The sequence below is a fragment of the Rhineura floridana genome, chromosome 7, assembly GCF_030035675.1.
Source record: "Rhineura floridana isolate rRhiFlo1 chromosome 7, rRhiFlo1.hap2, whole genome shotgun sequence".
NCBI lineage: Eukaryota > Metazoa > Chordata > Lepidosauria > Squamata > Rhineuridae > Rhineura > Rhineura floridana.
Genome location: NC_084486.1, coordinates 5,704,788 through 5,848,966, shown reverse-complemented (window position 1 = coordinate 5,848,966; position 144,179 = coordinate 5,704,788). Strand labels below are relative to the sequence as shown.

The 144,179-nt window shown below is 41.0% G+C and overlaps 2 protein-coding genes and 1 long non-coding RNA gene across 6 annotated transcripts; 1 reads left to right on the top strand and 2 right to left on the bottom strand.

Moving 5' to 3' along the window:
* Positions 1-7,032: 7,032 nt before the first annotated feature.
* Positions 7,033-42,437, bottom strand: PTPN20 (protein tyrosine phosphatase non-receptor type 20). Its single transcript, XM_061634770.1, has 8 exons — positions 42,373-42,437; positions 36,609-36,715; positions 25,939-26,087; positions 24,005-24,095; positions 16,715-17,049; positions 11,344-11,559; positions 10,840-10,902; positions 7,033-7,664 (listed from the first exon to the last, which is right to left on the bottom strand). The coding sequence occupies exons 2-8, from the start codon at positions 36,655-36,657 to the stop codon at positions 7,584-7,586; spliced, it is 984 nt and encodes a 327-aa protein (XP_061490754.1). The 5' UTR covers positions 36,658-36,715; positions 42,373-42,437; the 3' UTR covers positions 7,033-7,583.
* A 1,845-nt stretch (positions 42,438-44,282) lies between these two features.
* On the top strand, positions 44,283-53,628 carry LOC133388688 (uncharacterized). The gene is made up of 4 exons (XR_009763883.1): positions 44,283-44,376; positions 49,232-49,513; positions 51,566-51,770; positions 52,399-53,628. It is a non-coding gene; the product is annotated as an uncharacterized LOC133388688 (long non-coding RNA).
* A 23,365-nt stretch (positions 53,629-76,993) lies between these two features.
* Positions 76,994-140,427, bottom strand: ARHGAP22 (Rho GTPase activating protein 22). Of its 4 annotated transcripts, none has more exons than XM_061634291.1 (5): positions 140,131-140,427; positions 129,981-130,188; positions 110,299-110,431; positions 82,760-82,833; positions 76,994-77,150 (listed from the first exon to the last, which is right to left on the bottom strand). In XM_061634291.1, the coding sequence occupies exons 1-5, from the start codon at positions 140,249-140,251 to the stop codon at positions 77,081-77,083; spliced, it is 606 nt and encodes a 201-aa protein (XP_061490275.1). In that variant the 5' UTR covers positions 140,252-140,427; the 3' UTR covers positions 76,994-77,080. The 4 variants fall into 4 exon arrangements, 2 of the variants coding, with proteins under 2 accessions (XP_061490275.1, XP_061490276.1); XR_009763733.1 differs by lacking the exon at positions 82,760-82,833 and adding an exon at positions 101,652-102,187 and having other exon boundaries at positions 77,101-77,150; XR_009763732.1 differs by lacking the exon at positions 76,994-77,150 and adding an exon at positions 101,652-102,187.
* Between the last annotated feature and the right edge of the window lie 3,752 nt (positions 140,428-144,179).

Here is a 144,179-nt window from a genome sequence, read left to right as displayed (position 1 = left end):
TGATATCAGATAAACCCAGCACAGGGATAATCTCCATCTGGGGAGATTAATGCCTCCTTGAGAGAGATCCTTGCCTGTTTAAAGTTGCCACTCCTTAAGAAACACGTTCAGAAAATCTAAATAAATGATCAATTTATTGATACTGGGCTAGGAAGTATCAGTAGCTGACACTATCTAGCATAACGCTGCCCATTGCCAATGAAAAAAACAAATCTTGAACAAGGAGTGCATATGGTGATCATCTAGCTATAGACAACATTCTAGATGAAGAGAGATGATTTATTTATTTATTTATTGCACTTGTGTACCACCCCATAGCTGAAGCTCTCTGGGTGGTTTACAGCAATCAAAAACATTAAAACAAATATACAATTTAAAACACATATTTTAAAAACAATTTAAAACACAATTTTAAAATTTAAAATAATATAAAAACAATTTAAAAACAATGTTTTAAAGACAATGGCATTGTTGTAAACCACCCTGTTCAGATCTTCTGGTCTCTGGCTTCCTTTATGGACTCAATCCATCTCGTTTGGTTGTCCTCTTTTTCTACTCCCTTCTGCTTCTCCTAGCGTTATTGTCTTTTCTAGTGACCATCAAGGAAGACCTAACTACTGAAAATGGAATAGTATTCAAAAAGGAAAGACACGGAGGGAGGGTGTGGCCAGGCGCCACACAAGATGGCCATGGAAAGCTGTGACCTAGGCCCTTCAAAACTCTCATTACAGGCATTTTATGATTATAAACTTAAAATTCTGATCCAGCTGTGAGCCGTGGAACCAAAAATGAAGCCCCAGTGGCACTAAATCTGACTTCCCCATCAGCTACAGAGGGAGACTATATTTCAGAAGAAAGCTGGGAAACTGTGGGAAGGAACAAATGCTAACAGACATACCAATCAGGGCAAACAAGGAGAGACCACCCTCTTTCATCACTAGCACAATTACTGCGCTCCACATCTGCCAAAAATGTGACTGCTGGAAACAATTTGGCTCTCTGCCCTGATGAGGAAGATCAAGCTGGATACGTAAAATCTTATCCTTGCTAAGGATAGGATAAGTTTGTTCAAAATGTTTATATAAATATGGGAACATAAGGGCTGCAGTATTTTGGAGTAGTCCTGATTTTTTAAAAAAAATCTTTGACTGTGTCAGCAATAAAACCTTGGTTTTATCCTTGTTGAACTTATTAGTTGCTGTTAGTTCTCTGAGTAATTCCTGACTATCTAGCTTTAATGGATGCACTGAGGGTAGGGGTAGGGGGTGGAGTTAAAGGAAGGGGAATGATTGACAAGGTTTATATTCAGACAGAAGCAGTTTTAGCTAGGTTTAAAGCATGTGACAAAATCATAGACATTGTAATGGGCAGAAGGATCCTAAATGACAGAATGGGAATCTACCCGGGTAGGGCTACAAATGGCACTATCTGGCTAAATATGTTTAAAGCAGTAAGATAAGGGAATGTGAGACACAGTCAAGCGTGCCAAAATTAATAATTACATTGCATGCATCCTATTGTTCTTTTTACAAGAAACCCATAAAGTACCACAGAAGGCCCCCCTCCTGAAAGCGAAATGGTTCAGATGCCAATTGTGGCTCCTGGGTCAGCCAAATCAAGAGCACCCGCTCAATAGTTTCACCTCTCAGTTGAAGTTCTGCATAACAAAAGTGCTTAAAGACACTGATGGAAGGTATATATATATATTTAGAGTGCTGGCTTGAAGGGGATAAATGTGATGTTTGGCTCTATATATGCAACAAATACAAGACAAATCAATTTTGTAGACAAAGGTCCTAGAAAAGGCAAGGGGAGCTACTATTAGGAAGAGATTTAAATTGGAATGTAAAAGAAGTCTTGAACAAGGATTCAATTAGCGCACCACCTAGTGGCCAAAGAAGAAAACAAAAAGAAAAATCATTCAGAGAACAACTCCGCATGATAAAAAAAAATTCACAAATGGTTATTTTGGGATCTCGGGGGGGGGGGGGAAAGAATCCACAGGACAAATGTTTCACTTCCAGATACACTTAACACAATTTGTTAGTTAAACAGACCACTAGGGTTGTTAAACATAATGGCCCATACACAAGTAGAGGCAATTTATATGTTGGTCCTTTAACCCAATGCTGGTAACTGACAGGTTAATTAGAGAGTCCCTTCAAGATGCCTTTACACATTATTTTAAAGAAAATAAGGATGAGAGCATAACACTGCTTCGTATGGAAGGCTATGAAGGTAGTGATATATGGATAAAGGAAGGAAGTCTGCAAAGGAAGAGAATAAAGGAGAAATCCAGAAAACAAACCCAGAGGACAAAATCTTAAGGAAAATAAAGCCACTTGGTTTTACAGCAAGTTCTTCCAAGAAACCCTCATCCCAGTCCAAGCTGACCTAAAAAGTGATATTATGAATGGTGAGCAATTACTGGAAACATGGAGCCAATCAAGAACAGTGGTATTACCCAAACCATAACGAATCCACCAAATTGGAATCATAGAGCAACAGAAGCTGCTGCTACACAATTAACCAGGTTTGAAAGGACAATGATGCATTACAATGGGGCAAGGATGGGGCAAAGGGATGGTGACCACAATATATGGGTGGCTATGGGATAAAGGAACTAATCCCACAGCCAACTTAAAAATGCTATGGGAAAATGTCCTAGACATTGTCCTAAACAGTCCTAAATGTCCTAAACAGGAGGACTGAGACTAAATGCGTCCACCATAAAACTCCATCTCAGCAAGGATTAGGGAACAAAACAGTCACAGATTCGGACTTGGATAAAGAGCTCTTGAACAATCTTTTCTCTGCAGCTAGTGATTGTCCGGAACTGGAAACAGTTTATAATAGCCATCTTAGATTCCTTAACTAGAGACACAGAAGATAAAAGCAAGACAAAAGAAGAAAAAACACACTTTTCTTGCAGTTCAGAATTAATTTATTATGCTAATGCAGCAGACAGATTGATCCCTTCCTGCACCATATACCCGTTTGTGGTAGTCATAGTTGGGGTAGTGGAGAGTTCTGCCTTTAAAGAAAAGAGAAAGGAAAACATTTGAAATATTATCCGTAGAACGTGGATAGTTTGCCTTAAATAGTTACCTGGATTTGTCCTTTCACATCCTTTCTTGAAGTCAGATGGAATTCTGAGAGCGGTTTCTAAAAACTGACTGTTTTGATGAATTACTGTGCTTATGCCCACTGCTTCTAGATCTGCAGGAAGAAAAAAAAATCCTATCTCTTTAATCTTTGCTGATTAAAGATTTGTGTTAAAAATGGGAAAGCTCAGGTTTTTGCCCATTTCTATATAATGTTGTTTATTCAAAGTGTCCTACCCCCCCCCCCCGAATTTCTTAATCATATTCTGCCTCACCAGATTTACTGGGATCATAATTGGGAATGTTTGCAACAAAAACAAAATATTTGGGGGAATCATTATTTTGAGGGAAGGATTTGTACCCATGTTGCCATGTTGCCAGTGGGACAATTCAAATGAGTGGTTTGCGTCTCATAAAAGAGGTGGTTTACTGGAAAGGATGGGGGCTTAGGTAACTTCCAGAGTGACATTTTATGGGAAGGATTAAAATTCATACCAGAGCATTAAGTTTGTGAAGTGGCTTAACAAATCCACACACACACATACACAAAATGTATACTTTTTTCATAGTTCAGAAAGTGATAGGGACATGCACTAAAACTTGTATAAACACTGCCTGAGTATATCAGGGGGAAGTTCATTGCCATATAACCCTCCCACAAAAAAAATCAGAACAAATGCTCAATAACTTCTGCGTTGCAAATCACAATTAATACTAATTAAACTAGTGAGCTGGAAGAACACTTACATGGTGCCAAATATGGTAGGTGGGGAGAGAGTTCCTTTGTTATCCTCTTATAGAAAGCACAAGCTGTGGAATGTTATGCACTTCAGAATTCTAAATATGGTGGCATAGTATTGAGACAATATTTGGAAAGGAAAGATGCACGGTGGCACTACAGAAAATGGCCAGTGGAGCCATTCAAATGGCAATATTTAAAACTCCTCTGCTACAAAAGACCCGTTTCTGCTGTGATTCCTGATTAGTGATGAGACATTGCTAAGAAGATGAGAGGCTTACCTTCTAATAATTTTTCCTTTTTTTTTTTTTAAATACAGCCTGGATACATGCAACAGACTTGTCTACCCAACTCAAGCAGCACAACCGTTACGCCTGTGACTCGTATTAACTGAAAGTTAATTTGTGAGAACATTAATGAATATAAATTGCTCCCAAAAACTCTATGCAGGGCCTGCACTATTTCTCCTCTAAGCAATAATTTCTTATCTTCCCATGAGAGAGTACTGTCAAGACACCAAGGAATGATCAGAGATGATGAAGACAAATGATCTGGTTTAGATGTTCATAGCTGGAGCTCCCGTGTGTCATTTTCAGTAATTGGATACAGGTGCTAGAGAAAACAAGCAACCGCACATGTGGAAGCACACATATATACACAGAGAAATTACTTTATTTCATGAGATTTTGATAACTGTAACCATTCTGGAAACGCAATTCTAGGTTTCTGCTAACCCTTGCTCAAGAGCAGGCTGCAACACTTCAGTGACGTGTCATATACGTGTAACATTATAATAAAAATAGGTTCAAATAAGTTGGGGAGCGCAGGTTGCAGAAAAATCCCACTTTCCATCTATGGAAAGTTGAGGTTTAATTAACCTTAAAATTTGTCTAATTAATATACAATTATATTGCCATTCTCCTAAAAGAAATAGTGAATGCCCACTCTCCCTTATCTTAATTCTCTTACAGATTGTAAGCATCTTGAGGGCAAGGGCTTGCTTCTTTTTGCAAAACTCTGTAAGTTACCTTACATTGATAATAATGCCCAAATAATAGGCCTAAATTATTAAATTCTCATGCAAAGAATTATTGCAATCCTAACATAGGATTTAAAGAGTGACTCAAGCATCGGATTTAAAGAGTAACCCGAGCACACATGAAAACACATTTATACTATATGTTGCACATTGTAATGTTGTGTTGGACACATGAACTGTTCCATATTATCTGTTCCACTTCTCTTTTCTTAATGCTAAGAACTGCAAATAAGACAATAAAGTTAAAATGTGTAGATTTTTATTTGAGGGGGAGAAAGTATGTTTTTGTGACCAATGAACAACATCAACCTGCATAAGCTTTATTTTCATAATGTCATTTGAGTTTTGTTCCACATGCCATCTGAGAAGAATGGCTCCCAAAGACTTCTGAGGACCATACAGTTTCTTTCTCAGTATTTTCCCAGTCAGTCAGTTCCCATTGATCTCTTAGTGAGAAAGTAGATTTTAAAGATACATTAAGTAATAGAGAATATTTTAACATAGAATAGATTTTAGACTAAGCCTTGGTTAAACTATGTAGTGGGTCTACCTGCTTTTCTAACGATTTAGTGAAATGAAGCTGTGGACGTGATCAAGCATTAGCCAATCCAATTTTATACCTTGTAGTTTTAATTGTTCTGTTGAGACCTGAATTTAGGGTGAAAAGCAATGGGTATTAAGGGAGTGATTCTGGGAATTACATTGCCATAATTTCCAGGACAGAAACATGTATTTAGTGAAAGGATTAACTATATTATTGATAGATTGGGATTTACTAGGTAAAAAGGGTAAGCTCTTCAAAGACATGCCTGAAGCGATTTTAGTTTCCATCTCAACCTAGTGTTTCTCACTACAGCAGTATGATGGTATAGCCCATCCCCTTAGATTTGTTCACTATATTAAAGATTGGGTTTTTCTTCATTACTTCTCTGGGTATGATAATAGATGAAACCTGAAACAAGAATAAAAATTGAGGGAGTAGTATCATTTGTGTTGCAGCTATGCTTGTCCATAGTTTTCTGCTGTGCAAAATGATATTTAATAAAAGATCTATGTTCGATGAAACCAGTTTGAGCTGGATTAATGATAGTGGGCATGATGTGACTAGCTTTTGGAGAAGCTTGGAAAGGAGTCAGTTTGGTTTCCCAAGTTTTCCTAATAGTGAAAGTAGCTTTCATAAAGGGATTTGTTTTGACCCAAATGAATGCAGGGGCAGGTACTTGCAGGAGAGATTCAGCAAACTCAAACGGTCCCAGAACCACCAATTCAAAGGGCCGCCAATCCAGGTTATTTTCCCCTGAGCTAGGCTGCTTTTAGCTGGGGGAAAATTATTTTAACTGGTTGAGTACCATGCTGCTGCTTCCTAAATCTCCCTTGATAATGCTCCCAGTCACAGTGTTATGAGAGATACCTGGGATTGATAACCCAGATTAATAATGTGTAGTTTCATTGTAAATCACATCACAAAGGTGTCATGGATTATAGTAGCAGTAGCCAATGTGGTGCCCTCCAGATGTTTTGTACTTCCATCAGTGCCAGCCATCATGGGCAGTGGCCAGTAATAATCGGAACTGTAATCCACAGCATCTAGAGAGCTCTATATTGTCTCCCCTGGATTACAGAAATGGAGGTTAGGCAGGTCCAGCAATTCCTCTGACAGCTCTACAAGTCTGACTGAGTTGCTGCATCAGTTATGTTTTCCATCCCACAGATTAACTTGGCATGGTGACAGCATGTGTGGATCTTGAAATGTGTAATGAGTGATGGAAGGTGCTGCTGTTTCATGGACCATTCAGCTTCTGTAGATATCAGCTGCAGGTTTGGGAACACTGCTTCAGACAGAAACTATACTTGACCATTCTCTTTAAAACATCTCACTTTTATACTTACAAAATTATGCTTTTTCCTTCATGGCAATTATTCCTCATATAGTATCTGTGTTTATTCTCCATTTATGCAACTTTGCAGGGAAAGAAAATGAGTTGCTGTAAAATTAAAATCTGATCCCCTCTCATTTTACCAAAAGGTATCCATCAAAGAATAACTGCATAAGGTGGGTAGCTAAATGTCAGAAGGAGTCTAGAAGGGAAAGACTGCATTTGATTATTACATCATGTTATGCTGTTATAGTTATGCTGTTATTAAAAATCAACCAACCACTATTTCTCCTGAATAAAAACACAGTGGGGGGAAAAATAGTGAAGATGGCTGCCATTTCAGTTTTTATTACAAAATTGTTTTCTCCTGTAACTACTAAAAATCTTTCTCACTGTTCTGTGAGTTTCACTTGCTTCTTACAGGTCACGTCCTGTCACTGATGTTGAAGCAAAGCTACCAACAATGTCCTAGTTTTCAGGAGTCATATTACTCTTGACTCAATATAGGAGCTTTCCCATAGGAAAGAAGCTGTCCCTATTCAAAATACCCAGCCGCCTCTTTTTCAGGTGATGGTCTTGTGTGGCTTAAACCTCGGTACAAATACTAGCAGAACTGAATTCAGTCACAAGCACATTTTTATGGCTAGTTATCAGACATTTGTCTACACCCAATGTGTCTACTTTGCATATGCAATGCGTTAGAAATCCATGTTTTCCAAACACTGAAATATAAAACAATCCTACTTGTCATTGACCCTTGAGCATCTTGTTGGAATGAGTTTCAAGTAACAAGGTGAATCTGAGAGATGGTGACAGCAGGGTTTTCATTGCAGTAGCTGGGAATCCATGCTCTGAATGTTCTTCAAGGCTTCAAGAGCTATTTCATAGCAAAACATATACTGCTCCTGGGCATGAAGATGGAAACAGCTAGTTACATTCCTCAGCACAGGATGAAAAACAATTAAAACCTTCTAGGTTTGGAATGCTCTACCTATAGGACTATCCACACCTCCCTCCGCTTCCCAGAATAGCGGCATTATTCTTGGGACACTTAAAGGGATCTGCCCTGTTTTTGTATTTATAATTCTCTTGAAGCAATGTGTTAACAGTCACTCCACTATCTCTCTTATAGAAGCAAATGAGAGAGACTCTGTGTGGTGAGGACAACTGCCTTAATAATGTGTGCAGCTAGAGTTCTATTTCAGTTATTATTTGTTTAATCAGTTTAACCCAAAATCCCTGAATAAGTGAGGCTGCTACAGTGTGACATGTACAGCTGGGCAAGCTTGCCACTGCTACTTCAACTAACATTGACTGAACTGAATTACTCAAACAAAACGTCTTGAGCCAATCCAAGGCTCTAAGAAGCATCCACCTGGCAAAGCACCAAGGACCTCTCCTATTGCTTTATGGGAGGATTGTCATGAAGCGTTTTCTCCCATGTTTTTGTTTAATACTAAAAGCTATGGGTTTTGAAAAACCAGTTTACAAATCCAATGAAACTGAAATTCTGCTCTCTTGTTAACTGAATAAACATACATAATGTGCGTAAGTGGGGAAGTGGCAAGTATCCATGAAATTCTATTTCCCTCACCAGGAGACCAATCTGTGTCTTGGGTTTCAGGGATTATGTATAGTGTCAAGCCAGAGACACAGAACGGAGATGTTAGTGTACCATCCATCCTGCTATGCTAACCTCCCTAAAAGGCAATCTCAGATGTTAGAAAATCCTTTCATGCTGATGATTGGGAATTCAATATCCACACAGAGGCTGCCTCAAATAGGAATGACCTCCATGGGGCAGTCTCAATATATTGTTGGTCTGACACATGTGGCTAGGCATACCCTTGACACAGAGCAGATTGGGTAATACTCCATTGATTGGGGGACTAGCTGTGAGTCTGTTGTCATTAATGGACCATTCCCTGGTAAGGTTTGGGTTTAATGTAGCTACTCCATTTTGCAAGTGCGGGAGACCCTTTAAGATGGTGGAGCATATGGAGCTCTTTCATACTTTTTGCTGTGGAGCATGTGGGCCTCTTCCATACTCCAGTGAGCTTTGGGCAGTGAAACAGGAGGGTTGGTGGCTTAGGGGCAGGTGGCATAAATCTCAGTCTGAACTTGACTGACCATGGGTAAATTTTCAGCAAACAAAGCTTACTTGATGGTGGTGGCAAACAAAGCTTACTTCTCTGCCACCATTTTGTCTGCAAGTAACTACCAAGCAGAGCTTTTCTGAGTGGTGCAAGCGCTTTTTTCATATGGCCAAGACAGCATTGCTCTGACACCCTCAGAAGCCTGCTGTAACAACTTTGCAAGGCACTTTAGGGACAAGATTGCTCAGATTCGAACAGCGTTGGATGACATTCCCAGTGGAGGCATCCAGAGCACTGTCTGTTCCATCTGTACTGGATCAGTTTTGATTATTGTGGCTTGAGGATTCTGACAAGCTGCTTGAAGATGTGTGGCTGACCACACTGACCCCCTTGACTCTTGCCCATCTTGACTTTTCGAAACTAGCTTCAGTTTAGGAGGGGTAAACACCATTTCCCTTGAAGGAGGCAGTGGTGCATCCCCTCCTTAACAGGATCTCCCTAGACTGAGAAGTGTTAAACAAATATCGCTAACAAGTAACCGTTTTGAGGCAAGGTTGAGAAAGTGGTGTCTCCAGCTTCAAACATGCTTGGAGGAAATTGATTACTTGGATCTGTTCCAGTCTGGCTTGAGGTCTGGCCATGGCAGTGGAACTGTTCTCTTTGTTCTCTCAATGGCTTTCAGTACTGATAACCATGGTAATCCTTCTGGAGTATCTCAAGGAGGTGGGGTTTGGGGGCATGGTGCTTCAGTGGTTCCACTGAATCCACAGCTACTTCAAAAAAGTAATTATGGGAGGCTACTGTTCAGCACCATGGGAATTGTCTTGTGGTGTTCTGCAGCATTCCCTCATTTCCTGCATGCTATTTCAAATCTACAGTATATGAAGCCACTGGGAGCTGTCATCAGGCAGTTTGGAGTGAAGTGCCATCAATATGAAGATGACACTCAACTACTCTCTGTTCCATCTGACTCAGGAGAGACAGTTGAGGTGCTCAACTGGTGCTTGGAGATGATGCTGGACTGGGCCAATAAACTGAGGCTGAATACTGAAAGGATAGCTGTGTCCGCAGTTCTCATGTCTGGGAGGTGGGGAGATGACCTGTTCTGGATGGGGTTGCTCTTCCCTGGAAGGAGCAGGTTTGCAGCTTAAGGGTATCCCTGAATCCACTGTCAAGTGGCGTTGGTGGCTGCCTTTCCCCAGCTCCAACTGGTTCACCAACCTTGGCGGATTTGGACAAGAGATCACCACCACACTACTTCATGCTTTGGGAACTTTCAGAGCTTCATCTGGCTACTTCATGATACAGTTTTTGATTAATGCTTTACACCTCTTTACCCTGGCTTTTGACAACTAAAATGAATAATGTTTGGACCCACCCTATTTTTTTGTGATGTGATTGTAGGTTGTTTTTCATTAGTTATTTTAAAACTGTTGTGACCTGTCCTGAGATCTTTGGGTGAAGTCCTGGCAAAAACTTAAATAATAATAGCAATATCATTTATTTGGCTTTTTAGAGAATGTGCAATATTAGGGTCAGGATCACAGTAGTCATGGGAACAGAAACAGCAGTTGAGGGGAGAGATGAGCTAGAACTAATAAGTGGCAGTTAATCTTCCCAAAGTGAAAGTGCTAGGGTTTCAATTCTGCTTTAAAAATGCAATATGAGACCTGGAATTCCTGCTGTCTGCAAAAGTATTCTGGAGAGGATTTAATTATGTTAAAATGTTTACAGCTTTCAGAAGACAACTATCTATGATGATAACAGAGGTTCCAAGGCTGAGGCTGGGTAATTCCCAGCACAAATGCAGCCTTGCTAAAGAGGCATGTCCTTGACAGAATTAATGCCCCTTCATGTGGAAATGCAAAAGTACCCAGCTTATGTGCTCAGGCTCAGAAATAGTTTGCTGCTTGTTGGTGTTGTAGAAATAACCTCTTAATTCCATACAGTTTGTGAAATGAGACAATTGGCTCGATATTCTTACCTTGGTTTGAATCATGCCAAAACGCTGTTGCCTCAGATGTGTTACAATCTGCTTGATGTCAAACTGCAGGAAGAAAGACGTCTACTTGTCTACTTATTTGCAACCCCCTGGTGACAGGCAGCCATGGGTTGCAGTGAACAATAACAGATCCCGCTTAAAAATGATGTAGTACTTACAACTTCTAAAGCAGGTAGGATATTATTATGCCTATATTGCAGATTGACAGTAATAAGAGTGTAGCTTGCCTCATGCCACACAGAGAGTTCAAGGCAATGTTTGAACCAGGAGCCAAAGGTTCAGTCGCTTGAATAAGATATATGCCACAATAATTCTTTGTCCTATATCATCATTATAACTATTGTTTTTTTGTTGCCTGTGGCAACACTCAAGTCCTGGCTCCCCATCTCCTTATGATAGAATAACCATGTAAGCAACAAATATATTGCCTGTTCTTCTCAGCAATATAGAAGGAAACTGAAGAAAAAAGAATTGTATTGAACTTACAGGTATATCTTGTTCTATGTAGCTCAATAAAATATCCACACAAAGCAGTACTCCACTCCTTCCAATCCCAGCACTACAATGTGCGATGACAGGGCCTGACTGATGGACCTTTCTCATGTATCTAACAAATTTGACAAGATGTTCTGATGATCTGGGAGTGCCATGGTCTGGCCAAGATGTAAACTGAAGGTGCTGCACAATGCGCCTCTCATGTGTCTGCAATAGAAAGATTCAAAGATTATATAATTTGAATATTAGTATATAATTAGTTATGAGGAAACTCCACTTCTCTTAAGTCAGTATTAAATTAATCAAACCAACAAAAGTGGAAGTTACACCAAAATATGGTTCCCAGGATGCTCCTAATCACACAATTCCTACCCCCCCACAAGTCCCCCCCATATACCCCAGTCTCACTGTCTCTTCCATTTTCACCTATGAAGTGGCTGGGGATCACTGGAGGCCTCTCAGAGCACCCTGAATACTGTAACAGCCAGTGTCATAGGCACCACGGAAGTGTGATTTTCCCAGGTCCAGAATCCTTAGTATAGATGTCAAGTGCTCTTGAAACTACATGTCCCAAGGCTCCCTGCATCTGTATTAAAGATGTCAGGGAGGAGGACCTGCGGCAGCAGATACAAGAGGTAGAAAAAATCTCATTTGGTTTTCACCTCCCCCAACATATTTTCTCCAGGACATGGATTTGCAAAATGTTATGTGTATGGAGATAAGGGCAAATTTCTTGTCTCCCGCTATAATGCCTATCCACAATTATATATTATTTATATGATTAGAAGTTTTAGGCCTTACTTTTCAATTTTATGACTACGACCTAGGAGACCTGGGTTTGAATTCTCACACAGTCATGAAGCTCAGTGGGTGACCTTGGGCCAGTCACTGCCTCTCAGCCTCAGAGGGAGGCAATGGTAAACCAACAGTGAATACTGCTTACCTTGAAAACCCTATTCATAGGACTGCAATAAGTCCATTTCAATTTTTTCAATTGTATGTATTTTGCCCCTCATAAAAAAGGAAGAAAAAATATACACATTGGGGCCAGATTGATTCCCCCCCCAATACATCAGTGGACAACATCCTAACAAGCAGGGTTCTATGCAGTGTTAAAAAGGGGAAACCAAATGATAGCAAATATATTACAAAATGATCACAGTATACCAAACAATAAAATCAAGAGAAAGAAAGAAAGAAAGAAAGAAAGAAAGAAAGAAAGAAAGAAAGAAAGAAAGAAAGAAAGAAAGAAAGAAAGAAAGAAAGAAAGAAAGAAAGAAAGAAAGAAAAGCTTGTGAAGATAAGCTAAAGTCCTTGGAATGTTTATGTTTAGCTAAAAAGATGACTGGGGAATAGGAGAAATGTACAGAATTATCAGAGACAGAAAATTTATCTCAGTCTTCTCTCACACAATATTAGAAATCGGGATCATCCAATGAAACTGCCTGACAGTAGGTTCAGGAGATACAAAAGAAAGTATCATGCAAGCGGTTGCTAGACGTGGAGATATCTAATTGGGACAAGGCCATTTGTAAAGAAGGCCAAAACTTTGTAACCATTCTTTTTTTTTTTTTTTTTTCAATAATTTTTATTCAGATTTTCATAAAACATACAAGACAAAATCATAAAACATTCAAAGACAAAAAACAAAATCAAAAATAGTTAAACAAAAAGAAAAAAAGAAAAAAAAAAAAAACAAAAATAAAAAATAAAGAGTAAAATATTGACTTCCCATTTGTCAAAGATCAAATCAGTTATAAGTCTATAATATATAACAATCCTGTCTCTTAAGTCATATTATAAAATCACTTTCCTCCAGTAGTTATCTTACTTAATCATCAAATCTCATAAACATTACTTTATTCTTTCCACAAAAAGTCAAAGAGAGGTTTCAATTCTTTAAGAAATATATCTATCAATTTTTTTTTCCAGATAAGCATATCGATTAATCCATCTCATTACTAATTATGATAATCTTATTGTCATAACCATAGTCAAAATAAACATTTCAATTAATCCATCACATCAGAATCTGTTAGGTTCAATAATTTCAGTAGCCATTGTTCTATTATCTCTATTAGTTCCATTTTCCATCTTCCATCTTCAGTAGTCTTGTTAAGTCCAGTAATTTCAATATCCAATCTTCCATTATCAGTATTCCATAATAATCTTGCTGTCAAAGCCATAGTCATATAGTAAGAGTCTGATGGGGATTACCTCTATCCCAAATATTTTCTTGCCATCCATTCTGAATAGGTTGCTGAAATACTGCTGTAAAATCATATCTCTGTTCTTTTTTTCAAAATACACTGGGTCATCTCTTAAAAGTTTTTCCATTGTCACATGGCTGCAGTTAATTCCATAGATTTTCTCTATATTGGGCTCCATCACATCATTCCAGTCCAGAAGATTATCCATGCCATTGATAACTTTATCTCTAGAATCTTCATTCATTTCTTCAGAGATAACATTGAGTTCCAAACAATAGATTTTATTTCTAAAGTCCATAGACTCCAAATCTTGTTCCTGTTCCACGTTGGTTCCAATCTCCGGGATCTCCTCTCTCACAGGGACCCCTATTCCAGTCTCCAGGGTCACCTCTCTCACAGGGACCCCTGTTCCAATCTCCGGGGTCTCCTCTCTCACAGGGACCCCTTCCAGGGTCACCTCTCTCACAGGGACCCTTATATCTTTAATCTCCTGCTTCATTTTACTCAATTCAATTTTCATTATCTCAATCTCATCCATTATTTTCTGAAACATAGTTATTTCCAGATTTTCAGCCACTTTCTTAATTGCCATTTTAAAAGAAAAATATAGGAAAACCACTTCTTATTTCAGCAACAATTGGGTTAATACTCCAATCTTGGTGACATCACAGTATAAACAGAGCAGACAGCCTTATCTCTCCAATAGTTAAGTAAACAAAATGCAGTTCCCAGGATCGAAACAATTAATGGCAATCGTCAAGAAACAGATTCGTCAAAATAAAATAGACCAAAAAGAGAGTAGTCTCAAAACAGTATAATATTTTTCAAAATAAAAATCTGGAATAGAAATCCCTCTTCTGTGTATATCTTTAGAATGCAAATCCAGGACAGCTTTTTGCAACAAAAACAGAGATAAGCTATTAATTAGTGCGTAGCAGAGAGAAGTTATGGCTCCCCAGTGAGATGTCAAAAACTGATCAATCTGGCAAATCTCTTTTAAACAGCAACAATTTAAGTCAAGTAAAAGAAAAATATAGAAAGAAGGGTGCTTGCCTGTTAGTGCGTTCTCTCTTAGAAGATAAGGTGAACGTTCGCTTTATCAGATAGAGCTTGCTGTTAAAAATCCGTCCCACCTTCGTCGGCTGGACCTCGTCCCATAAATTAATGAGATCTGGTCGTCCCAACAAAAATAGGCTTTGAGGTTAATCTCTTCGTTTCTCCCTACCCGGGAGAAGTTTAATCAGTCAAAAAAAAAAGAAAAAACTGACTGATATATCTGAATAAGCTTCTTTTGAGGCAGGAGCCCGTCTCAAAAGCAGGCACAGGCTAAGTCACCCTTCCCGGAAGTCAAAACTTTGTAACCATTCTGAGTACATCTTGCAAAATGCTTTTTAGGAAAAGGAGGATTTAATGCTGTGCTGGGCACAATATTGCTGGATAGGCTGAAGACTCATGGCTATTTGGCATTGCTGAATGGAACAAACTAAATTATTAGTGTTGTGAACAAATATAATAATCTATTCCAAATATTATTTTATTTATTTATTACATTTATAGCCCACTTTTCCCCATAAATGTAATATTTTCTCCAGGACATGGATTTGCAAAATGTTATGTGTATGGAGATAAGGGCAAATTTCTTGTCTCCCGCTATAATGCCTATCCACAATTATATATTATTTATATGATTAGAAGTTTTAGGCCTTACTTTTCAATTTTATGACTACGACCTAGGAGACCTGGGTTTGAATTCTCACACAGTCATGAAGCTCAGTGGGTGACCTTGGGCCAGTCACTGCCTCTCAGCCTCAGAGGGAGGCAATGGTAAACCAACAGTGAATACTGCTTACCTTGAAAACCCTATTCATAGGACTGCAATAAGTCCATTTCAATTTTTTCAATTGTATGTATTTTGCCCCTCATAAAAAAGGAAGAAAAAATATACACATTGGGGCCAGATTGATTCCCCCCCCAATACATCAGTGGACAACATCCTAACAAGCAGGGTTCTATGCAGTGTTAAAAAGGGGAAACCAAATGATAGCAAATATATTACAAAATGATCACAGTATACCAAACAATAAAATCAAGAGAAAGAAAGAAAGAAAGAAAGAAAGAAAGAAAGAAAGAAAGAAAGAAAGAAAGAAAGAAAAGCTTGTGAAGATAAGCTAAAGTCCTTGGAATGTTTATGTTTAGCTAAAAAGATGACTGGGGAATAGGAGAAATGTACAGAATTATCAGAGACAGAAAATTTATCTCAGTCTTCTCTCACACAATATTAGAAATCGGGATCATCCAATGAAACTGCCTGACAGTAGGTTCAGGAGATACAAAAGAAAGTATCATGCAAGCGGTTGCTAGACGTGGAGATATCTAATTGGGACAAGGCCATTTGTAAAGAAGGCCAAAACTTTGTAACCATTCTGAGTACATCTTGCAAAATGCTTTTTAGGAAAAGGAGGATTTAATGCTGTGCTGGGCACAATATTGCTGGATAGGCTGAAGACTCATGGCTATTTGGCATTGCTGAATGGAACAAACTAAATTATTAGTGTTGTGAACAAATATAATAATCTATTCCAAATATTATTTTATTTATTTATTACATTTATAGCCCACTTTTCCCCCAAGGATCTCAAGGCAGCGTACAGACATAGTTCTCCCCCTCCTGATACATTTTTTTAAATTTTTATTACATACAAGAAATAAAACTAATCAAGAGTAAAACCCCTTCCTCTCCCACTCACTCCAGAATCACTATTCGTACTGATGATTGAATATGTAATATTACAGGATCATACAGTGTGAATACAATTAGGTGACAAATATAGGGCCAGATTAACACAGAAAGTGAGTAAGAAATGACTGATTGTGAAAGCCAAATAGCCTTGATTGCTGTAGAGAGCTCTCCCCCTCCGGATGTTATCCTTTCAACAGCCCTATGAGATAGGTTAGGCTGAGAGACAGTTCCTGGCCCAAGGTCATCTTCATGGTGAGCTTCATGGTCGAGCTGGAATTTTAAACCTGATCTCTCCGGCCCCAGTCCAACACTCTAAACACCACACTGGATCTCATATGTGCATAATATCTGCATAGATGAAACTTTGTATCTCGTAATAATCACTTTTCTTCTGCAAATTTGTGTGCCATACCTGTTTGTTTATCACTTCTATCATTCTAATGACAAAACAATCTAGGATCTGGTAGTTATCCAATCGCAGCTGAAACAGAATCAAATCCACAATATCATAGGGAGGCTCAGGCCAGTATCGATGGCATTTGGATATTCCACGCTCCATTTCTCGTGTTATCATGGCAATGACATTGGATTTGTTTTCCCAGACCATTTGCCAGAAGTCATTCATGGTTGAAGGCAGAGGTCCCTGGGTAGAGATGTAAAAGAGCTCTTCTTTCCCCACAGACATGCGGATGTAACTGGCATTGATGTAACCTTTCATCTCTCCAAGGGGAACCCGTGTTACATCATCTAGAAAAGAAGATAGAAAAGCCCTTCCAAGCACCTAGCCTTTTACACAATGTGTAAAGTATTGATGCACAAGAAAATCTTGGCATGGGGTACTTTCTAACACAATACGTAGTCCACTATTTATTTATTACCTTTATAACCTTTGCCACCCTGCACCAGTTGTACAATCCATAAAATGGCTTCCAAAGGATAGGGAGAGGTTAAAATGGTTTAATTTGAGTCCAAACAGTGATAGAATAAGCACCATCTTATCATTTTTGACAGTTGTGTGGCAACATAATGGATTTAGAATTGCTACTGCCCATGTTGTGGTTTAATTTATAAGTTTTGAGCCTGTACCTAATGCTTTTTCAGTTCCAGATATAATCTAGCAAATAATTCTGCCACACAAAACATGGCACAACCATCATATTAAGTAACTATATTCAAAACCAGGAGAAGTTCCTCTTTGTCCACTGAGCCAAATAATTCCATTTATTTTTCAAGAGTGAAGGAGTCAAGCTGATTTGATACAACGCCAACAATTAAGTATAATTATTCCTTTTTTTAAAAAAATAATTTTTATTCAAATTTTTCAAAAAACAAACAAAACAAAATAAAAAAAACATAACAATACAACAAAAAATAAAAATAAAATAGTTGACTTCCGATTTGTCGCAGATCAGCTATAAGTATATAATATACATCAAACCTGTCCCTTAATATATACATACAGAATCCCTTTTCTCCATAGGCTGTCTTAATTAGTCGTCAAATCCCAGTATCATCATTTTATTTTGATCTTTCAACAAAAAGTCTAAGAGAGGCTTCCATTCCTTAAGAAATGTATCTGTCGATTTTTCTCTAAGTAAACATGTCAATTTATCCATTTCTACTAAGTCCATTAATTTCAATAGCCATTCTTCCATTGTTGGTGTTGATTCCATTTTCCACTTTTGTGCATATAATAATCTTGCTGCCGTAATCATATATAATATTATTCTTCCATATTTCTTTTCTATTTGTTTATCCATAAAACCCAATAAAAAAAATTATGGTTTTGACTGAATATTTATCTTTAGAATTTTTTGCATCATCCTACCTATCTGTGCCCAAAATGATTTTGCCTTTTTACACAGCCACCACATATGATAAAATGATCCTTCTTGTTGTTTACATTTCCAACAAACATTAGAAACATTACTATACATTTTTGACAACTTTTCTGGAGTCATGTACCAACGGTACATCATTTTATAAAAATTTTCTTTAAGATTATAGCATAGTGTAAATTTCAAGCCTTTCTTCCACATATTTTCCCATTGATCCATTTGTATGTTATAACCAAAATTTTTTGCCCACTTTACCATACACTCTTTTACTTGTTCTTCCTCCATATCCATTTTCAGTAAGAGTTTATACATTTTCGCAATTATATTTTCATCATTTGTACACAATCCTATTTCAAAATCAGATTTACTTATTTCAAACCCATACATTTTCTTGTCCATTTTATATCTTTCTAACAATTGTAAATAGGCAAACCATTGAAAACTATATCCTTCCTTTATCAGTTTTTCTTTCTCTTTCATTATATATTCTCCATGTACATTTTCTAATAGTTCTTGATAAGTTAACCATTTCTCTTTTCCAGCCATTTCTCTTCTGTAAAACGCTTCTTGACTTGAAACACATAATGGTATTTTCGAATAAAACCTTGGTTTATATCTATTCCATATTTTCAACAGAGGACGTCTTATAAAATGATTATTAAAGTCTACATTTACTTTTACTTTGTCATACCATAGATATCCATGCCATCCCCACTTCAAATTATGTCCCTCCAAATCCAATAGTCTTTTATTCCTCAATAAGATCCATTCCTTTATCCAGACTAGACAGCAGGCAGCAAAATAAAGTCTCAAATTTGGTAATCCCAGTCCTCCTCTTTCTTTGGCATCTTGTAGTAGTTTAAATTTAACTCTTGGTTTTTTTCCTTGCCATACAAATTTAGAGATATCTTTTTGCCATTGTTTAAAAGGTAAATCAGAGGATATTACAGGTATTGTTTGAAACAAAAACATCATTCTCGGTAGTACATTCATTTTTATCACAGATATTCTACCCATTAATGACAGTTGTAGTTTATCCCATCTTAGCAAATCTTTCTTAATCTCTGTCCATAATTTTTCATAATTATTATGAAACAACTTTGAGTTTTTATTTGTCATAGTGATACCTAAATATTTCAACTTTTTCTCTATTGTAAAATCTGTCTTGTCCATTAACTCTTTCTGTTCCCTTAAAGTTAAATTTTTCACCAACATCTTTGTTTTTTGATTGTTGATCTTAAATCCTGCTAACGGTCCAAATTCTTTTAATTTGTCCATCAATACATTAATTCCTTCCAAAGGATTTTCTAGTACAATTATCAAATCATCAGCAAATGCTCTCAATTTATATTCTTCTTTTTTTATCTTTAATCCCGAAATTCTTTTATCTTGCCTTATATCTCTAAGCAGCACTTCTAAGACCAGAATAAATAAAAGAGGAGATAAAGGACATCCCTGTCTTGTACCCTTTTGTATTTCACATGAATCCGTTAAATCTCCATTAACAATTATCTGAGCCTTCTGAGATGTATAAATCGATCTAATCCATTTTATAAAATTGTCTCCAAAATCCATTTGCTCCAAAACCTGAAACATAAATTTCCAATTCAAATTATCAAATGCTTTTTCAGTATCTAAAAAAATCAAAGCTGCTTGTTTATCATTTCGTTGTTCTAAATATTCCAAGACATTCAAGACATTCCTGACGTTATCACGTAATTGTCTTTTAGGTAAAAACCCTGATTGATCTTCCTGAATAAATTGTTGCAATATTATTTTCAATCTTTCTGCCAAGATCATTGTAAAAATTTTATAGTCATTGTTCAATAGAGATATTGGTCGATAGTTTTTTGTTTTAGTTAAATCTTGCTCCTCTTTAGGTATTAATGTTATGTTAGCATTTTTCCAACTATCCGGTATCTTTCCCTCTTGTAAAATAAGATTCATTGTAAACTGTAAAGGTAGTAAGAGTTCTTCCTCCAAACATTTATAATACATTGCAGATAACCCATCTGGTCCTGGTGCCTTTCCTAATTTAATTTTGTTTATAGCTTCAGATATCTCTCTTGACGTAATAGGGCCATTAATAGCTTGTCTCTGAAAATCTGTAATTTTAGGCAAATTCTGTTTAGATATATACTCTTCTATTTTTTCAGATGGAATTTCCTGACATTTGTACAATGTTGAATAATATTGATGAAAAATCTTTTTAATTTTTACATTATCTGTCAACGTCTCATCTCCTTCTTGTATCTTTAAAATAATATTTTTTTGACGTTCTTTTCTTAATTTATATGCTAACCATTTCCCAGGTTTATTTGCAAATTCAAAAGTCCTTTGTTTAGCAAAATTTAATTTTCTTTCAATTTCTCTAACTGTCAGCATTGATACTTGCTTCTGTAACATTTTAATTTGATTTACAATAGAGACTTTAGTTGGATTCTTTTTCAATTCTTCCTCTTTTTGTTTTATTTCTTCCAAAATTAATTGCATTTTCTGTTGTTTCTTTTTTTTTAATTCAGAGTTACATTTGATAAAATATCCCCTCATAAATGCCTTACTTGTATCCCAAACGATATTTTCACTTGTTCCTTTATGTAGGTTATGTTCAAAAAACTCTTTTAATTTCTTCTTACATTCTTGTACTACTTTGTCATTCTGTAATAAAGATTCATTTAGTCTCCATCTAAATCCAAGATTTTTTTTTTTAAAGTTAATATCACAGGATTATGATCCGAAAAAGTTTTTGGTAATATATCCATTTTAAAAGTATCCTTCGCTAAAATTTTAGACATCCAAATCATATCAATCCTCGAGAATGTTTTGTGTCTTTCTGAAAAATAAGTAAATTCCTTTGCATTGTCATTTATATATCTCCAGGTATCCACCAATTCTAAATGTTCCATCAGTTCAAAGCAAATCTTCGGTAATTTACCCTGTGTCTCTTTGATATTTTTTTCAGAAAGCCTATCAATTTTTGGTGAGATTACCCCATTCCAATCACCCATGACACACCAATGATCATATGAAAACTCTGACAATTTTTCCATAAGTCCTGTGTAAAACCTTGTTTTATCTTCATTGGGGGCATAGATACCCACTATCAAAATGTTTGTACCCTGTAGAGTAATTTCAACCCCCACAAATCTACCACTATCATCCAATAATACCAATTTAGGAAGCAATTGTGGGTTAATGTAGAGAACAACTCCATTTTTTTTTTTGGTCCAGCCGAAATAAATTCTTCACCCAAATTTTTACAAATCAAATATTTGGAATCTTTCTTCTTAATATGAGTTTCTTGTAAACAAATTATATCCAATTTTAATTTTTTCAAATAATGAAACACTTTCTTTCTCTTCTGCGCCGTATTAGCTCCATTTATATTCCAAGTTAGATATTTGTAATCCATCTTTAAGCGTGTATTTTAAAATGTGCCTGATGCTCCTTTTAATCCATCATCTTCCTTCCCTTCCTCTGCATATCTTTGTTGACTTTGTTCCCCAGGAATTATATCCATATCTTTAAGTTTTAAAACTTTTCTCAAGAAGTCCCTTGCTTTTTGAACAGTATTCAATCTATATTTCTGTTGTCTGAATGTAAAAATCACTCCTTCTGGAACATCCCATCTAAATTGAATTTTGTGTTGCTTAAGTTTCTCTGTAAGGAAAGCATATTCTTTTCTCTTACGTAAAAGTCTAGTAGGAATTTCTTTCATCACCAGTATTTCCTTACCATCAATTTTAAAGGTATTTTTAAAGTGTTGTTGTAATACCATATCTCTGGTCGTCTTCTTTATAAAATGAACAAGTACATCTCTTGGAATTTTATTCATTGTTGCATATCTGGAATTGATTCTATACACTTTGTCTATTTCAAATTCCATCCTATCTTCATTCAAATCCAGAAATTTTACTAGAGCATTAACAATTTTATCTCTGATGTCTTCACCTGTTTCCTCAGGGATTGCACGGAATCTCAAACAATGTTCTTTATTTCTCATGTCAGTCACAGCTATATAGTCCAAGTTTTTTTCTAATTCCAGATTTAATATATCTGTTCTATTCTCCAAGATTTGTACCTTTTCTTTAGTGTTTTTTGCATCCTCCTTTATTTGCCCAATTGTCCCTTTAATCTCATCCACTTGTCTTTTAATATAGTCTTTTATATCTGTCAGTTCAGTTTTCATTTCCTGTTTTATATCATTAATCCCTTCCATTATTTTTTGAAACATATCTGGGGGTATAGCCCCTTCCTGTGGTTCAGTAGAACCTCTTCGCTCCTGGGCCTTAGTTGCTCTTTTAGTTGTCATTTTCAAGAGAAGCCTTTAATTTCTGTTATTAATCACTGTTCCAAAACCTAGAGGCAGTCTATTTCTTTTTTTTTCCTCCACCAACAAAAAAGTTAATATTCCAGGCCTGTTATTGTAGTCCAGCCAGCACAGCACAGTTCTTATCTACGTCCAAGAATGCAAAACAATTCTGGTTCCCAACACCAAACGTTTAGTAACATGTACGAGCAGCAGATTCGTCCAAAAAGAAATAGTCCAAGGAGAAAAATAGTCCAAAATATATTTCCATCAAATAATAATTACCTCTCATCCGTTTTTAAACTTTAAAACTCCAAATTCAGGCCAGCTTTTTGTCGTAGAAAAAATATATAAGTTGTTTACATTTTCTTTCTTCCTTAATTATATTTAAAAGAGAAAAAGTATGACTCACCCAGGTTTCTCAGTTGCTGATTCGTAAACAAATCCCTTTTATTGTAGTAATTTAAGCCGAATGATAAGATTTAGACAGAAGTAGGCTCGCTGGTTAAGGACGTTTTTTTAAGAAGAAAAAAAAACGCTTCGCTTTTTTCCAGTACAGCTTGTATGGAAATCCTAGCTCCGTCTTCAGCCGCTCGGCATGCCTTCTTATCTCAGGGCTTTCCTGATCAATTCCAGCTGCCGACAGCTCAACGAAGCCTTGTGGAAAATCTGATCGGTTCTCCTATACCTTGGAGAACATTTAAGCCAGTCAAAGTTTCCTCTTGACTGGCTTTTAACCTGAAAAAAGCTTTCTCTGAGACAGAGATCTCTCAGAGACAGTCACCAGCTGAGCACTCACTTCCGGGAAGTCAAGTATAATTATTCCTAAATATTTCAGTGAGTTGCTGACCGATCTTTCTTTTCTTGAAAGATACAACATCTTGTGAACATATAGCTTGTCAATTATTCTGAGGTGTAGCCAAAGGAATTCTGCAGAATCACTGGGATTTAACCAGTGATCCACCACAAGAAGAATGATGTCACCTGCATAGTATGCCTATTTTATGTTGCTTTTTCCAAAACATTGTAATTTGTCTAATTAGATTGGCAAGAGGTTTCGCTAATGCAAAGTGTATTGGAGAAAGGGGGAGCGATGCTGGATTTATTTGCTGCCAGTGTTGCTATAAGTAGACCTCAAAATGACCTCCATCCTCCAATTTATGTATTTGTCAGGGCAAATTACAAAATGGCTTGTTATGGTTTTTTTAAAGATTTTCACTCCTACTCTGGCTGGCCTCAGAGCTGAGTGACAGGTACACGGGCGTAATAGTTTAGGGACTAGGTTCAGGACATTCTGGAACTGGCCTCACAGGATCTCTCCTGTTGCATATGCTAGAGAGTTATGGCCACAAATAATCAAATAAATATATAATTAAATGCATACATTATGTTTTAGCTTCCCATATTAGAATGCAATAGAATTATTATAATTGTCCAGTGGAAAGTTTTAAATCACAGTTAAACCCTGGTCTTGAGCAAAACACATGGCGTTCTGTCCTCACTCGTGTTATTTGTACCACAGGCTCTGCAGACCCCAATGGTTACTTTTGCTTACATGGAAGGATATCTCGGTATCTGTTCTTTTCCCAGTTTTCTGGTGCTTTGGCAACCTGGCAATCATCAAATGGCTTCATGTGTTCTAAACTCTAAAGGAAAGATAAAATTCAACCTGCTTCATTTGCAGATACTCATATTTATTTACATATCTGTGCAATGATAATCCACACTTTTATAAAAAATATATCAAGGCAAGTATACAACATATACAAATAAAAAAATCAAAAAGGATCCATAAAAAATGTGGGTTGGTACATTCAGTGCACCCTCTCATCTTTTTGAAAAAATAGATAATTCATCTGATTGCATAGCTAGTATTCTTATTTATATTATTTTAATCTTCATGATATTTCCAAGAAAACTGGAGTTTTCTGTACCTTATTGCAAAATCAGAATATATTTATAGTTGAATACATTTTAAAATGAGCTGTTTAAAAAAATAGCAGTACTTGTCCAACTACTCTCTGAAAATAGGTGAGAAGGAAGTTCAGGAAAGAATATTAACAACTGCATTTAAAAGAAAATGTTTTAAGCTACTGTCGTTTCACAGTGGCTAAACCCATCTATTTGCATGGAGCATTACTTTTAGTGAAGAGCATTTTTACTTCGCAATTACCTAAAAAGTTCAAGCAAACATAGGCTTCAGCCTAACCGTGGTCATGGGCTCCTAAGAATCTTCTAGAATTGTAACACCATCTTTTGAGTTTCCCCAGAATCCCATCCTTTGGTCTGAGCTATCAGTGTCAATGACTTTAAAAAAAATATGGAGAAATACTGAGTGGTTCTTGTAAAGGATAATAAAATATGATCAGGTGTATCCAACATTATGAGTCAGTTTAGAACTCTTGAATAAAAAACTAACCAAAAAAAAAAAAACAATTCCCCAAAATTCTCCATGCTACTTGGGGGTGGTGAAACGGGGGTGGGAACATTTTGCCAAATACTTGGGGGAGGGTAAGAAAACTTGAATTTCAGTTCATAATTTTGAATAACACTCTCAGTTCATACTGGCAGATGAAGGAAACAATTGATTAAATAAGGAGGACAGGAAGGAGTAGAGGCCAAGTCTTTTGCTTCCTTCAATAATATTAAAATAATATTTAACAATATTGGAACTGGATTGACAATTACTTTCAAAATTCATGAATGGTAAAATTGAGAGCCCTTTTTGTTAAATATTCTCAAGAAGTTATCCAGCAGTTTAGAAGGAACTAAAGAAAGGAAATTTTCAACAATTTGTGTTTTATTTGAGAAATTTTAGTTCCCGAATAGCATCATCCCTCATAATTCCTGCCCCAATTCTGAATCAAGCTGAAGAGAGTGTTCACTACAATAGTATAACATTTGACTATGATGTCTATTTCCAAACACTGATTTATTGCCGTTCCTTTTTGAGTGTACACACAGATTCATCTCTGCACAGTGTGTGAAACATCCACCAGAAGTTGATGTGTGCTGTAATTCTTTTTAAAATTAATACCAGACGAAGAATCAAGAATCAAGATGGAGCCATTATAACAGAGCTTGGAAAAGTTACTTTTTTGAACTACAACTCCCATGAGCCCAATCCAGTGGCCATGCTGGCTGGGCTGATGGGAGTTGTAGTTCAAAAAAGTAACTTTTCCAAGCTCTGCATTATAATGAGATAGAAAGGGAGGGGGGAAATCCCCTGAATGCAAAAAAAGATTCAAGTGCATATGATGTGGCTCTAATTTGTAGAAATTTCCTAAACTTGCAATCCTATATTATTATTAGCAATTCTATATACATAGAACTGGTGTAAACCAAGCCTTGATGTAAACACTAAATTTGTGAATAGAAATGCACAAAGATTGTACTATAAGGATATTGCAACCACAATGATCTCGTAATGGAGATAATATTTTTGTTCATTGTTGTTAAGAGTAATGCTTTGGAAAGAGGGATACTCACCACGAACTCTTTCAAGATCTCTTGCTGTTCAATCTGCCTTTGAAGCTTCTGGATTAGATTTTCAGTATTACATTGTAGGCTGTTTTTATCCTGTGATAGCTTAATCTGTGCCAGTTGAGTCAACTCTTCTTCATTGACAAGTGCTATCCCTATTGGAAAATATTAATAATAATTCATTTCCAGTTGGTAGTGTCTAGTGGACAGGATGCTCCACAGAGAGATACATGCTGTGTTCCCAACTCACATACTGCCCCATGGAATAAATTTTCAAGGATTACCATCCTGACAGCATGGGTGTTCCAGAAGGTGTTCCAGCCATGGGCTTTCAGAAATGGCAAGCACTTGTAGACTTGGGACAAGTGCTGCCTTACTAAGTGGCTAACATTTAAGTTTTCGAATTTATTCAGTGCCAAGCTGCAGTTATAATATATGATACTTTTATGAAAACATTATTTTGATGACCCGGGAAGATTTTTCTTTCACCTGAATCTGATTTCTGGGTTCTGTCCCTGATGATTTCAAGTATCAGGGCAGTTTCAGATGTGGAGCAACACTGTCTTGTATAGCATTTTCTTTTGGGGAAGTTGTGAACAAATTACCAAATGGCAAGATTTTCTACTATGGTTTTGCATGGACATCAATGTTAATGAACATGGTAAAGATTGGGGCAGGGGCTTATTGTGTGGTGAGTTGGTTCTTAGTAACAGGACTGTTAAGCTCTAGATAATTTTCAGATTGAGATTTGGAGGTGCCTGTTGGCAAGTTTTGCAATTTCGCTAATTGTACAGTTGCATCTGCGACCTTGAATGCAAACTGGGACAGCCAGCTATCACAAAGAGCTCCTGGAGGTAGTATGAGGACTGCAGTGATTTTTTTTTAACTGCTAAATTTCAGTTCCTCTCAAAGTTGCCTGAAATGCCTCCTCATTTCACTATCAACAAATGCAGTAGCAAAACTTGGGGAGGCAGTGGAATTTTGCTCAGTCCTCAGCTGCTTCCAACGCAGCATCCAATCATTACTCTGTTTTACGGTGGAAGTGTAATATCATCACTGCTTCTAGACTTCAGGAATCCAAGTAAACGTTCTGTAGCCAAACTCTCAACCTTTTGTTGGCTAGATCTAAATGTAGTGAAGGCAATTTTCAGTGGGATGATGGAATGGGGGCAGATTAAATATTTCCCTCCTCACTACAATTCTCATGATACCCTTCTTGCTGCAATTCAGGGGAGGAAAATTATTGAGGCAATGCTCCTAGGAAAGGGAAAGGTTAAAGGGATGAGTTAATTTTTAGAAAGGAGAGATGCATCACAGAGAAAGGAATGTAATGTCCTGTATACTGCCCTGCTTTGAACATGGTTCATCTAGCCCTAGAAATTGTGCAGTTCTTCCATTGTGCAAAATAGAAGTAGGACTTCCTGAGAAAAATCAGAAACCTGAACAGGGAAAACATGGGAGGACATTTTGATCACTGTGTCATGCAGATGCCCCATAACATGTGAATGAACAAAGCATGGCTATTCCACAGTAAAAGCCCAGTGCCAAAAGCAGGCCTAGATTGGTTGCATGTGACAATGAATGGGAAAGTATTTCTATGAGCTATAGAAGTCTAATTTGCATATTATGAAAACTGGCCATTTATTGCTTATGGTACACTAGACAAACATTGAAACGAATCCGAAAGAAAAGTCTAAGGACAAAACCCCAAGGGTCTATGGTTAACCCCATTGCATGCATGGCTGGATTGGAGCAATTGCACCAGCCAAAAAGAAAAGAAAAGAAAAAAGTGTAAATCAGGCTCCTGTAAAGAAAATGTGCAGGCAGATTAGCCATTCTGGCTGCTCCTGTCTTTCAGTGTTTTTAGCCAATGAGTGAAGTCACATCTGTGATTGAAAGTGAGTTGTTTCAACACCAGTAGGTGGCCAGGTTGGGCACTATCTGAGGGCCCCTGCAGCTGACAGGAGCTGCTGGGGCTGGGTGAGTGTAGCTCCTGGTTTGCAAGCTGCACTAGCATTTGGTGATGGAACATGTGCCCTTCACCCTGATGGCTGGAGACCATCAACCCACCAGAGTGAGAGACATCCTCCCAGGCAATATTCCCCCAAACCTCCTGCTGCCAGGGGCTGGCCACACCACTTCCTATATCAGTGCATCAAATACTTGCCATCACCCAAGATGGTTAACACACCCCAATACCAACTTGGGCATGTGTGCACACGGTGGTAAAGCACTCAGCTCCCACTGCTTTCGAGAACATGTTCCAGTCTAGTGCCCAAGGGTCCACTGCAGTCTAGTGCCTGGCCTGATTCCCCCCTTCCTCATTTTCCAGTCTATGGAATCTCTCTAGGCCCAGCAGCAGTGGTTGGCCAGGCTGGAGAAAGTTGTGTACATTTATAATTAATATAGTACAGCCTTATTTATCCTATATTATTTAAGAATCTGTCTCCACAACCCCAATGGGGAGAAAGTTTGGAGGTTTGGAAGACAGGAAGTGATTCATTGTGTTCTTGTGAACAAAGTTAAGAATTTGATTATGTATAATCTGGTTTAGACTTTGCATGTTAAGGTTTGTATTAGATTTCTGTACAGAGTGACTCTGGTGAGATATGTGTGGATTTTAAAACATTTAACATTTTATTATTATTTATGGTTTGTCTTATTACTGATCTCTGTAAGCCATTCTGGAAGCTTTTTTGGCTGAAAAATGCTTTTACCCCCCATTAGTTTTATAGTGTGCGAAATAAAAATCTTGCTGCTTCAGAAGAGTAGAATTGTGTTCTTGAAACAATTATATTCACGGTAAAAATACTGGACTCTTTGCCCAGGCATTTTAATATTTTTAATATTTTTAACATTTTAGTATCTCAGTATTTGTATTTAATGTTGTATTTGTTAGTTATATGTTTTATTTGTTTGTTTAACTGTTGATTTGAGAATTAGATGGTTTTTAATATTGAAATGTAAAGATATATTTTTATTTGTTGTACACTGCCCTGAGAGCTTTGCTATGGGCGGTATAAAAATTGAACAAAATAAAATAAATAAATAAATAAAGCAGAAATAAGCAATCTTTTCTTTAAAATGGGGTGAACATAAGAGCAACCAGAGGGAAGCAAGCCAAAAGTCCATCTAATCCAGCATCCTGCTTCCTATTATGGCAGCCAACTGCACTAGGAAGCCCATAAACAAAGTTTGAGGTTTGAACCTGGAGAAGGAAAGGAATTCATCAATGGATATTAAACCAAGATTGCTATAGGGAGTCTCCAGGTGCCTAGGCAGTCTACCTTTGAATAAGCTAAATTTGTGGAGGCTAAAGGCAAGAAAGGGCTTTTTGTCTCAAATCCTGCTTTGTCAAATCACCTTTAAAGGGTGTGTAAGCCAGTGACCAACACCACATTATGTGCTGTGTGCAGCAATCCTTTTGTGTTCGGAATCTACTGCTCCATTTCAGTTTCATTGAGTTTCTGAGTGTTATAGAATTTATGAAGATCTATGAGTACCATGCAAACATTTCCACAAAGTAGTGCTTGAGAAAATACCTAAAGTACAATTAATTTGCATTGTCTTGTATACTCAGATTTGCCGATGCAATCCTTTGTATGTTTACTCAGAAAAGTCCCATTATGTTAAATGGGGTGGGTGGGTTGTGGTAACTGTGTTTTGCTTAGGCCTTTCTCTTCCTGTGCAGGAGCTGAAGAACAGGCAATCATTAAGAATTAACTGTAGTTTACAATCAAGTTTTGTTAATGCTTAGAGTTTTTTTTAGACTCAAGTAGTATTTTAATAAATAAACAATCTTGCAGTATAATGATGTACACGTCTACCTGAAAGAAAGTTTATTTATGTTTGATGGCACTTACGCCCAGGTAGTGACATCTAAAGTAGGGGGAAGGGTGGGGATATAGCGAGGTCTAAAGTGTGGAGGGGAAAGGGTGAGGGCTTAGCGAAATCTAAAATGGAGGTGGGGAGAAAGATGGAAGCTTGCAGTTGTAAGAGGTGAAGGTCTAACATGTTACCAGGGGGAGGTGAGGTTGGTGACGGGTGGGGAGAATTTGATGAGGGTAGGTGGGATTGGCAAATTGTGAGCAGGGGCAGGAGACCCTAGTGCTCTAATATATTTCTTAGTATTTAAGAAACCACAAGACTTATCTTATGGCACCTTATTTCATGTGTTCCTTTTTGGGGGAAGGGGCATTGTGATGTTCCTGTATTAATGTATATATGGTAAGTGCTGTTTGTATAGAAGATACATGGTAAGTGGAATGAAAGAAGAGGGGGGAGTAAATGAGCAGTAGAATGCTGGATGATTGGCTGAGTGTTTGGATGGCTGAGAGTATAAATGGAAGGATGACAGTTGAATCTGGGTGGACGTTAGTGGGTTGTTTGAGAGGTGTTTGAAGTGGTGGACGTGAGTGGGTTGTTTTGGTGGAATTGGGAGGTGGGTGTGAGTTGGTGTATGTCAGGAGAGTGTGGAGAAAGAGGGAGGTGGAGTTCAGATTAGTAATAAGTCAAATATCACAGTACCAGATGAAACCATAAGCTTGTAGATCATTATCAAAGTTATCTTGTTATTAATGTTATTTAATAAATACTATTTTGGTTTACCGAAGGTCTGATCCTTGGCTGGGGTTTCACAGACCAGAAGGGAGGGTAAGGTAATAACCAAGGCTGAAGGGAAACAGTAACAAATGGTGGCAGCGGTGTAACAAATGGTGGCAGCGGTGAAGAGGAGAAGATAACATTATAAGTATTGGGAGCAACCCCGAGTTATGAGTTATCTGCATTGCTACAAGGGGGTTGGGAACAGCATAGGCACGCAGTCACAAATGTAACCAGATAGAGAGACTCAGGCAAAGTCTCTGGGAACATTGGTTGTAGAACGTGACTGGTGGTGCTGCCTAGCAGGGGGATCTATTGAGATCTGTGCTAGAGCGGAGAGAGAAACCATAAAAAAGGACAGTCCGGACTGGTGGTGCCTAGTGAAAGGCAGTAGCCACGAGCAGGTAGGAACCTGACAGGGAGAGCCAGGGAAGTGCGTCACAGGTGTTGGCTGTAGCAGTGCGATACGAACAAAAGAGAGTCCAGATACAAAATAGAGAGTCCCTAAACAGTGGTGTGGCAAACAGAAATAACAAATAAAGATTACTTGTGAGAGTGACTGGCAAAGAGTGTGTGGCAAAGAGTGAGTGAACTCCAACACCATGGCTGAATATATAAAAATGAAAAGAGAGGAGCTGGTGGAGAAGTGCATAACATTCAATTTACCTCACGAGGGTAAAGGGGTAGATGAATTGAGGGTAGCACTAATAGGATTTACAACTGTCCAGCAAAAACAACCTGTCAGGGAAGAGACCCCAGAAGGGTATTCAAGCAATCCCGCTTATATAGAGTATTTGAGAGAGAAGTTAAGATGGGAGGCTGAGGAAAAAGACAAACAGCGGGAGTTGGAAATTGAGAGATTGAGGAGGGAAACGGATGAGAAAGACAAACAGAGGGAGTTGGAAATTGAGAGAACGAGAATGGAGTTTGAGGAGAGGGAGAAGCAACGAGCATTGGATGCTGAGATACAGGTGGAAAAGTTAAAATTTGAAAGAGAGAAGTTTCATTCTGAGGAAACAAGAAAGGACAGAAATGAAACCAAAATAAAGGTTACACCAAAAGATTTTGCGGTGTTTGAGCCGGGTCAAGATCCACAAATTTACCTCAGCACCTTTGAAAAAGCGGCTCAAATGTGGGGGCTACCAAAATATATGCAATATTTATCAAACTTGATCAAGGGGGAGTTGGCAGAGGTATACCAATATTTCCCCTCAGACAAGTCCGTCACATATGCTGAGTTTAAAGAGGCAGTATACAAAAGGTTCAGACTGGGACCTGACTATTTTAGAAAGTTATTCCGAAACTGTCAGATCCAAGCAGGGAGGTCTTTTGTTGAACTGGGAGCAAAGTTGATGGATATATTTGGAAAGTGGATGAGTAGTGCCAAAGCTCAGTCAGTGGAAGAGGTGAAAAGCCTCATGATACTGGATCCATTATTCCATCAGTTACCACCAGAAATAAGGCTCCTTGTCAAAGACCGTTCCTCTACATCGGTGCAGGAGGCCGCAGAGATGGCGGATCACTTTGCCTCCAATAGAACTGGCTGGGTGGGGAAAACATCAAGAGAGTTTAAACCCAGACCATATAATGGCGGCAAAAAGGATGTGGAGCCACAGCGAGTGAGTCCTCCAGTAAAATCTGAAGGGCACAGGACACCCCAGAGTGTATCTGTGTACCCTAAAACAGAGGAGAAATTATGCTACAAATGTGGTAGACCGGGGCACCTACATTTTCAATGAGGGGTTGCCAACCCCATTAGTAATCCTGCTCAGGCAAGGGCAGTAAAAACAGAACCAAAAGATCTAACAACGAAAAAGGTTCAGTTCTGCCAGATAAACTGGACAGAAGTAAAAGACCTTGATTCAAGTCTGAGAGAGGAAGTGAGTGTACAAGGGGCAAATTATTGGGCATTGCTTGATACTGGTGCCGCTCAGACGTTACTGAGGCCAGATTTAATAAAATCTGAGGAAATATTACCTCAGGAAACGGTGACTATCCAAGGAATGAGGGGTAAACCAGAAAGCTTACCCATGGCCCTAGTGAAAATGCAGTGGAGAGGCAGAGAGGGAAAATATAGAGTGGGTATTAATGCCCAACAACAAGAGCCAGTGATACTGGGAAGAGATGTAATGGGGGCACAAGGAAAAATATATGTCGTAACCAGACAACAACTTGGCAGAAAAACACAAGCCATGTTAAAAGGGGCTGAAGGAAACAGGGTGGAACCTGTTTTCGAGCCTATGGTCACCATAGCAACCCCTGGAAGGCCTGCTGAAAGAAACAACTTGTATCAAATGGTCTCTAGTGAAGAGACAGAGCAGTTCAGGGAAGAACTGAATAGGGATACAAGTTTGAAGCAAATAAAGGAGCAAGCCCTGACACAAAAGATTCCCTTTACTGACAAGCTGAGGAATCAAATTGTGTGTGAGAATGGGATTTTATGTGTGTGGATGCCTGCTGAGAGAAAGGGTTAATGTGAACCAGTGAAGCAATTGATAGTACCTAGCAAATACAGAACCAGATTGCTAGAGGTAGCCCACGGTGTCCCATGTGCAGGACATCTGGGAATAAAAAAGACCAAGAGGAGATTGGCGGCACACTATTATTGGCCAAATATCTCCAAAGATGTAAAACAACATTGTCTATCTTGTGGTATATGCCAAAAGGTGGGAAAAAGTGGAGTAAAGACCAAGGCACCCTTAAAGCCCCTTCCTATAATTGGACAACCCTTTTATAGAGTGGGAGTAGATTTGGTGGGCCCTTTTTCCAAACCCACAAGGCATGGCAAGAAATATCTATTGGTGGTGGTGGATTTTGCCACCAGGTACCCAGACGCGGAAGCATTAAGATCCGTAGAAGCCCCTGTAGTGGCAGAGGCTTTGTTAAAAATCTTTATGAGGCTGGGTTTCCCTCATGAAGTGCTGATGGATCAAGGCAGTGTATTCATGGGAGAAGTGATGCAATGTATGTGGAAGTGTTGTGGTCTAAAACATCTAAAGACCACCACTTACCATCCAGCCACTAACGGATTGACTGAGAGATTTAATGGGGTTCTGAAGGGCATGATAAGAAGTTATGTTCAAGATCACCCACAAGACTGGGATGAACGTTTGGGGTGCTTCTTATTCGCATACAGAGAAGTCCCTCAGGAGTCAACAGGCTTCTTACCCTTTGAACTGATGTTCACTAGAAAAGTGAGGGGTCCTTTGGAACTGTTAAAAAATTCATGGGAAGGAACCCTGGGAGAGTACAAAACATCTGTAGTAGATTTTGTATTAGACTTCCGCACCAAATTAACATCGATGATGGAAGCTGTACAAAAGAATTTGAGTCAAGCTCAGGAGAAGCAAAGTTACTGGTATGACAGAACAGCCAGGGAACGTGTGTATGATGTGGGAGATATGGTTATGGCATTCATACCCAGGAAACATGATAAATTACAGGCTAACTGGGAGGGACCATATACCATAAGAGAAAAGCTTGACACAGTGACGTATGTAATTACCACAAACCAATTAAACAAAAACAAAGTGGTTCATGTAAATATGTTGAAACCTTACCATACCAGGGATGCAAAGGTGTTGCAAGTTACCTTATTCCCTGAGGGAAGTGGGCCTGAACTTCCAGATTTGGTACAGGAAAGCAAAGACAAAGGAGGGGTAGATCAAGTGGAATGGTCAGAGGAGGTGAAAGAAGAAGTAAAGGAAGAGATTCTGAGAGTTTTGAAAAACTATGGAGATCTCTTTAGTAATAAACCTGGCTGAACCAGTATAGCCAGACATTCCATTGATACTGGAAATCATGCCCCAATCAGATCTGTTCCATACCGTGTGAATGGGAAAGATTTTGGGGAAATAGCAACCCCCTTGCATGAGTTGACAAAGAAAAAGTGTTCTGATCGTGTGGTATGGACGGATGAATGTCAGAAGGCTTTTGATCTGCTGAAGCAAGCCTTGTGCCAAGGACCTATATTAATAGCACCAGACTATGAGCAACCATTCATCGTGGCTACGGATGCGTCGGACCTCGCGCTGGGAGTCGTCTTGCTGTAGCAGAGAGAAGGCACCAGACACCCAGTGGCGTATCTGAGTCGCAAGCTGATGTGGAGGGAGAAAAAGTATTCGTCGGTCCAAAAGGAGTGCCTAGCGGTTGTGTGGGGACTGAACAAGTTGTGCCCATACATGTGGGGACGAAGATTTACGGTGACTACTGACCATCAGGCTTTGTTATGGTTACAGACTATGAAAAACCATAACACTATGCTGCAGAGGTGGTCCTGGGCCCTATAAGACTATCAAGTGGACTTCCAGTTCATAAAAGGCAAGGACAATGTATTGGCCGATGGACTGTCAAGGCAGGTGGCTGGGACTGCAGTGACGTGACGCAGATGTAGGAACAAAAAAGACATTTTCCCCATAAAGACTTGGTTTTATTGTTAATGTGGCGTATGTATCCTAGAGCAGGAATAATACTCTGCCGTTATTTTTAAGGGGGGGGAAATGTGATGTTCCTGTATTAATGTATATATGGTAAGTGCTGTTTGTATAGAAGATACATGGTAAGTGGAATGAAAGAGGAGGGGGGAGTAAATGAGCAGTAGAATGCTGGATGATTGGCTGAGTGTTTGGATGGCTGAGAGTATAAATGGAAGGATGACAGTTGAATCTGGGTGGACGTTAGTGGGTTGTTTGAGAGGTGTTTGAAGTGGTGGACGTGAGTGGGTTGTTTTGGTGGAGTTGTGAGGTGGGTGTGAGTTGGTGTATGTCAGGAGAGTGTGGAGAAAGAGGGAGGTGGAGTTCGGATTAGTAATAAGTCAAATTTCACAGTACCAGATGAAACCATAAGCTTGTAGATCATTATCAAAGTTACCTTGTTATTAATGTTATTTAATAAATACTATTTTGGTTTACCGAAGGTCTGATCCTTGGCTGGGGTTTCACAGACCAGAAGGGAGGGTAAGGTAATAACCAAGGCTGAAGGGAAACAGTAACAAATGGTGGCAGCGGTGAAGAGGAGAAGATAACATAAGTATTGAGAGCAACCCCGAGTTATGAGTTATCTGCATTGCTACAAGGGGGTTGGGAACAGCATAGGCACGCAGTCACAAATGTAACCGGATAGAGAGACTCAGGCAAAGTCTCTGGGAACATTGGTTGTAGAACGTGACTGGTGGTGCTGCCTAGCAGGGGGATCTATTGAGATCTGTGCTAGAGCGGAGAGAGAAACCATAAAAAAGGACAGTCCGGACTGGTGGAGTCCCTGGTGGTGCCTAGTGAAAGGCAGTAGCCACGAGCAGGTAGGAACCTGACAGAGAGAGCCAGGGAAGGACGTCACAGGCATCTATTTTGAGAATTGCACCAGGGTTCCCAACTATCATTGTCTAGCCATGATTTAGTACTTAGTGTCATTCAGGTAGTTTAAGGCTGCAATTCTAATCGTACCTATTCTTTTCTTGTTTATGAGAGACAATAATGTTCTTGTCTAGTTTTTGATTGATTCCCTTAAAGGAAGCCACAGACCTGAACTTGCAATACCTGGTTTACAACATATGCTATTGGAGGTTGTTGATTCATAGGGTCGCATAAGTTGTAACTGACTTGAAGGCACATAATATTAGGTTTTTCAGTGCTGTGTCTCCTAAGCCTTTCATGATATGGTGTTAGATGTCTAGTTTTAAACATAGATTCCCAGCAAGGCAAGGCCTGGTTTGCATGACACAGTAAACCAAGCTGGGACAATACCAACATGAGGCTCCCTTGACAGGAGCTCATAGCCACTTTGCTTCTTCCTAGTCCTTTTTGCTCCTTTGGTGTAGAGCAAAGCTAAAGTTTGCCTGGCAAGTGGATTTGTTGAAACCTGACTTTAGCTCATATTTAAGAAACGGGAAAACTTCCACACATTTACACTTGGTAAGTTGGTTATCTATATTCACTCATTAAAAACAACCAAAACCTGAAAACTAGAACCTCTAGACATGAGTGTTTTCACAATTTGACTGATGTAGGGTTTTGCTTCAATGACACCAAAAGGTAAATGAAATTAATACCAACTGATGTAGCTGTTAATATAGGTACCTCTGGGCAAAGTTGAAAGTCTCTGAATTATGCCTCCATCTTCACTCATGCAACCATCTGAGTCCACTTTTTCCAGGGTACGTATTTTAAGATTGTCTTTTTGCAGGCTGTAGGTCAACAACATTATTCACTTAACATGTTATATTGCGAATGACAGAAATCACCATATATAAGTTGCTTTCAGCAGCGCTAAATGAAACAACTCAAAGCAACTCTCTGTTTTCTTTCTCCTTGCTGATGACTATACAGAAATAGGGAGTCCCCTGTTGCAAGCTACACATTTGCCCTAACTTCTCTTGAGCAAGTGGCATGTTGTATGTCAGTCTGAGCTCCAGTTGTTGCAAAGGCAATTTCTCACACGGAACAGCAGGAGAGCCCCTTAATTCCTCAGATTAGTGAGCAAGGCTTGACCTAGCAGCTTTTGTTGGAATCACAGAATCTGTACCATGACACGATTTAACTTTTAAAAGACATCTTTGGTACTCTGGCTGATCTCTAGCAGTTCCTTTCTTTGGCCCTGCATAAACCCTACCCAACATGCCTCAGATCCCAGGTCCAGGACCATCTAATATGTCAGGACTTGAAATACAAGAGTGTGTACTGATCTTTGATCGAAATAAATTATTCATTCATTTATATTATTCTGGTGTTTCAAGCACATGTCATACTATTGCCTGTTGGCCACTATTCTAACATACTTGAAGATATAATGAACACGACTTGTGAATTGTGTGTAAGTCATTCAGATATTTTCCCATTTGTAACAGGAGACAGAATTGTCACAATTCTCCAGATGTTAACCCTGGGGGACTAGAATTTAAAACCCAGCTACTAAAACAAAAAGCACAAACTAGTAATAATACTTAACATTTATATAGTGATTTTGAGTATTCAAAACATTTCACATTCTTTGTAAGGTAGCTCAGTATTATCACTGCCATACTCTAGAAGGGGAGTCTGAAGATGAGAGACTGGCTTGTCTAAGACCATCTAGACTTTCTGACTTCATTCTCTAGACACCACACTACACTGGCTCTTGTTAATCCTCATATTTACATTTAGATTTAGGGGGCTTCCACATTAGGGCACTTCAGCTCCTGTAAGATTGCTTTTGCATGATCAGCTGGAAGTGGAAAGAAATCAGAATTACAGAATAGTAGATTTGAAAGGCACCTATAAGGCCATCGAGTTAAACCACTGCTGAATGCAGGAACCCAAAGCATACCTCAGAGGTGGCTGTCCAGCTGCCTCTTGAATGCCTCCAGTGTTGGAGAGCCCACCACCTCCTTGGCAATTGGTTCCATACTTGAGCCCACTCAGGGATGATCAAGAAGCGAAACTCACCTCTCTGTGTGACAAGAGTTGAAGAGTGCTATTATATCTCCCCTCAGTCTTCTCTTCTCAAGGCTAAACATAGTTCTTTCAGTATGTCTTCACAAGGCTTTTGTTTCCAGTTCCCTGATCATCCTTGTTGCCCTCCTTCTGAACCTGTTTCAGTTTGTCTGCATTCTTTGTAAAGTGTGGCGTCCAGAACTGGACATGGTACTCAAGATTGAGGACTAACCAGTGACAAATAGAAGGGAACAAATATTTCACACGATTTGGAAACTATACTTCTGTTAATGTGGCCTACAGCAGCATTTGCCTTTTTTGCAGCCACATCGCACTTTTGACTCATATACAACTTGTGATGAAAAACAATCCCAAGATTCTTCTCACATGCAGTATGGGTGAGACAAGTATCCCCCCACTTACAACTGTGTTTTTGGTTTTTTCCCCCTAGGTATAAAATTTTGCACATCCCTGTTAAATTTCATTCTGTTATTTTCAGCCCAGTGCTCCAGCCTATCAAGGTCACTTTGAACTATATTTCTCTCCTCAAGGGTCCCTCCCAATTTTGAATCATCTACAAATCATTTGAATAATTACCTGCACCTCGTCCAACTCATTAAACAAGATGTGGAAGAGCACTGGGCCCATGGTACCTCGCTTGTTACCTCTACCCACTTTGAGATGGACCATTAATAAGCGCTCCTTGCATATGATTCTGTAGCCAACTGTGGATACACCAGATAGTTGTTCCATCCAGCCCACATTTAGCTTGTTACAATCATAGACTAGTAGAGTTGGAAGGGACCTATCAGGCCACGAAGTCCAACATGCTAATCAGAATATCACTGGGCACTTTGTAAAAAGCATTGCTGAAGTCAAGATATATTATGGCCACACCATTCCCGTAGTCTGCCAGGGTTCCCGTAGTCTACTAGATCAAAAAATAAGATACGATTAGTCTGGCAGGATTTGCTCTTGAGAAAATCCATGTTAGCATCTAATAATCACTGCATTGTTTTCAAGGTACTTATAGACTGACCGCTTCATAATCTGCTGCAGAATTTTCCCAGAAATTTTCCCAGGAATTGACTGGTCTGTAGATTCTAGGTTCTTTCTTTGCCCTCCACAATTTTGCAAATATAATAGTGGTTCCAAGCATTCTTCAGCCACTTCCTTCAATACTCTAGCAAGCAAATATCAGACCCTGGAGATTTGAACTTGTTCAAAGTGATAAATATTCCTTGATCATTTGTCTATCAATCTCAAGCTGCAATCCTTTTAGCATCTCTTGCTAACCTCAGCTCATTCACAGCTTTAGCCTCTGACTCCATCCCTACAATTCTGTGCTACCTGTCATTATTCTTTCTGTGTGGCCTGGCCTTCCTTCCACTTCTAGTATGGGTCCTTTTTTATTTCAAAGTCATCTCTAAGTTGTGAAGTTGTATTGGCTTCTTCTGCTTTTCCTTTTTTCCTTGTTGGAATTGTTTGCAATTGTGCCTTTTGAATTTCCTTTTTTTAGAATCTTCCACCCATCTTGGACTCTTTTTCTCATTGAGGGGTCGCTTTGCCAAGGAATCTTACTTATTATTCTGAATTTATTAAAATTGGCTTTCCTGAGTCCAGGGTATGTGTCTGGGTACTCTCAGCTGTTGCATCCTTTAAAACCAAGAACATGGTCAATTTTCCCCAGTGGTCCTGAAACTGTCACTTCATCCATTAAGTTATCTCTTTTGGTTAGAATGAAGTCAAGGTTGGGTAGCTGATCCTCTAGTTCCTTATCAGCTTTCTAAAAGTTTGAGCCATTGCTCAGAAAACCAGAGAAAGCGTGGGATCCAGAATTAATCATGATTAGTGTATACTTACTATTTTAGTACTGGGAAAGGTAGTAATGAATGACGTAGAACTATGTTACATTCCTCTTATTTCAGTGAGTCTGGTCAAAGCATGACTAAGTCTGGATCCAACTAAAACACCATAAGAGATGAATACTGGAACCACATAGACTTTGGACTCATGAAAAACCCTGATGAAATCAGTGGTAGCAGAGGCCATAGAATGTTTGAAAGAAACGAAAAGTGTGACCAACAATCCAGAAAAAAAAATCAACATTTCCAAAACAAAAAGACACAGGAAGTAGAAGAAAGGCCAGACCACAAAGGAAGTGTACAGACATGTAGCATGGAAATGCAGGAGTGGCATGAGGAAGGCTAAAGCTGAGAATGGGGTGAGAGATGCCAAAAGCAACAAAAAAGCTTTCTTCAGATACATCCACAGTAAAAGACAGAGAAAAGAAATGGTGGCACAACTACTCAATGAGGATGGCAAAATGATAACAGATGACAAAGAAAAGGCAGACGTACTCAATTCCTACTTTGGCTCAGTCTTCTCCCAAAAGAAGGTCTCCTGAGAAACATGAAGTTGAAGGGGCAGGATTGCAGCTTGAGACTGACAGACAAATGGTCAAGGAATACCTAATCACTGAACGAGTTCAGATCTCCAGGGCCCAATGAACTGCATTGTAGTCTTGGAGGAACTGGCTGAAGAATTCTCAGAACCACTGTCTTATTATCTTTACAAGATGGGTGAAGTGCTAGATGACTGAAGAAGGGCTAATGTTATCCTTATCTTCAAAAATGACAAAAAGGAGGACCTGAGAATAGACCGGTCAGCTTGACATCAATCCCTGGGAAACTTCTGCAGCAGATTATAAGCATCCATAAGCATCATGAAAACAATGCAGTGATTACTAAAAGCCAGCATGGATTTATCAAGAACAGATCCTGCCAGATTAATTTTATCTCATTATTTTGATTGGGTAACCTCCCTAGTAGACTGTAGAAATGCTGTAGACATAAAATATCTCAACTTCAGCAAAGCTTTTGACAAAGTGCCCCATTAGCAAGCTAGCTAAATGTGGGCTGAATGGAACAACTATCAGATGGATCCACAGTTGGCTGTAGAATTGCACTCAGAGTGCTTATCAATGGGTCCTACTCAAACTGTGGGGAGGTAATAAGCAGGGTACAGCAGGGCTCATTCCGGTGCCCAGTGCTCTTTTCTTAATGCCTTGGATGAGGAGGTGCAGGGAGTGCTTATCAGATTTGCATATGATACAAAACTGGGAGGGATAGCAATACCTTGGAAGACAGAAACAAAATTCAAAGGGATCTTGATAGGCATTGAGCTGAAAACAACATAATGAAATTTAATAGGGATAAATGTAAAGCTACACTTAGGAAAAAGAAACCAAATGAAGTTATAAGATAGGGGACACTTGGTTCAGCAGTACTTAGAAGGCGCTTGGGATTGTTGTTGATCACAAGCTGAAGATGAGTCAACAGTGTGATGTGTTTGCAAAAAAGGCAAATGGATTAACAGAAGTATAGTTTCCAAATCACATGCAGTATTACTTCCTCTGTATTCAGCACTTGTTAGGCCTCGTCTTGGGTACTGCAATTAGCTCTGGACACCACATTTTAAGAAAAATGCAGACAAACAGGAATGGGTTCAGAGGAGGGCAATGAGAATGATCAGGGCACAAGAAACAAAGCTGTATGAGGAGAGACTGAAGGAACTGGGCATGTTTAGTCTTGAGAAGAGAAGACTGAGGGGAGATATGATAACAGTCTGCCCTACAGAGGATTATTATTATTATTATTATTATTATTATTATTATTATTATCTTTATCTTTATTTATACCCCGCCATTTTTCCAAAACTGGAACTCATGGCGGCTTCCAGATAAAAAATACATCCAGGATGGCCAGGATTTCATCTCAGTCGTCCCAGAGTGCAGGACACGGAATAATGGGTTCAAGTTACAAGAAGCCAGATTTCAACTGAACATCATGAAAAACTTCCTAACTGTACAGTACGACAATGGAACCAATTACTTACAGAAGTGGTGGGCTCTCCAACACTGGAGGCTCCAATCCTCCCCTGTAGTGGTAGTGGACAGATAAAGATTATCAACCCGCAGAGACTACAGGAATCCACCGGATTCATGAGTGCCCTGGGGGAATTCCTACTAGACAGAGCACCCTGTTGAAGCCCTTGTCATGCTGTTGAACAACGAGATGCTATGGGCTCTTAATACAGTCACTCCTGAGCACGCTGTCCGGAATTGTGGAGCCCGGTTTGCACTATGATACACCAGTGAACTAAGTGAACTGTTTCTCATATTATGCTTCTCTGAGAGGGGGTTTCTTCAGGAAGCCATTCCTTTCTTTGCCTACATATACATTGTCTAAATATGAGAAATAACATACAAATGGCCTCCCAGAGGAGCTGTGACCTGCAAAGCTGCTTCTGGGTGGTTTATGTGTGGCCTTTCAAAAGGCAAGCATTATTTCATAAATAACATGATGGAGCTGGCAGATAATACAACTAGATTTTAAGTGTGTTGATGAATCCAGATGTGCCAAAACCATACCTGCCTGAAATATCAGAATTCCCAGGTCCATTGTCTTTGAAAGGGGAGCTGCTTTTACTATCTGTATCCTTTAAAAAAAACACCTTGGTGAGTGATCTTAAAAGAAAGGCAACTGAAAATGCTGTTAGATATATTTGTCCAGAAGTGCTTACACAGCAGCATGGTGAATTCTGGAGAGTTATCATCAGCCACTTTTCTTCCTACTAAGGTCCATCAAATATAATTGCTGCCATGGAAGGCAGCAAACCATGGAAGGTTGGGGCACTCAAGGGCAGGGTCCAATCAAATGATCAGAGCATGTGACTTGATACACTGCCTACATATGAACCTTTTTTACACTTGTTCACGAACATTTGTTGCATACTGCACGTGTACTCAGAGCTACTGTTTTCAGGGTTCATTAATCTGGAGATTATAGAACAGTGATTATTGTACTATGCCAATAAACTCCTGTTTATTTGGGGAATTAACAAGAGACCACTTTGCCGGCAGCGAGTGAAATGACTTTGTGATGAAGTGGTTATTGCAATATTACTGAATAGCAGGATGGTTTCTTGTTGCAAATTATACACAGGTTACCCAAACTCATGATGCCTGGACCAACAGTTTATACTATGACAGGGCAGACAAAGTTGCAGGTGCAGAGTATATTGAGTGCCAGATTAGGATGGAAAGGGTCTTATCGATCTGGTAGAATTGCAGTAGAGGCCTAGATGCACTAGGGGGAATGCATCAATCCAAATTATTGAAGTTTGAGTAACACAAGGATAGAAAGACAGCAAGATTTAGGAAATGGGAAAGATGGAGATCAAAAGAAGAATCAAACTGCCACTCCTTTCCTGCTCCAAAAAAGAGAATAGAAGAACATGGTTCCCTAAGTTTGATGATGACCCAAGTGTGTTCCTCATTTTGTTTAGTTTGGCCCTTATTTTCACATGCTCTGGCAGGTGGGGAGGAAAACAATAGTATTTCTTTGCTTATTCATCAAAGCAAGACAGTATTCTGCTCTTCTGGGGTAGCAGGTGCAGACCCTGTATCAGCAATAGTTACAGATTAGGGTTGCCAGGTTCTTGGCCTGAGACTGATCCTGTATCTTTAGGAGAAGAGAAAGTCACCCAAGTGCAGGTGTTCTTGCAACTCTGTAATGAGAAAAACCACAAGGTAGAATTCTCCCTTCTCCCTGCACAACTTTTAAAGATACAGAAGACCTCTTGGTTGCCAGGCCCAGCCTCCAAAAGGTCTTCTGTATCTTTTAAAGGTGGGGAGGGGAGGGGGGAGGGAGAATTCCACCTTGTGGTTTTTCTCATTACGGAGTTTCAAGAACACCTGCACTTGGCTGACCTTCCCTTCTCCTAAAGATACAGGATCATTCTCAGGCCATGGACCGGGCAACCCTATTACAGATAATATATATTTTTCTTAAATGTAGATCTTCGGTATTTTGTGGGAAATAGTACATTCAGTATTAGGAATGAAATTATGGCTGCTCACTTTTTTTCCTTCACATGGGTGAAAATGGAGTGCCTTCAAGTCGATTCCGACTTATGAATAGGGCTTTCATGGTAAGCGGTATTCAGAGGTGGTTTACCATAGCCTTCCTCTGAGGCTGGGGCAGCGACTGGCCCAAGGTCACCCAGTGAGCTTCATGGCTATATGGGGATTTGAACCCTGGTCCAACAGCTTAACCACTAACATACAATTGAAAAATTTATAGAAGAAATAACATGTAAAGATTGCATTTAGTATTTTGAAACCCTATTCAATACAGTTACAACTAATTTTATTGAGCAAGATATCTAGCAAGTAATTGTCTGAAAACTCAGGTCTCATTTTCTCTGAATGCCAGTCCGTTACATGAGTTGACCTGCCATCTGGTGTCCAAGGACTGGAAATACACTGTAGCCCCGAAGCAGTAGTCAGCTTAGCTGGCTTGTAGAAGCCAGTTCATTTCCTGTCCTGCTCCAAGGTGGATCTCTCAGTCCTGGCTTCCGCATCTTCTACTGTGTGAGTTCTAAACTGTTTTTCTTCCTCTCTTCCTCTCTCTTCCTTGACTTTTATTTAGACTTGCGGATCTTTTTTCTTGGGGTTGATTTTTCCCCCTTGCCTCCCCCCCCCGGAGGTGGGCTCGTCCCCCTTTTTAATCCCAAGATATGTCTCTTGCTTGTCAGATCCCCAGTCCCTTTAGTCTCAGGGACCTGCACAGCAAGTTTGCCTGAGGGTCCCATATTTTTGAAAGGGGAGCAAGAGGCAGTTGAGTCAGCAGCCAGAATCTAGTCTTATCCTACTTTTCATGCCCCTTTCTCTCCGTGCGGCTGCCCTTTCCAGCCCTCGCCTGCTTGCTCAGATAGGGCAGCAGCTCCAGCAACCGGGAAGCAGCAAGTTCCTTCCCCGCTCTCCCACCTTGCCTGTCCAGCCAGACATTCTTTCTAGGCTTTTTCTACCCGCAGCTAGATCTAGCAACACCACCGGGAGCCCCGCTGCTGTTCTTTGCATTTCAGAGGATTCTTCTACCGTGTTTTCTTTGTCTTCATCAGCTGCCTGTCCCCAAGAGGCAAGGAAATAAAAATGTGGATTATGTTGCCTCTCCCTTGTTTTTCCCCTTTTCTCTGGCATTTTGTCTGGCCGATTCCATTACAACTGAAGGCCCAGGGCTCCAGCATTCCCTGTTGGTGAACCTTTTACCTACATATTGTTTGATGATGATGATGGGGGGAAACTTCTCTATCACCTCCTACTTGCCTCTCCTTTTATTATTCTCCTCATTGCCTCAGACAGGCTAGAGAGAATACAGAGCCCTCATAGAGAGCAGTCCTCCCCATAGAGAGCTGCCATTCATCAAGGACTCGGAAGGGTATATGCTGCAAGCCTCTTCAGGAACAACTACAGCCCTATTTTCACGCTTTCCCCCTGGCGTTCAGCCTCTGTCCCATTCCTCTCATGGCTCCCCCTCCCCACACAGGTATGCTCAGGCCACATGGACCCATTCCATTATACTGGAGGCCTGGAGCTGTGGCACCCTCTACTGGTGAAACATTTTTGGTCATTATTATTATTATTATTACTACTACTACTAATAGTACTAGTATTAATACTACCTAACCAAGCCAAAGTTAATCACCCCTACTATAGGGGACACACTATATATCCTCTGGCTCCCTCCATTTCTCCTTTTGCCTCGCACAGGGTTAAAAGAGTGTGGAGCCCCATATAGAGGGCACTTCTTCCAGCAGAGATCCAGAAAGGCATATGCTGCAACCTTTCTCTGGAAAAACAGCAACCAATCCTTTCCCTCTTTCCAGTAGCAATGAGCTGAATAGACTGGAACAACAAGGAAATATGGCAACAATGCAGGATGCTCCCGAGCAGTCCTGCTTGTCGGTTGGGTAAGCTGCAGATATTACTGGGGCCAAAGGCACTTCCATCAGCAAGCATAGTGCCCCTAAATCTGCCTTGCGCGCCAAAGTACATGCAGAACCCTCCAACAGCAAAAAGCGCAAAAGTCTCAGGACAAAGGTTCAAACAACCAGGCTGCATGCTGGGCCAAGTACATGGGACAAGAAGAGCTGATGCAAGGGCCCAACTTTGCTGGGGAGCAAACATCTGAAGGGCCCTGACACTACAGTGCAAAAGACAGCCATTGCTAGGTTTGTCTGCCTTCCCCCTGAACTGTCCTGTAGTGGTTCCTCTGCCTTTCTGGTCACCTGGTCTGGTAGCTATTCTTGCTCCGGTAAACAGCTGTCTAAAGCCGAGTAGGTGCTTCTTCCAGGTCTCCAGAGTTGTGTTGGCCATTTGAAGCCAAAAACTTTTCTGCACTTTTCCTTCCTTTTCTGGTTCAGCTCTGCAGTAGCTCTAAACCTCCCCTGAACGTCTCCCCCAGCCTAGGTTGGAACTGGGGATAAGAGGGGTAATTGAGAACAATTTGGCCATCAGCCTCAGCAGCCAGCATCGTTTTCATCTCCCCTGTTCTTCTTACCACTATTCATGGGGGTCTTTCTAAAACTCTCCTAACTCCAACTTTATCTGTGAGTGTTCTTCCAGCTGGCAACCTTAGTCCACAGACCCTACTGGTGGCTATGGTCACCACCCTTCCCACTGTGCAAGAAGTGCTGCTTGTGGAGCAGGTGGGTATGGTCTCCTCAAGCCCTTGGATGGCAGTCATGGCATCTACCATGAAGGATGCCCCTGATGATATATATATATATCCTTAAGAGTCAGGCAACCACCAAAGCCTCTGTGGACCAGGCTCCAGCAGGGTAAGGTATATGGGCAAAGAGGAACAGACCTATGAGCGGCACGAGCTACATTCCCCTGTGAGGCACCCGAGCAGCGAATGTCATCGAGTCAAACAGAAGACAACTAAGAGCCAGAGTAGCTTACCTATTTTTGTTTTTCACTAATGGGCACCATTGGAAATTAAGCTCTCTGTCTGAGCAGGCAACCCAATTACTTAGACACCAAGCCTGCCTCAGTCAAGCCAAGAGTGGTCTTTCCAGCAATCTGCTGACATATTCATTCAATCAAGGAGGCCCTGTTCAGCGGTCACAAACATCCAAACTGCCTTTGTGGGGAAAAGGCTCTTTCCAGTTGTCATTTTCTTGACTTCTAGTTTCAAAATGATTTTTTGTGCCATTATTATTCTGTCATTTTGAAGCCGATTTCAAAATGCCATTTTTGGCATTTGAATTAAGCCCCCCATAAAGAAGCATTATTATTATTATCAGCCTCAACAGCTTGTGGATTCTCAGGAGCAACAAATGTATTGCTGGATCAAATGCAACCAGATATCATTTACAGTATGGCCTATTGGCTGGGCATGGCAGTCATAAGTGCCATCCTCAAATCTCAAAAACCATCCTCAACCAGGATTCACTAGGCAAACTGGAAAGCTTTTGCCTGCTGGTGTCATACTAGGTGCATCCACTCTTCTAGGGACACCATCCTGCTGGACTTCTTGAATAAGGATCTCCAGCTAGGGCTGAAGGTCAGTGCACTGTGGAGATAGACATTGACCGTCTTGGCGATCCTCACCACGCCCATCCACCCACTCGGCACCCATCCACTGATACATCACTTCCTTAAAGGGTGCAGCTGCTTCACATCCTCCCTGTTGTCCACTATTCCTGTCATGGGATCTACAGAAGGTCCAGCAGACATTGCAATGTTCCCCATTTGAATCTCTAGGCACCATATCTCTGCAGGCCCTGTTGTACAAAGTCTGCTTCCTCATTGCCATCACCACAGGCAGGTGCATCTCACAGCTAGGGGCCTTTTCCACAGCTTCCCACAACTGCGTCAACCACGGGTATCTTGTGGCCCTCAGAATAGACCGTCTCTTCATCCCCAAGGTAAATATGAGTTTCCACAGGAGCTACTCTTACTATCCTCCTGCCAAAATCTGGCACTCATTGGAGAAAGACCTGCACTGCATGGCTGTCAGACAGGCCCTCAAGACCTATATCAACTGGACCAAGTCCCTCAGTGACCACAGAAGCATTCTTCATCTCAGTCCATGCCAGGACACTAAGCAAGAAGTCACCAGCAGTGACTCTGGCCCAGTGGCTAAGAACATGCATCCAGTTGGCATATGAAGCCCATATCCTCTTGCCACCTGAAGAAAGTCAAGGTGCTTTCAAGGTAGGCCTTGACCATGGCCGCCTTCACAACTAATGCACCCTTGATGGACATTTGTAGAGCAGCTAACTGGTCCTCTCCATCTGTTTTTCATCAGACACTACTAGACCACCACACATTCACAGAGACTTCATTTGGAAGGAGGACATGGTAGCAGGTAGTACCATTAATTTAACTGGCTCATCCTGGCCCACCTGGCTGTGGTGGCTTTGGTATGTCCCATGTGATGCACTGGCATCCAGAGAAAACCACTGGTTCTCACCTGAAAGGTGATTTTTACTGGATGGCAATCTATCACGGCCCTCCTGGTTCTATCAGGGTGCAGCTGCTAACTTCATATAATGCATGTATTTATATATAGCTTCCCCTTATTAAGGTACAGTCTTCCCTTTTTTGTAGAGTACAGGTATTTGCATATAACTTCCCTTATTATGGTACATTATTTTTTTCCTCTTTATTAAAAAAAAAAATCATGCAATCCAGGACTGTGTCGCGCTGTCATGTATCCTTGCTTCTCTTCAAGTGCTTTAAGCACTTCAGTTAACCAAGCAGCCGTGTAAGGATAGGTGGCCAAGAGGCATGCCGCTTGCTTGTTTTTGTCCTTGGTTTTGTGTCTGTGTTTTTGCCTTCCTTGTCTCTTGCATATCTGCACGCAGGTTCTCCTGTGATATCACCAAGAGGACTTGTCCAAAAAAGAACTGGCCTCTTCAATCCAGCAACGGCTGATTACTTCCCCAGAGCTACAGTTCATTTCCTATCCTTGGACACCAGATGGCAGGTTAACCCATGTGATGGACTGGCATCCAGTAAAATCACCTTTCAGGTTCATTCTCTCTGGTGTGGTAAATCTTTGTGCTGAAAGAAGGATTCCAGACTACAACTACTGTATAGAACTTCTGTTTTAATTACATTTTCAGCTAATTACAGAGTAGCAATGCCTCAGCAACACTAAAGTGTTCTAGCATGCAAGCAATCCTAAATTACGGCTAAATTACCTGGGAGTAATTCCCATTGAACATAATGGGACATACTAGTAGGCATGCAAAAGATTGTGCTGTTAGGGTCCAGCAGATTGCAGCTCCATTTCTCACAGTGGGTCTATTTCTAATGTGTACTTTGAAAATTTAAAAATATACCAAAAAGTACAATTTAAGTTATACACAAATGTTTAAGAAAGTATATGTTGCATTTATTTTTAATTCCTCTTCCCCCTATTGCTTCCCCCCAGATATGTTTCCACGACTTCAACATTTCTAGAAATGTTTTATCTCTAGGCTATGTGGACATCAGCAGAATCATCACCACAACTAAATGAAAGAGAATGGTGTTTCATTCCATCAAACTGTATTGGAGAAACAAAGACCCTGCAAAGACCCCCACAAAAGAAGTTGCATTCACACCTTACCTTGCTACACATTTGACTGGATTCTCCCTGGTCTTGGAAAGTGAAGTCTTGCTTTGCTTCTAGAATTCCCGAATCGGCACGTTCATCTAGGCACAGGAATCAATAGTGAGCAAAAGGAAAATCTCAATGTAATATGACAGGCTGGAAGGTTCTTCTGTTCAGAGCCTTCTATGGTGGGGCTTTCTAGACTATTTCAGGGGTTGTCAACCTGTCACCCGTGGGCACCATGGCACCTATGAAGTCCTTCAATGGTGCCCCCAACAGGTAGCCCAGAATCTGAGCTTTCATTTTTTAAAAAGTAAGTCGCTAGCCCTCCTAGAAAGAAAGTTAAGGAGCAAAAAGTGCAGGTGCCCTTCTAACCAATTTATGTGTTATTAGCCAATGAGTGAATTCAGAGTAGTGATTGAGAAGCGAGTTGATGGATCATGCAATAGGAATCCCTGGGGTCTGAAAGAGGTCCTATTTTCCCCTCCCTTTTAGTGCATTTTTCCTGCTTCTGCTTTTTTTTCCCTAGTCCTTGGACTCTTCCTTTTTCTCTAGCAACCAGGATACATCTTTCCTGTGCTGGGTTCGCCTATGATCAGGTAGAGCCTAGAAGTTATTTTTTGCAGTAAGTGTGGATGCATGTTAAAGCATTCCCTCTCATCACAAATGGCAAATGAGAAAAGTGAGCAAAGAGGCTTAGGCAAATTTCGTGCTTTGCAGGAGCTAAATACCAAGGACTCATTCAGGGTATAGTTAACTTACAGTACAATGGTATACATCTCTTTGTGTTTGTGGGGCTCTTTGTGTTTTATGGGGCTTACATCCAGGTACAGGATGGCAGCATAGGCTTTGGTTTAGGGTTGGCATTGGGATGCAGACAAACTGGAACAGGTTCAGAGGAGGGCAACAAGGATGATCAGGGGACTGGAAATAAAGCCCTATGAGGAGTGACTGAAAGAACTGGGCATGTTTAGCCTTGAGAAGAGAAGACTGAGGGGAGATATGAGAGCACTCTTCAGGTACTTGAAAAGTTGTCACACAGAACAGGGCCAGGATCTCTTCTTGTTCATCCGGGGTGCAGGACACGGAACAATAAAGCTACAGGAAGCCAGATTTTGACTGAACATCAGGAAAAACTACCTACTGTTAAAGCGGCATGACAATAGACCCAGTTACCTAGGGAGGTGGTGGGCTCTCCAACATGAGGGATTCAAGAGGCAGCTGTACAACCACCTGTCGGGTATGCTTGAATTTGTATTCCTGCATTGAGCAAGGGGGTTGATGGCCTTATAGGCCCCTTCCAACTCTACTGTTCTAGGTTTCTATGAAAAGCAGGATTCTTGTACCTTTAACAGTTGTATTCAACAGGTCAAGCTTTTCTAGTATGTAAATACAATTATGGGAAATTTTTTTACCATGAGTACTGTCTATGCCACACCCCATGGCAGCAATTTTGTGACTGATGTCCCCAGCACCCAAAATTTGGAATGTACCTCGTGATCCAAAAAGGTTGACAACCCCTTAATGGGGTAGAGACTGCATAAGCAAGGCCACCACACAATGGATGACCTGTATTCCTGTTACATGCACTCTTGGGTATTCTAACTTCCCTACTTATGAAAAGAAGTTTTCTTTCCAAGGCTCTATTTAGTATCAACACAATCTTTCGAGAAAAGTATACATCCTCATATAGAAGGCAGTCTGCTGGTCCTCCAGTTCAGAAGGATTTTAATTTAAGAAAACCTCATAATCAGCCATGGATATAGTGCCAGTACTCAGGGGATGTATGGTATATACCCAACAGATTGCCCAGATGCTCCACTCCTTCACAACATCCTCTCCAACTGTTTTCCCAACTGTCACAGTTCCTGTAGAACCTTTTGTCTATGACTCTGTGATGTCACACAAGCTTCTCTTACACATCTCTGTGTGGAGATAGCAAACACAGATACCAGAAAGAAGTCACCTTGGAAACCTCAAAATGCAAGCCTAGTGTGTTTTATATTATTATAACAATACTCCACAAATGAATCTGTTAATATCAAATATAGTATCATTCACAGAATGAAATATATGTTAGAGAAACATAGTCCATGAAAGCTTATGTAATAACAAATTTTTTAGTCTTAGATATCTCAAAATGTATTTTCTGGTACCTTATATTCCTTTTAGGAGGAACGGGATCCCTATTTTGAGAACTGCACCAGGGCCCCCAACCGTCTTAATCTGGCCTTCTTCATATGCCTTTTTCTACCACCCTGATAAATTTGTAAATGAGGGTGGGGATGAAGAAGCTATCAAGAGCTTTTAAACAACCGAAGACAAAGAAAACCTACTGGAAGATCAAGCGGATATGTAGACCAGGGCTGTGGAGTTGGTACGCCAAACCTTCGACTCCTCTATTTTTCTACTGGGAGTAAAGCTGCAATGCTAATCCCACACACCCAGAGTCCATTGAATTCAATAGGACTTACTTTTGAGTAGACATGGGTAGGATTGTGCTGTAAACTAATTGGACTTTTGAGTGAACATAGCAAAGAATTGTGTTTGTGTTGTAAATCTTTCTCTCCCTCTCCAATCCTATTTTAAAGCAATTAGACAAGGCTTACTTAGGTATCACTGCTTTTATTATGTAGAAAATTAATACTTTAATTTTTAAAATTACTTATACTATAAAATATAACAAGAAATACAACTAATCAAAAGCAAAACCCCTTCCCCAACCACTCACCCCAGAGTCACTTTGTATTGATGATGCTCCACATATGTAATACTACAGGATCATACAGGTAAGTATATGCGTACAGGTAAGTGTCAATACATTTAGGTGACAAATATAAAGCTATAGAGCCAGATTAACACAGAAAGTGAGTCCGGAATGACTGATCATGAAAGTCAAATAGCCTTCGTTGCTGTAGAGAACTGATTGTGTGTAACTGTGTAGTGTAATCTATAAACCTCCACCATATGGACATAAATGTTTCTGGTTTTGCATTGCCTCATAGGAACCAAAGATGCAATGTGATCTTGTCCGGACGTTCCTGTACCAAACCTGCATGCCCAGATCCTCCAAAAGTTTCCAGTGCTGCAGTACTGAGATTTTTGCTGCTACTGATAATTTGGAAAGAAGATCTTTAGATTTCAATGTGCTGTTTACGCCTTTGACAAAATATAATAGAAACAGTTCTGGGCATAAGTGAATGTCTTCTTTCGTAATATTATTGAGTTCATCACAAATCATAATCCAAAATGAATTGATCTTTGGGCATGTCCACCAGAGATGAAAATACGTTCCCTTCTGCGTGCAGCCTCTCCAATATAGTGGTGATGTCGATGAGGAAAAGTGAGAGCTGAACTGGTATAAAATACCATCTGTTGAATATTTTTAATAACATTTCTTTATGATTGGCTGAACCAGTCTTGTTATATTTGAATGCATATGATGCAATCCAGTCAGATAAATCCAAGTCAATCCCCAAAACTTTTTCCCACTGACTAGCACTTCCCATAGAATTATCCAATAATACTTTATATACTCTGGAGACCAGACCTTTCCCATTACATACTTTGTCTAATAGAACCTTTTCAAAGGGTGTAATAGTTTTTGTAGTGTGCATTTTGACCTGAGGGTCTTTCAATATATGTTCCAATTTATGTGTATGCAACCAGTCTAGATCCCATAGCGGGATATCAACTTTAAGTTGCTGAATAGAGACTGGATGGCCCTGTGAAAAGAAGTCTCTCAGGTGAAAAGCCTTTTCCTTCCCATTTCCCAATGTATTTTTAAAAATATTCCTCACCAGCATTTGGATAAGCCTAGAAAGGAGTCAAAGGTGAATAGATGAGACAATTTGGTTTGCCAAGTTTTCCATATAGTGAAAGTAGCTTCCGTGAAGGGAGGGATTTGTAATGGTTTTTAACCAGGTATTACGGATTGGCAAAAAAGGTGGAATCCATAATTTGCCTGAGAGCAACGTAAAATCCTCTAATCTTATCTAAGCCTTTTTTACTGATCATTATAAACCCCAATTGTCTGAGATGAAATGCTGTATAATATATAAATTGGAGAGTCCCCAACCCTCTAATCTTGGATGTGTATAAAAAAGAGGACATGGCTAACCTTGTTTTTTTATTCTGAAAAATGAACTTCTTTAAATTATTCTGCCATTTATGGATTGTACTATAATTAATGAATAAGGAGAGAACTTGAAATAAATAGAGAAATCTGGGTATTATTTTCATATGTATAGGAAGCTATTTGGCCTAAGATGGATGAGTTTGTTCCAATTTTTAAAATCTGTATGCATTTTATACAAAAGCGGCCAGTAATTAATAGAAAATAATTTTGATTTTTTTTTAGGAATTAAGATTCCCAAGTATCTGAAGGCAGTGTTACATATATTGACACCTAAAAATTTGCGGACCAATAATTGATCCTTCAATTATTGATCCAAAGACTCCAAAAAATTTTTAATCTATTTTATTTACAACATTTATATACTGTTGTATTGTAAAAAAATCTCAAAGTGGTTTACAGAAGAAATTAAAACAAAAGAATTATTGGCAAAAATAGTTAAAGACAGGTATTTAAAAGCATTCAAAAGAATAAAACCATCAATGAGTAAAAAATAGCTTCTACATGTGTGGGTAGGCTTGCCTAAACAAAAATGTTTTTAGCAGGTGCCAAAATGAGTACAATGAAGGCATCTGCCCAATGTCAATAGGCAGAGAGTTCCAAAGCGTAGGTGCTGCCACACTAAAGGACTGATTTCTTACAAGAGCAGAACAAGTACTATGTGGTAACTGTATCATAGAAGCACACCTTGAACTTTGCCTGGTAGGAAATTGGTAACCAGTGCAGATTTCAGAGCAGACTTATGTGCTGATAGGGTCTCACTCATGTCAACAGTTGTGCCACATCATTCTGCACTAACTGCAGCCCCTGGGTCAGGTTGTGCTGCATGGGGATTTCTGTGACCTTGGCTGACTGTTTGCCAGGATTTTTTAAATTTCGGGTTTTGCTTAGGAATCCTGACTGGTTGTGGGATGCCAACTTTTCTGCCTTGCTCATAGGAATCTTGTTTTGGTTGGTATGGTATTGTATTTAGGAAATCATCACTGCCTTTTTCTGTTTGCATTTCATTTACCTTTAACCTCACTCCCTTACATCCATAGAAGCAATCACAGTGATTGCATTCACTCAGTTCAATCCCCTTAAACCTACTGATGATGCATCTTGTTGGGTGCTTGGCAGTTTGGGAACTACTGATCCAGATTTAATAAATTTTGGGAAGTTCTTGTGCTGTTATCACAGTAAATCTGAGATCAGCCTTGATACAGAAAGCCTTATAGTAGTGACAGTTTCAGGATTGCTTGGTGTTTGACAATGTAGTCCAGCCAGAGCCTTTTTAAGGGGGGCACAGGAGTCAGTTGCCTCGGGCCTCATGTATGAGAGGGGTCTCACACATGGAGGGCCACATCATCATTGGCATTGCTGCATTGTTGCCAACTCTTCTTTCACAATCCCACTAACTTGAGCTCCATAAACCTAATAGGGAAAAAATCACAAAACAAACTCTACTGGTGATAGTGTCCTTTTGTCATGAAAACATGAACGAGATGGTTGCAGCCACGGGCAATGCAAATAGTAGGAACCCAGCCCATCCATAGTCAGACATTTTAATTATATTGTTATATTTTTATCCCACCTTTTTTCCTCTAGTAGAGGAGGGGAGTGTTGTGAATGAAATGAAGAAGAGAAGAATTTGAAGAGACCAGCAAAGGAGGGGAAAGTGGAGGTGAGAGGAATTTGGAGCAGGTGGAGACAAGAGAAAGTGAAATAGGAGGTAAGGGAGGGGGAGAATTTGAGCCAAAGAGAGCTCATAGTTGCTGCTGCCTTATTTAGGAAAGAAAGGATAGACCCTACTCTGACAATTTTGACCTACTAGAGCTGCAAGAGCTAAATAGTTTAGACCAGTGTTCCCAACTTTTATGAGTATGGGACCCCCTTCAAAAAAGTTTGCACCCCCATATGCTAATAGTTGAAATTTTAGTCTCTGTGAATTGAAAAATGCATAACAAAGTGTTAAATAATGTCACTTTTTATTCATCACAAAAACAAATATATTTATTACCTGCCCTTCACCAGAAGGTCCCAGGGCAGGTTACAGCAATATAAATAACTTTTAACAAATTTTGAAGGAAATGAAAGGAAGGAGATTAAAGTAAACCACCCAGAGTGGTGAGCAGAGCCTGGTTGATGCAGTTCCACCTGTATACAACAATGCCTTTTCTTCAGTATTCAGCTGAGGAAGCTCCATATGACAATAATAATATGTCAACAGACAGAATGTCAATAGATTTTCCCCATAATTTTACAGCCATGAGAATGACTATATACTATAGCCAGGATGGATTTTTCCCATTCTGCAATGTTAAATTGAAAATACCCCCCATGCCATTCTGATGCCTCCCATAAGCTCATTTCAAAACAAAATCTTACAAAATGTATAGTCCTGAACTCAAAAACGCTTGCTAAACCCTCTAAATTTTCATGGCGATACACAAAACAGTCAGAGAGAATTCAGAGTTCAAAGTGTAAAAAGAAAAAAACTCCAGACCCCTGGTGGACTTTTTTCTGTCAGTATTCTCATAATTTGTTGAAATTAATTAAAAAATCAGCCATGTTCACAGAGTATCTATAATCCTATTACTGACCTTGCCCCATACTCTGATCTTCAGCTTCGGCAGTTTAAAAGTTAAAAAAAATGCCTGGCCGATTTATAATTTAAGAAATTTAGCATTGGAGTCAACTATAAGCCCAGGCATGCTCAGTAACAACCAATTGTCAGTGTTCTAAAAGCCAGACACACAGCTGCTTGGCTTGGCTAATCGGGGCCACACCCACACACCAGACCTTTATTTCACTTCAGTCATGGCTTCCCCTAAAGAATCCTGGGAAGTGTAGTTTATGAAGGGCGCTGAGAGGAAACTCCTTTTCCCCTGACAGAGCTCCAGTGGCCAAAGTGGTTTAACAGTCAGCTGCTTTGATTGAAGCTCTGTTATTATTATTATTATTTTATTCAATTTCTATACCGCCCACAGCCAACGGCTCTCTGGGCGGTGAACAGCATAAATTTAAAATACAATATAATAAAATCACATATCAATACCACACACATAACAAAATTCCAAAGACTAAAAACATATTACATAATTGTTCTAGTATACTAAGATGTAATACATATACTAAGAATATTAAAATATTAAAATGCCTGGGAAAAGAGGTACGTTTTAACCTGGCGCCGAAAAGAGAGCAAAGTTGGTGCCAGGTGCACCTCATCAGGAAGACTATTCCATAGTTCGGGGGCCACCACTGAGAAGGCCCTAGATCTTGTCGTCATCCTCCGGGCCTCTTTATGAGTCGGTACCCAGAGGAGGGCCTTCGATGTTGCATGCAGTGTACGGGTAGTTTCATATCGGGAGAGGCGTTCCATCAGGTATTGCGGGCCCGCGCCGTGTAAGGCTTTATAGGTCAAAACCAACACTTTGAATCTGGCCCGGAAACATATAGGCAGCCAGTGCAAACGGGCCAGAACAGGTGTTATATGTTCAGATCGTTTGGTCCTAGTCAACAATCGGGCCGCAGCATTTTGCACGAGCTGCAGTTTCCGAACCGTCTTCAAAGGTAGCCCCATGTAAAGCGCATTGCAGTAGTCCAATCTTGAGGTTACCAGAGCATGGATAACTGAAGCAAGGTCGTTGCTGTCCAGATAGGGACGTAGCTGAGCTACCAACCGAAGTTGATAGAACGCACTTTGTGCCACCGAGGCTACCTGGGCCTCAAGTGACAATGAAGGATCTAGAAGAACTCCCAGACTATGAACCTGCTCCTTCAGGGGGAGTGTAACCCTGTCCAGAACAGGTTGAATATCCACCATCTGATCAGAGAAACCGCTCACTAACAGCATCTCAGTCTTGTCTGGATTTATTAGCTCTCATCCAGTCCATTATTGCAGCCAGGCAACGGTTCAGGACATTGACAGCCTCACCTGAAGATGAAAAGGACAAGCAGAGCTGCGTGTCATCAGCATACTGATGACTACGCACTCCAAAACTCCTGATGACCGCCCCCAGCGGCTTCATATAGATATTAAAGAGCATGGGGGACAGAACTGACCCCTGCGGGACCCCATACTGGAGAACCCAGGGTGTTGAGCAATGCCTCAAGGAGGCGATAATAAAACCAATCTTAAAAAAGCCCTCCTTGAACCCCCAAGATCTGAACAACTTTCGCCCAGTCTCAAATGTGCCATTCTTAAGCAAGGCAGTTGAGCGGGTGGTGGCTAAACAGCTGCAAGCACACTTGGAAGAAACGGATTATCTAGATCCATTTCAATCGGGCTTCAGACCGGGACATGGGACAGAAACAGCCTTGGTTGCCTTGGTAAATGATATGAGAAGGGCGTGGGATAGAGGCGAATGCACCTTCCTTGTCCTTCTTGATCTCTCAGCGGCTTTTGATACCGTTGACCATGGTATCCTCTTGGACCGCCTGCAGAGGTTAGGTATTGGGGGCACTGTATTACAGCGGTTCCATTCCTTCCTCTCTGGGAGGTACCAAAGAGTAGCACTGGAGGAGGAGGTTTCAGATCCCTGGCCCCTCACTTGTGGGGTACCACAGGGATCTATCCTTTCTCCAATGCTTTTTAACATCTATATAAAGCCGCTGGGAGCAAGCATCAGGAAATTTGGGCTGCAGTGTCATCAGTATGCGGATGACACGCAGCTCTATCTCTCATTTAAATCTTCACCAAGGTTGGCTGTGGAAACCCTGTCCAAATGTCTGGAGTCGGTGAGTGGCTGGATGGGAAGGAATAAGCTGAAGCTGAACCCTAACAAAACCGAGGTGCTATTTGTGGGAGACAAGGAAAGGCTGGGAGATATAGACCGGTGCTTAACGGGGTACAACTGCCCCTGAAAGACCAGGTTTGTAGCCTGGGGGTCGTTCTTGACTCCCAGCTGTCCATGGAGGCTCAAGTTTCGGCTGTGAGCCGGGCAGCTCTGTATCAACTCCATCTGATACGGAGGCTATGCCCCTACCTTCCCAATCATCTGCTCCCACCGGTGGTACATGCCCTGATCACCACTCGCTTAGACTACTGTACTCTACGTGGGGTTACCCTTGAAAACGGTTTGGAAGTTACAGCTGGTACAAAATGCAGTGGCGCGTCTGATTACAGGCGGCCGCCGTAGAGATCACATCACTCCTGTGTTGAAGGAGTTACATTGGTTACTGGTTGTGTACTGAGCCCAATTCAAGGTTTTGGTCTTAACCTTTAAAACCCTATACGGTTGTGGCCCAGCTTATCTGAAGGAGCGCCTCCAGCATCGACAGGGATGCCGCTCAACAAGATCAGCCTCAGAAGACCTTCTCTGGATCCCACCAGTCAAAACAGCTAGACTGGTGAGGACTCGAGAGAGGGCCTTCTCAATTGTGGCCCCCACCCTATGGAATTCTCTCCCAAATGATCTACGCCATGCCCCGTCTATAATGAGCTTCCGCCGGACCCTGAAGTCTTGGTTTTTTAAGCAGGCTTTTGGAACGGGCTAGTTTTACTGTGTTCTTAAACTTTTAACTGTTTTATATACTGTTTTTACCTTGTACGTCGCCCAGAGTGGCTGGCCAACCAGCCAGATGGGCGAGTAACAAATCTCATAATAAATAAAATAAATAAATACCTGGAAGGTTTTTGCTGGCTGGTGCCATTCCAGGAAAATTCTCCCATCTAAAGCCAGTGCTGTGCAGATCCTCGAACTTCTGCATAGAGGACCCCTACTTGGCCTGAAGGTCACCACGTTAAGGAGGTGGGCATCAGCCATGTTTGTCTTCCTTTCACCCACTTCTGGTCAGCCAGTTGGCAACAACCCACTGCTCTGGCATTTTTTCAAGGGGGCGGCGACCTCACAGTTCCCCGGTTGTCTACTGTTTTCCCCTCATGGGACCGATATAGGGTCCTAGACGCACTGTAGAGATCGCCCTCGAGCTGCTAGAGACCATTCCACTTCAGCTCCTGACCTATAAGGTGCTGTTCCTCATCACCATCACATCAGCCAGACGTGTCTTAGAGCTGGGCACCCTGTTGATTGCACGCCAGTTCTGCACCTTTCACGAGGATTCTGTGGTCCTTAGAACAGACCGATCCTTCGTCCCTAAGATCAATTCCACCTTCCACAGGGAACAGGAATTGGTCCTACTGTCATTTTGTCCCAGAACAATACACCCAAAGGAGAGGGAGCTGCATTGCCTAGATGTGACTAGGGTGCTCAGGGTGTACATAGCCAGAACAAGGAAGCTGAGCTCCACTGAGGCAATGTTCATATCATTCCACCCCAGTTCTGTGGGCAAAATGGGCCTCCAACCTTAGTGAGATGGCTAAGGACTTGTATCCAGCTGCTTAACGAGGCCGCAACTTGATTCCACCACCAGGCATAACAGCCCGTTCAACTAGGGCAGCCTCCACCTCGGCAGCCTTCGCCACTAACACCCCTCTGAGAGAAATCTGCAGGGCGGCAAATTAGTCTTCTCCTTCTGCCTTCATTAGACACTATAAGATAGACTGTTATGCCTCGGCTGCCTCCTTCGGGAGACTGGTCCTGCAGCAAGCAATCTCTACAGATTAGTGGGCTCGCCCCGACCCACCCAGCTAGGATGGCTTTGGTATGTGCCACGTGATGGACTGGCATCCAGGGAAAATGAACCATTGGTACTCACCTGAAAGGTGATTTTACTGGATGCCAGTCCATCATGGCCCGCTCGGTTCGGTCCATCAGGGCTCGACCACTATTTTGAGTTAGTCAGGCTGCTGCCCGTGCATGAGAAGATTCAGATTAGGTGCTGCTTAGAGATATAAGGCAAGATAAAAGGATTTCGGGAATAAAGGTTAAAAAAAGAGGAATATAAATTGAGAGCATTTGCTGATGATTTGATAATTGTATTAGAAAATCCATTGGAAGGAATTAATGCATTGATGGACAAATTAAAAGAATTTGGACCGTTAGCAGGATTTAAGATCAACAATCAAAAAACAAAGATGTTGGTGAAAAATTTATTTTCAAGGGAACAAAAAGAGTTGATGGACAAGACAGATTTTAAAATAGAGGAAAAGTTGAAATATTTAGGTATCACTATGACAAGAACTATCTATCAAGAACTATTAGAAAATGTACATGGAGAATATATAATGAAAGAGAGAGAACAACTGATAAAGGAAGGATATAGTTCTCAATGGTTTGCCTATTTACAATTGTTAGAAAGATATAAAATGGATAAGAAAATGTATGGGTTTGAAATAAATAAATCTGATTTCGAAATAGGTTTGTGTACAAATGATGAAAATATAATTGCGAAAATGTATAAACTCCTGCTGAAAATGGATATGGAAGAAGAACAAGTAAAAGAGTGTATGGTAAAATGGGCAAAAAAATTTGGTCATAATATACAAATGGATCAATGGGAAAATATGTGGGAAAAAGGCTTGAGATTTACATTATGCTATAATCTTAAAGAAATTTTTTATAAAATGATGTATCGTTGGTACATGACTCCAGAAAAGTTGTCAAAAATGTATAGTAATGTTTCTAATCCTTGTTGGAAATGTAAACAACAAGAAGGATCATTTTATCATATGTGGTGGTTGTGTAAACAGGCAAAATCATTCTGGGCACAGATAGGTAGGATGATGCAAAAAATCCTAAAGATAAATATTCAGTCAAAACCAGAATTTTTTTTTATTGGGTTTTATGGATAAACTAATAGAAAAGAAATATGGAAGAATAATATTATATATGATTACGGCAGCAAGATTATTATATGCACAAAAGTGGAAAATGGAATCAACGCCAACAACGGAGGAATGGCTATTGAAATTAATGGACTTGGTAGAGATGGATAAATTGACATGTTTACTTAGAGAAAAATTGACAGATACATTTCTTAAGGAATGGAAGCCTTCCTCTCCGGGAAGTGGTGCTGGCTGGTGGTTGTCTCTGAGGGAGCTCTGCCTCAGAGGAAGCTTTTTCCAGGTTAAAAGCCAGCCAAGAGGAATCTTGGACTGGCTCAAATGTTCTCCAAGGTATAGGAGAACCGATCAGATCTCCCACAAGACTTCGTTGAGCTGTCGGCGGCTGGAATTGATCAGGAAATTCCTGAGATAAGAAGGCAAGCCGATCGGCTGAAGACGGAGTCTGGACTTCCACGCAAGCTGCACTGGGATAAAGCGAAGCGTTTTTTCTTTTTAAAAAAAAAACGTTCTTAACCAGCGAGCCCACTTCTACCTAAATCTTATCATTCGGCTTAAATTACTGCAATAAAAGGGATTTGTTTATGAATCAGCAACTGAGAAACCTGGGTGAGTCATACCTTTTCTCTTTTAAATATAATTAAGGAAGAAAGAAAATATAAACAACTTATATACTTCTTTTACGACAAAAAGCTGGCTTGAATTTGGAGTTATAAAGTTTAAAAACGGATGAGAGGCAATTATTATATTTTGGACTAATTTTCTCTTTGGACTATTTCTTTTTGGATAAATCCGCTGCTCGTATATGCTAATAACTGTTTAGTCTTGGCAACCAGAATTGTTTTGCATTCTTGGATACAGATAAGAACTGCTGGCTGGATTTCAATAATAGGCCTGGAATATTAACTCTTTTTTCGGTGGAGAGAAAAAAGAAAAGAAATAGATTGCCTCTAGGTTCTGAAATAGTGATTAATATTAGAAATTAAAGGCTTATTTTTGAAAATGGCAACTAAAAAAACAACTAAGGGGCGAAGAGGTTCTATTGATACACAGGAAGAGGATATGCCCTCAGAAATGTTTCAAAAAATAATGGAAGGGATCAATGCTATAAAACAGGAGATGAAACAGGAAATGAATGAAATGAAAACTGAATTGACAGATATAAGAGACTATATTAAAACACAAGTGGATGAGATTAAAGGGACAATTGGGCAAATAAAGGAGGATGCAAAAAATACTAAAGAAAAGGTACAAACCTTGGAGAATAGAACAGATATATTAAATCTGGAATTAGAAAAAAATTTGGACTATGGGGCTGTGACTGAAATGAGAAGTAAAGAGCATTGTTTGAGATTCCGTGCAATCCCTGAGGAAACAGGTGAAGACATCAGAGATAAAATTGTTAATGCTTTAGTAAAATTTCTGGATTTGAATGAAGATCGGATGGAATTTGAAATAGGCAAAGTTTATAGAATTAATTCCAGATATGCAACAATGAAAAAAATTCCAAGAGATGTGCTTGTTCATTTTGTAAAGAAAACGACCAGAGATATGGTATTACAGCAACATTTTAAATATACCTTTAAAATTGATGGTAAGGAAATACTGGTGTTGAAAGAAATCCCTATTAGACTTTTACGTAAGAGAAAAGAATATGCTTTCCTTACAGAAAAACTTAAGCAATGCAAAATTCAATTTAGGTGGGATGTTCCAGAAGGAGTGATTTTTACATTCAGACAACAGAAATATAGATTGAATACTGTTCAAAAAGCAAGGGACTTCCTGAGAAAAGCTTCAAAAGATATGGAAGAAGATAAACTCAAAGATATGGATATAGTTCCTGGGAAACAAAGTCAACAAGGATATGCAGAGGAGGGGAAGGAAGATGATGGATCAAAAGGAGCACCAGGCACATTTTAAAATACATGCTTAATGATGGATTACAAATACCTAACTTGGAATATAAATGGAGCTAACACGGCACAAAAGAGAAAGAAAGTGTTTCATTACTTGAAAAAATTAAAATTGGATATAATTTGTTTACAGGAAACTCATATTCAGAAGAAAGACTCCAAATATTTGATTTGTAAAAATTTGGGTGAAGAATTTATTTCAGCTGGACCAAAAAAAAAAAATGGAGTTGTTCTTTATATTAATCCACAATTGCTTCCTAAATTGGTATTACTGGATGATAGTGGTAGATTTGTGGGGGTTGAAATTACTTTACAAGGTACAAACATTTTGATAGTGGGTATTTATGCCCCCAATGAAGATAAAACAAGGTTTTATACAAGACTTATGGAAAAATTGTCAGAGCTTTCATATGAGCATTGGTGTGTCATGGGTGACTGGAATGGGGTAATCTCACCAAAAATTGATAGGCTTTCTGAAAAAAATATCAAAGAGACACAAGGTAAATTACCGAAGATTTGTTTTGAACTCATGGAACATTTAGAATTGGTGGATACCTGGAGATATATAAATGATAACGCAAAGGAATTTACTTATTTTTCAGAAAGACATAAAACATTTTCGAGGATTGATATGATTTGGATGTCTAAAATTTTAGCGAAGGATATCTTTAAAATGGATATATTACCAAAAACTTTTTCGGATCACAATCCCGTGATATTAACTTTAAAAAAAAAAAATCTTGGATTTAGATGGAGACTAAATGAATCTTTATTACAGAATGATAAAGTAGTACAAGAATGTAAGAAGAAATTAAAAGAGTTCTTTGAATATAATTTATATAAAGGAACAAGTGAAAATATTGTTTGGGATACAAGTAAGACGAGATGCTCACAGATAATGTAAAAATTAAAAAGATTTTCCATCAATATTACTCAACATTATACAAGTGTCAAGAAATTCCATCTGAAAAAATAGAAGAGTACTTATCCAAACAGAATTTGCCTAAAATTACAGATTTTCAGAGACAAGTTATTAATGGCCCTATTACGTCAAGAGAGATATCTGAAGCTATAAATAAAATTAAATTAGGAAAGGCACCAGGACCAGATGGGTTATCTGCAATGTATTATAAATGTTTGGAGGAAGAACTCTTGTTACCCCTACAGTCTACAATGAATTCTATTTTGCAAGAGGGAAAGATACCCGATAGTTGGAAAAATGCTAATATAACATTAATACCTAAAGAGGACCAAGATTTAACTAAAACAAAAAATTATCGGCCAATATCTCTATTGAACAATGACTATAAAATTTTTACAATGATCTTGGCTGAAAGATTGAAAATAATATTGCAACAATTTATTCAGGAAGATCAATCAGGGTTTCTACCTAAAAGACAATTACGTGACAACGTCAGGAATGTTTTGAATGTGTTGGAATATTTAGAACAACGAAATGATAAACAAGCAGCTTTGATTTTTTTAGATGCTGAAAAAGCGTTTGATAATTTGAATTGGAAATTTATGTTCCAGGTTTTGGAGCAAATGGATTTTGGAGACAACTTTATAAAATGGATTAGATCGATTTATACATCACAGAAGGCCCAGATAATTGTTAATGGAGACTTAACGGATTCATGTGAAATACAAAAGGGTACAAGACAGGGATGTCCATTATCTCCCCTTTTATTTATTTTGGTTTTAGAAGTGCTGCTTAGAGATATAAGGCAAGATAAAAGGATTTCGGGTTTGAAAATAAAAAAAGAAGAATATAAATTGAGAGCATTTGCTGATGATTTGATAATTGTATTAGAAAACCCTTTGGAAGGAATTCATATATTGATGGATAAATTAAAAGAATTTGGACCGTTAGCAGGATTTAAGATCAACAATCAAAAAACAAAGATGTTGGTGAAAAATTTAACTTTAAGTGAACAGAAAGAGTTAATGGACAAGACAGATTTTACAATAGAAAAAAAGTTGAAGTATCTAGGTATTATTATGACAAATAAAAACTCAAAGTTGTTCCATAACAACTATGAAAAATTATGGACAGAGATTAAGAAAGACTTGCTAAGATGGGATAAATTACAACTGTCATTAATGGGTAGAATATCTGTGATAAAAATGAATGTATTACCGAGAATGATGTTTTTGTTCCAAACAATACCTGTAATATCCTCTGATTTACCTTTTAAACAATGGCAAAAAGATATTTCTAAATTTGTATGGCAAGGAAAAAAACCAAGAGTTAAATTTAAATTACTTCAAGATGCTAAAGAAAGAGGAGGACTGGGATTACCGAATTTGAGACTTTATTATGCTGCCTGTTGTTTAGTCTGGATAAAGGAATGGTTTTTATTCAGGAATAAAAGGCTATTGGATTTGGAAGGCCATAACTTGAAGTGGGGATGGCACGGATATCTATGGTATGACAAAGTAAAAGTAAACGTAGACTTTAACAATCATTTTATAAGACGTCCTCTGTTGAAAATATGGAATAAATATAAACCAAGGTTTTGCTCAAAAATACCATTATGTGTCTCAAGTCAAGAAGCGTTTTATAGAAGAGAAATGACTGGAAAAGAGAAATGGTTAACTTATCAAGATCTATTAGAAAATGTACATGGAGAATACACAATGAAAGAGAGAGAACAACTGATAAAGGAAGGATATAGTTTTCATTGGTTTGCTTATTTACAATTGTTAGAAAGATATAAAATGGATAAGAAAATGTATGGGTTTGAAATAAGTAAATCTGATTTTGAAATAGGTTTGTGTACAAATGATGAAAATATAATTGCGAAAATGTATAAACTCCTGCTGAAAATGGATATGGAAGAAGAACAAGTAAAAGAGTGCATGGTAAAGTGGGCAAAAAATTTTGGTTATAACATACAAATGGATCAATGGGAAAATATGTGGAAAAAAGGCTTGAAATTTACATTATGTTATAATCTTAAAGAAAATTTTTATAAAATGATGTACCGTTGGTACATGACTCCAGAAAAGCTGTCAAAAATGTATAGTAATGTCTCTAATGTTTGTTGGAAATGTAATCAACAAGAAGGATCATTTTATCATATGTGGTGGTCGTGTAAAAAGGCAAAATTATTCTGGGCACAGATAGGCAGGAAGATGCAAAAAATTTTAAAAATAAATATTCAGTCAAAACCAGAATTTTTTTTATTGGGCTTTATGGATAAACAAATAGAAAAGAAATATGGAAGAATAATATTATATATGATTACGGCAGCAAGATTATTATATGCACAAAAGTGGAAAATGGAATCAATACCAACAATGGAAGAATGGCTATTGAAATTAATGGACTTAGTAGAAATGGATAAATTGACGTGTTTACTTAGAGAAAAATCGACAGATACATTCCTTAAGGATTGGAAGCCTCTCTTAGACTTTTTGTCAAAAGATCAAAATAAAATGATGATACTGGGATTTGATGATTAATTAAGACAGCTTATGGAGAAAAGGGACTATGTATGTATATATATTAAGGGACAGGTTTGATGTATATTATATACTTATAGCTGATTTGTGACAAATCGGAAGTCAACCATTTTATTTTCATTTTTTGTTGTAATATTGTTATGTTTTCTCTTACTTTGTTTTGTTTGTTTTTGGAAAAATTTGAATAAAAATTATATAAAAAAAAAAAAAGGAATGGAAGCCTCTCTTAGACTTTTTGTTGAAAGATAAAAATGAAATGATGATAATGGGATTTGACGATTAACTAAGATAGACTATGGAGAACAGTGATTTTGTATGTGTTAAGGGACAGGTTTGATATATATTATATATTTATAGCTGATCTGTGACAAATCGGAAGTCAATTTTTTTATTTTTATTTTTAATCTTATTGTGTTATGTTTCTTTTGATTTTGTTTTGTTTGTTTTATGAACATTTGAATAAAAATTATTGTAAAAAAAAAAAAAGAAGATTCAGATTAGGAGGAGGATCGACCTGCTAGGCCGATCGTTTTTTTCCCTTAAGGATGTATTGGACACATTTAGTCTAGGTTAGCACCGTAGTTTTTGCTCTTTTATTAGCTAAATTTAGGACGTCGCTGGTTGCAGCATTGTTTTGCATTCTTCTGGGTGTGTGCCAGGGTGGCACAAGTACTACATCTTGGTGGATGGTGTCCGAAAATGAATTGGGGTCTGCAGGCCAGCAACACCCCTTCAGGCTGCAAACTTCAGCGCATTTCCTGTCCTTGGACTCAGACGACAGACTACTACCCACGTGATAGACTGGCATCCAGAAAAATCACCTTTCAGGTGAGAACCAATGGTTCATTTCATAGAGTCTTGCTGTTTTAACTCCCTCTATAGTGATGTTTCTCATAATTTCCTCTCTCTCCTCCTCCTCTAGTTGCTCCAGACTCAAGCCCTCTGCATGTTTAGTAATACCGTCTTTTGGCACCTGATGTTCCTGGTATGTGTCATTTGACCAGCTGAAATACGTTTATTGAGATACTTGGGTATAGATTCCTTTCTTTCTCTGGAATATATTTTTATATATATTTCCCCCAAGATTTGATTAAAAATCATTGGGGGAAAAGATGATTGGTATACTATGGCTCAACTGAGCCAGTTGAGATACTTAGGTACAGAACTTACTTGCACTGCACTTTCATATTGTGGAATATATTTGAATATGGAATTTCCTGGGAGACTTGATTAAAGACCACTGGAAAAATGTAACTCTGTGCTGCAAATTTATTCTGATTCTTTTTTCTATGCTTCATCAATGGAAGAGAAAAGAAAGCACATTCAAACATTACAGAAAATATTTCAATAAAATTCTCATGAGTGGATTGTATGATTTTTGTTGTACTTACCTTACTTTTCAAGTGTCTGATGGGTTGATGAATGTCATTTTTTCATACTGTAAATAATAACTCAAGTAGTCTGCATTCTGCAGCTTTCCCAGGTGCCTAAAGCCTCCTGAAAATTGCTCAACATCCTTGGCTGGGTTTCTATAAGCATGGAAAGCTGAGGAGGTTGTTGACCATGCTCTTGATTTTGTATGTTTTCTGTAAGCATGGAAAGTTGAGGAGGTTGTCGACCATGTTGTTGACAGCTGTTGATTATTACTTTGCTTAAGTGAAATATTTTTAAAGAAATCAGTGTGGAAATAATTTTTAAAGGTAAAAGAAAAGATTTGCCTTAAAACCAAAATCATTGAGCAAATTGATCTCAGGCACTAAGTAGCCTCCCCATCTTTCCATACTTCAGTACAAATGGGAAAGCATCACCATGGAGCTTTTTCAGCTCAGGAAACTTGGGCAACTGGGGAGGATGCAGAACACTGAAGAATTGCTTAATGGAAAGAAGAACATACGCACCATCCTTGGCTACCTCACAATGATAAGATAAGCTCAACCCACCACCACCAAAATTATAAAGAAATTCTAAAATGCCCTGCACACAAGGCAGAAAAACAAAAGCCTCTTTCACAGGGAAAGAAAACATGTTTTTTGGAGGGAGGGGGTACTAGAAAAAAATATTCAGGATGTTCTGACTAGGAATGGGGGAGAAATTTGATTCAGCTCACATTTAATGGCAAATCTACCAAATTTGCAATTTCCAAAACAATTCATGAACCAAAACACAGTCATCCTTCGAAAACCTTGCAATCCAGCTCTCCAGACACATAAGCCAAGTAATGTGTACACACATGCACATAGTATTATTTTATTTATTTATTTATTTATTTATACATTTATATGCCGCCCCATAGCCGAAGCTCTCTGGGTGGTTTACAACAATTAAAAACAATAAAAACAAATATACAAATTTTAAAACACGAAAACAATTTAAAAACACAATTAAAAAAACAAAAACAAATAGTAGTGAAAAGTATACATACAATGCATATATGAGTGAAAATAACATACAAAAATGCATTTGTCCTAGACGCACTGTAGAGATCGCCCTCGAGCTGCTAGAGACCATTCCACTTCAGCTCCTGACCTGTAAGGTGCTGTTCCTCATCACCATCACATCAGCCAGACGTGTCTTAGAGCTGGGCACCCTGTTGATTGCACGCCAGTTCTGCACCTTTCACGAGGATTCTGTGGTCCTTAGAACAGACCGATCCTTCGTCCCTAAGATCAATTCCACCTTCCACAGGGAACAGGAATTGGTCCTACTGTCATTTTGTCCCAGAACAATACACCCAAAGGAGAGGGAGCTGCATTGCCTAGATGTGACTAGGGTGCTCAGGGTGTACATAGCCAGAACAAGGAAGCTGAGCTCCACTGAGGCAATGTTCATATCATTCATATATGAGTGAAAATAACATACAAAAATGCATTATACTGGAGAAAACTGATTTGCAAAAATATGTAAAGTTGGCAAAATTGCATACAAAATGTATATATATAGTTCATGTATTTTGCTTTGTAAATTAATTTGATTTTTTATTGTACCTCGTGTATTCTATTGTAAACAGCATTGAGATCTTTCAGATAGTAAGCGGTCCATAAATGGAAATATAAATAAATAAATATATTAGAAGTTAGAACTAAAAAGCTGATGAATTTTCATGATGCTTTAAAAAAAAAATTCTAAAACTGATGTGCAAATGTGGAGAACTGAACAAGATTTGAAAAATGAGAAAAAGAGAGACCAAAATTGACAGATTCATCCACCATCCCTAGCTCTGTCTGAACTGTGTTTATTGAGCTACTGCTGCACCCAGCCTACCTGTACTGAACTTTCTTTCTCTGGAAGAAATTTCTTTGTGGAGATTTCCCCAGAGATTTGATTAAAAGAACATTGGAAAAATGTGCTTTGGATGTTCTGCTGAGAAAATACACAAATTAAACTATTTGGACTTCATCATACTGATTTTGATTTGGAGCCTCCCCATCCCTTTTGCTCCTAGACAGCAAACCTATCAGGGATAATGGGATAATGAAAGACATATGAACTGCAAAATCCAAAGCTCTGCCAGGCTCACACTGACAGGACAGAAGGTGGGAGGCTGCAGGGATGAGACTGTGCTGGGACCATCAAGGGGCAAGCATTTCCACCTGTCTTGCCCCACCCCTCTGCCTGAGCCTTATCAGGAGGAGCTGCAGGCTGAGTCGTGCTGCTGCAGGGATGAGACTGTGCTGGGACCATCAAGGGGCAAGCATTTCCACCAGCCTTGCCCCACCCCTCTGCCTGGGCCTTATCAGGAGGAGCTGCAGGCTGAGTCATGCTGCTGCAGGGATGAGACTGTGCTGGGACCATCAAGGGGCAAGCATTTCCACCTGTCTTGCCCCACCCCTCTGCCTGGGCCTTATCAGGAGGAGCTGCAGGCTGAGTCGTGCTGCTGCAGGGATGAGACTGTGCTGGGACCATCAAGGGGCAAGCATTTCCACCAGCCTTGCCCCACCCCTCTGCCTGGGCCTTATCAGGAGGAGCTGCAGGCTGAGTCATGCTGCTGCAGGGATGAGACTGTGCTGGGACCATCAAGGGGCAAGCATTTCCACCTGCCTTGCCCCACCCCTCTGCCTGGGCCTTATCAGGAGGAGCTGCAGGCTGAGTCGTGCTGCTGCAGGGATGAGACTGTGCTGGGACCATCAAGGGGCAAGCATTTCCACCTGCCTTGCCCCCCACCCCTCTGCTTGGGCCTTATCAGGAGGAGCTGCAGGCTGAGTCGTGCTGCTGCAGGGATGAGACTGTGCTGGGACTATCAAGGGGCAAGCATTTCCACCTGCCTTGCCCCCCACCCCTGCTCTTAGTGACATTTTTCTGGGGACTGTCCTTTACCAGGAAGATGAATGCTTTTGGTTTGCTGTTCCTGTTTTTTTAGCTTTTACATTATTGTTAGTTTTTATTGTTAGTCTCTTAATGTTTTGATGTTTACATGTTCTGCTTTGTACGTCGCTTAGAGTGGCTGACAATTCAGCCAGATAAGTGACTAATAAGTCGAATAAATAAAATAAAGACCATCAGGGATTTCTTCAATTTCCCTTCCCATTGGAACCAATCATAGGAAATAAATGCTAGTTCCAGGGCTGCCATAGTTTTACTCCTGTTGTGGAGGGGTGTACGTATAAGGGATTGAGAGGGCTTTGGATCCTATGAAATGACAGCCTCTCCTGGCATGCCCTTGACATACCTCTTTTTTGTCTTCTCCAATGTCAAAGTTCCAACACTGGCTACAGATCTTTCTGCAGGTAAGAGACTTAAGGACGAGGTTGTCCCTCTCTGACTATAGACTCCTCTCTCCCCTGTCAGAAAGGGTGATCTGGGAACTTGTGCTCCACTTGCTAAGTATGGGTATTTCCCCTCCTTTTTTAAGATATGTATTGAATTTACATTGTAAATTGATAGGAATTTTATTAACCATTGGGGGAAGTATTTATATATTTTCTTGTGGCCTAGATCTATCTATCTGTTAGTGAATTTTAAATGTAATATTCTGGGCTCCTGTGGGAGGAAGGGCGGGATATAAATCAATCAATCAATCAATCAATAGATTGATACTAAGAATTTCGCCTTTCCTCCCAGAAGGAGCTCAGGGCAACAAACTAAAACATTAAAGTATTCAAAACATTGTAAAACAAAACATTTAAAAACATGTTAAAATAAAACATCGTAAAAACATTTTAAAAAACAGCGTTAAAACATATTTAAAAGCAATTCCAACAGACTTAAGGTCTCTATTTAAAAGACTTGTTGAAAGAGGAAGGTCTTCAGTAGGCAGCAAAAAGATAAGAGAGATGGTGCCTGTCTGATATTTAAGGGGAGGGAATTCCAAAGTGTTGGTGTCACAACATTAAAGGTCCGCTTCCTATGTTGTGTGGAATGAACCTCCTAATAAGTTGGTATCTGCAGGAGGTCCTCACCTGCAGAGCACAATGATCAACTGGGTATATAAAGGGGTAAGATGATCTTTCAGGTGTCCTTGTCCCAAGCTGCATAGGGCTTTGTTTGGGGAGGCTGCCACATGAGGATGCAGTGAACCTTGCCGGGGTCCATCTCCACCCCGGTGGGAGAAATATGATACCCCAAAAAGTCCAGTGTGGTCAGGTCAAAGCCGCACTTCTCCATCTTGGCATGGAGACAGTGCTCCCTGAGATGTTGTAGCACTGCCCGCACATGTCTCTTGTGTTCACCTGTGGACTCCAAATAGATTAGGATATCATCCAGATACACAATCGTGAACTGGTCCAAATAGTCCCTAAATATGTCATTAATGAAGCTCTGGAAGACTCCTGGGCTATTGGATAATCCAAAAGGCATTACCAAGTATTCAAACTGTCCATATCATGTCTTGAACGCTGTCTTCCACTCATCCCCCTCCTTGATTAGTACCAGATTGTAAGCTCCCCTCAAATCCAACTTGGAATAAATCTTGGCCGAACGCAGTCGCTCCACCTTCTCTGTGATGAGTGGCAGGGGGTAGCTGGTGGGAATGGTGATCTTATTCAGCTCTCAGTAGTCATTACATAGGCATAGCTCTCTGTTCTTCTTCTTAACAAACAGCAAAGGGGCCCCGGCCGGAGACTGGGAGGGTCGAATGAAGCCCCTTTTCAGGTTAGTTTCCAGGAATTCCCTTAGCGCCGCCAGCTCCTGTTCCAACAAAGAGTAAATCCACCCTGCAGAGATGCGCGCCCCTGGCATCAGATTTATGGTGCAGTCGTAGAGTCATGGGGGGGAACTTATCGGCCTCCTTTTTGTCAAACACATCTTGGTATTCTCCATACTTGTCCGGCAGGACGACTCCCTCTTGCAGCATGACTCCAGCCACAAGGTTGGGGGGAGGCTTCTTCCACAGTTGGCAGTGCTGATGGCAGTACCTCTAGGTAAACACCACCACCGCTTCGTCCCAGAAAATGGTGGGGTTGTGCTGAACCAACCAGGGCATTCCCAGCACCACTGGGAAATGAGGCAGGGAAACCATGTAGAATCACAGTCTCTCCACATGTCCCGGGATTTCCATTTCTAGCATCTCTGTCACCCTGGTAACAGTTCCTGACTTTAAGGACTGCCCATCAATGGTCTCGACAGACAAGGCTTGCCCAAGCATTTGGGTGGGCATGCCATGCTCCTGAGCGAAGTCCCAGTCCATAAAACTTTGTTCCTCTGGGTACTTGTTGCAGCACTAGCACAGGCTGTAGGTTGAGAACATGGTTGCTACCGTCCATAAAAAAATTCAGCAGGAAACTGATATGGTCAGGCCTGGATTTGAAGGTTTGTTTATAGTGCTGGGTCAGAAAGAAAGAACAGGGATTCTACTGGTGTACTGCCCACCCTGCTGCCCAGCAGACTCTAGGCCTGTGCTGGCAGAGGTCTTGGAGGTAATATTTGGAGAACTCCCAGGGAGTGGTGTTGGGGGATTTGAAAATTCATACTAAGGCCACCTTGAATGGGCTGTTTCAGGACTTTGGCCTCCATAACAACCATGAGCTTGTCTTAGTATATCACTAGCTTCTTGCATGTGACAGGGTATATCAATGACCTGGTTTGCAATGGAACAGATGATAGATGGTCTGGTATGGTAGGGGTTCAAATGGGGTTCAATAACCCCATTGCCATGGATTGAGCATTTCCTGGTTAGATTTCGATTGAGGTTAGCAGAATTCCTCTGCAGGAGTGCAGGAATTTTTAAGATGGTCTGTTCTCAGATACTTACAGAATCAAGGATTCCTGAATGCTTAGGGGATTTTCCAGTTGAGATGCCCAACACTACTGTTGAAGTTGTGGTCTCACTCTACAGTAGTGAGATAGAAAGGGCTATCAACATTATTGTTTCCAGGGGCCTCCTCAGGGACGGATTAAGCTGAGGAGGGCCCCTAGGCTGATTCTGAGCCACCCGCCATCTCGTCCCATCCCATCCCCCCCGCTTCACCTACTTTTCCGCATTTTTGTGGCTGTGTGCACTGCGCGTGCCGGTTTGCCATCAATCAAGATGGCGGCCGAGGTTTCCTTAAGGGGCTGAAGCCTCTGCCACCATCTTGGTTGATGGCAGCAATGCGCATGTAGCACGCATGCCTGCCATCAACCAAGATAGCGGCAGAGGCTTCAGCCCTTTAGGGAAACCTCGGCCACCATCTTGATTGATGGCAAACTGCAAAAAACAGCAGAGAAAAAGGTAAATGAAGCGGGGGGGATGGTGGGCAGTTCGGAAGCTCTTGTCCCATGATCTGTGGCTCCTGTCCTGCTTCTGCGGATCATGGGCCCCCAAGAGCTCCGGGCCCCTAGGTTTCAGCCTACTAAGCCTAATGGATAATCCGGCCCTGGGCCTCCTTGAACATTGTAGTACCCCTATGACAGTCTGGTTTTGTGAGGAGCATCAGGTGATGGAGTGGGTAATATGATGGCTGGAGCGCTAAAAATGCAAGTCACATGGTGAAGACAACCGAACATGGCTGAGAGCACATTAGTGTGCCTACCACATAGTGGTGGTGATGGTGAAAGGGCTTACTCCACCACCACCACTGTTGTATCCTCAAGTAGTTGCCAGCAGAGATCATGCAAGTGGTCTATGGGTTGCTGAAATCTGGACAGAATGTGGAAGTGTTGTAGCCCCTACAAGTTTGCTAAGAACTTTGAGAATAAAGTCGTTCATATTGGTGTTCAACTTGACACCACAGTTAAGGAAGTTCTAGAGGAGGTGTCTAGCACACCAACTGCTCAGGTTATATGGCAGGGGTAGGAAACCTTTTTGTCCTGGTGGGCCAGATAATCATTTATCAGCCCTGCAAGCCAAATTTGACAGGTGTGTGGAACAACTCTCCTGTTAAATCACCTGACGTCATTGTACAGTCTGTTTCCAAAAGTGTCAGAATAAAGGTTTGGGGTAGATTTGCAGCTACGCAATCTTCAAAATGAATTTATAGCACAAGCACATTCTTCCCCTCCTCCATTCTTAGCTGCAGATAGACAAGGGGCTTACTCAGAGCAGCTTCTTTCTAAAAGAATTAGAATGTTTGTTTCCCTTACTTTGGATGAGACACTTGGTTTATACCTATTAAATGGGATAGGGATATAATTTACTTATTTACTCCATTTATCTTTCACCCAATTACTAAGTTCTCTCAGTGACATCCAGATTAAAACACATGAAAATCATAGTTTAAAGCACCAGTTAATAACAGCATAACAGACCATTACATAAAACAGACAAAGCAGATTAGCACAGTTTCACCAATGATCATAATATACAGAGAGCCACAAGCATAACATTAGGTTTGAAACATATAGATGAAATACAGCCAGATGTGTCTATTTTTATTCTCAAATTTTAAAATTTGTTATTACTGTCAGAGAAAATAGTTTCTGTTGAACATGTTGCCAAATAGTTTAGAAAGAGCTGTCATATGCAGGTACTGTATTTTCCCCACATAGCTTTCCTGTTTAGAAAGCTTAACTCTCCAAAACTTGAATGTGGCAGTCCTAATTAAAAAAAATTGACTTTCAGTTAATTCACAATTCTTTCTGTTTTCATTTCTGTACAGTTCTGAAAGCCTCTGTCTAGGTTGAGTTTTAAAATGCAGAAGAACCTGTGTGCCAGGTATGACTTTACCTAGACCTTGATGAGATCATAGCTAAAAGAGGGCAGTTATATAGTTCTGCACTTTCTCATAGTTGCTTCTCTAATACATTATTGTTGGCCATAGCTGTCCGATTTGTTGGTGTGGTTTTAACATGACCTTTGTCCTGAACACTACATAAGCAATTGTCCTTAGCTGGTTGACCTCAGACATTGATCAATGGAATAAAGTTATTGAGCATCTAGAAACACTGTGCTCTGAATTCATGAAGAAGCTGCAACCAACAGCAAGGACATATGTGGAGAATAGGCCTAAGTATGCTGGCTATAGTTTTGAAAAGCTTTTCCCAGATGTCCTCTTTCCAGTTGATTCTGAACACAACAAACTGAAAGGTAAGATTTGTATGTAATGTTGCACTTTGACTTTGTTTGCCTGGAAATGTAGAAGGTAAAACATTTAATGGATTATGAATTCTTATGATTAGGGTTTTATTATTTGACAACACCTTATTTTTCATTAAGAAATGGTGGTGGACATCCCTTGTTCAGTGTTCTCCTTAATACCAATGAATGCCCTTTTAACTTCCCCGATGTGTGACTTAGATTGCAGCTTCATGCGAGATGGCTGAAGAAATGCTATGTTTCAAATATAATTTTCTGTCAACAGACATTTGGTCTAGCACACTGAGAGGACTGTTGCTAAAGAAGCTTTCTCTGTTTCCCCCTAACTCTTATGTGGAACATCAGTACCCGAGTTCAATGTGTAGAAAGGAAAAGGACTTCTCAGTTTGGAAGAAAAAAAATACCATCTCTCTGCTTCTGACTGTATTAGAATCATAGAATAGTAGAGTTGGAAGGAGCCTACAAGGCCATCGAGTCCAACCCCCTGCTCAATGCAGGAATCCAAATCAAAGCATTCCTAACAGCTGCCTCTTGAAGGGATTCTCCCTTTTGCTAATATGAGTGCCAAAGGTGATCCTCACCCAGCAGACCTAATCCTCCATGGCAGCCAGTAGGTTCTGCAAAGCTAGAACAGCTAAGGAGAGCCTGCTGCAATGTTAGACTCAATATTACTCAAAGTGGGGGCTATAACCCCATCTTTTTGTGTTTTAAATTCACATTAAGTATTCAGTCCATGTGATCAATAAAGAGTATACACAATTAACAAAAATGCAAATATAAATATATGAATATTTATTTTTCAAAAATATAATATGAAAGTATAATAATAAAAGTTCAGTTCAACCAACTACATTTAAGCAGCATATAACAGAAAACCGGTTATTTTAAAACTTCAAGGAATCAAGAAAGAATTGCCATGGTTCCTCAAATTGTGGTTTGTTCTGCTGTCCTTTAATACTTATAATACTCATTCTGCAGTATACAAATTTTGTTAATAAATAAATGAAATAATTTGACACTTTCAATCAATTTTAAATAACTGTACTGTATTCCACACTTACCTTATCCATTCTTCTGTTATCAACCATTTCCTATTTTCCCCCATTTTCTGAGAATGCATCTGAGTCCTATTGGAGAAGGGCGGGGTAAAAATAAAGTTTTTTTAATTATTATTATTATTATATTATTATTATTATATTATAAGGTTCAATGGAGTTTATTCTCAAGTAATTGTGCATAGGATTGCAGCCTTAATCTTATTTAATGCTTTATTTTCTTTACGTCTCAACGTTCCTGCAACTGTGGCATACGTAGTCCTGCACCTCCCCAATATATCCTCAAAATAGCCCTATGAGGTAGTTTAGGCTGAGAAGGTGACCAGCCCAAAAGTCACCCAGTGAGTTTCATGGCTGAATGAGGATTTGAATCCAGGTCTCCCAGGCCCTAGCCCAGTACTCTTATCACTACACCACACTGGCTTTTGCAGAACCTGTACACTATAGTACCTCTATGAATCCAATATAAATTACCCACTATACTTTTCTTCCGTGGTCTTTTAAAACCTATTGAAATCACTGGTAATGTAAATTCTGTTGTGGGCTTTATATTTCCTCCTAAAGGTCAAGAGAGAGAAATATAGCCAGGACTCTTCCAATAATTTGATGGCATAGGTCAGCAGTGATACATTGGGGGGCAGAATGGCAGTGGCCCAGAGATGGCAAGGTTGGGGGTACTTTGGTGGAATGCAGCACAAGCCTGCAGGTATGCGCCCACCTGCTGCAGGATGGTGGTACCACCAGCCCTGAACTTGCAGGCACCTTGCCCCATCCCCATTCAGTGAGTGGCAATGCTGTAATTACTGAGAGAGTACTGCTGTTGCAGAGTCTGGGATCTACCCTGTGTTTTACTAGAACCCCAAGAGCTATACAGCCAGCTGCAAAAGACATATGACTAGTATGAAAGAACATGGCGTCTCTGAGAAGTTGCTGAGCGCAGGGTTATCAGAAATGAGATGAGCTCACAGTCTTTCCACACATTCATCCATTCCTACTTTCCACCGGTATTCTTAATTTCAGTTGTCAAATTTCCAAACGGGTGTGTGTTCTTTTGTTGCTATTGTTAAACAACTGGAAGCCAGAAGCTCTTGCCAATTGACTACAAATTTCCCAGGGATCTACCAATAGATTACAGTCTTATCTTCTGCCATCCCTGCACCAAATCATTTGTATGGGCACAGGTCTACCTTGCAGGATTGTTGTAGCATGGTTCAAAGGAGTGCTTGCAAGAATGAAACTACAATAGCAGAGGTCTCTTCAAAACATTCCCAAAGAAAGCATTGTCAAAAAAGCAATGTCACCTTTCTACTGCGTATCCAGAAATTGAGAAGGAAAAAATGTGGATTTGCTCATCTCTGTGCAGCTCTTACCTTGTGTGTGTCATGCATCAAAATTAGACACACCTGATGGTCAAACGCATGATTATGACTGCCTCCATTAGAAACTGCTGTCAGAAGTAGCTGCATCACATGGTTTTATGGTAACACAAACCTGCCTTGTAGGGTTGTAATGTTTAGTTTATTTATTTATTAATTATTTGATTTATATCCAGCCTTTCCTCCCAGCAGGAGCCCAGGGTGGCAAATACTCTAGATCAGGATGGTTAGACTTCAGGTTTTTGGTATTGATTTTTATTATTATTAAAAAACCCAAGATCCACCAACTAAAGCACGTCACAAAATATATACACTTAGAGTTAAATAATTCTTAGCCCAGGAATTTGTTTTGAGTTCCAAAATTGAACTGAGCTCACAGTATATCCACACAAAAATCCACTCCTGATTACCCATTTTCTTCTTTTCAGCAGTATAATGGTGGGGTGGTCATTTTCTTGTTTTCATGGTGAAACAGGAGTCTAAAATCCTCACTGATCTTCTGCAAGTCATTCTGAGATACACCAATATATTTTGATCTACGTTCTGCCCACCCTGCATTTAAAGTGCTATCCAAAAGCTAAACATCATGACATAGACCATAAAAAGAGATACATTGGCTAGATAGGCGGCCTATAAATTAAAGTTTATTATTATAGTTTATTATTATACTGAGCTACAAAAATTTCCATTGAAAAACCATAAAAACCACAGCACAGATGTTTCCCAAATACCAGGAAAGGCTTTCCAGGGGACAGAGTATGTTACAGTGGGAGCAGCAGGCTGGAAAGCCCAATTGATAAATAATTTTCCCCACATTTATACTTTGAGTGTAGTTTTGTGTATTAAAACGCATGATGTCCTCAAGAAAGTGTAAGGTGTACCATGTTGGAAGAATCATTTCAGTTCATATTCTTTTAAGCAGCTTGTTTTTGTTGCAGCCTCCTCCTCAAAATATTTTCATATATAAATATTCAATATATTTAGGTCTGCACTTTCACAGATTTATCTGAGTAAGTCCTATTGACCTCTATAGGACTGTATAGACATGTATAGGATTGTTCCATGAAAGTCTACATCAAAAACTATACATACTCTAATAACAGGCAATGAAAAATGCAATATTTTAATAGCTATAATTATGATAGTTAAAGGCTGGTATTTTCTTTTTAAAAGGTTGGTGTTTTGATTTTAAAAACGTAAGAATCTGCAGGAAAAATGAAAAGAGTAAAACTACATTCCTGTTTCTGCCAAAATTCTTTTTATTGAATGTACCCCTTGATAGGAAACAGTTTCAGGAAGTCTAACAGACCCAGCATGCCTTGCCTTGTTGCCAGTAAAAGGGAATTGCTTCAATGGCGCATTTAATAAGTGTCATTGAAACCATTTTCTTTTCCTGGCAGCATATGTGTATATAACGGAGACTGTACACTCATTGAATGTTACATGTGAATAGCTGTATGAGTGTACAGCCCAACTACTTGTGTAAACGAGTACACGGACTGTACACTCGTTGAATATAACTTGTGAACAGGGCCTAAGTAACATTGCTATACTGGCTACTGAAAATAAACTATCAAAAGTCCTCAACCGTGAAACTGTTGTCAATCGTTTTGCATAAGAATTGGCAGTTTAGATACTCAGCAACATGTTTTGGATTTCTTTGGTGTCCAGGGCTGCAAGTGTACGTTTCCTACATTCTACATTCCTGGTTCTGCCTGCACTGGTTCAAAAGTATCTGTTTCTAATGAAAGTGTTCTGTTTGTGTAATTTGTACAGCAAGGAAATGTTTGTGTAGCAGCTCTACCTTCTTTGAAAGCCTTCTTTCCTTACCTAAATACATGCTATTTATAATAAAATACCTACATTAATCAATATATGACTTATTTCAGAAAAAAGTATGTTTAAGATGGCAGTTTTAGTATGAAATACACCATTGTTTCTCTTTCACAGATCTTAACATGCGGGACACAACTTCCCCACCTAGAAATACACTTTGCCCCTTTTGTCCCTCCCCCCAATTTTTTTTCTGGTGCCGCTATTGTGTGCAAAACAATGCCAGAGGAGGTGATTTGTGGCTTTTTGGCTGTTGGGTGGTATAGAGCAAACTCCCAAACATCTTTCAGCTACAGTTTTCATACAATGTTTCTGAAAAGGCATCATATAACACATTCAAGACTAAAACTGAAGTTTGTGGAGAAATGAAATAAATTGATCTAGTTGTAGGATTGCTGTTACCTCTGATGAGCAGAGTTTCATAGAAAAATAAAGTATGAGAGATGCAGGAGACTTGTTCACAGCAGCTGCTGCTGACACTGTGAGATGGCAATATTTTTTGTGTAAGTGAGCTGTTATGCATAGGATGGAAATATTGCCTGTGTAAATCAAACCCTGAGAGAGCCAGTGTGGTGTAGTGGTTAAGGTGTTGGACTACGACCCGGGAGACCAGGATTTGAATCCCCACACAGCCATGAAGCTCACTGGGTGAACTTTGGCCAGTCACTGCCTCTCAGCTGCAGAGGAAGGCGAGGAATGAGTTGGGAGGGGCTTCTACCCGCACTATTCCAGCAGCATGCGACGCGGATTACTCCACAGGTACTGGTCATCCACCTCGGTGGGAATGACCTTGGCTTGATGCAGGGTATGGTCCTCATCGTTCAAGCATGTGCTGACATGCAGCTTATCAGGCAACGGTGGCCTGACGTAGGTCTGATGGTCAGACATGCTCCTACGGAGGGAGTGGCATGGGGTATGGGATCCAGGGGCTATAGATTGGGCATGGAAGACGGTCAACTTACGATTCGGTTGGACCTTCTTCCACATGGTGAGTTAACCATCCCACTCCACGCATTTGGCACTGGCAGGGTGCACTTTATGGGGCAGACGGCATTCATCTGTCTGACACAGGTAACGCCTTATTTCTTTGGGACCTGCAGAGGTGTCTGTGAGAGGTGCTTCTCGACAGTGGGGTAAAAGGGGACTAAATAGAGATTTGTCCCCTTTTTATGGCGGGAAGGTGCGGGAAGGGAAATAGTTAAGGACAGCTAGGTGGCCCCCTTAGGCACCTTTGGAGGTGATTGGCGGTTCCGGAGGCCTGTCTGGCAAGGCTTTGCGGCTCGAGGACAGGATATGGGCTGCCTCTGGGGCCAACTTATCTCATCCACCCAAGGGTTATTCAACCCTGGGTGGGGATGACGTGGGAAGGGCCCCCCTACTCACCTACAAGGTGTGGCCGGGGTAAGGGGTAAGCAGATGGGCTTGCCCTTGCCCCGGCAGGGGCTGGTCACCCAAGAGCTGTATGGCAAGCTACTTGCTTATAGATAGTCCCGCACCTAGATTTTCCCTCTGCAGGTCACTTTAAAATTGGGTTTGTCTTCTGTAATTTAATAAAGTGGCCCTTGTTTAACCCAAGCTGATGTGTCAGTGTCTTATTTCGCCCCTCAACTGCTACTAGTAACCAACTTCAGTGTAATCAGACTTCAGCATATTCAGAGGTAGACTGCTGCTGTAGTCTGCAGCAAAGCCATGTCTACTCTGAAGTAAGTCTTTTAAATTTAATGGGGCGTACTCTTAGGTAAATGCTGGTTGCTTGCAGTATTGGCTGAAATGTGGGCTGAATTTTTTTTACGCTTTAGGAGATATGACAAAGTGTGGTTGAGAACGACACTCTTTTTTTAAAAAAAAAGAACAATGGATGTTAATAGCTATTGTTAACACCTCATTGACACAGAAGCAGTTTAGAACAAAAGCCAATTACATTATTATGTAAAAACTGTGACAGATTCTTTTTTAAAAATTGTGCAAAAGTAGCAAAACTTCTCCACATCCTAATCAGAACCATTGTGGAAATAAAATGGGACAATCCTGTGCTTGTCCCCTGAGGTTCTTGAAGGAATACAAATGTGAGGAACAAAATAAATGTACACAAGGCAATTATCAATATTATGTGGGCAGAGCACACTGAATAGACCTGAGCTGAACTCTGGGGGGATACATTTCATGAACATCATCCCGTGTGAAATACACCTTTTTATTGTTAATCACTCAGGAGAGCAGAAAGGGCACATAAAGGCAAACCCCTAAGACATTCAAGCAGTCATGCTCCTGCTGTCAGTTATCCCATCCATCCCCCCATTCAGAAAAAACATGAGCTGGGCAGCAGTGGCATTCCTCATGCTTCCAGTGATGGCACTTCCAGAAAAAGAAAGCTGCTTCACCACCTCAGTGTTTTTGTCTGGTTTCCTTTTTTGGTTTGTTAAAATGGAAGTTAAGATTGCTTCTATTCTCCTTTCCATAAATGTGACTTACTTGCAAACGTACTTGAGGAGATTGTAGTTGGCCTGTGGAAGACATTTCACGTGATTTGCCAGTTCCTGAGTTCCCTGAGGGATGGGACAAAAGCAGTATGAACACTTGGCTCCATAACATTTATCAGTCTATGGCCAAACTTACAATCAGTGTCCATTCTTAATGGATATCTGGGAAGATCTACTACTATGTAGTTCTGGGCCTAAGCTGCTTAAGTTTCATTTTGAACCCCATACTTAATCTTAGAGGACATTTCCTTCCTGCTGCTATTATTATTATTAATGATAATTTTATTACCTGCCCTCTACCAGAAACTCCTACGGAGGGTCACAACACTGTAAATTACAATATTAAAAACAGTTTAACACAAATTACATTCACAGCTACAGAGGGTCCTAAAAACAATAAAAACAAGTGTCAACAGCCAGGATGAAAAGGGGTATCTACAGCAGATGATGAAGCTGTATAATGAAAGTGCCAGGCTTCTGTGGGGAGGGAATTCCACAACTTAGGGGCTGTCACAGGTAATTCCCTCCCACCCCAAACTTCTGAGGGAGGGAGAACCACCAAGAGGAGCCCCCCCTCACATGCTGATTTCAGCACCCAAGAGGGTGTGTAGGGAAGGAGGTAGTCTTGCAGATATGTGGAGCATGAGTCATTAAACACTAGTGAGAGTACCTTAACTTAGCCCAGAAATGAACAGGCAACCAATGTTACTGTTTAAAAATGAGATCTAAATAATTTGGTCACTGCATTTTGGATCAGTTGAAGTTTCCAAGTCATCTTTGAGGGCAGCCCCATATAGGGTGCATTGCAATAATCCAATCTGGAAGTTTCTAGAGCTTTGAGTACTATGGCCAACTCATCTGTGTTCAAAAGGGGCTGTAGTTGGTGAACCAGTCATAGCTGGGAAAGCCATTACTAGCCACCAAGGCCACCTGAGTCTCCAGTGACAGTGTTGAATTGAGGAGCAACCCCAAGTTACAGACCTGATCCTTCCAGGGGAGTGCAACCCCAACCAGGACAGGCCATCTCCCCACCTCCTGGACTCAAGAACTCAGGATGCATAATACCTCTGTATTCAGGATTATGACTCATCAAATCAGCATGACTTCATGCTAACGGGCTCTCAACTCAGGGAGTTGAATAGGCACCTCTCTCAGGATGGTGGTCTACCCCTTTGAAATCCAAAGCTTTCTCATGTTGTGCATAGAATGAGTCTGGTTTCCAGAAAGACTAAAAAGGGGTTAAATCGGCTGAGCATGCCAAGGTCTCAGCCGCTGGCAGAGAAGCAATAAATAAACCTTGATGCTGAAGCAGCGGTGTGGGAGTAAGAGTGAGAGGAGAGTTGTAAATGTTAGTGGAGGTCATAAAGCTGAGAGAGAAAGGCGTTTGTATCTGTCTGATCAACCTATTGAGCTTTGCAAGTAAAAGTCTCATCTTAAACAGAAAGACTGGAATCGCTTCTTTATTTTCTCTTACACACAAAGCACAAGCTGTGTGCCACTCACACACACACGCACACACAACAAGGGTTATGGGTCCAGGAGAGAGCGGCATAGAGCGCGTGCAGAGTGCATCATAGAAGCAAGCAAGGTAAAACTTGTAAATCGTCAGGAACGGGCAGCTGTGGAGAGCTGATGGACGAAAGAAACACAACAGACGAGACTAGCAAGGCAAGGAGACGTGTTTGCAGAAATGGCTGTCACATTATCTGCTGGAATGCCTTTGGAACGCCTCACTGAACAAAATTATTCCTGCTGGAGATTACGGATGGAAGCATTTTTGACAAAAGAAGATGTATGGCAGGTTATAGAGCATGACCCACTGGCTGTCCCACCGCCGGCTCCTTGGATACGTATGGAGGAAAAAGCGAGATTGTTTTTGATTCTGGCCGTGGACAACTGACAGCTACTGCACATCCAATATAAACAATTCCAATCCAGGAATGGGAGAGACGTGCAGAGACAAACAGAAAACATGAAAGAAGAACTGAAAGAAATGACAAAGAAACAAGGCTATATGGACTTAAAGTGTGTTATAGATGTGGATCAAGACAACATTTGCAAAGAGACTGCAAGAACACAAGGTATGGACAGACAGTCGTATGTACAAGTAATAAACGTGACAAATGATAAGAAGATGGATGATGAAGATAATGACTGGATTGCAGATTCGGGGGCAACCCATAGCATGATAAAGAACATAAACTTATATAAAACTATGCATCCCACAAAGGAATCAGTGTTGCTGGCTGATGGCACATTAAGGCAAGTTGTGGGGAGGGGTACTGTGTATGTACAAGTGTTAAATACAATCATGACAGACATGTTATGTGTTCCAGATCTTGATAATAACATTCTTTCAGTAGCTAAGTTAAACAGTATGGGATATGTGGTGAAATTTGAAAAAGGGAACTGTGAGATAAAGCAAGGAGGCAAAACATGTAACTGGAAGCCTCAAGGATTCCTTGTTCTATGTAAAACTAGGTCATCTGGGAAAAGCAGCCAAGATAACGAACGAAAAACCACATAAGGATTGTGTGCACATCTGGCATAGAAAGTTGGGGCATGTAAATTACAAGACAATTGGAAAAACACCCAAGCATAGTGAAGATTTGACATATAAGGAATGCCAGAGGCATGTGGAGTGCGAGGTTTGTAAACAAACCAAAGCAACAGTAGCACCAATAAACAAAGAAGCCACTAGCAGCACTAGTCGACCATATCAAACAATACACATAGATTTAGCAGGGCCGTTCCAGAAGTCGCATGGGGGTGCTAAATATGTTTTCGTCATCGTGGATGACTATACCAGATATTGTACAGTATATCTGTTAAAAACCAAAAGTGAAGCTGAAGGAAAGCTTAAGCAATTCTTGAAAAAGGTTGAGGTGCAACATGACACCACAGTGAAGCAAATACGCTCAGACCAGGGTGGGGAGTTCACAAGTCACACCCTGGAGAAATACTTACTAGATATGGGAATAGAACATGCTAAAACAGCACCATTTTCACCGTTTCAAAATGGTTTGGCGGAAAGAAAAAACAGGACACTTCAAGATGTGGCCAGGGCAATGATACAGGACTCTAATTTGTCACCAATGTTTTGGAGTGAGTGTGTTCTGTATGCAACATATATACAAAACAGGCTCCTCCACAGAGTGTCTCCATACGAGAAGCTGTACGAACAGAAGCCTAGGCTACAGCATATAATACAATTTGGAGCTAAATGCTGGGTACATATACCAAAGGGAAGAAGGCATGGCAAACTAGCGCCTAGGGCACAAATGGGGTATATGCTGGGGTTTCAGAATGCCTATTACCGGGTATGGTTGCCACACCAGAAGCAGGTTGTTCTTAGCAGGAGTGTACAAGCGCAAGAACCAGAATGGGGCGCAACAGTGCTAGTGGATTTAGAAAACACAACTAAAAGGAACGAAACAGTAGACCGAGACATAAAACGGGAGGAAACAACACCAGTACTTGTAAAACATGAAGAAAGTGAAGCACAGGTGATACCCAGAAGGTCAGAGAGATCAAACATAGGGAAACCTCCTGAACGTTTTCAGATTAGCCACATAAAAGCAAAAGAGGTGAGTGAACGTGTACTGAGTGCAGGAAAAATGTTTGATGATGAAACGTTATACCTGGAATGTATCAAATAATAAAGTGAAAACTGTGTAACAATAAACTGTATAACTACCTGTACAATATAAGTGAAAAATGTCTGTAACAATATTTGAAAAGAGTCTTTGCTGGAAAGGTGGGAGTTGTTGTGCATAGAATGAGTCTGGTTTCCAGAAAGACTAAAAAGGGGTTAAATCGGCTGAGCATGCCAAGGTCTCAGCAGCTGGCAGAGAAGCAATAAATAAACCTTGATGCTGAAGCAGCGGTGTGGGAGTAAGAGTGAGAGGAGAGTTGTAAATGTTACTGGAGGTCGTAAAGCTGAGAGAGAAAGGCGTTTGTATCTGTCTGATCAACCTATTGAGCTTTGCAAGTAAAAGTCTCATCTTAAACAAAAAGACTGGAATCGCTTCTTTATTTTCTCTTATGCATGAAGCACAAGCTGTGTGCCACTCACACACACACGCAAACACAACATCTCAAACTGCTCTGTGACTTTCACACTCACTGGAATCAATCAGCTTGGTAAAGTTGTAATTGTACACAAAGGGTACTACTACTCTGGACACATAACTTAGGCTCATTGGTTTTACTCTGTGTAGGACAGTAGACTTTGTTCCATGAATTTGTTGTTTATGTGCCTTCAAGTCGATTATGACTTATGGCAACCTTATGAATCAGTGACTTCCAAGAGCATCTGTCATGAACCAGCCTGTTCAGATCTTGTAAGTTCAGGTCTGTGGCTTCCTTTATGGAATCAATCCATCTCTTGTTTGGTCTCCCTCTTTTTCTACTCCCTTCTGTTTTCTCAGCATTATGGTATTTTCTAGTGAATCATGTCTTCTTGTGTGTCCAAAGTATGATAACCTCAGTTTCATCATTTTAGCTTCTGGTGACAGTTCTGCTTTAATTTGTTCTAACACCCAATTATTTGTCTTTTTCACAGTCCATGGTATGTGCAAAGCTCCCCTCCAACACCACATTTCAAATTTGATTTTTCTCTAATTCGCTTTTTTCACTGTCCAACTTTCACATCCATACATAGAGATCGGGAATGGTCTGAATGATCCTAACTTTAGTGTTTAGTGATACATCTTTGCATCTGAGGACCTTTCCTAGTTCTCTCATATCTGCCCTCCCCAGTCCTAGCCGTCTAATTTCTTGACTATTGTTTCCATTTTGGTTAATGAATGTCCCGAGGTATTGATAATACTTGACAAGTTCAATGTCCTGGTTGTCAACTTTAAAGTGACATAAATCTTCTGCTGTCATTAGTCTTCTTGACATTCAGCTGTAGTCCTGCTTTTGTGCTTTCCTCTTTAACTTTTGTCAGCATTCTTTTCAAATCATTACTGGTTTCTGCTAGTAGTATGGTATTGTCTGCATATCTTAAATTATTGATATTTCTCCCTCCAATTTTCACACTTCCTTCAACTTGGTCCAATTTTGCTTTCCATATGATATATTCTGCATATAGATTAAAGAAACAGGGTGATAAAATACACTCCTCATACCTTTTCCGATGGGGAACCAATACAATAGCCTTTTGTCCAGAGTATAGGTTGTGCATCAGGACAATTAGATGCTGTGGCACCCCCATTTCTTTTAAAGCATTGCATAGTTTTTCATGATCTACACAATCAAAGGCTTTGCTGTAATCTATAAAGCACAGGATGATTTCCTTCTGAAATTCCTTGGTCCGTTCCATTATCCAACGTATGTTTGTGATATGATCTCTGGTGCCTCTTCCCTTTCTAAATCCAGCTTGGATGTCTGGCATTTCTCGCTCCATATATGGTAAGAGCCTTTGTTGTAGAATCTTGAGCATTACTTTACTTGCATGGGATTAGGGCAATAGTTCAATAATTACTGCATTCCCTGGGAGCCCCTTTCTTTGGAATTGGGATGTATCTGGAACTCTCCCAGTCTATAGGCCATTGTTTAGTTTTCCATATTTCTTGACAAATTTTTGTCAAGATTTGGACTGATTCAGTCTCAGTAGCTTGTAGCACCTCTATTGGTATGCCATCTGTTCCTGGTGATTTGTTTCTTCCAAGTGTTTTAAGAGCAGCTTTCATCTCACATTCTAACATTTCTGGTTCTTCATCATACTGTTCCTCCATGAATGAATCTGTCATCCTGTGATCTCTTTTACAGAGTTCTTCAGTGTATTGCTTCCATCTTCCTTTTATTTCATCTCAGTCAGTCAGTGTGTTCCCCTGTTGATTATTCAACCCTTGGTTTAAATTTCCCTCAAATTTCTCTAATCTTTTGGAATAGGTCTCTTCTACCCTTTTTGTTGTTCTCTTCTATTTCTGTACAATAACTATATTTTTGACTGTTGTAATAGTTCTCTTTGTCCCTATGTACTAGTCATTGTATTGTTGCATTTCAAGTTCTAACCATGTTTCTGTCTCCTTTTTCTTTCCTTCTCTCTTTAACCCTTTTAAGAGTTTCTTCAGTCATCCATTGAGGTCTTTCTTTTTAACTAGAGGGATTGTCTGTTTGCATTCTTCCCTGATAATATCTCTGACTTCAATCCATAGTTCTTCTGGTTCTCCGTCTACTGTTTAAAGCCTCAAATCTGTTCCTTATTTGATCTTTATATTCTTCTGGGATGTTATTTAAATTGTATTTTGGCATTATGATTGCTTTTGTTGTTCTTCTTTAGCGTTACTCTGATTTTCGATGTTATGAGTTCATAATCTGTACTGCAGTCTGCTCCTGATCTTGTTTTCGCAGAAAGTATGGAACTTCTCCATCTTCTGCTTACAATTATATAATCAATTTGATGATGCCTATATCAACCATTTGGTGATGTCAATGTGTACAGTCGTCTTTTTGGTTGCTCAAAAAATGTGTTCGCAAGAAACATATCATTGTCTTCACAGAATTCAGTAAGTCTCTCTTGCTTCATTTCTGTTGCCTAAGCCCCATTTCCCCACAATTCCTAGTTCTTCTCTGTTCCCTACTTTTGCATTCCAGTTCCCCATGATTATCATCACATTTTGTTTTGGTGTGTGATCAACTTCTTCCTGTACTTCTCCATAAAATCTCCCCAATTCCTCATTTTCTGCGTTTGCTGTTGGAGCATAGACTTGGATGATGGTTATGTTAATAGGTTTCCCATTTAATCTCATTGATATCATTCACTCAGACCTTGCATTGTAGCTCCTAATTGCTTTTGCTACATCATTTCTCACTATTAAAGCAACCCCGTTTCTTCTTAATTAATTTCTCATTTCCTGCATAAAATATTTTGTAGTTGCCTGATTCAAAATGTCCCATTCCTGTCCATTTTAATTCACTCATGCCAAGTATTTAAATGCTGATACATTCCATTTCTTGCTTGACGATTTCTAACTTTCCCTGGTTCATACTTCTCACATTCCATGTTCCTATTGTGTGCATCTCTCCTTTTGCATCTCTCCTTTCGCATCAGCCTCTGGGCTTCCTTTCGGCTTCAACCCAGCTGTGTCATTAGCCACAGTGCTACTCGTGCTTGTCCTTTGTTCTTCCCCAGTGGCTCGGTGAGTGCCTTCTGATCTGGGGGGTCTCATCTTCTAGCACTATCTCATGTTGCATTTTGGATACTCTGTTCATAGGGTTTTCGTGGTAAGAGGTATTCAGAGGTGGTTTACCATTGCCTTCCTCTGAGTTTGGATGCATCTTAGTCTGGTGTCTCAGCTTTGACTATTCCAGTTTGGGTGCCCCTGCCAGGAGTCTAGCCTCTTAGTCTAGACTCCTGATGACATTGTTCTCTAGTTTCTTCAACACTGTCAAACCCCCTCACCACATTAAGGTGTGCATCCTAGAGGGGGAATTCATGCAAACGTGAGGAAATCAATTTGCTTGACTATGGAAAGTCAGGTATTTGGGTAAAATAAAAGGAGAGGAAAATAACAGTGACATCTATACAGAAGACTTGGATGATGGATCCCTGGATCAAATTAACAAACTTTCAAAGAAGAAAGCCATACTGTAGTAGTAATGAGAGACCTCAACCACTCTGATATCTGATGGAAGTCAAACTTTGCTAAGAGTGAATAGTCTAATAAATTTCCAACTTGCTGATTATTCCATCTTCCAAAAGTTGGAAGAAGACACAAGGTGATCAGCTATTTTAGATTTGATCCTCACCAATAGGGAAGAACTCGCAGGTTAAGTGATAGTAGTGGAAACCTTGGGTGGAAGTGACCACATCAACTTAGCGTTCATGATACTGAAGAAAGGGAAAGGTGAGCATAGTCAGATATCCACTCGGAACTTTAGGAAGCTGATTTCAATAAGCTTAAGGAAGGGCTTGGTGGGATCCCATGGTTACAAATATTCATCCACATCTACATCAGTGAGGAGATTAAGGAGTGCCACCTGCGGAGTCCTGCCCATGGGCCCAGGCACAATCAATTGGATTTCTTCAAATACCAGATTCCAAAATGACTGGGCCCGAGGGCAAGACCACCACATTTGAAAATACATGCCCCACTCCTTGCAGCCCCTCCAACAAAGTCCAGACATTGCTGGGTTTATTCAGGACAGCCATACCAATTTGAGCATAAGTTTGTGTAGTTGGTTGGAGGCTGATTTTATTATAGGTTTTTGCCAGTAAGTACGCCACACCCCTTCATCTGTGAAAATATTACAGTCATTCTTCCATTGCATCTTGAGACTGGATAAGTCAGACCCTTCAAGTGATAGCAGCACAGAGTATATTTGGGAAACAATGCCTCGGTCATCATTATTTGCAGCTACAATCAGTTGTTCTAAAGCTTTTAATTGGCAACAGGCCTTTGATTTGTGTCCTTGATAAAAAAAAATCATGCGTCTGATGCCATTGGATCCAAGTAAAATTCATGTCACCCAGCATATGTCTAAAAGATTGCTCTATTATTGGTTGGTTGTTACTGAAAAAGTCTTGAATATGGAAGAGTCCCCTCAACTTCCAGTCCTGCCAGGATATATCTATTTTTATTGTAAAAATCGGGATGGAAGAAAAGAGGAATCAAAGGGGAATTTAAACCAACCAGAGTTTTTTCATGCTTCTTTTTAATCAATGTGGCCGTGAACGAATTTCCTATCATGTGTTGTAATGTTTTAGTAATTTTTCTAAAAAACAATGTGTTTAAAGGTAGGCTGTCCACCGTACATTCCCAGTTTGGACCCATTGCTTTCTAGTGCTGTCCAGGATCAGCAAAATAAGATGGTAGAATTGGCTTTGTATTATAATTTTAGGTTGAGCACCCCCCACCCTTTACCAGTCTTTACCTGCCTTTACCTGTCGGTATATTCATTTTTTCTTGATTCTGGTCTCTTGGATTTAAATACAAAGAATTTCCACTCTTTTTGCCATATTTTAAACTGTTTGTCAGAAATCCATATTGGGAGTGCGTGAAAGAGGAAAATGAGTCAGGGAAATGCGTTCATTTTAAGTGCTGCTATTCTTGCTGTTAAAGAGAGATTTAGTTTGCTCCATCTTTTCATGTCCACCTTAATCAACATCCAAATAGGTCTGAAATTTGCTTGAAATAGTTTGTTAAAGTTTTACGTATCTGTACTCTCAGATAACGTACTTGTTTTGGACAGAGTTTATACCTAAAATTTCTCCAAATATATTTTGATTTCTAGGGGGTAAGTGAAAACATAATGCCTCTGATTTTTGGAAATTAACTGTCAATCCTGATACCTGAGCAAATTGACAAAGTTCTTTTTTAATATGAGAGGCTGCTTTTACCAAATTTGTAATCACCAATGCCATGTCATTGGTGTAAAGGCTTAGTGTCACTGTGACGCCCTTCCCTGGCTCTCCCTGTCAGGTTCCTACCTGCTCGTGGTTACTGCCTGTCACTAGGCACCACCAGGGACTCCACCAGTCCGGACTGTCCTTTTTTATGGTTTCTCTCCCCGCTCTAGCACAGATCTCAACAGATCCCCCTGCTAGGCAGCACCACCAGTCACGTCCTATAATCAGTATTTCCAGAGACTCTGCCTGAGTCTCTCTATCAGGTTACCTCTGTGACTGCGTGCTTAAGCTGTCCCACTCCCTTAATATTAATGCAGATAATCCTGGTTTGCTCTGAATACTTGTGGTGTTATTCTTCCCTTCCCCGCTGCCACCATTTGTCACTCTTCAGCCTTGGTATTTACCTTACCCTCCCTTCTGGTCTGTGAAACCCTAGCCAAGGATCAGGCTTTTGGTAAACCAAATACAGTATTTATTAAATAAACAAAGTTAACAAGATTTCTTCATAAAGGTTTCTTCATACATCTATTCCTGAGGTACTGGTCTTAGTATTAATCCGAACTCCACACTCTCTTCACGTCCACCCTCTCAAACAACCCACTAATCTCCACCTAACGTCCACCGTCTCAAACAACCCACTAGCGTCCACCCAGATTTAACGGTCATCCTTCCATTTATACTCTCAGCCATTCTAAACACTCAGCCAATCATCCAGCATTCTACTGCCAATTCACTCCCCCCTCCTCTTTCATTCCACTTACCATGTATCTCCTATCCAAACAGCACTTACCATATTTACACTAATACAGGAACATCACATTTCCCCCCCCTTAAAATAACGGCAGAGTATTATTCCTGTTCCAGGATTCATACGCCGCGTTAACAAATAAAACAAGTCTCTCTGGGGAAAATGTCTTTTTTTTCTCTCCGTCTGGTCACGTCACTGCAGTCCCAGCCACCTGCCTTGACAGTCCATTGGGCAATACATTGTCCTTGCCTTTGATGAACTGGAAGTCCACTTGATAGTCTTGTAGGGCCCAGGACCATCTCTACAGCATAGTATTATGGTTTTTCATAGTCTGTAACCATAACAAGGCCCGATGATCCATTGTTACCGTGAATCTTCGTCCCCACACGTATGGGCGCAACTTATTCAGTCCCCACACGACCGCTAGGCACTCCTTTTGAACCGACGAATAGTTTTTCTCCCTCGGCGTCAGCTTGCGACTCAGATACGCCACTGGATGTCTGGTGCCTTCTCTCTCCTGCAGCAAGACAACTCCCAGCGCGAGGTCTGACGCATCTGTAGCCACGATGAATGGTTGCTCATAGTCTGGTGCTATTAATATGGGTCCTTGGCACAAGGCTTGCTTCAGCAGATCAAAAGCCTTCTGACATTCATCCGTCCATACCACACGCTCAGAACACTTTTTCTTTGTCAATTCATGCAAGGGGGTTGCTATTTCCCCAAACTTTTTCACAAACTTCCTATAAAAACCAGCCACACCTAGAAATGCCCTAACTTGCTTTTTGGTTAAGGGGATAGGCCACGCTTGTATTGCCTCCACCTTGCTCTTGTTTAATTGGTCTGTGGTGATTACATACGTCACTGTGTCAAGCCTTTCCCTTATGGTATATGGTCCTTCCTAGTTAGCCTGTAATTTGTCATGTTTCCTGGGTATGAATGCCATAACCATATCTCCCACATCATACACACGTTCCCTGGCTGTTCTGTCATACCAGTAACTTTGCTTCTCCTGTGCTTGACTCAAATTCTCTTTCACTAATTCCATCATTGATGTTAATTTATTGTGGAATTCCAACACAAAATCTACTACAGATGTTTTGTACTCTCCCAGGGTTCCTTCCCATGAATTTTTTAACAGTTCCAAAGGTCCCCTCACTTTTCTAGTGAACATCAGTTCAAAGGGTGAGAAGCCTGTTGACTCCTGAGGGACTTCTCTGTATGCAAATAAGAAGCATCCCAAACGTTCATCCCAGTCTTGTGGGTGATCTTGAACATAGCTTCTGATCATGTCCTTCAAAACTCCATTAAATCTCTCAGTTAGCCCATTAGTGGCGGGATGGTAAGTAGTGGTCTTTAGATGTTTTAGACCACAACATTTCCACATACATTGCATCACTTCTCCCATGAATACACTGCCTTGATCCGTCAGCACTTCATGAGGGAAACCCAGCCTCATAAAGATTTTTAATAAAGCCTCTGCCACTACAGGGCATTCTAAACACTCAGCCAATCATCCAGATCTTAGTGCTTCTGCGTCTGGGTACCTGGTGGCAAAATCCACCACCACCAATAGATATTTCTTGCCATGCATTGTGGGTTTGGAAAAAGGGCCCACCAAATCTATTCCCACTCTATAAAAGGGTTGTCCAATTATAGGAAGGGGCTTTAAGGGTGCCTTAGTCTTTACTCCACTTTTTCCCACCTTTTGGCATATACCACAAGATAGACAATGTTGTTTTACATCTTTGGAGATGTTTGGCCAATAACAGTGTGCAGCCAATCTCCTCTTGGTCTTTTTTATTCCCAGGTGTCCTGCACATGGGACATCGTGGGCTACCTCTAGCAATCTGGTTCTGTATTTGCTAGGTACTATCAATTGCTTCACTGGTTCACATTCATCCTTTCTCTCAGCAGGCATCCACAGTCTATATAAAATCCCATTCTCACACACAATTTGATTCCTCAGTTTGTCAGTGAAAGGAATCTGTTGGGTCAGGGCTTGCTCCTGTATTTGCTTCAAACTGGTATCCTTATTCAGTTCTTCTCTGAAATGCTCTGTCTCTTCTCCAGAGACCATTTGATACAGTTTGTCTCCTTCAGCAGGCCTGCCAAGGGTTGCTATGGGGACCTGAGGCTCGCAAACAGATTCCACCCTGTTTCCTTCAGCCTGTGTTAACATGGCTTCTGTTTCTTTGCCAAGTTGCTGTCTGGTCACCACATATATTTTCCCTTGTGCCCCCATAACATCTCTTCCCAGTATCACTGGTTCTTGTTGTTGGGCATTAATACCGACTTTATATTTGCCCTCTCGGCCTCTCCACTCCATTTTCACTAGGGCCATAGGCAAGCTTTCTGGTCTACCCATCACTCCTTGAATAGTCACCATTTCCTGAGGTAATATTTCCTCAGATTTTATTAAATCTGGCCTCAGTAACGTCTGAGCAGCACCAGTATCAAGCAATGCCCAATAATTTGCCCCTTGTACACTCACTTCCTCTCTCAGACTTGAATCAAGGTCTGTTACTTCTGTCCAGTTTATCTGGCAGAACTGAACCTTTTTCATGGTTAGATCTTTTGGTTCTATTTTTACTGCCCTTGCCTGAGCAGGATTACTAATGGGGTTGGCAACCTCACATTGAAAACGTAGGTGCCCCGGTCTACCACATTTGTAGCATAATTTCTCCTCTGTTTTAGGGTACACAGATCCACTCTGGGGTGTCCTGTGCCCTTCAGATTTTACTGGAGGACTCACTCGCTGTGGTACCACATCCTTTCTGCCACCATTATATGGTCTGGGTTTAAACTCTCTTGATGTTTTCCCCACCCAGCCAGTTCTATTGGAGGCAAAGTGATCCGCCATCTCTGCAGCCTCTTGAACAGATGTAGGGGAACAGTCTTTGACAAGGAGCCTTATTTCTGGTGGTAACTGATGGTATAATTGATCCAGTATCATGAGGCTTTTCACCTCTTCCACTGACTGAGCTTTGGCACTACTCATCCACTTTCCAAATATATCCACCAACTTTGCTCCCAGTTCAACAAAAGACCTCCCTGCTTGGATCTGACAGTTTCGGAATAACTTTCTAAAATAGTCAGGTCCCAGTCTGAATCTTTTGTATACTGCCTCTTTAAACTCAGCATATGTGACGGGCTTGTCTGAGGGGAAATATTGGTATACCTCAGCCAATTCCCCTTTGATCAGGTTTGATAAATATTGCATATATTTATCCTCTCGTAGCCCCCAGAATTGAGCTGCCTTTTCAAAAGTGCTGAGGTAAACCTGTGGATCTTGTCCAGGCTCAAACACTGCAAAGTCTTTTGGTGTAACCTTTATCTTTGTTTCATTTCTGTCTTTTCTTGTTTCATCAGAATGAAACTTCTCCCTTTCAAACTTTAACTTTTCTACCTATAATTCAGCATCCAATACTCGTTGCTTCTCCCTCTCCTCAAACCCCATTCTCATTCTCTCAATTTCCAACTCCCTCTGTTTGTCTTTCTCCTCAGCCTCCATCCTCAACTTCTCAGTTTCTAACTCTCGCTGTTTATCTTTTTCCTCAGCCTCCCTCCTCAACTTCTCAGTTTCTAACTCTTGCTGTTTATCTTTTTCCTCAGCCTCTCATCTTAACTTTTCTCTCAAATACTCTATATAAGCGGGATTGCTTGAGTATCCTTCTGGGGTCTGTTCCCTGAAAGGTTGTTTTTGCTGGACAGTTGCAAATCCTATAAGTGCTACCCTCAATTCATCTACCCCTTTACCCTCGTGAGGTAAATTGAATGTTATGCACTTCTCCACCAGCTCCTCTCTTTTCATCTTTATGTATTCAGCCATTTCGTTGGAGTTCACACACTCTTTGCCACACACTCGCAGTCACTCTCACAAGTAATCTTTTTTTTTTTTGCTATTTCTGTTTGCCACACCACTGTTAGGGATTCTCTAGTATTCGTACCACCGCTACAGTCAACACCTGTGACGTGTTCTCCTTTGTTCGTATCCCACTGCTACTGCCATTACATGTGACGCCCTTCCCTGGCTCTCCCTGTCAGGTTCCTACCTGCTCGTGGTTACTGCCTGTCACTAGGCACCACCAGGGACTCCATCAGTCCGGACTGTCCTTTTTATGGCTTCTCTCCCCGCTCTAGCACAGATCTCAACAGATCCCCCTGCTAGGCAGCACCACCAGTCACGTCCTATAACCAGTATTCCCAGAGACTCTGCCTGAGTCTCTCTATCAGGTTACCTCTGTGACTGCGTGCTTAAGCTGTCCCACTCCCTTAATATTAATGCAGATAATCCTGGTTTGCTCTGAATACTTGTGGTGTTATTCTTCCCTTCCCCGCTGCCACCATTTGTCACTCTTCAGCCTTGGTATTTACCTTACCCTCCCTTCTGGTCTGTGAAACCCCAGCCAAGGATCAGGCCTTTGGTAAACCAAATACAGTATTTATTAAATAAACAAAGTTAACAAGATTTCTTCATAAAGGCACTTAAGCATATGGTTACATCTATTCCTGAGGTACTGGTCTTAGTATTAATCCGAACTCCACACTCTCTTTACGTCCACCCTCTCAAACAACCCACTAATGTCCACCATCCACCCTCTCAAACAACCCACTAGCGTCCACCTAACGTCCACTCACGTTCACCATCCACCCAGATTTAACTGTCATCCTTCCATTTATACTCTCAGCTATTTTAAACACTCAGCCAATCATCCAGCATTCTACTGCCCATTCACTCCCCCCTCCTCTTTCATTCCACTTACCATGTATCTCCTATCCAAACAGCACTTACCATATTTACACTAATACAGGAACATCACAGTCACCTCTTGGATCGCCTGGAGGGAATGGGAATTGGGGGCACTGTTTTACGGTGGTTCTGTTCCTATCTCTCTGACAGGCACCAGAGGGTGGCATTGGGAGAGGAGGTTTCAGACCCTTGGCCTCTTAATTGTGGTTTGCCACAGGGTTCTATCCTCTCTCCCATGCTGTTTAACATCTATGTAAAGCCGCTGGGGGCCATCATCAGGAGATTTGGGTTGCAGTGTCACCAATACGCGGATGACACTCAGCTCTATCTCTCATTCAAGTTCTCACCGGAGTTGGCTGTGGATACTATCTGCAAGTGCCTGGAGTCTGTAAGTGAATGGATGGGAGGAAACAGGCTGAAACTGAACCCCGACAAGACCGAGGTACTGCTTGTGGGAGACAAGAGAAGGGTAGGAGATATTGACCTGGTGCTGAATGGGGTTAGATTGCCCCTGAATGACCAGGTTCGCAGCCTCGGGGTCATTCTTGACTCCCAGCTGTCCATGGAGGCTCAGGTGTCAGCAGTGAGCCGGGCAGCTTGGTATCAATTACATCTGATACAGAGGCTGCGACCCTACCTTCCTGTCCATCTGCTCCCACGGGTGGTGCACGCCCTGGTCTCCTCTCGCTTAGACAACTGTAATGTGCTCTACGTGGGGCTACCCTTGAAGACGGTCCGGAAATTACAACTGGTACAGAATGCGGTGGCACGGTTGATTAAGAACAGCCGCCGCCGGGATCATATCACCCCAGTGCTAGAAGACCTGCACTGGCTACCAGTTGTGTACCGAGCCCAATTCAAGGTGTTGGTGTTAACCTTTAAAGCCCTATATGGTGTCGGTCCAGTTTATCTAAAGGAGCGCCTCCAGCATCACCAAATATGCCGCCTGACGAGATCTGCCTCACAAGACCTTCTCTCGGTCCCACCAGTTAAGACAGCTAGGCTGGTGCGGACCAGAGAGAGGGCATTTTCAGTTGTGGCCCCCACCCTCTGGAATTCTCTACCATATGATCTTCGCCATGCCCCCTCCCTGGTAAGTTTTCACCAAGGACTAAAAGCTTGGTTGTTTCAGCGGGCATACAGGACTCCAAGATAGTTTTAGCTTACAGTGTATAGATGTAGGTTGGTGGATTATAACGGTATTATATGTTAAAACTGTATTATATGTTGTATCTTAATTTTAATTATGTATGCCGCCTAGAGTGGCTGTTCATTCGGCCAGATAGGTGGCCTAAAAATAAAATTTTATTATTATTATTATTACTTATGGAGATCCCAGAGATGGCATTGTTGCTCCTGAGATGTTGCACCAGGAGTTCTATGCCTATTAAAAACAGGAGTGAGTGAGGGGACACCCTTGTTTTGTACCCCTACAAATAGAAATTAAATTTGAATCAATTTCATTTACTCTGACAGACACAAATGAAGTATTATATATTTTGTCTATGATTGATAACATTGTGTGGTCAAAATTCATTCTATGTGCAGTTTCTTTTTAAAAAGTCAAATTTACATAGTCAAAAGCTTTAAAAATGTCTAGAGATAAAAAGCAGGGGGTGATTTATCATCTTTACAATGTTTAATCAAATTTAAAATGCGTCTAATAAGGTCAGCAATTTGTTTCATTGGAATGAAGCCTGATTGTTCAGGATCGATTAATTCTGTGATAATTCATTTGGTTAATTAAATAAAATGTTATAATCAGAGTTCAGTAATGAAATAGGTCTGTATGATTCCACGCATAGAGGATTTTTAAAAGGTTTTGGTAAAACCACTATATTGGAATATCTCCAGGTTTCCAGAAAGGTGTCATCAGCTAATATTCCATTAAATAAACCAACCAACCGTGGAGTGAGAAGCTCCTTATATGTTTATAAAACTCACTGGTGTACCCATCTGGGCCTGGAGATTTATTAGTCTTTAAGCTGCTTATGATTTCATCAATTTCTTCAGACTGAATAGGGGCTATCAGTGCAGCTCTCTCCTCCCATTAGAGCTGCCAATTGCACATTTGATAAATAGTCCTGGATTGTGCTAATTGAGCTGCCTCTATCCTTATATAAAAAAGGTAAAGGTGATCCTGCACTTGTAGTGCAAGTCATTTTCCGACTCTTAGGGTGACGTCTTGCGACATTTACTAGGCAGACTGTATATATGGGGTGGGATTGCCAGTTCCTTCCCCAGCCTTTCTTTACATATGCCAGGTACTCATTTTACCAACCATGGATGGATGGAAGGCTGAGTGGATGTTGACCCCTTTCACAGGAGATTCCACTTCCTCCTTCCATTGGAATCGAACTCTGGCCATGAGCAGAGCTTTTGGCTGCGTTATCGCCACTTACAACTCTGCACCACGGAGGATCTTTATCTTTATATAGTTCGCTGTAAAAATTAGTAAATTCTCTAGTAATTGTCTTAACTTCCCATATTAGTTCAAAAAAGTAACTTTTCAAGCTGTGGGAAATTCTTTGCCAAGTACCCAACCTGCGGTTGGCTTCATGAACTCTTATGTTTGACTTAAACACTGTAATAGCTCTCTCATAGAATGAAATGGGATCTTCAGGGAGCGGGGAGGGGAAATATTATTATTTGAAAATAAAAAATTAAACTAAAAAAAAAGAATGAGGGTGGCACTTAATCCAACCTTAGATGGGGCATTAAACATTTTGAGCAATGGTGGAATATGTTGTCAGCAGCAGGAAAGAGGACAGACACTGTTAGCAGAGGCACCTGAATAAGGCAGATGGAATTCAGAGAGAAAAGTTTACTGAACAAACTAAATGAAACACTATATAATTTGCACAAAAGGAAACAGATTGGGTTTGCCTTTTTGACAGGCCTTATTATTCAGAGCAGGGTTAGATTCAACTAACATCCACAAGAAAACTCCCTCACAGCTGGACAGCCTATTGGAGCATGTGAAACAGGTGGATATAATGTCATATTGTCTGGAGATGTGTGGAATCCAGCAATTGCCCTGTTAATGCCCTATCTGAGCCTAATGTTCTAATAATATGCTAATATGCCACTGGAGAAAGTAGAGGCTTATTAGGGCTCTATAAGAATGAATTATGCCACAGAATGTCATAAGAGAGGTATGGGGCCTACTGGGCAGTGCCAGACATCCAGCTGGTCAAGGAGCCTTGGAGGGCCTTTCATGTGGTTAATCCTTGGAATAGGGTTCCCAGGTTCAGGGCCTGATCCTGTATCTTTAGGAGAAGAGAAAGTCAGCCAAGTGCAGGTGTTCTTGCAACCCTGTAATGGGAAAAAACACAAGGTGGAATTCTCCCTTCCCCCTGCACAACTTTTAAAGATACAGAAGACCTCTTGGAGACCCGGCCTGGCAACCAAGAGATCTTTTGTATCTTTAAAAGTTGTGGAGGGAGGAGGCAGAATTCCACTTTGTGGTTTTTCCCATTACAGTGTTGCAAGAACATCTGCACTTGGCTGACTCTCTCTTCTCCTAAAGATACAGGATTAGTCTCAGGCCCTGAGCCTGACAACCATACCTGGGAAAGAGGTGATTCATGCAGAAAGCATGCCTCTCCTTTGAAGTAGACAGGGGAGGGATGACAGAACAGTGGAAGTTCAAGGCTAGGCTACTTTGGAGGGTGCTGTGGTTTGCTGAACAGTGGACACAGCAGCAGGTGGAATCTGGTGTAATCTGGGGCCTAGTGTGTTTGGATGTGACAAGGCACTAAATATCCCATACTATCCAAGAACACATCCCAGAAGAGAAATTCTCTATACATACATTTGCCAATGGTCACATGGCTTGCCCCTGCACTAGATAGGGATGTCCAATAATTCTGACAGAAACTGAAACAGGTGTAGACATTCCTACTATTCACATATTTGTTTGTTATCAGGACCAAATTTATTTAATGTGAATCTAAGAAGCATTTGTTGATACCGGAATTTCCCCCCTCAAATTAAACATAATTAATATGTTTTACATGGCTACTTACCTTTGCATTCTGTGGACTTTTCTAGTTCTCTCATAGCTGCCCTCCCCAGTCCTAGCCTTCTTCTGATTTCTTGTCTATTGTCTCCATTTTGGTTAACGACTGTGCCGAGGTATTGATAATTTACAATTTCTCTAATCCCCTGTCATGATGGTTGTGAATTGTGCCTTTTGTTATCTTTTGACTCTCTGCTGCACATTTACTTGGTTGTAAACTCAGTTTAACCCAGTGAAACTTCATGCAGTACCCATTACCCAGTAAATCTCATAGTTAAGACTGAGTTTTGATTCCAAACTGAAGTAGTCTATGGTGGTGTTATCAGGGTCTTTAAAATACTCCTTTACATTAAGAAATTAAGCATATGGGAAGGCTGGGAATGTGATGTGGCATCTGTAGGATTCCCAGCTGGATTCTTGTGCCTTTAACATTTGTAAGGCAGACACTGAATGCTGCTGCTGAGGAAGGAGATGCTATGTCCCCAAATTGCAGGATCTTGCTCCATTTGTGTCACTTTTCTGCTTGGATTGCAGCCTCTTCTCCTAAAGAGAGTAAGGGAGTAAGCCACATTAAACACACTGGGACTTACTGCAGAGGAAATGTGCAGAGGATGCAATCCTAGCCTCTAACCTGGAAGTAAGCCCCACTGAATTCACTGAGTCTTACACCTGAGTAGATAAGTTTACGATTGCAAATACCAAGGAATGAAAGCAATAATTTTTGCAGCTGGTTTTCATGTCACAGGGTTTATTGGGTAGAATAACTTTCAAGTGGATTGAATACTGATAGAGGGGATCTAGAGCCTTATTGGTTATAAGGCAGCAAAAACAACAAAGGTAGATCAGGTGCACACACAAAGTAAAGGATCCCATATGGTCGTCCCTGTGATGTTCCTGTATTAGTGTAAATATGGTAAGTGCTGTTTGGATAGGAGATACATGGTAAGTGGAATGAAAGAGGAGGGGGGAGTGAATGGGCAATAGAATGCTGGATGATTGGCTGAGTGTTTAGAATGGCTGAGAGTATAAATGGAAGGATGACAGTTAAATCTGGGTGGACGCTAGTGGGTTGTTTGAGAGGGTGGATGTTAAGTGGACGCTAGTGGGTTGTTTGAGAGGGTGGATGTTAAGTGGACGCTAGTGGGTTATTTGAGAGGGTGGACGCTAGTGGGTTGTTTGAGAGGGTGGATGTTAGGTGGTTAGAGGGTTGTTTTGGTGGGGTTTTGGGAGAGGAGAGAGTGTGGAGTTCGGATTAATACTAAGACCAGTACCTCAGGAAAGATGTAACCATATGCTTCAGTGCCTTTATGAAGAAATCTTGTTATCTTTGTTTATTTAATAAATACTGTATTTGGTTTACCAAAGGCCTGATCCTTGGCTGGGGTTTCACAGACCAGAAGGGAGGGTAAGGTAAATACCAAGGCTGAAGAGTGACAAATGGTGGCAGCGGGGAAGGGAAGAATAACACCACAAGTATTCAGAGCAAACCAGGATTATCTGCATTAATATTAAGGGAGTGGGACAGCTTAAGCACGCAGTCACAGAGGTAACCTGATAGAGAGACTCAGGCAGAGTCTCTGGGAATACTGGTTATAGGACGTGACTGGTGGTGCTGCCTAGCAGGGGGATCTGTTGAGATCTGTGCTAGAGCGGGGAGAGAAACCATGAAAAAGGACAGTCCGGACTGGTGGAGTCCCTGGTGGTGCCTAGTGATAGGCAGTAACCACGAGCAGGTAGGAACCTGACAGGGAGAGCCAGGGAAGGGCATCACAGTCCCCCCCATCTAACACTGGCTCACATACCACAACCCTACAACATAGAGCAGGGTGTGCACAAGACAAAGGATCCCATAAGGCTTTCTCCCCCCATGCATCTAATGCTGGCTCACTCACCACAGGTGTGCACAAGGCAAAGGATCTCATATGGTTTCCTCTCCCCCCCCCCACATGTCTAATGATGGCTCACACACCACAACTCTGCAAGATAGGTTGGGGCATGCAGCACAAGTTAAAGGATCACATAAGGTTTTCTCCCCTCCCTACATATATTAAATGCTGACTCATACCACAACCCTGCAAGGTCGGAGGTGTGCATAAGGCAAAAGATCCCATATGGCTTTCTTCCCCACCCCCACATATACATCTAATGCCGGCACACACACACAACCCTACAAGGTTGATCAGGGGCACATAAAAGGCAAAGGGCTAAAACCAATCTGATCACATAGATTCAGATGCACTAGCAGCTAGAAATATTGAAAGATATTTGAAGCATCTGGTACTGTAACTCACAAAAGCTGCTGCTGCTTGTAAAGAAAGAAATGCCATGCTACGAAGGCCCTCCTCCGGGTTCCAACTCACAGGGAGGCCCGGAGGGTGATGACAAGATCTAGGGCCTTCTCAGTGGTGGCCCCCGAACTATGGAACAGTCTCCCCAAGGAAGTACGCCTGGCGCCGACTCTGCTCTCCTTCCGGCGCCAGGTCAAAACCTTCCTATTCTCTGAAGCATTTTAAGTTACACTGATTTACTTTTAAAAATGTTTATTGTATTGGATTGTTGATTGTATTTTAGTATTATTTTGTTATTCATTGTATTTTTATGCTATTTTATGTTCACCGCCCAGAGAGCTATTGCTAGTCGGGCGGTATATAAATTTAATAAATAATAATAATAATAAGAACTGCTTATTCCCTATTACAGTAACATGCTGGGAGGGGGCAAATAGTGTTTTTTTTAAAGGTGCTCTTAATTTGCAGCCCTGCTGATTAAACTCCATGAGTCAATCAAAGCTTTCATAGATTAATCTGACAGATTGAAGCTTGCCATGTTAATTTAAAGAAGCATTTATGTAAGCCCCTTTGAGACACAGAACTAAGGCAGGCTGCAATCCTAACCCTGGAACCCTAACTCTGGAAGAAAGCCCCACTGAATTTGGTGGGACTTACCTCTGAGTAGACATGGATAAAATTCTAGCCTATGCTATTAAGAGTAATTTCATAGCGCATATGGGGTTGCCATCCTTGGTTCCTTTGGGAGGATATAAATTTAATGAAGTAAAAAAGAACTGGTCTTACAGAAGATCTAGAAGTAAAGCCTAGCTATCTTACTTACTCACCTGGGAGTAAGTGCTATTGAATTCAATGGCACTTACTTCTTTGTAGACATAGGCTTGTATTGTAATAGTATTTTTTTTCAAAAGTAAAATAAATTTGCTCCTTGTCCCTAGCTGAACATCAGGCAGATGGCAACTCCCCCATCCTACCCAGTAGAGCCACTGAGGGAATGAAGGGCAAGTGCATCTGCTTCTAGAGCCAATATGAAAGAAAGATGCTGATTACTAATTATGCAAAGAGCTGTCATTGGAAGAAACACAAACTAAACTGGTTTATTATACAGAATGCAAGAGCAACAAAATGTTATATGGAATGCAAGAACGACATAATGGGAGAAAGCCCTTTCTTTAATGAACATACATTGGGATGGAAACTGACAACATGTCATATCCCTACCCTGGAACTTTGGCAGATAAGTGGACAGGGTTTGTTGCTTCCCCTATCCCTGTGTACTACCTACACCAGAAGCCTCCAGGATTTTTGGAGCTTTCAGCGCTAGTCATGGGTACCACCTCCCCTTGACTGTGCCCTCTAATTTTATTAGAGTGTCAAGCATGTGATCTAAAACCATTGGCATACCAAGGCTTTGCAGATCTGTGTGTGGACTTCTGCATCACTGGGCACTTGAGGGACAGGAAAGAAGAAGAGGAATAAGAGGTTAACAATATCTCCTGCTGCTCTGTGTCTGCTTTACACCTGATCAAGGAAATGACTTTTTTTTAGACAGCATTCCTTCTAGCCGTGTTTGAACAGTAGCACAGTGGCAAATTCAGAAGTGCAGGGTCCCTTCATGTTAGTCACAGACCCACCCCCTCCTTTTTTTGCTGCTGGGTTGAGAATGAGATCCTTCTCCCACAATAACAGGAGAGCCAATAGGAGCCAATAAGCATGAAAGGGGAGAGTGTTACCCATTGAGAAGTGTCTTCTCAGCAGCTGACTCATTTCCTTTCACTTTGATTGGTTCCAATCAGGAAAGGACAAGCAAGCATGTTAGAAGACTCATCTCCATGGCTAACACGCTCCCCTTTTGTGCTGATTGGCTCGTAAGATCATGGAGAAAGAGGGACCCTGCTCCCAAAAAAGTATGAGGACTTAGGGGTCCGAGACCCTGGACAATTACACCCTTGTTTTTGAAGCAATGAGAATTGGGGAGCTAGTGCCTAAGTCAGGATGTGATCTTCCAAGAAGGCCTATTTATCTAATCTATCTATCTGCCTATCTGCCTATCTGCCTATCTGCCTATCTGCCTATCTGCCTATCTGCCTATCTGCCTATCTATCTATCTATCTTATTTATTTATTTATATACCGCCCCATAGCCGAAGCTCTCTGGGCAGTTTACAGTAACTAGTACTAGTACCTAATACAGTACCTAGTCATGTATTTATATAAAACCATTTATATACCGCCTATCATTCAGAAAATGAAAACATATCATTGCCAGGGCTTGTCTGGGGGGAGGTGTTTCCATAAGGTGGGTGCCATAACAAAAAAGGCCTTCCATGATGGACACTTGCAAGCTATGGTATAAAGATGACCACTTGCTATGGAAAGTGGGAGAAAAAGTGGAGGGGAAGCAAAGTTCCCCTTCTGAGAAGTTATTTTCTTGTCTTAATACAGAAGGGGCTCCCACAGGGCTAGTGAGGTTCTTTTACTTAGCAGTCATATGGTACAGCAGGGCAGGGACTGTTCAGCTGATCTCACTAGATCTCAGTATAATTAGGCTTCACTACACATAGTGAAAGCCTAAGCTGAGCATGAGTATAGCACTTGAGAGGCACTCACAACATGGACGGGATCCCAGTTAATCTTGTGTAAATTAAAATAATAAAGACCATTTGTGATTGAATTCAACCAACAGTAGTGCCATCTTCAACCTTCTGATTTAATGAGGCAGCAATAGACTAAACACTGGAGTAGTAGTGGTTGTGATGTTCCTGCTTATAGTGTAAATATGGTAAGTGCTGTTTATATAGAAGACATATGGTAAGTGGAGTGAAAGAGGAGGGGGGAGTACATGAGCAGTAGAACGCTGGATGATTGGCTGAGCGTTTGAATGGCTGGGAGTATAAATGGAAGAATGACAGTTGAATGGGGTGGATGTTGGGAATGTGGAGAAAGAGGTGTTTGAGGGTGGAGGTCAGGAGTGTGGAGAAAGAGGGAGTTGGAGTTCTGATTAATAATAAGTCAAGTACAAAACAGGAATAGATGAAACCATACGCTTGTGAAACATTCTAAAACTAATCTTGTTATTTCTGATATTTAATAAATATTTATTTGGTTTACCAAAGGCCTGATCCTTGGCTGGGGGATATACATACCAGAAGGGAGGGCAAGGTAATTACCAAGGCTGAACAGAAACTGTATCTAATTGTGGCAGCAATGAAGGGAGGAATAATAACAATTCAAGTATCCAGAGCAACCCAGAGTTGTATGCGTTATCTATAAAGATACAAGGGGGTTGGGAACAGCATAAGCACGCAGTCACAAAAGTAACCAGCTAGAGAGAGACTCAGGCAAAGTCTCTGGGAGTATTGGTTATAGGACGTGACTGGTGGTGCTGCCTAGCAGGGGGATCTAGTGAGATCTGTGCTAGAGCGGAGTGAGAAACCATATAAAGGACGGTCCGGACTGGTGGTATTATTATTATTATTATTATTATTTATTAAATTTATATACCGCCCGACTAGCATAGCTCTCTGGGTGGTGAACAACAGATTAATACAAAATACAATAAAATCCAATAAAATGAACCACAAACTACAGAGAATGGGAGATCTAAAAACAATTACAATACAATTTAAAACAAAATTAAGTTAGATTAAAAGCCCTGGAAAAGAGGAAGGTTTTAACCTGGCGCCGAAAAGACAGCAGCATCGGCGCCAGGCGTACCTCATCGGGGAGACTGTTCCACAGTTTGGGGGCCACCACCGAAAAGGCCCTAGTTCTTGTAACCACCCTCCGAACCTCCCTGTGGGACGGAGCTCGGAGGAGGGCCTTCGATGAAGAGCACAGTGTACGGGCAGGTTCATATTGGGAGAGGCGTTCCAACAGGTATTGTGGTCCCGCACCGTATAAGGCTTTATAGGTCAAAACCAGCACTTTCAATTTAGCCCAGAAGCAAATTGGAAGCCAGTGCAAGCGGGCCAGAACAGGTGTCATGCGTTCGGACCACTTAGTTCTTGTTATCAGTCTGGCAGCCGCATTTTGCACTAGCTGAAGCTTCCGAACTGTCTTCAAAGGCAGCCCTACGTAGAGCGCATTGCAGTAGTCCAGTCGCGAGGTTACCAGAGCATGTACCACTGATGTAAGGTCCTCTCTGCTCAGATAGGGACATAGCTGGGCTACCAACCGAAGATGGTAGAACGCATTCCGTGCCACTGAGGCTACTTGATCCTCTAGTGACAAGGAAGGATCTAAAAGAACTCCCAAGCTACGAACCCTCTCCTTTAGGGGGAGTGTAACCCCATCCAGGACAGGGTATATATCCACCATCTGATCAGAGAAACCCCTCACCAACAGCATCTCAGTCTTGTCAGGATTGAGTCTGGTATCCCTGGTGGTGCCTAGTGAAAGGCAGTAGCCACAAGCAGGTGGGAACCTGACAGGGAGAACCAGGGGAGGGCATCACAGTGGTCCTTTGCAGGACTACATTAACTTTGCATATATAAGCCAGAGGACAACATATTTTGTTTACAAATAATGACCACATCTTGTTGCATGAAAATGGCAAAAGCAAGATTAGTTAGTGTTTAACACATCATCATACATACTAAATATGGATCAATTTCACTCCAGCTTCAGTTCCAGTCATGGCACTGAAACCACCTTGCTTGCCCTGGCTTCTGACATTTAACAGGAGAGAGACGAGAGGTGGGGAAATACCATCCTCATTCTCCTTGACCTCTTGGTAGCTTTCAGTACCACTGACGACAGTGGTACTGGAGCAGCTCAAAGAGTTTGGGGGCCCTGTACTTCAGTGGTTCTGCTTCTTCCAGAGACATTTCCAGAAAGTAGTTATGGGGGGGCACTGTTCAGTGCCATTGAATTTGTCCTGTGGCATCCTACCGGGTTCCATCTTGTTCTCCATGCTATTTAACATCTGTCTGAAACCACTGGGAACTTCATCAAAAGATCTGGAGTGAGGTGTCACCAGTATGTGGATAACACCCAACTCTAGTTCTATCTGAATCGGGAGAAGCAGTGCTGGTGCTTGGAGGCAGTGATGAGGTGGATGTGGATCAATAAATTGAAACTGAATCCTGAATAGACAGAGGTGTTACATGTTCCATGAGAACCAGTGTGGTGTAGTGGTTAGAGTGTTGGACTATGACCTGGGAGACCAGGGTTCGAATCCCCACACAGCCATGAAGTTCACTGGGTGACCTGGGGCCAGTCACTGCCTCTCAGCCTCAGAGGAAGGCAATGGTAAACCACCTCTGAATACCGCTTACCATGAAAACCCTATTCATAGGGTCACCATAGTTCGGGATTGACTTGAAGGCAGTCTATTTTCATTTTTCCATGTTCCAAGTTCTCAAGTCCAGAAGGTACGGAGATGGCCTACTCTGGATGGGGTTTATTCCCCTGGAAGAAGGAGGTCTGTAGCTTGAGGGTATTCTTGGATCCAGCATTGTCACTCAGGTGGCTAGCTTCTCAGCTATAGCCCCTTTTGGATAGAGATGACTTGACCATGGTATTCCATGCTCTGGTAACTTCCATATTGCATGCTTGTAATGTACTCTACAGTTGGCTATCCTTGAAACTTCAACTGGTCTAAAATGCAGCAGCAAGTTTACTGGCTGGGCATTATTAGTAGTAGTAGTATTTGCATTTATTAGTCATTTTTTAAAAAAGTGATCCAAAGTGAATTATAAAATGATGCAAACATTAACATTCCATTTAGCACTCACATAACCCCTTGTTTTAAAAACAGCTGCACTGAATGTCAGTTCATTTCCAGGCCTTATTCAAGGTGCTCACAGTAGTGTTTAAGGCCCTAAACAACTCAGGCCCCAAATATCTGAAAATGTTCCTACTTCCCTACAGTCCCTCTTGGGTGTTAAGATCAGAAAAGAGAGCCCTCTGGGTAGTTCCACCACCTTCAGCAGTTTGGGGGGGTGGTCCAGGTGAGGACGACATTCTCTGTGGCAGCCCCTAAGCTACGGAGTTTTCTCCCCACAGAGGTGAATCTAGCACTTTCATTATGTAGTTTTCATTGTATGGTGAAGACATACCTCCTTATCCTGGCCTTTGAAACTTGAGATATATATTTTAGGGCCCACCTATTCTCTTGACTGTAATTTGTTTTAACTGTAATTCGCTGTAACTTACTGTAATTTGTTTTAATATTGTATTTGTACAATGCTGTAACCTGCTCTGGGACATCATGGTGAAGGGTGGGTAAGAAATGTAATAACAATACATTATTTTGTTCAGAAGTTATCACCCAACCACTTACTCCTAATGTGACTAAACTTTGCAGAAAGGTTTTTTCATGACATTGTTACATGTGCAGTGAAGGTCTATAGAGTTCACCAACCTCTCCTTTGTCCTTGGAGAGCAGTTGCCCACAGGAGAGGAAATCTTTGTATCTGGCAAAAGGAATGACAGGTTCTGGAAGCTCTCGGAGATAAAGTTTCAGAGGGGAGGCTACCGTGTGAATATCAGTATTGCTGCAATGAAGGAAAGAAGGAAGTTTAGAAATAGGCAAAGCAGCTTACCTAGAAACTATGCAAGTGCCCTTGGCAAATATGAGAGGGCCTCAGACATCACCTAACTCCCTCCAAAGACAGCTTTAAACAGATACTGAGATCAGAATTAAAAGTATTGAGCATTATGTACACAGGCAGTGGCTCAACATATGTTGCACAGAGAAGTGTCCTGAGAGTCTTTCCTCTGTTGTTGTTTTTACCCTAAAGCAGCCTGAGTAGGCTGTCTTCTGAGTGGAAGAAAGGTACATGGGAAAAGTCTGCCCAGCTGTTTTCTCTCCAGTTCTCCTCCAGTTTAAAATCTCACTCCTCAAAGTGCTTTCATTTATTTATTTGTTTTATATATAGCCCTTCTGTTCAATAAATTACCAGGGTGGTTACAATAAAAGCATAGAAATCATAAACAATGCAATAAACCACCATAAAACGGCAATGAGAATCAGCAGAGTAAAAAGGACGGCAAATCCAGATTCCTCAAACAGTATAATTGCTCAAATTCCTCAAACAGTATAAACTTAAGGAAAAATTTAAAAAGTCTTCACTTGGAGCCACAAATACACCAAGATAGATACCAGGCGAGATTGTCATAATTGAGGCACCACAACTGAAAGGGATTTCTCTGTGGGTGCCACCTCATTTGAGATGGTGGAGGCACTCAATAAAAGCCTCCTAAGAAGACAGCTGTCAGGAGCTACTGGAGCTTGACTTGGGAATAGGGATGGGGGATAAATCAAATTATGTTTGCATTTTTTATCCACATCTAACTAATTCACACTTTCCAAAATATGGGTTCCAAATGCAAACTTCACACTTTAATTTTTCAATAACAGGTCTCAAACCAAAAAATGTGACAAAATGTATGGGGGGAGTGTGCATAAAAATGCATACATTAGTAAAAACAACATGCATAAATGCCTTAAAAATAGGGAAAATTGCTTGCAAAAAGTATACATAGGGAGAAATGCACATTAAAATGCTGATGGTTTTTAAAAAAATTGCAGACTGATGCAGAAATGTGTTGAACTGAACTTAAGACTGGAAAAATGAGAAAAAGAGAGAAACCAAAACTGACTGTTTTGCACAACTAACTGTAAGCCTTTGTGTTGGTGTGCTGCTGCCCCATGCATTGCTAGAGTATCCTCAGGCCCTGGACTGATCTTGCCCATTCAGGCTAGTGATTGGATTTTCCTGGACAGGAAGGAACATGAATGGCAGTGGCAGCAAGCAAAGAGATCATATCTCTTGCCCTCTATTGCATCTTCAGTGAATTGATGCCAACAATTACTGATAGTCTTGGTGGACCACTTAATGATTTTCCACCTGATTGTAGTAATTGTAATGCACTGTGCTAAACATTCTGATATTTTTAGTGTATTTTTATTGCTGCTTTTATTTCTTATATTGTATTTTATTGTATTACAATTTGCATTTCATAGAATTAAAATTGTAATACAATAAAATAAACAATAAAATACAATTAAAAACCAATATCAGTATTTCATGAAGACGTGCCATGAACCTCCTCAATGAAGCTTGTGGACCATGGATGGTCCACGGACCACAGTTTATGGACCTCTGACCTATATGAAACCATTGGAAGGAGTCATTTTTATTTTATTTATTTTTAATTAAGCTTATATACCGCCCGACTAGCAACAGCTCTCTGGGCGGTGAACATTAAAATACAAAAAAAATAACACAAAACTGTACACAAAACTGTACAGTCTAAAATCAAAATATAATAATTTACAATTAACAGGAATTAAAATGCCTCAGAGAAGAGAAAGGTTTTAACCTGGTGCCGAAAAGATGATAGTGTCGGCGCCAGGCGCACCTTCTCGGGCAGACCATTCCATAGTTCGGGGGCCACCACTGAGAAGGCCCTAGATCTTGTCACCACTTTCCGGGCTTCCCTATGAGTCGGAACCCGGAGGAGGGCCTTCGTAGAAGACCGTAGTGTACGGGCCGGTTCATATCGGGAGAGGCGTTCCGACAGATATCGTGGTCCTGCGCTATATAAGGCTTTATAGGTAAGTACCAACACTTTGAATCTGGCCCGGAAGCATATTGGAAGCCAGTGCAAACGGGCTAGCACAGGTGTTATATGCTCAGACCGCTTAGTTCTTGTTAGCAGTCTGGCCGTTGCATTTTGCACTAGCTGTAGCTTCCGAATCGTCTTCAAAGGTAGCCCTACGTAAAGCGCATTGCTGTAGTCCAGACGCGAGGTTACCATAGCATGTACCACTGATGAGAGGTCCTCCTTACTCAGATAGGGACGTAGCTGGGCTACCAACCGAAGTTGGTAGAACGCATTCCGGGCCACCGAGGCTACATGAGCCTCAAGTGTGAGGGAAGAGTCTAAGATGACTCCCAGACTACGCACCTGTTCCTTTAGGGGGAGTGTAACCCCATCCAGGACAGGGTATATATCCACCATCCGATCAGAGAAACCATCCACCAACAGCATCTCAGTCTTGTCAGGATTGAGTCTCAGTTTGTTAGTTCTCATCCAGTCCATTGTCGCAGCCAGGCAACGGCTCAGCACGTCGACTGCCTCACCTGAAGAAGATGTAAAGGAGAAGTAGAGCTGCGTGTCATCAGCATACTGATGACAACACACTCCAAAACTCCTGATGACCGCCCCCAGCAGCTTCATATAAATGTTAAAAAGCATGGGAGACAGAACCAAACCCTGCGGGACCCCACATTGGAGAACCCACGGTGTCGAGCAATGTTCCCCAAGCACTATCTTCTGGAGACGACCCACTAAGTAGGAGCGGAACCACTGCCAAGCAGTGCCTCCAACTCCCAATTCCGCAAGCCTCTCCAGAAGGATACCATGGTCGATGGTATCAAAAGCCGCTGAGAGGTCAAGGAGAATCAACAGAGTTACACTCCCTCTGTCTCTCTCCCGACATAGGTCATCAAACAGGGCGACCAAGGCAGTCTCAGTGCCAAAACCAGGCCTGAACCCCGATTGAAATGGATCTAGATAATCGGTTTCATCCAATAGCGCCTGGAGCTGGTCAGCAACCACACGTTCCAGGATCTTGCCCAGGAACGGAACATTGGCTACTGGTCTGTAGCTGCTGACATCCTCTGGGTCCAAGGAAGGATTTTTCAGGAGTGGTCTCACTGCCGCCTCTTTCAGACAGCCAGGGACCACTCCCTCTCGTAAAGAGGCATTAATCACTTCCTTGGCCCAGCCAACTGTTCCTTCCTTGCTAGTTTTAATTAGCCAAGAGGGGCAAGGATCCAGTACCGAAGTGGTCGCACGACCCTGTCCAAGGACCTTGTCCACATCCTCGAACTGAACCAACTGAAACTCATCCAACAAAACATGACAAGACTGTGCTCTGGACACCTCAGTAGGATTAACTGCTATTAAATAGGAGTCTAAGTCCCGGTGAATGCATGAGATCTTATGCTGGAAGTGTTCAGCAAATTTATTACATTGAGCTACCAATGTATCTGCCGTATCTTGTAGGCCTGGATGAAGTAGGCCACGAACCACTTTAAAAAGCTCCCGTGGGCGTGAGAGAGATGACTGAATAGTGGCGGCGAAATGTTGTTTTTTTGCCGCCCTCACCGCTCCTACATAGAGCTTAGTAGAAGCACGAACCAGCTCATAATTGTATTCGTTGGGAGTTCGTCTCCATCTCCGCTCAAGCCGCCTCCTGTCTTGTTTCATCGCTCTCAGCTCCAGAGTATACCAAGGAGCTGTATGAGCTCTACATAGGAGAGGGCGCGCAGGAGCGATCGTGTCAACAGCCCAGGTCATCTCTGTATTCCACAGATCGACCAGGGCTTCGACAGGAGTGCCAGTCTTATCAGCCGGAAAACCCCCCAGAGCCTTTTGAAAACCTTCAGAATTCATTAGTCTCCAGGGGCGGACCAATTTAATAGGTCCCCCACCCTTGCAGAGGGAAAAGGCTACTGAAAGTCTAAACTTCAGCAAGCAATGATCTGTCCATGACAACGGGAGAGATGTAAAACTCCCCACATCCAGATCACTATCCCCATGTCCAGTAGCAAAGACCAGGTCAAGAGTATGCCCCGATGTATGTGTTGGGCCACTAACATATTGAGACAGCCCCATGGTTGTCATGGCGGCCATGAAGTCCTGAGCTGCCCCAGACAAAGTAGCCTCAGCATGAATGTTGAGATCTCCCAGTACTAATAGTCTGGGGGATCTCAACAGCACCTCCGAGACCACTTCCGTCAGCTCAGTTAGGGAAGCCATTGGGTAGCAAGGTGGGCGGTACACCAAAAGGATTCCCAGTCTGTCCCTCTGGCCCAGCACAAGGTGCAAACACTCCAGACCAGTGATTGCATGGACATGGTGCTTGGTGAGTGAGATGGAACTCTTATAGACCACAGCAACCCCACCTCCCCGACCCTCAGATCTACCATGATGCTGAACCAGATACCCCGGTGGGCAGAGCTGGGAGAGACTAACTCCTCCCTGTTCGCCCACCCAGGTCTCGGTTATACATGCCAGATCGGCCACCTCGTCCACAATCAAATCATGGACGAGGGAGGTTTTATTATGTACTGATCTGGCATTAAAAAGCAGCAACTGGAGATCTGAGAGTTGGCTGATAGGACAACCAACAACCCTCCGGGTATGAGAAGGACCAGAACGCGGCACAGCCACTACATGTCTGGGCCGCATTCTCCTTACCTGGCACGTCCCTCTCATATCACCATACCTCCCTCTACCCGTCACTACGGCAATTGGGGCCCCCTCAGGTCTCCCCTCTTGATGATAAAATCTCTTCCCGAGGCACATGATAAACTATAAATACAAAAAACTCATATACATAAAAATACACATTCACAACATACACTCATATAACACCCATTCATCCACTTCAAACCCACACAGAAGACACAGTCCCGTATTCTGTGCACCCAAACGCCAGCTCTAAGACCATTCTTCTTCCCACGTATAACGCCACCTGGGGCCTGGTCCTGCAAGGTGCCCACGTGCAGAGCAGAAGCCCAAGAAGGAGAGAGCAGAGATGTTGACCAAGCAGCAGCAGCAAAGCAGGCAGATGGCTCTCCCTCCCTGGGCGGTGATGGTCCTCTTCCCTTGCAGGGATTTGGAGCACAGAGTCATCCGTATGCTGATGACACACAGACTTATCTCTCAATTCCACTGTAATCAGGACAGGCTGTGAAAGTGTTGTCCTGGTGTCTGGAAGCAGTGATGGGCTGGATGAGGGCCAATAAATTGAGGCTGATAATACAGAGGTATGGGTGGCTGGCTGGGTGGTTCTTGGGTCCAGGAATTAGGTGTATGACCTGTTCTGGAAGGGGTTGCATCTGGGAGTCCTTGAGGATTCCAACTTGTCACTGGAGTCTCAAGTGGTTCTGTGGCTAGGAGTGCTTAATCTCAGCTATAGCCATTCCTGGATTGGGAGAGCCTAGCCTCAATTGTCCATGCTTAGATGACTTTCCTTCCTGGACTACTGTAATGTGATTTATGTGGGGCTGCCTTTGAAGATGGTTCAGGGGCCACAGATAGTGAATGTGGTTGCAAGGATGGTAAGTGGGGCAACCTGAAGGGACCAGGCATCATGGTCCTGAGAGCACTGCACTGGCTACCAGTTAGAATAAGCAAACTTGCATGTTACCTGGCTTCTCTTCCTTTGTCTGGTAGTTTTTGCATATTCTCCATTATGTTATGGTTATGGTTAGCCCAGAAATAAATTGAGAATTAAACCAGATTTTTTGGGTTTTAGTTTGAGTATTTTTGGTGTATTTTTGTTTCCCCCTTTGCCCTGTTTCCAGGCACTAGTTTTAAAGAGACTTTTTGGCTGCTGAGTTGTATTAGCGAACCAAAGCTCTTCTCAGACCAGGAAGAAAGAATGTATTTACATAACAATAGAGGTTTTGCCAGACTGCCAGAGCTAACTGCTGTTAACTTTGAACAATGGAAAAGCAGGATTAAAATTACTCTGGGTGCAGAAAAGGCTCTTTCCTGTATTGAGGAAAAGCCCCTCCCAGAACCAATCACAATGCTGTTTTTCTTGTGGGAGGCGTGGTCACCTGGCTAGGCACTGTGACTCACGCAAGGGCTCCTCAGCCAATGGGAACTCTCCAAGTTTCAAACAAAGAGAACAAAGAAGGCATCAGCATGGTTTACCTAAGCATAAGCAGGGACCTCAGAGAGAGGAATCCAAAGAAAGCAACTTCCTCTTACTGCATAAAGGTCTTGTGGCAAATAATTATAAGCAAAAATAAAACAATTGGATTTAGACAGTGGATGTACAAACTATAGTTGTTATAATGAAGATTTATTTGATGAAATAAATAGTGATACTAAAGGAAGAATTCAGACTGCCAATGGTCAATATATGAATATCAATGGATCTGGAACTGTTGCTCTAAAGTGCAAGCTACCTAATGAAACCACAGAAAATGTAGCAGATCATGTTTTATTTGTTCCTGAATTGCAATATGCTAAGCATTTCTGCTTTAGATAAGAAAGGATATGCAATACATTTCCAGGATGGAAAGTGTACAGTAACCAAAGATGATACTTTGTTTGCACTGGCTTATGAAAATGACGGTGTTTATGAACTAAGTCTTTCAGCTGAACAAGCAAATGCAGCCATGGCAGACAAGGATGAGACCAGCCTAGAACTCTGGCACAGGCGACTGGGACATCGCGATCCAAAGGCGATCCTACAACTACAAAAGGAGAACCTTGCAACAGATATCAAGGTAAACCAAGAGTGCCATGATAAAACAAGCAGGTGTGTAAATTACATTGAGGAAAAGGGTGTTAGGCCCTCATTTCCACCAAGGACTGAAAAGAGAAGCACCAAGGTGCTAGATCTCATACACAGTGACCTCTGCGGACCATTTAATGTACCCTCACTTGGAAAGAATAGATATGTTCTAATTTTTGTGGATGATTTTTCAAGGTACTGTGTGACTTACTTATTGAAGGACAAGAGTCAAACACATGAGATGCTGAAGAAATACATTTTGATGGTGAGCACAAAATTTGAAAGGAGGCCAAAAGCGATACAGACGGACAACGTTGGTGAGTTTATATAGCACCAAACACAAAATTTTCTGGAGGAACAAGGCATTTTGCACAGGAGGACTGTCAGTCATACTCCAGAGCAGAATGGGATTTCTGAAAGAAAATTTAGATCTCTTCTGGAAATGTCATGCCCGGGTAGGGACCCAAGAACAGAATCACTTGTTGAAAGCAAATCAGTTTTTATTAGGGTAATTTCCAGACATAGGCTTCTCCGCCTCATGAACTCTTAACATGAACCAAAACCCGCGACATGGAAGAGAGTTGATAGAACAGAGTTTCAAACATTCCCCGTCCCTTATCAAGGGGGCTTTCGCGCCCGGATTCTCTCACTCCGCCTCAAACTGCCCACATCTACGCCCCTTCCCTCCTCTTTTCTTTGGCGCCTTTTTAACTGTCTTCGGGTGCGGGGCGATGGAGGGGCAGCTGCCTCCTCCCCTTCTGATTCAGAAAGGATGGTAGGAAGTGGGGGGGGTTGGCCCAACACTTCAGGCGATTTCTCTCTACCCTTCTCTGCAGCCGAACGGCCTTGGTCCTCCTCCTCCCTCTCTGTCTGTAACTGCAGCACATTCCTAGGGGGGGTGTGCGTGGGAAACGAGTCTGTTGTCTGTTCAAGATTTCCCCCTCTATCTGGGAAGCCTCCCCTCCCCTTCAGACGCCTCAGCCCAGCTGCCCCCCTCTCCGAGCTCATTCTCAGAAACATCAGAACCCCAACCATACATCCTGACATCATCCCCTTCTCCATGCTGTGCTCCCTCCCACCCTGTTGGTTTGGGGCGATGAGGGAATTTCTCGTGAAAGTCGCTCACTAAAATGGGGGCGTGAACGTCTTCTGCTTTTTCCCAGGATCTGTTGGCTGGCCCATAATTCTTCCAATGAATTAAATACTGCAGCTGATTTCTCCTTCTCCTGGAGTCCAGGATCTGCTCCACTTCAAACTCTGTTTGCCCCCCCCCCACCAACATCGGTGCCCCTGGAGATTCTATCAGCCTCAACTCACTGGGGGGGCGGTCTTCGTTAGCAAGGAACGATGCAATACTGGGTGCATTTTAAAAGTCTCTGGCAACTTTAAACGAAAAGCCACTGGGTTTATTTGAGCCTGGATCTTGAAGGGTCCCACTCTCCTATCCTGCAACTTCCTGCACTTACCCGGCATGTTAAGAAAGCGGGTTGACAGCCATACTTGATCGCCCACCTTGAGGGGGGCCCCCTCACACCGACGTTGATCAGCAACTCTTTTGTATTCCCTTTTGGCTTCGTCTAATTGTTGTTTTAACACTTGCTGGGCTGCTTGTAATTCCTGGAGAAATTCCTCGGCCGCGTGTACCGGCCCGCCGCCTGAGCGGCTGGGAAAAGCTTTGGGATGAAATCCATAATTAGCAACGAAGGGTGTTTGCCCAGTGCTGGTGTGCGTGGAATTATTGTAGGTGAATTCTGCAACATGTAAATAGGAAATCCAGTCAGTTTGCTGGTAAGATATGTAACAACGCAGGTACCTCTCCAAAACTGCGTTAAGTTTCTCCGTTTGCCCATCAGTCTGGGGGTGGTTAGAGGAGGAGAGCCTTAGCTCCGTTTTCAACTGCTTCCAAACCGCCTTCCAGAACTTAGCTGTGAACTGGGTGCCTCGATCTGAGACGAGGCTGTCTGGCAACCCATGCAATCTGTAAATCTCTTTTATGAACACCTTTGCCGTCTCCTTGGCATCCAAGGCCCCAGAGCAAGGGAGGAAGTGGGCCATTTTAGTCAATGAATCCACGATCACCAAAATAGCAGTCATTCCTTGTGACCTTGGTAGATCGGTTATAAAATCTATGGAGAGGTCCTGCCACGGCCCCTTTGGAGTGACTAAAGGTTCCAACAGCCCTGCAGGCCTTCCTGTGCTTGCCTTCGCCCTTAAGCACATGGCACAGGATTTTACATAGTTCTCAACATCTCTGCGCATTTGGGGCCACCAAAAATCCTTAGCTACATTTTGAATGGTTTTAAAAATGCCGAAGTGCCCAGCTGTGACATTGTCATGACACTGATGTAATACTCTGAGTCTGAAGTCCCCTTTCGGCACGTATCTGGCAGTTTTAAACCACAACAACCCATCCCTCCAGTGGAAACTTACTTCTGAGTCAGTGTTCTGCTCCATTTCCTGGATGTAATGTTGTATGTCTGGATCCCCCTGCTGGGCCCTCTTGAGCTCTTCTTCCCAGGATGGCTGACAGGCTCCTAACGTGAGTTTTTCCAGTGGGATGATGTGTTGGAGGGGGGTGTCAGCCTTTTCGTCTTTGTATTGGGGTTGTCTGGATAGGGCATCCGCCCTCTGGTTTTTGGTATGGGAGTGGTACTTTATTTTGAAGTTAAACCTGGCGAAAAACTGCGACCAGCGTATCTGTCTCTGGTTCAATTTCCGAGCGGTCTGCAGGCTCTCGAGGTTCTTGTGATCGGATCGTACTTCTATCTGATGTTGAGCCCCCTTCAAATATCGCCTCCAGTTTTCGAATGCATCTTTGATGGCTAAAAGTTCCTTTTCCCACACAGTATAATGTTTTTCAGCATCTTTGAGCTTTCGAGAGTAGTATGCACATGGGTGTAGTTCCTTCCCACCCACTTCCGGCTGCAACAGAACCCCCCCGATCGCCCAGTCCGAGGCGTCAGCTTCCACGATGAAAGGCCGGGTCGGGTCAGCAAAGCGTAGGATAGGTTCGGAGGCGAATTTCTCTTTCAGGTCTTCAAACGCTCTTGTTGCCTGATCTGTCCATTGAAACTTCCCTTTTCCCCTTAAACAGTCTGTGAGGGGGGTGGTTAGTTTGGAGAAGCCCAGGATGAATTTTCTGTAGTAATTGGCGAAGCCCAAGAAACGTTGCACATCTTTCTTGGTGGTCAGTTGTCCCCAATCCAACACACAGCTCACCTTTCCGGGATCCTTCTCCACTCCCCCTGCTGAAATTCGGTGTCCCAGGAAGTCCAGGGAAGACAGGTCAAAGCCACACTTTTCCAGCTTGGCATATAGGTGATTCTCTCTCGGCCTTCTCAGCACAGTTCTCACGTGTTGGTCATGCTCTGACTGGCTCCTTGAAAATATCAGGATGTCATCCAGATAACACACCACGTACTGGTCCAAGAGGTCCCTAAACACTTCGTTCATGAACTTCTGGAACACTCCTGGTCTACCACTTAACCCGAATGGCATGACCAGGTACTCAAATTGACCATAAGAAGTGTTAAAACTTATCTTCCATTCATGTCCCTCCTTCATTCGGACCAAATTATATGCCCCCCTCAGATCCAACTTCGTGAAAATCGAGGCCGAACGAAGTCGATCCAATAACTCTGGAATTAGGGGCAGGGGGTAACTGTTCGGGATGGTAATTTGGTTGAGGGCTCGATAATCATTGCAAGGCCGTAATTCACCCCCCTTCTTTTTCACGAAGAGTAGGGGGGCTCCTACGGGTGACTGCGAGGGACGAATAAATCCCCGCTTCAAGTTCTTTTCCAAAAATTCTTTCAGAGCTACTCTCTCTTGTTCTGTGAGGGAGTAGATTTTGCCTGCTGGAATGCTTGCTCCTGGCACCAAATCGATAGCGCAGTCATATGGCCAGTGGGGGGGGGGTAAAGCCTCAGCTTCAGTTTCACTGAACACATCCTCAAAGTCCAGGTATTTCGAGGGGAGGGTCACCTCCTTGACCTCCTGCGCAGCTCCTGCTAGGGCTTTCATTGCTTTCTCCGGCTGACAATTCTCGTGGCAATACTGGGACGTAAACCACACGACTGCTTCTCTCCAGGCTATTTTTGGGTCATGCTTTATCAACCATGGCATTCCCAGAATCACCTCAAAGTTAGACAGGTCCGATACACACAAGGAAATGAACTCTTCGTGCCCCGGGATTTCTAGCTTCAAATCCTCAGTGGCTCTAGTGACCCCCCCGGACTTTAGTGGTCTGCCATCTATCGTCTCCACTGATAAGGGGGCTTCTAGTTTCTGATGCAGGATGTGGTGGCGTTTGACTAGGGCGGTATCGATGAAGTTTGTAGAGGCTCCACTGTCGATCAATGCTGTTGAGTTGAATTGCACTCCTGTGGAAGTTGTAATTCTAATGGGTAATACCAGAACCCCTTTTAGGGGGGGATGGTTTAATGGAGGCCCTTTGCACAGCGCTGCCCCCAGTCCTCCGGCCTGCACTAGGACTGGGTGCTTCCGTTTCCCGACGACCCTGTTCTGTCTGCTTTCAGTTCACAGTCTCTAGCTAGATGGCCTGGCTTGGAACAAATAAAGCAGAGATGTTCTCTGCAACGTCTGTCTCTTTCCTCCTCCGACAGCTTCGTCCGCGCCCCTCCCGAGCCGTCCCCCACGTTGCCTGACATCCCGGGGGTCGAAGGGATTTTACTGCGGGATACTGAGGCTGAATATTTTTGCACCTCTTGTTTTCTCTCTAAGCGTCTTCCTTCCAGTCGGTGATCAATTTGTAAACACAGCTGGATTAGTCCAGACAAATCAGTTGGAGGTGCAACTCTGGCCAGCTCATCCAATATCTCAGCATTCAGTCCACTTTGGTAAATAAACATCAATGCTGAGTCATTGTATCCAGTTTCTTGGGATAAGATCTTAAAGGCATTGGTGTATTCCAGCACAGCTCCTTTTCCCTGCTTCAAGGCACTCAATTGCCTAGCCACTGTCTCGGCTCTTTGGGGATCCTGAAACATTTCGGTCAGGGCTTGTATAAATCCTCCACACCTGCCCAGGATGGCATCCTTTCTGATTAGATAGGGGGTGACCCACTTGGCAGCTTCTCCTTCCAATAGACTGATCACAAAGGCCACTTTGGCAGCATCATTGGAGAATTCTGCATCCTTAATGTCCAGGTACATCTCATATTGGGCCACGAAAGTTGAGAGCTGGTCGCTCTGTCCCGCATACTTGGGTAGTAGTCCAATTGGGATCTTGGCCACAGCGGCTGCAGGGGTGCCCACATTCGATCTATTGTGGATTTCAGGTTCTGATTGTCCACTTTCAAGGTTCTCACAGTTGCTAACAGGCTTTGAACGTCCGACTGTAGGTCTGCCACGCTCGACCTCAGTAGCTTCACTTCTTCCATCTCAGAAGTGGGGTTTATCCCCCCAGCAGCTCCCTTTTCCATCTTGTCACGTTCAAGTGGCGGGAGCAAGGAGGGTTGAGTAGTTGGTTCTATCAAACTGTCATGCCCGGGTAGGGACCCAAGAACAGAATCACTTGTTGAAAGCAAATCAGTTTTTATTAGGGTAATTTCCAGACATAGGCTTCTCCGCCTCATGAACTCTTAACATGAACCAAAACCCGTGACATGGAAGAGAGTTGATAGAACAGAGTTTCAAACATTCCCCGTCCCTTATCAAGGGGGCTTTCGCGCCCGGATTCTCTCACTCCACCTCAAACTGCCCACATCTACGCCCCTTCCCTCCTCTTTTCTTTGGCGCCTTTTTAACTGTCTTCGGGTGCAGGGCGATGGAGGGGCGGCTGCCTCCTCCCCTTCTGATTCAGAAAGGATGGTAGGAAGTGGGGGGGGTTGGCCCAACACTTCAGGCGATTTCTCTCTACCCTTCTCTGCAGCCAAACAGCCTTGGTCCTCCTCCTCCCTCTCTGTCTGTAACTGCAGCACATTCCTAGGGGGGGAGTGCGTGGGAAACGAGTCTGTTGTCTGTTCAAGATTTTCCCCCTCTATCTGGGAAGCCTCCCCCTCCCCTTCAGATGCCTCAGCCCAGCTGCCCCCCTCTCCGAGCTCATTCTCAGAAACATCAGAACCCCAACCATACATCCTGACAGGAAATGACTAAATGCATGCTGGCTGACGCTAATCTACCCAAAAGACTGTGGGGTGATGCGATCATGGCCTGCAATGTATATCCAGAACAGATTGCTAACCAAGGGCACCACACACATGCCATGCCAATTGTGGAATGGCAGAATTCCAAACCTGGCACATATCAGAGTGTTTGGAAGCATTGCTTTTGCCTACATAGCAAAACAAAAGATGCAGAAGCTAGATGCTAGAACAGAACAGACTATTTTATAGGCTATGCTCCTGGTAGCATAGAGTTATGAACCTAAAGACAGGGGAAGTCAGCACAAGACATGTTGTTTATTTTGATGAGCAAAGCAGAGCTGACAAAAGAGGGACTGTGCTAGATTTCTCAGAAGAGCAAGGACACCACGTCCAATCTCTTATAGATATGCCAGTACCCACATATGAAATACCAGTGACACCACAGATATCTGCACAACCTGAACCAAGCCTTAAGCAAGAGGAAGAGGCAGAGACTGCAGAAAATGATGATGAGGCTGAGAGAGGTACAGACCAGAGCTTGGAAAAGTTACTTTTTAAAACTACAACTCCCATCAGCCCAATCCAGTGGCCATGCTGGCTGGGGCTGATGGGAGTTGTGGTTCAAAAAAGTAACTTTTCCAAGCTCTGGTACAGACACAGATGAGAATGATGAGATGACTGGACTGGAAGATGCTGCAGAGCCAGACCAGATCGCAGAACAAGCTCCTAGATGCTCATCATGAACCAACAAGGGGCACTACCTCCACACCTGTCCTACCTCACAAAGTCAGCGCTACCCAGTGAACCATCGGCGAGGAGATCAAGTAGATGCCACCATCTGAGGCCAGTAGAGAAAAACTGCTCAGGAGGAGATGGATGCACTACAGAAGAATAAGACGTGGACCCTGACAGAGCTTTCACCAGGCAAGAAAGCCATAGGATGCAGATGGGTGTTCAAGGTGAAGCAAGATGCAGGAGGAGAAATTGAACGCTACAAGGCAAGACTAGTTGCCAAAGGTTTCCTGCAGAAATATGGAGAGATGATGCTGTTTTTGCTCCTGTTGTCCAACACAGCACAATAAGAATGCACACAATAAGTGTGGCAGCCTCCAAACAGATGCACGTCAGACACCTCAATGTGAAGACTGCCTTTCTGCATGGAGAAATAACAGAAGAGTTGTACATGCAACAACCTCCAGGCTTCGTGAACCAGAAGCAAGCACATCTTGTATGCAAACTTAAAAAGGGCCTGTATGGACTCAAACAAGCTGCAAGGGCCTGGAATGAGAAACTGGATAAAATGCTCAAGGAGCAAGGCTTCAAGCAAGGTGAGGTAGACCAATGTCTGTACACCAGAAGCAAAGATGGACATTTACTGATTTATGTTGATGACTTGATTATGGCAACTCAACGAGATCAAGACTGCACAGAAAGTGTACATCATTTAAACAAAGAAGTTGAAATCAAAGAGTGAGGCACTGCAACATACTACCTAGGCATCCAGGTTGAAAAGGAAGCAGATGGCTCCTACCTACTCAACCAAAAGCAAAAGATTGTTGAACTTTTAGAGACACTAGAACTCAAAGATGCCTATCCTTAAAGACAATGGTGTAGATGAACCTTTACCAAATAACAAGTATAGAACAGCAATAGGAAAACTTTTGTACTTGACCACAAACACCAGACCTGACATAGTTTCCTATGTAGGAAAACTAAGGACTGGATTGCTGCCAAAAGGGTGGCTAGATACTTGAAAGGGACTATGGACTTTAAGCTGAGATTGCCAGCTAATAGTGATCCAAAGCTTCTATGTTACATTGACACTGACTGGGCTGGAGACAGTTCAGGCTCCAAGTCAACTAGCGTCTTCCTGTTTAGGTGTGGAGATGGACCTATCTCCTGGGCTAGTCACAAGCAAGACATAATAGCATTTTCTTCCACAGAATCTGAGTATATAGCTGCTGCAGAAGCATGCAAAGAATCTATTTGGTTTAACAGATTACTAAAGGACTTTGGAATAATAGTACAAAGACCAATCCAGATGATGGCAGACAACTAAAGTTGTATTAGACTTTCTCAAGACTGAGAGAATCACACCACACACTAAGCGTATAGGGATAAAGTATCATATTGTGTGTGAGTTGCCAGAGAAAGGATTCATCAAGATGAACTCCTGTCCAACTACAGGAATGACAGCTGACATCTTGACAAAGCCATTGCCAAGAGACTGTTTCCAGAGACTTCGTGTCAAGATGGGGCTGTTTGGTTCTTGCATGCCAGTTTGAGGAGGAGTGTAAGAATAAGCAAACTTGTTTACCAGTGATGTAACTTCCTAAAGGGTGGGGTTACCTGACTTCTCTTCCTCCTCCTCTGTCTGGTAGTTTTTGCATATTCTCCATTAAGCCTGAGGAGAATGAAGCATGCACATGCTCCTCTCAGGATGGCCAGTACCATGGACTGAGACTTCTATTTTTCTTTCTAAGCTAGAGCCTATGTTTCCTGAAAATATGAAAGGTCGTGAGTAAACATTCTTTATCTTTTACTTTAAAAGATTGTGTCTGTTATTATTTGTGTCTGAGGGAAAGGGTGGACTGGTTGATTCTTATCCCGCTGCTTGTATTTATATCTTTGCTAAGAAATAGGACCACGAAACTATTCCTATTTTACACATATTTTTTAAAATACCAAACACAAAGCCCTAAACAACTTGGGACCCAAATACCTAATAGAACTCCTTCCCCAGTATCAACCATTTTGGACTCTACAATTGGCAGGGGAGGTCCTGTTAGTGGTGCCACCATTGGGGGTTGCCTGGTTGGCAGTGACCTGTGACAGGGATCCCCATTTACGGAATGCCCTCCCTAGTGAAGTGTGTCTATCTCCTTCATTATCACCTTTTAGAAAGAACTGAAACAAACAGCTTTCTGTTCCAGTTAAACTTTTTTTGAACAATAAGGTATTTCTGAGTTCTGGAATGTTCCTATATTCCTTCATTATCCTTTGGTTCTGAGAGCTTTGAAATTAATTGCTGTATAGGAGGGCAATGAAACTGTACTTGCCATGTATTGGGGAGAGGAGAATAAGTGAAGCTAAAACAGCAATGCAGGAACTCATTATTATAAAAGAACTGAATTTAAGATTGGAAAAATGAGAAACCAAGAGAACCAAAATTGACAGATTTTTCCATCCCTAGTTAGGGCTATATGAATGGGTTGTACATCCTGTTAAAAGCAAAGGACAGCATCTTTATTCAAAGGTGCATCCAATTCCTTCCTACAGGAGGAAGGGCAGAATAGGACTACAATAAGTAACAGCAATCAAAAACTTTTGGCAGCATTCACCAAATGCACATCCTGTTTATTTATATATTTATTTAATATATTTATATACCACTTAATACCAAAAGAGACTCTTAGCAATTTACAAAGACAAATCAAACAGAATTTATTCCTGGAGTCTCTAAAAGGAACGATATTCACAACATTCCATGGCATTTCTGTCCCTGTCAGAAATCATGAGGCAAAATATGCTGCAAAAATCAAAGAACAGTTGTTGCAGCTACCCAGACTTGAAACTTCCTCACCCTGTAGCAATTGTGACTCCTGAGCAGGCATGATTCATGATTATTAACTGGGAAAATATTATGACATTTGCCCCTGAGCATTTCAATTCTGAATTTAAAATGGTGAAAGATCAAAATTTTAACTGTTTGAATTCAGTTTAAGATGCTACATTCAGTTTGTGGTAAAGCTAATTGCTCATTTAACAATGCTTTGAATTGGCCTTTAATTGAAATTTTCAAAGTGGCTATGATATTTGTGTTTCAGTACTGTACTGGAAAATTTCTAGAGTTTAAATATGATGACTATAAGCTTACAGAATTCAATTCAATCTCAAATTCAGGTATATTTTTATTTCACTCACAAACAGGCAAAGCCAGGCAATGTTGACTCTTGGCATCTTTCATTTTTCTTTTCGTTACAACAGACCAAAGATGTTTATCAGCTTGGCACTCTAATTGGAACTTTTGTCAGAAACTCCAGTTGGGTTATTTGATGAGTGTTTAGGAAGTGATCCTCAACTTATTTATTTATTTATTTATTTATTTATTTCATTTTTAAACCACCCATAGCGAATAGCTCTCTGGGCGGTGAACAAAACAAGATTAAATTACAATATTACAATAAAATTACAATAAAATCAGCAACAAGTTAAACGAAAAAAAAAATTAAATGAAACACATTGAACACTAAAATGCCTGGGAGTATAGCCAGGTCTTAACCTGGCGCCTAAAAGAAAGTACCGAAGGCGCCAGGCGTATCTCCACAGGTAGGCTGTTCCACAGTTCGGGGGCCACCACAGAAAAGGCCCTAGATCTAATAACAATCCTCCGGGCATCCTGATGAGTTGGTACCCGGAGGAGGGCCTTGGATATTGAACGAAGTGAACGGGTAGGTTCATAGCTCACTTATTTCAGTGCTGGACCAATTACTTGAAAACAACACATCCCATTGGTCAGTGTTACTTTCCTTAGATATGTAATAAAATGTAAGTAATCTATAACAAATCTTGGGGAGCAGTTATTTAGAAAGGGCATGTGGGAATTCCTTTTGTATTCATCATCTTGGCAGATAAGTAGAAATAATGAAAGATGGGCATGAAATTTTGAGTTTGGCACAGGGAATTTCATGTTACCTTAGCAGGTATATCCAGCAGTGACCCGGCAGCAGGGCTACCACCCTACCATGTGCACTTTGGGGGGGGGTGCCTGGTGCCAGTGGTCACAGCTGCAGCTTCACCTGCTACTTCCTGCCCATCTGATGAGGCTTTCCACGTCCTGCCTTCCTAGAGTGAAGTGGTGGGGGGAAGTGAAGGCAAAGGGCTTCACTTCCAGTGCTAAAGTGGTGGCAAAAGAAAAAATGTAAGTGAGGAGAGGTGGTGGAGCGAGGCCACTGCCGCTACCACCACTAAAGAGGCAGCAAAAGAAACAACAAAAAGTAACCTGGGGAGGAGGGAGCAAGGGACACTGAAGCCATTGCCATGAAGACAATGAGGAGAAGCAGCAGAAGTGGGGGGGGGGATAAAGGCAATGAGGGCACACATTGTGATTTGCACACACATCCAGGATAGTGCTGCTGTGATTGCTGTTTTTAAATTTAAAACAGTCTTCCCCACCACACTGTGTTTACATACCATAAAAATGCAGAACACTTCTGTCATGTACACAGACTGAATGAAAGTTGTGTAGACACCTCACAAGATCTAGAGAAGCAGCAGCTGTGCTGAGAGAAAATGCATTTGCCACCCCATTCACATTAAGGTGAAGTGTTCACCTTTGTATTAGTTACAGATCTGAGCATCACCCCTTCTGATGCTCACAACATCTGTAACTAAGCAGGAATGCTAAGCTAAAGAAAAAGTAGCAAAAAATTGTCTCATGATTGGAAAATACTCATGGTGTGTAGAAAGCAAAGCAAGGTTGGATAAGTAGAATAGCGTCTCTAATAAACCCTATGAAGGCATTGCTCTTCCAGAAATATATTGTGCTTTGTGAGACACTCAAGGCTAGCTTCTGCTGTGTGTGTGTGAGAGATTATCAAGTATGAGATACGCATTTGCAACCCATGCTATGACTATAGCATATAAGGCCCAGTTTGTTCTCTCAGCCTACTGTGGCCCTGCTGCCTCCCCCATGTCACGCAACAGCTTTATGAGTAGCTGCTGCTATTGCTATGTGCAATCTGTCTGTGATATACGAGACCTAGCTAGCATTACCACTTACCTCACACCTTCACACCTCCTAGTGCAATGGAAGAAAAGGCAGCCTAGTTATCTGCCTCTCCCCCACACCTACTTTGGATCACATCTGGAGACCTGTTTGCCTCAGTAGAGAGATGGACATAGACAATCAGACCCTAGAATGAACGGCCATGAGGTGCCATAGCTGCCTGCTCTCTCAATGCATTGGGGAGAGATACATAGCTATTACATAGGGTATCAGCTATTTCTGTATTGCTTTATAGTTGAGTTTTTATAGTATCACACTCTTCTTTTAATTGTACACTACCCTGGGAGATTAGGTTGAAGGGGAACTCACACATTTTCTAAAATAAAGTGGCAATCCTACTTCCAAGTAGGAGGACAATATGATGGGAGGAAATCTCTCAATCAAGAGTAAGGATGGAAGGATCTGCCAGTTTTGGTTCTCTCAGTTTCTTCCCCCCACCCCAATCTTAAATGTTGTTCTCCCCATTTCTGCAGCAATCTGCGATTTTTTAAAAACAAAAATCCTCATGAAAATTCTCCAGCATTTTAGTGAGAATTTATCCTAATGAACAGATTATAGCAGATTTTTGTAGGCAGTCTTGACTAAGGCACACATTTTTGCAAGTAATTTCTCCTACTGTATGCCATGTATTTTTGTATGTTATTTTCACTCATTTTTGTACGCTTTCCTCTAATATATGCATTTTTGCAAACACTACTTAGTTGAGGAACTGCATCACAGTGTGGATTTTGAAGGCTGGCTTTGTTTCAATTCTCATGTTTTGGAAAGTGTGGATTTTATAAATCTGGCTTTAAATGCAAACTGAATCAAATGTCTCCCCTGTCCCTACTGGAGGGCTTGCAGCTCTCTCTAGTGTTCACTTAAAAAATGCCAGTTCACCTGTCAAACAGAGGCTTTTCCCCACAGTCAAAGGAGTCCTGTAGGTCTTTCACCAAATTGGCTTGCCCAGGCATGCGGAAGAGCCCTTCCTCAGTGAGGCCATGCTCCCGGATAAAATCCACACATTGCTCCACCAGAAGTGGAGCCAGGTGCTTCCCGTACTTCTTTTCATACTGGACTGTGTCTTCCAAGCGTTGACCAAAGATCCCTGCCAATGGGAGAATCCAAGTATTATCTTTGGTGACCCACAATCTCAGTGTGGGAGGAACTCTGAGGGCAAGGAGGGTGGGCTGAGCCAGGCCACATCAAATGGAAGAAGAAGTTGACAGGCAAATCCATTTTGGGCATGAAACATATTTAATAATGTTTGGGGCACCAGCATCACAAGTTGCACGAACCTTTTCCCAGACTGAGGGCCCTCACAATTACAGTCTATAAGCAAATGTGATGTCCAAAAGTGGAGACCTAATCTAGGACACAACCTGGGAGAAGGTGCATGATTATGACTATGAGATATGTGGCAAGTAGAAGGGAGAGGCATAAAATGTGAGGGAAAGGGCAAAATGGTGATGAAGTCAGCTGGTTAACAGTCATGAGAAGAGGAACGGAAAGAGACGAAAGCTGAGAGACGAGAAGAAGAAAGGACATGAAGGGCCAACTAAAAAGAACTTGCTGGCATAGATCAATTGCTTTCTAAATAAAGGTTTATAACTGACAAGTACCACAAAAGTTTTAAGATTGGATTCAATCATATTTGTGATTCCTCAGATATATCAGTTCTATTGTTAGCTGCCTTAATTTATATTGTGAAAAAATATTGTTTATGCACACATAAAGAGTAATTTGCCCTACTCATCTGCAGTTGAGGATGATTTGCATTATAAAAATACTCCAAATATAAATATATTCCAAAAATACAGCTAGTGGAAGAGAAATACTGTCAGTGCAAAAGCTGGATCCTAGCTTTACACACGAAAGAGAGAATCAAGGTCTTGTTTGTCCAGCATCTTCATCACATAGCTGTAACTTGAAAGCAATGCACGTCCCAATTACTTCCATGGTACTATTCTATCTAAGGCATTCATAATAGAGGCATCTCCAAATAGCTCTTTCCATAAAAAGCTCCCTGCAGACAGGGAGGTGTTGCTTTCTTTTCTTAACGCAAAGGTTCATCAAATTGGTATCCCCCTCCATCCCAAACACATAATCTGAAGATGTACAGTCCTGTCTCCCAACACATGTGGGTTACAGTGTTGAACTAAGATCCAGGTTCAAATTCCCACCCAGCCATGAAGCCCACCTTGAGCCAGACACAGTCTCTCAGCTTGACCTATCTCACAGGGTTGGTGTAAGGATAAAATGGAAAGGGGGGGACTATGTGCCCCACCTTGAACTACTTGGAGGAAAGGTGGGATATAAATGCAATAATAAATAAATAAATACATTTCATCTGCAGTATGTGGACCCCAGCCTCAGCCAACCTGCTGATCTTTTTAATATAATAATAATAATAATAATAATAATAATAATAATAATAATAATAATAATAATAATAATAATAATAATAATAATAATAATAATAATAATAAAAGAAGCAGCAATGTGGTAGTGGTGAGGATGCTAAAGGGTGAAGATAAAAGGGTGGATAGACTGAGTAGGGATGTTAGTGCTTTTAGTCCTTGGGGTGATCATCTGAACTGATGACTTGGTTAGTGTGCACTTGGAGAATGAGAGTGGAGCAGGAGACAGATCAGTGCATGCTCACACACAAACACACCTGCCTCTCCTACAAGTATCTGCATGCGTGCATGTATTTGGGTATGTGGGAGGGGGGAAGCCCTCAATTGCCACAGCAGAGAGAGAGATGGGGGGTGGAGTGTAGGTGGAAGAAAGGGGGGATGCTGGCACACACACGCTTAGCCTCAGAGATGGTGGGACAAGCAAGTCCTGAGACTCCTCACTGCTCCTTGGCTCCATCTGGGCAGAAGGCGAGGTTTGGGCGGTCTTGCATATAAGAACAATTTTTAAAAGGAGATGGCAGTGAATCAGGAGCCAAGAAAGGCAGGCAGGCCGGCTGACTGCCAGCAAGGAAGGGGGAAAGCAGCCTTGCTTATTTTTGCTTCACAAAAAGCCCTCTTCTCTCATTCTGAGTAAGGGCATTGTCAGCAGCTGCAGTGCGAGGAGCTGGTAGCTGGTGATAGTAGTCTCCTGGTAGTTCCACCCTCAGCCTCCTTTGGCGTCTGCCATGTGTTTTATAGGCAGACGCCTGCCCTTGGCACACCTGAAAGAAGCTCTGGTGCTTCAGCAAAAGCCCCTCCCCTCTTGTTTGGAGCAAGGGGGAGGGGCCATCTGCAGCGGCAGTGGAGAGCAGACAGCTTCTAGGTAGTGAAGACTTCTTTTAAAAAAAAACATTTCTTTACTGGTCACGGCCCCCAGATTGGGAACCACTGCCATAAAGCATTGCAAGAGGAGGTAACTGCATGGAAATTTGAAATACCCATGCTGAAATAGCCACAAAGACCTGATTGGCTCTATGGGTTGAAAATTATCGTTTGGCCAGTGAGCAGTCTACTGTGCTACACCTGAGCCTTATATGAAAACTTTTAGATGTCTGTCACTATGCTCTAAATTTGCTAGATTTAGGCCATAACTCATGCTGATGGCCCCAGGTTCAATCTCTAAGTAAGGCTGGAAATGTCCCCTATCTGAAACAAGGAGAGTTATGGTAGGTCAGTGTAGACAATACTGAGCTGTAGTGCAGGGTCTGCAGTGTAGATAATACCAATTGTCTTACTCAGTGTAAGGCAGCTTAATGACCACTGAACATCCATGAGTTTGCACTTTTGTTATGGAGAAACCTGAGGTGAAGGCAATGCTACTTATCACAATTAAATGCTTAACTCATTTTCTAACTCTCCCCTCATTACAAAGCCAGGTGTTTGGTTTGGTTTGAAAGCAATAAAAATGTCTTGCTGGGTTTCTATCCCTATTCTTTCTCTTTTAACATTACGTTTAAGTAGTGACCTTGTCTCAGTCTGCATCTGTGTTGAATTTTTAAAAGGTTTTTCTAAAGATGTTTGTAAAGATTTCTCAAAAGATGTTTTGTTTTTAGTATGTTTTATAGATGTTTGTAATGTTTTGACCCTGGGATCCATCTGAGGGGAAGAGTAGGGTATTGTTGTTATGTTCCTTCAAGTTGATTACAACTTATGGCAACCCTATAAATTAGTGACCTGCAAGAGCATCTGTCATGAACCACCCTGTTCAGATCATGTAAGTTCAGATCTGTGGCTTCCTTTATGGAATCAATCCATCTCTTGCTTGGCCTTCCTCTTCTTCTACCCTTTCTGTTTTTCCCAGCATTATTGTCTTTTCTAGTGATTCCTGTCTTCTCATGATGTGTCCAAAGTATGATAATCTGGGACTTCCCGGAAGGAGTGCTGGCTGGTGGTTGTCTCTGAGGGAGCTCTGTCTCAGAGGAAGCTTTTTTCAGTTAAAAGCCAGTCAAGAGGAATCTTTGACTGGCGTAAATGTTCTCCAAGATAAAGGGGAACCGAAGAGATTATCCACGAAACTTCGTTGAGCTGTAGATAGCTGGATTTGATCAGGAATCCCCTGAGATAAGAAGGCATATCTAGCAGCGGAAGACGGAGTCCAGATTTCCAACAAGCTGTGCTGAAAATAAGCGAGACTTTTTTTCTTTCAAAAAAAACATTTTTAACGAGTGAGCCTCCTTCTGTCTAAATCTTATCATTTGACTTAAATTACTACCGTAAAAGAGACTTGTTTATGAATCAGCAATTCAGAAACCTGGGTGAGTCACACTTTTTTCTTTTATATAAAGTTAAGGAAGAAGGGAGCAATTCAAAGAACTTGTTTTATTTTTTTATGACAAAAAGCTGGCTTAAATTTGGAATTACAAAGATTAAAACGGATGAGAGGCAACTTATTAGATAAGATGATTTGATTATTTGAAGGAAATATATCTGAGACTATTTTTTTATTCCTTTTTTTGGATTTTTTTTTTTAACGAATCTGCTGTTCGTGTATGTTACTAACTGCTGGATGCTGAGAACTGGATTTGTTTTACATTCCTGAATGTGCTGGAGATAAGAACCGTGCTGGTTAGATCATATTAACAGGCTTGGAATATTAACTCTTTTGTTGTTGGGGGGAAAAAGAAACAGTTTGCCTCTAAGTTTGGGAACATTGGCTAATAATAGAAAAGGTTTTTTTTTTTCAAGAATGACAACCAGGAAAGCAGCCAAAGTTTTAGAGCAAAGAGGTTCAACTGATACACAGGAAGGGATAGACATGTTCCAGAAAATTATGGAGGGGATTAATGATCTTAAACAAGAGATGAAATAAGAGATGAAACAGGACAGACAAGAATTTAAAGATGAATTTCGCAATATGAAAAAGGATTTTAAAGATTTAAAAGATCATATCAAAACAGAAGTGGATGAGATTAAAGATAACATTGGGCAACTAACACAGGATGTAAAAAATGTTAAAGACAAGGTGCAAACCTTAGAGAATAGAACAGATATTTTAAATGTGGAATTGGAAAAAAATTTGGACTATATTGCTGTCATGGAACTCAGAGATAAAGAACATTGCTTGAGATTCCGTGCAATTCCTGAGGAAACAGGTGAAGATATCAGAGAGAAAATTGTTAATGCCTTGGTAAAATCCTTGGACTGGGATGAAGATCGGATGGAATTTGAAATAGATAAAGTTTATAGAATTAATTCCAGATACGCAACAATGAAAAAAATCCCAAGAGATGTGCTTGTTTACTTTCTAAAAAAGAGGACCAGAGATATGGTTTTGCAACATCATTTTAACAATGTCTTCAAAATTGATGGTAAAGAAATACTGGTGATGAAGGAAATTCCTGTTAGACTTCTACGTAAGAGAAAAGAATACGCTTTCTTCACAGAAAAACTCAAACAATGTAAAATTCAATTTAGATGGGATGTTCCAGAGGGAGTTATTTTTACATTTAGACAACAGAAGTATCGATTGAATACTGTTCAAAAAGCAAGGGATTTCTTGAGAAAAGCTTCAAAAGACATGGAAGAAGACAAACTCAAAGACATGGATATAATTCCTGGGAAACAAAGTCAACAGAAACAGGTAGAGGAAGAAAAGGATGATGATGAATTAAAGGGAGCAACAGGTACAGACTTTTCTAAAATACATGCTTAAAAATGGATTACAAATATCTAACTTGGAATATAAATGGAGCTAATACATCGCAGAAGAGAAAGTATTTCATTATTTGAAAAAATTAAAATTGGATATAATTTGTTTACAAGAAACTCATATTAAGAAGAAAGATTCTAAATATTTGAAAATTCAAATATTAAAAAATTTGGGTGAAGAATTTATTTCGGTAGGATCCAAACAAAAAATGGTGTTGTTCTTTATATTAACTCACAATTGTCTCCTAAATTGATATTATTGGATGATAGTGGCAGATTTGTGGGAGTTGAAATCACCATACAGGGTACAAAAATTTTGATAGTGGGCATTTATGCCCCCAATGAAGATAAAACAAGGTTTTATACAGGACTTATGGAAAAATTATCAGAGTTTGCATATGATCATTGGTGTGTCATGGGTGATTGGAATGGGGTAATTTCACCAAAAATGGATAGACTTTCTGAGAAAAATATTAAAGAGACACAGGGCAAATTGCCGAAGATCTGCTTCGAATTGATGGAAAATTTAGAATTGGTGGATGCTTGGAGATATATAAATGACAATGCAAAGGAATTTACTTACTTTTCAGAAAGACATAAAACATTTTCGAGGATTGATATGATTTGGATGTCTAAAAATTTAGTGAAAGACATTTCCAAGATGGATGTATTACCAAAAACTTTTTCGGATCATAACCCTGTGATATTGACTTTAAAAAAAAAAATCTTGGATTTAGATGGAGACTAAATGAATCTTTATTACAGAATGATAAAGTAGTGCAAGAATGTAAGAAGAAATTAAAAGAGTTTTTTGAACATAATTTATACAAAGGAACAGATGAAAATATTGTTTGGGATACAAGTAAAGCATTTATGAGGGGATATTTTATTAAATGTAATTCTGAACTAAAAAAGAAGAAACAACAGAAAATGCAATTAATTTTGGAAGAAATAAAACAGAAAGAGGAAGAATTGAAAAAGAATCCAACTAAAGTTTTCATTATAAATCAAATTAAAATGTTACAGAAACAAGTGTTAATGTTGACAGTTAGAGAAATTGAAAGGAAATTAAATTTTGCTAAACAAAGGACTTTTGAATTTGCAAATAAACCGGGGAAATGGTTAGCATATAAATTAAGAAAAGAATGACAAAAAAATCTCATTTTAAAGATACAAGAAGGAGAAGAGATGTTGACAGACAATGTAAAAATCCAAAAAGCTTTTCATCAATATTATTCAATGTTGTACAAATGTCAGGAAATTCCTTCTGAAAAAATAGAATATATATCTAAACAGAATTTGCCTAAAATCACAGATTTTCAGAGACAAGCTATTAATGGTCCTATTACGTTAAGAGAAATATCTGATGCAATAAGTAAAATTAAACTAGGAAAGGCACCAGGACCAGATGGATTATCGGCAGCGTATTACAAATGTTTGGAGGAGGAACTCTTGTTACCTTTACAATGTACAATGAATTTAATTTTGCAAGAGGGGAAGATACCGGATAGTTGGAAAAATGCTAATATAACATTAATACCGAAAGAGGAGCAGGACCTAACTAAAACAAAAAATTATCGGCCGATATCTTTATTGAATAATGACTATAAAATTTTTACAATGATTTTGGCAGAAAGAATGAAAATAATATTGCAACAATTTATTCAGGAAGATCAAGCTGGGTTTTTACCTAAAAGCCAACTACGTGATAACGTCAGGAATGTTTTGAATGTGTTGGAATATCTAGAACAACGAAATGACATACAAGCAGCTTTGATTTTCTTGGATGCTGAGAAAGCATTTGATAATTTGAATTGGAAATTTATGTTTAAGGTTCTAGAGCAAATGGATTTTGGAGATAATTTTATAAAATGGATCAGATCGATTTATACATCACAGAAGGCACAGATAATTGTCAATGGGGATTTAACGGACTCATGTGAAATACAAAAGGGTACAAGACAGGGATGTCCACTGTCCCCTCTTTTATTTATTTTGGTTCTAGAAGTGCTGCTTAGAGACATAAGGCAAGACAAAAGGATTTCGGGAATAAAGATAAAAAAAGAGGAATATAAACTGAGAGCATTTGCTGACGACTTGATAATTGTATTAGAAAATCCCTTGGAAGGAATTAAAGTATTGATGGATAAACTGAAAGAATTTGGACCATTAGCAGGATTTAAAATCAACAACCAAAAAACAAAGATGTTGGTGAAAAATTTATCTTTAAGGGATCAAAAAGAGTTAATGGAGAAGACAGATTTTAAAATAGAAGAAAAGGTGAAATATTTAGGTATTATTATGACAAATAAAAATTCAAAGTTGTTTCATAATAATTATGAAAAATTATGGACAGAGATTAAGAAAGATTTGTTAAAATGGGATAAATTACAGTTGTCATTAATGGGTAGAATATCTGTAATAAAAATGAATGTATTGCCGAGAATGATGTTTCTATTTCAAACAATACCTGTAATATCCTCTGATTTACCTTTTAAACAATGGCAAAAAGATATTTCTAAATTTGTTTGGCAGGGGAAAAAACCAAGAGTTAAATTTAAATTATTACAAGACGCCAAAGAAAGAGGAGGACTGGGATTACCAAATTTGAGACTATTTTGCTGCTTGTTGCTTAGTCTGGATAAAGGAATGGATTGTATTGAGGAACAAAAGATTATTGGATTTGGAGGGTCACAACCTGAAGTGGGGATGGCATGGATATCTATGGTATGATAAAGTAAAAGTTAATGTGGATTTTAATAATCATTTTATAAGACGTCCTCTGTTGAAAATATGGAATAAATACAAAACAAGGGGTTTTTTTGAAAATACCACTATGTGTTTCAAGTCAAGAAGCATTTTATAGAAGAGAAATGGCTGGAAAAGAGAAATGGTTAACTTACCAAGAACTATTAGAAAATGTGCATGGAGAATATATAATGAAAGAGAGAGAACAACTAATAAAGGAAGGATATAGTTCTCAATGGTTTGCCTATTTACAATTGTTAGAAAGATACAAAATGGATAAGAAAATGTATGGGTTTGAAATAAATAAATCTGATTTTGAAATAGGTTTGTGTACAAATGATGAATGTATAATTGCAAAAATGTATAAATTTTTATTGAAAATGGACATGGAAGAAGAACAAGTAAAAGAGTGTATGGTCAAGTGGGCAAAACATTTTGGTTATAATATACGAATGGATCAATGGGAAAATATGTGGAAAAAAGGTTTGAAATTTACATTATGCTATAATCTTAAAGAAAATTTTTATAAAATGATGTATCGTTGGTACATGACTCCAGAAAAGTTGTCAAAAATGTATAGTAATGTTTCTAATGTATGTTGGAAATGTAAACAACAAGAAGGATCTTTTTATCATATGTGGTGGTCGTGTAAACAGGCAAAATTATTTTGGGCACAGATAGGTAGGATGATGCAAAAAATTTTAAAGATAAATATTCAGTCAAAGCCAGAATTTGTTTTATTGGGTTTTATGGATAAACAAAAGGAAAAGAAATATGGAAGAATAATATTATATATGATTACGGCAGCAAGATTATTATATGCACAAAAGTGGAAAATGGAATCAATACCAACAATGGAAGAATGGCTATTGAAATTAATGGACTTAGTTGAGATGGACAAATTGACATGCCTTCTCAGAGAAAAAATGGCAGATACATTTCTTAAGGAATGGAAGCCTCTTTTGGACTTTTTGTTGAAAGAAAAAAATGAAATGATGATAATGGGATTTGACGATTAATTAAGATAGACTATGGAAAAAAGTGAATTTCGTATGTTTTAGGGGACAGGTTTGATATATATTATATACTTATAGCTGATCTGTAACAAATCGGAAGTCAAGTTTTTCTTTTTATTTTTGTTGTATTGTTTTTGTTGTTTGATTTTGTTGTGTTTGTTTTATGAAAATTTGAATAATAAAAATTATTACAAAAAAAACAAAGTATGATAATCTCTGTTTCATCATTTTAGCTTCTAGTGACAGAGTAGGGTACACATTAAATAAATAAATAAATAAATAAATAATATTCTAAGGTCCAGACAGTCAATAGGCTGTCAAGCCAGCATAGCTGGCAAAGAAGGAAGAGATGTCTAGAAACAACCTGCCTGTTCTTAAACAGTCCTTTGAGACAGAACTGAACAGATAAGCTAAAAAAGAAATTGTTCTATAACTGGAGGAGAGGAAGAAATATTCTCTCTCCAGCTGGGATTAGTTTCTCGATAAATGCTTAGCTGAAAAAAGTCTGGACATGTTGGGGATTGGAAAGATATTTGGTGTGTGTCACAAATCCCTAATTCAACACCAGCTTCAAAGACAAAAGTTGAAATATTGGAAAAGGAAAAATAATTGGTTAGGTTCATCAATATGCCCATGCAGTAGAACATATTCCCTCCAGTATCTCCTGATTCACACATTCAATTTTCAAGACAAGGAACAACAAGCCCTGCATTATTCTTGGGTTTAGATGCATGTACATGTGTGTAAAATCTGCCTGATATTTTATCAAATTCGTGCATCTGCTCATTTCAGTGAGCAAGCAAGCTCTCATTTCTTTCCTTTCTACATTTCTGCATGTGTGTTTGTTTACACTGGGTCACTTTATTGTGCATGTGGCATGATGAATGGTCACCTTTAAGCACAGCCATACTGCTAACAATAGGTCACATGGAAGCACAATCATATAAACATCCTGACCACAAAACTAGCTAGCATAACATTGCATCCTGACAGAATCAACACTCTCAGCACTTGAAAACCTCTGCAGAAGGGAGTTTTCAGTCTGACAAGTTAAGGCAGATCTTCAGCACGTATCTTTCAACCCTTGGAAAGCTGAAGCTCTGACCCTGTGCCTGATCTTGCAAAGGTTTGTCCTCAGAAACGACTGAAGCTGTTGGGCAAGCCTTCTGTGATTCTTACCTCTGGTTGTGGCACAACACTTGGGCAAGTGGCAGGCTGCCAACATCCAGCAAAAGCCTGGCAGTGTGATAGAACAGGAGCGACAGAGGAGGAAAGTCCTGGCTCCAGGCATCAGACACATTCTGAGTCCCAGTGCAGTCTGTTGTCCACAAGGTCTCTGCTGCAACACAGAACAGCCACAGAGTACTCCTCTGGCTGCAGATAATTAAATCATGGCAGTACATCTGGCCTCGATGCCACGACTCACTCAGCATTAATTATGACTTATTCCTAAAGCATTTGAAATATCCAATGAAAATGTAGAGCTAGCCAGCTTCCAATGCAGCAGTGAGGGAGGCAGGCAGGTAGGGTCTTGCCCACTCTTTGCACTCCTCCCAAATGCAGCCAAGTTAAACAACAACTCAAGTCTAGGTCACAAGTTTTAACAAACTTTAACAAGTTTTAACAAACTCTGCCCCATGGGCAGAGTAAATAATTCAGGTTCTTATCAGATCTATTCTCATAGCTTCTAGGATAGAGAAACATGCTGTCTGTATCATGCCATACTATCTGTCCCTTCCAGTGATACATTCCTGGGCTGCCTGCCAGGCAGGTGAGTTTTCCTGGTGGGATACATCAGGATGTCATCCTGTTATTTTTTCTACAGGTGACCCTTCCCAGCCCCCTACGATCTGCCATTACCACTACCGTAGAGAAGGAGGAGGTAGGAGAGGAGGGGCCCCCTGAGCTGAACAATACAACAAAGTCCTCTGCAACACCATCTCTGAGTAGGGAGACTAGGCTGCAGGCTGGGGCAGGTGAAAATCTGCTTAATTCAGACTGTGGGGGTTCAAAATTAAGCTGATATTCGCCCACCTCAGCCTACAGCCTGCCTCTTGCTCTGTGATGTGGCACCTCCTCCTCCTCCTCCATGGTCTGGCATTGCTGGGGATGCTGTTGCAGCGGCCTCCACTTTATTGTTCAGCCCAGGTAGGCCTTCTCTTCTGCCTCCTCCTTCTCCATGATAGCAGAGGTGGCAGGGGGATAGCAGATTGGCAGCGCTGGTGAATCTGCGATGTGTCTGTGTGTGTGGGCTATGAGGGTTATGGCTGCCTAAGGCAGTGTGGCATGAAGGGACCCTGCACTGCTAAGTTTGCCACTACACCACTGCTGCCAGCTATCAACTTAATGCTTTCCATCAACAGAGAGTGCTTTTGTGTAATGAACACAGACAGGTAACCAAAAGCTTCTTTATGACCTTGGAGCTCAGAAATGGCAAGGATCAGCAGGTATAATGACATTGGTACTGAAAGTATCAAAGGCTTTGCCAGGTAGAACTCTGTTGAATTGAAATGCAAGTCTGTTCACAATGCACGGAGTCTGGATTTTTTAATACAGCCTTCCCCAACCTGGTGCCCTCTAGATATTTTAAAGTACAGCTCTCATCAGCCCCAGACAGCATGGTCAATGGTCAGAGACAATGAGATTTGTAGTCCGAAATCTGGTGCACACCAGGTTGTGGAACACTGCCATTTTGCAACCACTCACATATGTGAACAAGCAAACTGATTTTACACTGAAAAAGCACTTACCTGTTCAGCTGTGTGAGTGGCTGCAGTAATTATACTGTGTGACTGACTGCAGTTCTTTTCCTCACATGTACAGAGCTTCCTGAGAGCCAGTGTGGTGTAGTGGTTAGGGTTGGACTATGACCTGGGAGACCAGGGTTTGAATCCCCACACAGCCATGAAGCTCATTGGGTGACCTGGGGCCAGTCACTGCCTCTCAGTCTCAGAGGAAGGCAATGGTAACACCACCTCTGAATATCGCTTACCATAAAAACCCTATACATAGGGTCACCATAAGTTGGAATCGACATGAAGGCAGTCCATGTCCATTTTTACAGAGCTTCCTAGGCTTACAAGTTTACAATGTTCTGTACGTTTCAGGAGTCACAAACTCAGAAATAAAGCAACCTCATATTGGAGCTGCTATTGGAGGTCGCTGATTCATAGGGTTTCCATAAGTCGTGATTGACTTGAAGGCACATAACAACAAAGTTGGGGAAACAAAGAAAACAGCAAAGTGATGAGAAACATGTCTGTTTTTCATCTGTAATATGGAATATTCTGAAGTCAAGCTTATTCATTCTAGCATATTATATGCATTACAATACATATAATATTGTAAACATGTTATACGCATATGCACTCTGAGTTTCCTAAAGTAACCACATACTTGAAACAATGCATACAACCATATAAAATACTTACGTACTATACAGCCATGGATTTTTTTGCATTCCGCCATATTAAATTGAAATACCCCCCAATGCCATTCTGCTGCTTCCCATAAGCTCATTTCAAAACAAAAGCTTACAAAACATATTGTCCAGAACTCAGAAACGCTTGCTTAACAACCTTCTAAGTTTTCATGGCGACACACAAAACACTCAGAGAGAATCCAGAATTCAAATCTAAATCATGAGTAAAATAATCTAGATCCCATTTGACTTTTTTCTGTCAGTGGTCTCATAATTTGTTGACATTAATTAAACATCAGTCATGTTCACAGAGTACCTCTAATCCTATTACTGATCTTGCCCCATACTCTGACTTTCATCTTCTGCTGCTTAAAAGTTAAAAAAATGCCTGGCTGATTTTTAATTAATTTAAGAAAATTTAAGTTAATTAAAAATACCATTGGAGTTTATGATAGCACAGGCATAGAATCATAGAATAGTAGAGTTCGAAGGGGCCTAAAAGGCCATAAGTCCAACCCCCTGCTCAATGCAGGAATCCAAATCAAAGCATTCCTGACAGATGGCTGTCCAGCTGCCTCTTGAATGCCTCCAGTGTTGGAGAGCCCACTACCACTCTAAGTAATTGGTTCCATTGTCGTATGGCTCTAACAGTTAGGAAGTTTTTACTGATGTTCAGTCGAAATCTGGCTTCCTGCAACTTGAGCCCATTATTCCGTGTCCTGCACTCTGGGACAAACGAGAAGAGATCCCTCCCCTCCTCTGTGTACTATGTGTGTGACAACCTTTCATGTACTTGAAGAGTGCTCTCATCTCTCCCTTCAGTCTTCTCTTCTCTAGGCTAAACATGCCCAGTTCTTTCAGTCTCTCCTCATAGGGCTTTATTCCCAGTCCCCCGATCATCCTTGTTGCCCTCCTCTGAACTTGTTCCAGTTTGTCTGCATCATTCTTGAACTGTGGAGACCAGAACTGGACCCAGTACTCAAGATGAGGCCTAACCAGTGCTGAATATAGGGAAACTAATACTTCATGCAATTTGGAAACTATACTTCTGTTAATGCAGCCTAATATAGCATTTAATAATAATAATAATAATAAATAATATAGCATTTGCCTTTGTTGCAGCCACATCGCACTGTTGGCTCATATTCAGCTTGTGATCAACGACAATTGCAAGATCCTTCTCACATGTCATATTGCTGACCAAGTATCCCCCATCTTATAACTGTGCATTTGGTTTCTTTTTCCTAAGTGTAGAACTTTGCATTTATCCCTGTTGAATTTCATTCTGTTGTTTTCAGCCCAATGCTCCAGCCTATCAAGGTCCCTTTGAATCTTGTTTCTGACTTCCACAGCATTAGCTGTGCCCCCCAATTTTGTATCATCTGCAAATTTGATAAGCATGCGCTGTATCTCCTCATCCAAGTCGTTAATAAAAATGTTGAAGAGTGCTGGGCCCAGGACTGAGCCCTATGGTACCCCACTTGTTACTTCTGCCCAGTTTGAGAAGGAACCATTGATAAGCACTCTGAGTACGATTCTGGAGCCAGCTCTGGATCCACCTGATAATTGTTTCATCCAGCCCATATTTAGCTAGCTTGCTAATCAGAATATCATGGGGCACTTTGGCAAAAGCTTTGCTGAAGTTAAGATATATTATATCCACAACATTTGCACAGTCTGCAAGTGAGGTTACCTGATCCAAACATGAGATTAGTTTGGCAGGATTTGTTCTTCATAAATCCATGTTGGCTTCTAGTAAGCACTGAATTGTTTTCAAGGTGCTTATAGATTGACTGCTTTATAATCT

Coding starts and splice junctions, on each gene's coding strand:
- PTPN20 (XM_061634770.1), bottom strand. CDS start 36,657: ATGAGTGAAGATGGAGGCATAATTCAGAGACTTTCAACTTTGCCCAGA. Junction 26,088..36,608: donor ACTTTCAACTTTGCCCAGAG/GTACCTATATTA, acceptor ATTTTCCAATAG/GGATAGCACTTGTCAATGAA. Junction 10,903..11,343: donor ACATAGAACAAGATATACCT/GTAAGTTCAATA, acceptor TTCTTCCTGCAG/TTTGACATCAAGCAGATTGT.
- ARHGAP22 (XM_061634291.1), bottom strand. CDS start 140,251: ATGTGTCTGATGCCTGGAGCCAGGACTTTCCTCCTCTGTCGCTCCTGT. Junction 82,834..110,298: donor TCTCCAAGGACAAAGGAGAG/GTTGGTGAACTC, acceptor CCCATCCCTCAG/GGAACTCAGGAACTGGCAAA. Junction 77,151..82,759: donor CTCCTCAAGTACGTTTGCAA/GTAAGTCACATT, acceptor CTTCTCCAATAG/GACTCAGATGCATTCTCAGA.